Source organism: Mugil cephalus, chromosome 21 (assembly GCF_022458985.1).
Source record: "Mugil cephalus isolate CIBA_MC_2020 chromosome 21, CIBA_Mcephalus_1.1, whole genome shotgun sequence".
Lineage (NCBI taxonomy): Eukaryota > Metazoa > Chordata > Actinopteri > Mugiliformes > Mugilidae > Mugil > Mugil cephalus.
In genome coordinates this window covers 18,038,722-18,145,459 of record NC_061790.1, presented here as the reverse complement: position 1 = coordinate 18,145,459, position 106,738 = coordinate 18,038,722, and the positions used below count along the sequence as shown (strand labels likewise).

The window sequence follows — 106,738 nt, the reverse complement described above, 5'->3', positions numbered from 1 at the left end:
AAAAAAAAATAGAAAAGGAATGAGGTAGTAAGTAAGAATTACAAAAGAAATATACAGTTCAATCTACAGTCCTATTTAAATGGAATATATAGCATTTGTGTACAGATATGAGATATAAAGACATTTTAAAGTGTCTCAGTCCCATAGTTACTCAGTGTGACATTATCTAAAGTCTGTCTGTCTGTCTGACAGTTAGCCCATCTTGGCAGTGTCTGACTCCAAACTAAACTCTGACTCATTCAGAACTGCTAAAGAGATGGAGAACAAATGGATCCCAGGGCTAGAATATCTTGTTAAGAGTTTTAATATTGCAGCTCATGAAGGAGATTTACTATTTATTTGCATAAGAATACCTTGTAATCATGATAATCCTCTTTATGTACAAATTTAAATCTTATCTAATAAAACAAATGTTGCCATAAAATTTCCATAAAACACCACTTGTCCCAGCTGTAGGCTCATGATGTACTGTGCAGCTTTTGTATTTTATTTATTTTTGTTTTTTGCTATTTTCCATGGTGTAGAAGAAAACTGAAGACGCCAAAACTTATTGGGTTGTGCAGTAAACAACAAAGTATGAATCATATTTATAGTTACTCAAAAAGCAACCTAGCCATCAAAAAGCCCATGCATAACCCCTATAGTGGTCCATGTCACGGCAAAACATTCTCAGCTAAAGACAGACAAATCATTTCACCAACCTTGGAAGTTACAAAATGATGTCACAAATGAAGAAAGTTGTCTGATAAGGTCTGTGTATGAACTCTTTAGGGCGGAACTACCGTGGAAGACCACAAAAAGAACACCAAGAAACACAACGAATGAACTTTAAACCACTGGAAATCTGGACTTTGGTTCCCGCGAGGCAGAGAGGGTGCAAAGATGTCATCTGCATGTGCTATTCACACATTTTAACTCATGTAATTTCATGTATGCTTATTGTGTAGATTTGATATGTTCAATATTGCTCAATATTGCTCAACAGACTAATGACTGGCGGTGTCCAAATGTTGGTAGATTTCAAAGAGAAAAAACGAAACCTTACTTTCCAGAGTAGCTGTTGTATTTCCTCTTGGTTCCGTGTCTCTGTGTCTGACTTGACCACCTGTCAGAGAGTGATCAAAGGAGCTGCAGATCACAGAAGCTTCCCAGCAGAGCCTGAATGACTCCCAATGACAGGAAACCGCTGGATGATTTTATTAGGGAAATTCGAAAATAATGTTAATTAATTAATTAATCTAATGTTAGTTTCATGAATATACGCTTATCAGTGATCACATATAAGACATCTAGAAATAAAAAAAAAAAAACATCATTGCTTTTGTATTGACTTTAGCAAATCAAAGTTCACTTCGAATGTCAAAAGGCTTTCAGGATAAGGGGCTGACTAATATATTATGCCACATCTGTTCTGTAATCTTCCTCCGATCCAATAAATGGATAAAGGACAAATGCTACCTCTAAATAGAGTTTGTGTACTTGTATTTGTGCCCTGGGAAATATGCCAAAAAAAAAAAAAAAGGTAAAGTAAATGGTAATGTTGCCCGAGGCTTGAGAACATCGCTACTATAGAACCGCCACAAAGGCTATCAATTGACATTAACATGACGTAGGAAATGCAACTGCGCAAACTGCTGAAAATTAGTTTATTGACTCACCACCCACTCTTTACATGTCACATGTATCCCAAGAATATTGAAGTTATCAATTTTTCTTGGCATTGGAATTATTTATGGGTCACTAATGAACCTACACTAGCTAGTAAAGTAGTTAGCTAACATTTGCTTGCTTAATAGCCCATGAATGCAGGTTAAATTGTCTGTAAAACTATAGTTTTTAGGAACTATTAAGATAAATAAAAAAATACACTGTCCTCCCTGCTATCTATCTATCTATCTATCTATCTATCTATCTATCTATCTATCTATCTATCTATCTATCTATCTATCTATCTATCTATCTATCTATCTATCTATCTATCCATCCATCCATCCATCCATCCATCCATCCATCCATCCATCCATCCATCTATCTATCTATCTATCTATCTATCTATCTATCTATCTATCTATCTATCTATCTATCTATCTATCTTCTTACGAACTTCTTTCAGTGTAATTAATGTTTTCCTTACACTGGCTCACTTTAAAAACCTTAGAATATATTTCAACACGCCATGTGATTGTACGGCACTGGGGAGAATTTTCTGCAACAGTAAGCACACATTTAACAGTGTGTGAAAAACAATGACGACAGTTGTGGTGTTGTTTGCCTATGTTGCCATATGTTTGTGACTTCAGTGTGATCACACCATGTCAACTCAGTCATTGGCGATTAATAAACTTCTAATGTTGTATAAAGTCAGTTAACCTAATACGAAGTGTAAAAAGATAATAACATAAAATAAAAAAAAAATAAGGTCCTCTGTACACTTGCATGCCATTTTTCAACATACCCTGTAGGAACGCTGTTCCAAGCACACTGGAGAACTCAATTCCTGAGTGGGTGATTGATGCTTTCGGATTAAACAGTTCCAGGGACACCATGAGGATAACTACCCTCTGGGGAGCTCTGCAAGAATTAGATGTCTTCACGGGCTGTTTTTATGTTTGCATTCACTCTGCCAATAGACACTCTGAAATGATGTAACTGATGAATGTCAACACATGACTACATACAACAACTCCACATATAGGCTTGACGAAGCCTGGACTTATCTGGGTTTTGCTCCATTTTTAAGGCTCAAGGTTTACCACTGCTTGGATTATAGTTTTGCTGTCATGCATCCAAGCAGTCAAAGCACACACTCTGGGTTCCCCTTGTGCTGGGAAAGTACCAAACTTGAAGTGGGAGCCAAGGAACATGTTGAAAAAGCTCTGCAGTGTGAGTATTTCTTCCATCAGTTAACGACCTAATCAAAAAGTTAATGCAGCCCAATCCACCTCATGATGTTGATGTCAGAATTCTGTAAATACCAAACCATCTGTTCCAGCACAGGAACCAATGTTCTTCCTGTTGTTGCCTGAGGCGCATGCAGCCTGAGTTCTTTCTATATCTTTGTTTGGCCTCATTGTCCTGCTGCAGAACATATCTGGAAGCGATCAACTGCCTCCCTCGATATAATGTGGAAAGGATAACCACGGGTTAAAGTGCTGGTGTTATGATGCAGACAATTCAAGGAAAAGGACCCAAATGTCGGACTCAAGTTTTCAGGTACAAGGATAGGACTTTTAATGAGCTAAGTTCAACAAAAGCTGGGGCGAGTTCCAAAAAGAAATACAAGGATTAACAGGGACAGGCTGGTTGGGAAAGCTGGAGCGTGGGCTGCACCTGTAACACACAGAAAAGGCAGGTATATTAGGTTGAGCTTCAAACTTAACTACCACAGAGGTAACTGTGTAGGACAGTAGAACGTCCTTAAGTGGATTATGAGGTGTAGACAAGTCTGATTATGCTCCGACAAAGATCTGCCCCGTCAATCAGTTTTTACGGGCTGGCTTTATGTGGTGAAGAAGAAGAGTAACAGTAACGCAGACATGAATGTCATCTGAGTGCAGTGAGTGCAGTGTAGTTGAATTTATTTACAACGAAATGGTTTTGATTGGTTGTAGCAATATCCTATTGTATTTTTCTCTATATTATTTCAGACTTGTTCTATAACGTAATCCAAATGGAGTTCTACCAGACTCATCTTATGTTAAGAACTGAGTAGAGCCACTCCTGGCTCCAGTAAATATAGAACAAAGTTGTCTGGGGAGAAAAGGAAGAAAATAGAAAGTAACTGTCAATCATAATCAATGTTAAGACTATCTCCAAGATGCAGAGTCTTCCTGTGACCACAGCTGCTCAGACTGTAGCCATACTAATGTCCGGGAGACCCGTCTCCCTAGGCATTGCTAAAAGAAGAAAATCATCCTCTTGAGCGGAAAATAACAACCAGTTAGAATCTCAAAACACCTACAAGCTAATAACTGAAGTTAAAAGGTTGCACTTAAAGACCTTGGGAAGTTTACAAAGTGCACTGGTGGTTTCAAGCGATCTTCATTCAATATCCCTAGCGTCGGAGAGACACGACCAACAGGAGAAAACGATTTGGATACCAGCTGACAAAAAAAAAAAAATGCAAACTACTTAAAAAGACTTTTTTGTTGTGCACTAGAAATGGGCTAGTCTGTTAAATAAATACAGAGAGAATGTCCCCACTGTGGGATAAATTAAAGGATTATATTGTCTTGTCTTATCTTGTCTTAAAGTAGCTGGAAAACTGCCAGTTCCTTCTCCATAAATTTGACTTAAGGCTTATTTAAAGTACTGCAGGACATAGACGGTGTAACCTACGTGCATAACCTATGCTGGTGCGAGCCATTTATACTTGTGCGCTCGTCAGTCTGGGTTGCAGCGCTAGATGGCGCTGTGTCTTTTTTTCCAGGCAGGTTCAGTTTTTGTTTCTGCTTCTGCTTCACATTCAACAATGGCGACTGAAACTTTCGGCAAAAGGCGTACAAATATTTATATCTCAAACCCCTGTTAAACTTTAATCGATGTGCTCCATCTTTATTGATCCATAACAATCGATTTGAAAATTGAGATGTAGATGGACATGGAGAAGCAGCCAGAAATACTAAAGCTGAAACACCCCCCTCCCTCTCCGACCCCCTTCCTTTCATAATTATTACTGACACTATGCACAGATTTAGGGTAACAACAAGCCGCTTACACAGATGACCAATGGGGTCACTTTTTAGTAGATTGGTGACATTATTCTAAGTGCAGGAACGGTACTATTATTTGGAAATGAAAACACAATAAAATCACGGTGATGGAACTTGTTTCTAAGCAATGCAACAGAACAAACCTCTCTTGAACGTGTTTGAAAATTTGATTAGATTCTTGTTTTAGTTTTTTTGTTTTTTGTCAAAGTTTTGTCCTTCAACTAAAATATAACATTAAGAAGATTGATGATTACAAGACCAGGTTACTCAATGAGCCAATGATTGCAGCAAGTAGCGTTGGTAACTGAGCAAACATGTGGTCCCTCATTATAACCAAGTTGATTTAAGTTGCCAGGGAACTGGTCAGTGTCAGACATGAATGGAGCACCTGTCACCACTCTATAAGGATACAAATTACAAACAGTCACATGCAGGTTTTTTATGTATTCACAGTGACCTTCAGATTATATAATAGGATTTAGTTTGACTCGAATCGAAGAGTTTCCAACCCAAGTAGAACAACGGCAAGGTGAGGAAAGAAATAGAGTAATGTCACAACCACATCTCACCCCCTTGACTGGACATTAGTACACAACACACGTAACAGACAATGTACAAGCAGATCAGCTTCTGGCAGACACACAAGACATTTTAATGGAGTCTAATTCCTGAAGACTGATGTTTTGTATATTTTTCAGCTTTCACATTGTGTGCTCTGTGTGTGCAAGAGGGAGAGAGAAAGGCCAAAGAAAGGGTTCTTTGACTGCGGACGTCCGTTTTGTATCGGCTCATCAGAAAATCCATTTGCTGTTTCAGTAATAACTTCTTTCCCCCACTCCTTTCTAAAAAGATTACATCCGCCTCCGTACATTTCTTCAGTTATTCCTTCTCTCAAACTCTCAGCCTGTAGTCAGTGGACACACATAACTATTGGTTTCTTGTCCCAATCCCCAAGATTTGTGAAGGATTACATTATGATTGGATTTACTTTGTGTGTGTTCCTTTGTGATGGTTGAGATGAAGTTTTGCTTTTATGCTTTAATAAATAAACAAATAGAGTTTTAATCTCCAATTCCATGTAACCAGTTTCCAATTATCTAAGAGTTATGAAGAGATGCTAGATGAGCAGCAACCCTCACAAATCGTCATTCATGTTACCAATGTGAGTTCATTGTATTTAATGAATGCAACATTGCTCTACTTTCCACTGTATGGACTGTGCAGGCATGTAATTACAATTACAAAGGGAATTCACTTCAAGGACAAGTGGTTCCCGTGGACTGTTGCTCCACCTCTACAGATAGTGATGCTGTAACAGATAAACTGGTGAACTCGAACTCATCTACCCATTCGGTTTGGTTAGTTTTGCCTGTAGTGAACATTTAGTCTGAGCTACGACTCTAAAATGACTTCACGTTAACACAGATTTGGTGAAAGACAATATGAAATATATGAAAGCATTTCTAAACATTTTCACAACTTTTTCAAATTTGCACTCACTTTGCATGTTGTTTTACTCTATTTAACAAGGATATCAGGTCTCTAAGTTTACATGGTCAAATTCAATATTCTCAGAATTGCTCTGAGAACTGCTCTCTGCACATCGTCCATTTGCCCTGCTTTAATTCACAGCCTTTGTTGCTAAGCTAGTTACTAAGACTGTTCAGAATGGGTTTCTACAGTTCAAATCTGTGCTCAAATGTGGTCAGACTCCAGGATATGAGTTTGTTAACACAACATTGTGATGTCATTATGCGACACTTTTTAACCTAAATGGAGGAGGATAAAATAAATAAATAAATAAAAACTCTACACAGGCTGGAGCCTATCCCAGTTACCACAGAGACACAAACAACCAATCACACTCACATCTACAACCAACTTAGAATCACCAATGAACCTAGAGAGCATGTCTTTAGACAGTGGGAGGAAGGTGGGAGTACCTGGAGTGAAGCCACACAGACACAGGGAGAACAAATTTATGTAGGAAAATGGAAGATTTTACAGAGAGAGTGAGGGAAAAGAAGTGGAATCTTTGTAGTAGCAGTGGACTTTTTTTGTTTTTATGGCCTGCTGGAGACAACAGAAGGTCCCAAAGACCAAAAAGAGGGCGGGTTCTTTTTTAGACGGAGAGAAGAATTGAAAGCCTGTATACAGCAGCAGGGAATGGATATGCCATTTGATATGCCAACTAGAGGACTGGGAATAAATAGGGGACAAGTCTTCTTTTTGTTTGTTGTGTGCACATAATTCAAACCAACCGACCGTAACAGTGCACTAACAAATCAATGTGTGTATGCACTATGCATCAGCATTAACTGAAAAGCCATCATATTCGATATTATGGAATCGTGAATATGTGTATGTGACAGAAATCAGTTGCAATGACATGTGCCCTGGTCGTAGAAGGGTTTTTATTGTGTGTATTTTATCCCACTTTTATCTTTTATGGTCCACTGCTTAACTGTTTTGATAAAAATAATTTTTGTGCTGTTTCCAGCTGGTTGCTGTTGTTTCTGATCACGCTCACAATCAAACGTCCCTTTGTAGACTTGTGGACCACCGTTTAAGCATTCAAAGCCCACAAGAGGCTCAGTGAAGTGTGACTTAATTTGCTTTAAATCATAGCTGCATTGTTCAGTCGGCGCGAGTAGCGTTGCTGATGCAGAATGACAGTTCACCAATAACTGACCAATGACTGACTTCCAGGTGTTAACAACTCACGCTTCATTTATAGTAACATGAAACAGACCAGAAGTAAAACGTCTGGGCCAAGTAAAGTGAACTTGTGTGGATTTGTTGAGTTTCTTGTTACTACAGCAATAAGATCTGGATCTGTGGCGTTTTTTTCTGCGCAGAGCTTGTGTCTACACCCTGTGTCAGTGAGCATGTCAGTGGAGTTACGTCTCAGTATGTGATGGACTGGTATAGACTCGTTTACTGTGATCCAAGTCATACCAAGGAACGCTTTTCATTATTAAACTAAAATATATGTAATATTCTATATGAAGAAACAAGACCAATAGCAAAAGCTCAGACCTCACAAGGGCATCAGTGTGCCAGGAAGTGCAGCCATGTGTCTTTAACAAAAGAGCCCGCATGACGATTAGGTGATGTAGCATACCAAGTGAACAGGACATTGGTGTTAATAATCAAAACTGTCTCAAGTCGAATTATAGAACCCAGTCCATGAAGTCCCAAGAGCAAGTACTACACACATATATCAGCTGAATCCAGAGTGGCTCATGCTTCCTGGAGATATCATGGTCTGAAACATAATCTACTTAATAGCTGTAATAGCAAGAAATCATCAGCGTCAAAGTAGCCCAGATACCTTTCTGCACAAGTCCTTGCAAGTTCTTTGCAAATGGGAACTGCTAACAGTTAAGCTGCAATACTTTTAATTATGCCATAGGCTAGAAATATGGGCACAAAACAGAATATAATAGTGAGCCAATACTGCAATGGTTGTTACTTTGGCATGGATGAAAAGTAGCCCAGTCCAGACGAGCTTAAAGACAGACTTCCTTCTAAGAAGGTCTTTGTTGACGAGGAGTTGCCTCAAGTGACTGTCTGCTCGGTGCACAAACAAGCAGGACATTTGTTGTAAAACTGGATCAACGGTTACTCAAGGAAGGCAACATGGACATGTGTCCTGTGATCTCATATTGCGTCATGTCCTCTTAAAAAATAAACTGAGACTCATATTGTTTCGCCGGCTGGTGCAATATGGGTCAACACATTCCATATATGTCTTCTTTTTAGCGTTCCCAGGACAGGATCTTACAATGCGAGTTCCCTTGAGAGTTCTCTGTTGGATTTCTGAATTGAACCATTCTCCACTTGTGCCGTCATAAATAGAGTGACTAATCTTTAACTGTAAACAAGATTTCATTAGAGAAAAGGCAACTTTGTAATTAGATTTACGTATGAGAGCAAGCAGGAAGTCATTTCTCCTCTGGGAGTTGCTGTAACAATTTAAAAACAAGGTGTGACCTCCGAAATACAAGAAATTATCACAGGTCAGCCAGAGCAATTACATCAGACATCAGCAACTGAATGAAGACTCACTTTCTAGCAAAGCGTTAGAAGAGAAGACTGATACCTCTCACATATCTCCACAGAAACAACTTGGAGTTTTAATTAGCAATCTCTGGCAGGAATGACAGGTCAGGTTAATGTCAGTCTGTTTCCAGTGTTTATGCCAAGCTAAGCTAATTATATCATATTCTTGCACAAGAATCTTGACATGGTCACTGTCCAAAGCCTAATAATAAAATATATACTGTATATACATGTGTGTGTGAAATAAATCATCATATATCATGAAAATAATAATATCATAATAACTAATACTTTTTACAGACCTGGGAATTTATATAATCTAATACCATAACTTTTCATACTTGCGTAGGTATCCTGAAATCATTATCAAAAAACAAACAAAGAAACAAACAAACAAAAAAAAAAAATATGGACAATGTGTCATCACGCATCACTAGCATTGCCCAAACTAATGCTAGTTTGCCAGAGATAGCATCATCTTGCAACTTTGGAGCCAAGGTCTGATCAGCACCATCAGAGAGTGGAGCCACCTGGAGGCGCGTTATTGATGACCCTCCCACAGCTTCACCAGACTCACTTGCATTTTCACTTAATTAATACTACACTCAGCTCTACCTCCACCTGTTACAATGAAACTTTTTTTTTATTTCTATAAACTATACTGCTTTGTTTTGTTTGCTGTTTATTGTTTTATTTACAGTTTATGGTTCCATGAGAGAACATGTCACCTATCGTTCAATGTGGTAAATATTTGTCCTTATTCTTGGTTAAACTTTGGTGAGTAAAAGTAAAAAGTTTGTTGATTTTAATAAATTAATCTATGGCAGAGGACTAACACAACAAGGCCTGCAGAGCAAGAAAGTGTGATGAGGTTTTATTAGAAGTGAAAGCCTGACTGACTTTTACTTTGACTCGTCATCTGTCAAAGTGAAGTCACAGCCTGAAAGAGAGCCGTCACTGCAAATACCTAGTGTATACTGCAGCACTGCGATGGAAGACACACAGAGTATAAAAAGCCATCAATCATCACTCATAGTATGATTGATGTGCATTTCTTTTAACTGCTTACTTCTGAGATAAAGCGCCTGAGCAGGGGTTATCAAAAGAAATTTTGTTCCAACTTGGGTTATCTAATTTTGGCCAATGGGTCATGCTAGGCTGGGTTTTAATTTGTCCCTTCCTTGATGATTTGAGGAATGCAACTCCTGCCTTCTAAGTCTAATGCTTCTTTAGATTGTTTCTGAGTTCAGCTGAAATTGTTGCTAACAGCATGAGAATTATCTTAGGCATTGTCTGGCAGCAATTAAAAACATGAATAATTAAGAAACGCATAATTCTAAGAGGTGTAAGCAACATTCCTAAAAGGGTTTAGCTTTCTTGGACTGGTTATCACCTGACTTCACATTGTTTATGCTATATATAGGTCTTACAAGCAGCTTCACCTTTCATGGCAGCTTACTTTAGAAAAAGATTGATTTGTAGTATACCTGTGCAGCATCATCCAGTCTGTGATTCCCATTTTAAATGTGCTGTTAGCTCTCAGAAATCTTACTCTCCTCAGTCAATTCACAGAAGACCTGGTGCATCATGCTTGGAAGGTTTTAGCTCCATCTGCCAAGCGTGGTCCCCCTTTGAACGGTTACGTGGCTCCGGCCTACTTTAACACCTCTAATGGAACCTTTGAGTGGTTCAGTTTCAGGTCAGTTCTGAAACCTATGCATGTTTTTTAACAGCTCCGTGAACTGAGAGAACAGCACCAAATGCTGAAAGTCAGGGAAGCAATGACGGATGAAGGCGTAATCCATCCTTGTAATGATTCATAAAACAACAGCTGGTAGGTGAAGGTGAAGAGGCTCTTGGACATACAGTTTTTATGAAATATCCTCGAGCTAAAGCCGAGCTCAGGAACTTAAAAATCACCCTGCAAAAAGTCAGCAGAAGTCTCCTGACTCCCAGGAAGATGGAGGCTGTATCAAAAATACATGATTTAGACATATTTAAAAACACACGTCAGCTTCAAAAAGTATCTATATCTATATATAATCTAGCTTTAAAGTTGGTCTGCTTCGATAACAACCACTAACTGCTAAAGTCCATGTGCAAATGCAAAAATCTGCAGTTCATCGATTGGGGGCTGGCTACAAAACGGAGCAAATCCCTATAGAAAAAGTCCAACTTTACAGCATTATTAAACATGTTTACAGTATGGTACAAAAAATGGTTTTGGTCTCAACAGTTTATTACACTATTCATGACAACTGTACGGGGTTAACTCCTATTTTTTTTTTTTTTTTTTCAGGTTTAAAATTCTGCATAAATAAAGGAATTCCCGCTTTGAGTGACTGGCAGCAGCCTGAGCTAACGGGTAGTGGAGAGTTGGGTGGGCGGGTGTCAGTGTCCGACATGACCCCCACATCCATATTTGTGTGGGTGGAGTAAATCCAACATTTTTGAGGTTTAGAATTCAATGGGTGACATCACAATGGGTTTATCCGTAGTATATACACCGTATGATAGCATGCACCACACCGGACAGGTAATAAGTCCAAACTGACAGAGAGAAACTCATCTAAAAGCCGCTGTCAGGCATTGCCACCTAAACAAAACACCAATATAACTCCAAGCAATTCTATGGGAATGTGATGAAAACAGTGAACGTCTCATTCAGTGCTTCTATAAACCTCACCACTTCAAGATAGCCACACAAACATGTGTTGTGTGAAAGCAGAGATGCTGCTGATTACAAAGATGTCTCTCTCTTCACTGTGTGACAAAACCTCAGAGAGCTAGAAGCCAAAGAGTCGTGAAAATAACATTCGCTTCTACGTCTGTTTGAAATTAACCATCAAGGTCCCGTTTGTTTATATAAAAAGGAAGAGGTTTCTAGGTTGGAGTATAAGGTCTTCTGACAATATGCGATCTTTGGGTTTACTTCGCTCTGGATTGTCATGATTTGCTATGGTTAATTTGGGCGCGATTTTTGATTTTCTTGACTCTGATTGTTTGATAGAGGTGTCAGTCATTAAAATTTACCAATTGGTTGTCGAAATATTCTCCTGAAGGCCTCCTTTTACGCACAGTCTAGGTGAATTTTCAAAATGAGTCAAAAACTGTTATTGGTATTTTTATTTAGTGATTTATCAGTGAAACAAAATTAGTTTTTCAGACTGGTACCTGAGAAATGGCACATAATGTGACAAAATGTGAGAAAAAGAGATAATTGGTGGTTCCGTCTGGACATACCTGGGTTAAAACATCTCTAAAATTGTTCAGACTCACCTTTTTACCATCTACTTTTGCAAGGTTACTAATCAGATTTTACATTACTAATTCATATTTGTATGGGACTCCTATCCGACATATCAGGGGTAGTTTTTACTCTAAATAATGTGAAAGTGTACTGTATATTTTCTACTGTGTTCCAGATGAATTTTCTCTGACAGGGTAACATATATCTTTATTCTCACACTTTTGTAGCATTCCCACAGGTGTTTGTGTCACAGGTGACCAAAACTATTCATACAGTTCTTTGAGTTGTGAAGATATAGCCCATTTATTTTGGGTTATGTCATTTTCGCACAGGAGGCAGAAAAATAGTCCACACTGGCCGTGGGATGAAGAGGTTAAGTGCAACATTCATGTCAGGTTAAAACGTTTTCCAGCAGAACATTGAATTGTCACAAGATGGTCAGTGTTGTTCACTTATCCTTTGAGTAATTTTGTTGCTGTTCGGTGTACATATTTTATTAGACTGACAGCTTATTCAATGTGTACCCCAGATCTGTCCTTTCGTCAGATTTGTGTACTTTACTCAGCTCTGAAAACAATTCAATTCAATTCAATTTACAGTTAATATAATAGGTTACCTTGTCTTAATGAAGTCGACTATAGTTAACGTCTCAGTTAGGTTTATTACTCAGTTCCTCTCTACGTGGTCTTATGAGACCATGTAAATGATAATGCAATTAACGCAGTGGACATATTGAAGAAGAAGTGATGGCAACTAAAAGGGACACATATTGTCATACAGTAGACATGCATTATTAGTATACTATGTTTAGTATTTTATTTCTGTGTTTAACATATCTGCCATATTCTATCAGCCCCCTCTCGTTTCTGGTGCTGTTCTGTCTCGAGAAACTCTTTCTCTGCTAGGGGGAAAACTCACAACTTCTCTCTTTTAATTTCTTCAGTAGAGTGGCTGACCATGGTTTCCGTTACTCATATACAGCATACATATACACATATACTGTATGTATCTCATCTCATCTCATCTTCTGTACCACTTAATTCTGCACTAGGGTGGCTGGCTATGCTGCATATATACATAGTCTTAATTGTCAGTGATGGCTGCACACAATCACCTCCGATGATGAACCGTGCTACTTTAGTCAGATTTTCAGGTGGGTAAAATGTAGGATAAGCCAGCTGAGCTACGTTCTATTAAGTCATGTACAGGTAGGTACACTGCATAGGAACCATGTCTTTCTTGATAGTCAAGCATTCAGGCAAGGAAGATTAAGATTTTTTTTTTCTTTTTAAAGGGACCATTAATGTCCAGGGTTCCACATAAGGTACCAGTGGCGCAAACCTCCTCATGGTATGGCAAGTGGAATCCTCTCATCTAAGTCCCTGCTGTCCTCTTTGAAAATGTGTGTGCAAGATCTAAACAGGTTTCCCCAGGGCTTCGGATCTTTTAGCGATTAAAAAAATAAAAATCCCCAAATTATATGATAGAATTGTTCCGTCAAATGGAATGTTAAATTCTCAAAAAGTGGTGCAAATATCAAACAACTGCCAATTTGTCCAGCGCTATCAACTCCAGTGTTTGATGAAAAAAATAATCAAAGTGCATATATCTACAATCACAAACAGAGTGCACAAACATTGGAGGAAAGCTACAGTTTGCCTATATACTGTAGGCAAGAACCAGGCTGTTGTTCTTATGATGTGATGTGGACAGAACCAATGATGGATTTGTATGACCTCAGTAACACTAGATGTGTTTGGCTTAGATCAAAAAGTGTCAGTCATTTCCAGCAGAGGTATTTCTTTTATCAACTGTGCAGCATGGTGGTTGAAATATTTAGGTTCTTTGCTGCCTCAGGAACTGTTGTGGGTCTTTTGTGACCTCTTGGATGAGTCGTCTCTGGTCTCTCGGGGTAATTTTGGTGTACTGGCCACTCCTAGGAAGGTTCACCACTGTTCCATGTTTTCACCATTTGTGGATAACGGCTCTCGCTGGAGTCCTAAAGCGTTAGCAATGGTTTTAGAATCTTTTCCAGACTGAAAGATTTCAGTAACTTTCTTTCTCATTTTTTCCTGAATTTCTTTGGATCTCAGCATGATGTCTAGAGTTTGATCTTTTGGTCTACTTCACTTTGTCGGACTATTGAAGTGATTTCTTAATTGAGAACAGGCATGGCAGTAATCAGGCCTTGGTGGGGCTAGAGACACTGAACTCAGGTGTGATAAACCACAGTTCAGTTATGTTTTAACAGAAGGGACAAACACTTATTCACACAGGGCTATGTAGGTTTGGGTTTTTATCCCCTTAAGGATAAGAACATTGATTTAAAAATCATTTTGTGTTTACTGGGGTTAACATTTAGGTGTGACAAACATGAAAAAAGATAAGAAATCAGGAAGGGTGCAAACACTTATTCCCACCACTGTATGTCAGCTACAAAGGACAATGCAAGCCTCTGAGGCCAAAGGTGCACTTACTACACAAGAATATGGCAACTGATTGCCAGCAATTTTCAATGACTTTACTGCCATAATAGCTTTAGAAAGAACTCCATTTCAAAAAAATGTATTTTCTATGTCTTGTGCACAAACAACAAAGAAGCATTGGGTAGTTTCCTCACTGATTACGGGCAGGCTACGTAATTGTTTTTCAAGGACTGAATGCTCATCCACATTACTGTATCTCCAACACACACTCCCACACCTACCTGCGCAAGCATATCATCCTCCTATTGATTGAAGAACCATTATGAAAAGAAGTTACACAACACTACACTGACACTGTAGCTTCAATGGCAGCCCTTCATACTGCAGTGTTATCACTTGGTCAAAACATGTGCTGCTCACATTACACACATTTCACGTGGGCTATGAACTGCTGCTTATGTATTAACACCATGCAGGGTCAAGTCTAGAATCAAACCTTCAGTGGGACTCCCAGACAGATTGACACCCATACAGTACAGTACATGCAATTGAACACATTTAGACAACAATAATAGTGAATTAATCGCTTTTAGTAACATGTTATACACAGTTTTACCCTGTTGCCGTTTAGCATGTCCTCCATGTTTTAAGTGTGCTTCTGGAAAGCACACTTAAATGCATGGACATTCATCTATTCATTTATTCATCTGCTTGTTGGATTTCCACTTTTCTATCTTCCAATCTGCTAACTTGGTTTCTTCCTGCTCTTGTGCAATGCCTCTGTTCTCTCTCTCTTTCTCTCTCTCTCTCTCTCTCTCTCTTCATCTTCTTTGCACTAACAATCACACACAAACGCAAACTAACAAATAACCTGAGGATAAATAATGGCAAATAAGCAGAGGATTTATGACGGAAACTAAGACAAGGCATTTTACACGGCTTGGTCCTGTGAATTCACTGTGGAGCCACAATGCAATGGCAAAACGGAAGCTACCATAACTATGGTCTTGACTTTGACTATGTCTCCACTGTGGGATAAATAAAAGATTATTTCTTATCTCTTCTCTTTGCTGTCTTTATCCTGCTCTCTCTCCCTTTCTGCCTCTCCCAATCTCTATGCTGTCATTTATCAGGTAAATGTGACAACCAAGCAGGATTTACTTCTCAACCAAAGTCACAGCTGGACCCACATCATATTATTGAATATCTTCTGGATGTCCGTTAAAGAGGTAAAGTCATCTTGACTTTCTCTCGACCAAATCTCCATTTTTTATGAATCACTGTACATATGTGTATTAAGAGCAAACCCAAATTTGTTTTGAATCAACCTTTACAAACTGAAATAAAGGTCACCTCCTTGACTGCAGACTAAAAGCTCAGAAAGCAAACCTTAACCAATAGTCTCTAAAAACACTTCCGTCAGGTAATGTTTTTTCAAGTCTATTTAGACAACAAATATGCATAGGCAGCGGCGTCTTTGCATTAGGGGCCGGTGGGGCACGGTCCCACCAGATGGCACTGCTGTGCAGAGGAGGATTATATACTTTTATAAGTTTTCGGTGTGAGTTAATTAGAAATTCAACTTTGTTCCGAATTAATTGTCTGCAGTTTTCATTTGGTGAACGCAGTTCCCTCTGTAGACACTATTCGTATTTGGGCAGTGGGGCCTGAAGTTCAGGGCCTCAGAGCACTTCTCATTGGCTCATTGGAAGCAGAGGGCGGGGACTGCACGGGTCTGCACTAGTGGCATAACTTTGTATATTTCTGTGTGTGAGTGCGTTGTGCTTTTTTTGTTTTCTTTTTATTGTTGTTGCTAGCTGTTGTTAGCGCTGATGCCTTCCAGCCAGAAGGTCTGGGTTCGAGTCCGGCTCTGGCCTTTCTGGATGGTGTTTGCATGTTGCGTGGCTTGTCTCTGGCTACTGTGTTTTTTTCGTAAGGACACTGATTATGACAATTCTGGACTGGATCATAAGATTTTCCTGCATGGTCCCACCAGAATTTCCTAACCAAAATTGCCACTGAGAGGCAAAGCCAACTTGACCACTTGTCCTTTCTGCTGTAAGCATTGGGTTAGTTAGTTATTGTGTAATTCAACATTCACATGTGCTCTATGGCACATGTGAATGATGACAGCATTACACCTGTTTGTGTCCGAAGCTGAACAGCCTCTTGTAGATAGGGTGACAAAATCTGATCTTGTTTGAGCACCTGGGAAAAAAGTATCTAGTGTCACCAATGTACAATTGAGAGGTGAAAAGAGTGTTTCAAGATAAGATGTGTCATCATACATTTGGGAGGCTCACTAGTTTAGGTGAATCTATTCTGTGTTTGCTGGAAATTCATTGAAAAATACTACACACACACACACACATATATATATATATATATGCCTGTTATGCCTGTTATGACATATATGTATATATATATATGTCATAACAGGCATAACAGCATGACCACCTTCCTAATATTGTGTAGGTCTCCCTTGTGCCTCCAAAACAGTTGTGGCTCATCATAGAATGGACATGGGTCTTCTGAGGGTGTCCTGTGGTGTCTGGAAACATAATGTTGTTAGTGGGGGCCGTCAGGTCTTATGGATTGAGGGGAGGGGCCTCTGTGGCAGAGGTGTTTGCTGTCCAGCTGGGGTCTTTTTCACCCACAAAAACATGGAAACTCTCCCCATCCTGTCTCCGCTGATGTGAAGGAGGGGTGTGCTCTTCTTGGTGTCTCCTAAAGTCTATTATTAATTGATTATGTTAATGTTGAAGGACACGTTATTTGCAGTGCACCATGCGGACAGCTATGGGATTTCATCTCCGCTATGAACAAGTTTATCCACAGTGGTGTCATCTGAAAATTTTACAATGGTGTTGTAAGTGTTGAAAGGAGTGCAGTATAGAGAGGTTCTCATCAAATAGCCTCATGGGGGCCTAGCGCTGAAGATCAGATGTAAAGAACAGTGGGGGCTTAACTTCACACTTTCTGAAAATCCTTGATCCAGGCACATGTGATGCATCCATGCTTTGGACAGAATGCAATGGTAGCCTGTGTCAGAGACAGGTTGAATACCCTGGTATGGATCCCTGAAAGCTGGTCCACAGGCTTTGAGTACTTCTCCGAGCACTTCATCAGGTCCTTTTCCTTTCCCAGAATCCACTTCTTCATTAGGTATTGACAGCGCTCGTCAATACCTACGTCATGTAATGTGCTTGGAGAGCAAGAGGCTGGTCAGTAATTGATAGGGAGCAGGGTCGGTGGTGCTGAGCGGGGTCTCCAAGCAGTCAAAGGCATGGAGGGGTCAGCTCTAGACATGAGACACACTTATTATGTGTCAAATTGTCCTCCACCGTTGGTAGGTTTGTCCTTGCCATGATCTGAGTTCCCTGACCTGAAAGCGAGGTAACCAGATCTTATCCATGGTTTTTGATTGGGACCAGATACATTTGTTAAGTGTGACAGGATCTGTAAAGTACTTAATGTGAGCCAGGAGCCACCGTCTGTGTGAGTTTCATCCCCATGTAGGTGTCTTGAAGCATAAGTATCACACCCAATAGAACACAACGGCTGTAAAGGATTGAATTAGTTTTTTCATGCACAAACTCAGGAACACACCATAACAAACATACCCCAGGCCTCGTGGGTAATGAGACCTGACTGATTTTAATGTTCTCTATGGTACTGCAAGTTAGAAGCGGCGTGAAGCTGAGCATTATCCACCTGATCAGCACCACCTTAGAGAGACCTTTGAGATTCTTTTTTGAAAGCGGCTCATGATCATGGGATGAAGTAAAGGCCAGTGCACTCACATGATAAGAGAGACACCCTGAGGGATCGGAACTATTCAATCCAACCGTTCCAGACCCCCCAATGAACTGAAACACAACTTGTGTCACACTAACCAAAGATTCATTTGTACATAAAAGTCCCAAGACACTAAGAATGAGCAAAATAAATTAGTTTCATTTGCAAATGTCACAAATGTTCAACATTTAAAACATAATATAATTTAAATAAAATATAAATAACTTCGGTCGCAAAATTAAACCTGTGGTAATCCACAGGCTACTCTTCTGAAAGAAGATTTATATAGAGATATTAATTTTTACATATTATAACATAATTTGTAAATAACATCTTAACCATTGTAATGTGACACCTGTTATTCCACAAACTTTGCAGTTTCTACAATAGTAATGAATGATCAAACGCTTTCTGTAAATCAATACACCTATGGAGTGTTGTTTCTTATCTACTGCTGTTGCTATATTTTTTTTTGCCATTAAGCACCCTCTGTGTTGCGTTTTTATTATTTCTATGTTTTTGCAACAACTGATTATAATAATCTTCTTGTCATCCTTTGCTCAATACTTAGTAAATTCCCTATAGAGCTTATTTTTCTTCAAATCCTGCAGACCTGTCTGTTGTTTTACTATCTTAGTCAGTTCTTTTGACATGACTTTTTTTTTAGCTCATCTATTTCTTCGGCTAGTGTACAGATATCCCATGCAGTCACATCTTGCTGCTGTGTCAGCACACGCCACATCAGGTCAGCAAAAGTGCCCAAGAACTGGTAAAAAATTATCACATGGTTTGAAAGGCAACCTTCTTACAAAACTATAAGCTTTACTCAGCTGTGTGGACGTTAATCTCTTTTCCTGATTTTAATTGGATTGATAGAGCCAAGAGACACAGTAACATCTAGCCAGCAGCCAGCTTGGTGACACACCTTCTGGGATCAATGATCAATCTTCTTGGGATCTAGTAACTTAATGCTGATCTTAAACAAAACTAAAGCGCTTTTACTCCTTCCAAATCAGAAGCAATGACTTGTCATTCTTGTTCTGGTAGTTAAAGTACTAGACAAAATATCCATCCCATATTTGTTTGAGTGGTTTTGTGTGCATTTAGGCAGTTTTTGAACTCTTCTGCTTTGAATGCAGAGACTAGTTCAGGATAAGCACTTTATCTCGTGATATAGCAGTGAGGACAGTGTTCAGTGGTCATATTATGAAGTTCCAGAATGTTCATGTAATTTTCAGGATCAATAAAATACATTCAAATCATTGTAGTTTTGATACACTATGAAGGTACAGAATATGAACAGTATGTAAGGGCTAAGATTCATCACCTGACAGAAACCTTCAAAGTCCAACTTTGAAGGTTTCTGTCATAATAAACTCATTATTATTCTTCACTCATTTTAAACACTCTAATGAGGCACTCATTTCACATACAAAGCATGTTTCTCATGTTGTAATGATGCAGCATGTAAGTAAGTAGCATTAACTGTAAGTAGCACTCAAACGTCGTAGAGACAGTATGCAAATTGCACATTATTTGCACCTCAAGTGTGGAAAAAAATGGTGCAAACAACATAAAAACGCTAGGTCCCATGGTGAAAAATAGAAATCACGTATTTTATAAAAGAAGTGAGAACAATTACCACCTATCTTAAAATTACAGCTGTCACATGATTAAATGCTGACTGTAATCAACTAACCTTCTGTGTTTGAGCGAGTAGTGTGAGTTCCATTCTTTTTAGATTTATTACCACAAAGCAGAAAAATTAGGAAACTGTTTCAGGCATATTTGGCTTTTGGAAGTCCTTTCTTCGGTAGGTATTAATTGGCTTTATATATAAATAAGTGGTTTTGTATGTACATTGCTGTGCAATCATATATATATTCTGCAGTATTATGTGGAATATGTGCTACAGTGGAGTGAGATTCATTTTTCTTAGTTGACTTTTTAGACATGAGTCATCTTTTAAAATTTGTAAGGTTTGAGAGGTGAATTCCATCACAAAGAAGGAGGGTGGACCATATCCATCCATATTCATCAAGTACATAACCAGGGATGGCTGGTATAAATGGGCTAGCAAGGCTAAGTCATCCGATAACACAAAAAAGGAGGAGAAAATTACTTTTGAAATAACTTACAACACGTTGTTTTACATTTTGGTGAAACCAAAGGGAGCAACAGCGTTAAAATTCAAAAGAAAAACAAAGAATATCTCTTTTTTACAGCCCCAGCGCACACATTCTGTTTTCATTAATTTAATGTTTGTAAGTGATAAGGGTCATGTCACGCTCCCTTCACTTGCTGATCATCCCTCAGGCCGCTGATCATTGGTCAGAACTGCTGCTGGTGTCAGAGTGGGAGGATGGAGAAGAAGTTCAGCTATGGCAGTGTTAGCATGAACGAGGTGGATTACTTGCTTTCTAACCCATCTTCCTCAATGTCTTTGGAGGAAAAGTTGGAAGTTAAGATACTGGGATCAAAATAAATAAAAGCAAAGAAACAACATGAGGAAACGAGGGTCACAAAATAATTATATACGGCAAGTAACACCCCCCCCCTCAAAAAAAAGAAAATAAATGAAAAGCCAACTCAAAAACTGCAAACAAAATAAGCGCACATAAATAACCAAACCAAACCAAACCAAAACAAAACAACGCAAAACAAAGTAATCCAAGCAATACAAAGCAGCAGTCTAAAGCGGGTCAAAACAGGCTGAGTATTGGGGAGGGGGGAGCCAGGTCCGCCGGTGTCTGCAAATACATAAGTACATCTTCAAAGAGCCTCTGATTCCGTGTACAGGAGGTATTAACCCATGCTGCCAGGAAACCACTCCTTTAGAAAAGAAGTAAGAGGCACAGGTCTCCCACACAGACATTGCTCTCCAAGTGCCCTGCTGAACATCAAACATGCCAGGTGGAGGACCCTCTCCGTCAAGCAGACGCAGCGCTGATGGACCACTTGCAGTTTTCTTCAGGGAATGCATATTACATGTGTGTCTTTGTTGTCTCTTAGTTGTCAGGGGTGACAGCTCACAGGGGTGAGCACCTTTGCAAATGCGAATTGAGGTGTCCACTACCATTTGAGGAAACACTGGAGAGAGAGAGAGGGAGAGAGAGAGAGAGAGAGAGAGAGAGAGAGAGAGAGAGAGATGATGATGCTGACTAAATGTGCTACTTTAAATCACGTCAAAGGACAGTTTGAACCTGTTGTAAGACCCATGCTGTGCTTTGTACTGCATGTCAAGCTGCTCCTTACTGACACAACCACTGTAAAATTAATGCGAATTCTGTATAGAAAGGCACTTTTGAATGCATCATTTAGTAGGCTTTGGCATTCATTATGGACAGGAACATATCCTTGCTACGAAATAGTTTAGATGGAGCTATGGGTTTCTTGTGCACACAGCATGGGTTATGCTGACAAGACACAAAAGGTAACAGTAGGTGGTGTGTATAGAGTTGTATACATGCAAGTATCTGAAACCCAGATACTAATGAGAAGAAGTCATGACATTCATGTGTGAACTGTTTTGCATTCTACAACACGCAGCACCCTCTTTTTTGACAGTTGGTGCCAGGTCACGACTGACTTCAGGTTGCAAAGAGTGCTTGGCTGCCAGAGACAGTGTTCTTCCATTATTGCCTCTATCTTAAGTGCCCACATCACCCTAAAGTCATACCTGAGACAAAGATGAAGTGGCAGTTACATATAGTATCGAAAATACACTCCACCATCACAGTACACATCATTAATTAGATCACACACCTGGCCTGCAAAACTACAGCTGGGAACAATTGAGTATGTTCTGTTATAGCTGCGGTACTGGGATAGTACATTTCCTAGATGCCAACCTGACCATGTGGTCCTTGTTAATGGCTCCAAGCCTGTAGGCAAGGATTCACTGAGCCCTGAGGCCAACCCTAACGGTACATACATGTTGTGAATGTGAAAGGATTGCTGCTAATTAAAAACCATTTATAAAGTAAACAGTTGTTGGAAAATACTCACCTCAGGCAAGTGGCAAATCACTGGCGGAGACATCGCCCACTGTGGGAGGGTCCAACTTTTGAAATTCAGGTCTTTGTCATACAGAGTAGTAGGTCAGACAGACTGACAGTCAGATTGCAGGATTCGATGGACCCACAACCCACTTACTCTGGACAATTCAAAGACAAACATGCGATACCTATAGATAGATAAGACTATGCATAACAACTGAACTACATCAACAAGTGCTTGAGCAACAGGCATAGACATGGCAACAGTGTAACTATAACATTTGTGCCTCATAATGTGAACACAGCAACACTTCCTGTCTTGGTTTAGTTTCAGACAGTTCTGTGCCCAATTTCTCACCTGAATGCACTGTTCGTATACCTCTGGCTGGTCACTCCTCTGTGTCTGTTTTCAAACTTTTCAGCTGTTCCTCATGTGTTTTCACTTTCTCCTCTTTCTTGTTTCCACTGCTGAAGTGCTCATGATTTTTTGCTTATTCCTTTTTTTTTTTTTTTTTTACTTTTTATTTTATTTTGCCTGCTCCACAAGTTGATGATTGCCTGCATTTGTAGTGTACAATACCCATTAAAAGAAACAAAACCAAACAATTTTGAAGAACTATATAAATAGATGTAAAGACTTGAAAGGAGTTCACTGTGCCACTATGTCACTGTAATGAAACTTGCCCTAGGTTTTTGTCCTCATCCATTCACAACTGTCTCTTCTTCAGTCTCTTTATACCATAGCCATTCAGATTTTTCCAGCATCACAGCCAAGGAGTCTATCAAGTCAAAGGTTAAATATGTTCTCCGCTGTTCTCACATGTCAGTCGAAGTGCCCTCCTCCACCCTGTTCACCCCCACTTTTCACATCCAGGGCCAAGGACAAGCTCATCAGAGACCGTTCCCACCCAGCAGATGGGTCCCTTCATCTGCGCTGAGTATTAGACAATCCTTCTGCCTTGCCAACGTCACCATTGGTTCATGATCTAGGCGATTCAGGCTATGGGTTCTGGGCAGTGTCTAGAGGTGATTATGATTATATTTAACAATATTTACAGTGAAATAGTGTTTGCCCTCTTCCTTGTTTCTGGTGTTTTTTGCACCTCAATGTTTCAGATCATCAAACAAATTTAAATATTAGTCAAAGACAACACAAATAAACTGAATGTAGTTTTTAAATGCAGGTTTTTTATTATGAAATGAAAACAAAATCCAAACCTACATGGCCCTGTGTGAAAAAGTGATAGCCACCTAAACCTAATAACTGGTTGTGCTACCCTTAGCAGCAACAACTGCAATCAAGTGTTTGTCATAACTTAAGTCTTTAACAGCACTGTGGAGGAAATTGCCCCACTCATCTTTGCAGAATTGTTGTAATTCACCCTCATTGGAGGATTTTCTGGCATGATCCACCTTTTTAAGGTCATGTCACAGCATCTCAATAGGATTCAGGTCAGGACTTTGACTAGGCCACTCCAAAGTCTATATTTAGTTTTTCTTCTTGGACTTGCTGGTGTGTTTAAGATCATTGTCAGCTTGAGGCCATGAATAGATGGCCAAACATATTCCTTCAGGATTTTTTGGTAGACAGCAGAATTCATGGTTCCATTTCTCACAGCAAGTCTTCCAGGTCCTGAAGCAGCAAAACAGCCCCAGACCATCAGACTACCACCACCACCATTTAACTGTTGTATGATGTTCTTTTTCCGAAATGCGTTGTTAATTTTACTTCAAGTGTAATGGGACACACACCTTCAAAAAAGTTCAACTTTTGTCTTATCGGTCTACAGAGTATATTCACAAACGTCTTAAGGATAATCAAGCCGTTTTTTGCCACAACTCAGATGATATGAAGCATTTAGTTGTGACAAACATGCAAAAAAATAAGAAATCAGGAAGGGGGCCAACACTTTTTTAAAAAGTGGGCGAGTGCCTGATGGCTGGGCCTTGGCCTATGGGGTCCAGTTGGGCCCAGCCTGAACTGGTTGCATGGACTCACCTCCCTTTGGGCCCACCACCAGCAGACAAAGGCAGGAGCCTTGGCGGTCTTATCCTGGGTTATGGAAGTTGGCTCTTGGGACATGGAATGTCAGCTCTCTGGTGGGGAAGGAGTCGGAACTGTCAAGGACCCAAGTCCTTGACAGGGATTAGATCCTTTTCTTTGCTTGAGTTGCGCCACGTGAGAGGTTTCATTGTCCTGCTGGGGGAATTAAACGCTCATGTGGGCAATGACAGCATACCCCGGAGGGAGGAGCTGCCTGTCTAATCTGTTCAGCTATTGGACTTCTGTGCGAGTCACAGCCTGTCCATAACTAACAGCATGTTCGAACATAAGGTTGTTCATCAGTGTTCTTGGTAACATGATGGCCAAGGTCGTAGCGCAATGATTGACTTTATAGTACTACTACTCTATACTAATTTGAAGAGAGGATCACTACCTAGTGGTGAGTTGGATCAGATGGCAGGGAAAGACGCCGTGCAGACCTGGTAGGCCCAAATGAATAGTGAAGTTCTGTGGGGAACGCCTGGTGGAAGAACCTGCCAACATGGTCTTCAGCTTCCACCTCCGACAGAGTTTCAACCGCGTCCCAGGGGCCATATTCCGCTCTGCCATTGTCGAGGATGCTGTTGTGAGTTGCAGCCGCAAGGTTGCTGGTGCTGTCAGACTTAAGAAGGAAGCCTACGGGGCATGGTTGGTCTGTGGGTCTCCAAAAGCAGCTGACAGGTACCGATGCACCATGGCTAGGGCAGGTCGCTGAAGCAAAAACGTGGGTTGGACTCGACCAGTGCTGCCCTTTGTCACCAGTTCTGTTCATAACTTTAATGGACCAGGGCGAGTGAATGAATAAAAAGTGACTTTGAGTGTCTTATATATATAAAAAAAACTGCTGTATTGTGATAATGCAGCAATTTTGTCACAATATGAGCCATTATTATACTATGAGCTATTATTACATTATAAGAGGCACCAGTAAGGCTCATAATGTAAGTTATTACATTTTTACATTATGCGCAAAGCCGTTATTATGTTATGCGCTCGTGATTTTATTACATTATGAACTTTATTACATTTATGTTATTACATTATGAGCCATTGTTACATTATGACCCATTATTACCTTATGAGGTACTACAGGTCCCTCAGCGGATTTTTCTAGAAACATCTGGACTGAAGAAAACATCTGCTATAGCAGCAGTGGTCTGACTCGCATCATAAAGTGTTTCCAGAGCATTTGATGTACTGAGAACAATCAGTACATCAGTCCATCCATGAAGTGATCATTCAGTGACTGCAATGTAAGACGCAGCTTTGAACTCTTGACTGACCATAAGAGATGATTCTAAGAACAAATGCGTCCAGTATAAAACTCGGAACAGTCCGTAGATACAGATTCTTCTTCCTCTGAGTCTCAATGGAAAGTAATGCCAGATGTGATTTGTTGATAAAGAAGGAAGACGGCTTGGCACAGACTTTAACCTGTTAAAGGAACATGAACATCAGACAGAGTTAATAACTAGATGTTAAAATTCTTTTAATATATTTTTTTATTTTTACGTTTTTGTTGGCCATGTTGACGCCAACTGCTTGGTTTTGAGGTTACATGAGGTTTTTCTAGTTTTGTGCCAAAGGAATGGATTAGAGGGCTGGAGCAGAATTGTGATATCCTTAACTTCACATATCTGGAAAGAAGTGATCAAGATGTATGCACGAAACATATATGGACAGCGCTGGTTGATGTAGGTGTCATACCTGCTTTAGAGGATCCTTTCACCTTTTCACTACAGTTGAATCTTCAGATATTGGGTAATTATCTATCTATATTGATCTATTATAGAGAATAGTGATCAGAGGTCATAGTTCAAAGATCATTACTGACTTTGGATAAAGTTTAAATTTTAACTGAGGTGAATAAACTTAATCTACAGAGGACTTCTCAAGCAACCAGCATTATCAAAATGCAATGTATGCCAAATAAATCAGAATGACAATGACTTACAAGCCATAAAGCATCATTTTACATGGAGAGGCTACCCTCTGCATCGTCAACATCACGCGGCTGTTTGTTGTTCTTGTCATTTAAATTGGAAAAAGAACGCATGGATGGTTGTTTCTTTTGGTGCTCTGACTGATAGGACGCATGATTTATCATTTGTCCAAAATACTGAACCAGCTGTGCCAGAGCTCCCCAGGTGGTGAGAGCATGTGCATACCCCTCTGCCCCCATCGTTCCTGTGCTTCAGTGAGCAGTTATATTAACCACCTACAAACACAGATTAAACTTGTGCTTTGATATTTGCCTCTGCAGGCCCTCCAGAGACCTGATTCTCGAGGTCTGGGTTCGGCAACCCTACATTAACTGTTTAATTAGATCATATTAAATCATATTGCATCGAGGCACACACACATTTAAAACTGAAAATATATATAAAATACATTTTATATATATTTTTATATGTAGCCCTAGCTGCAATCATATATAAATCATCACTCATACATGCAAAAATAAATAAGTTAATTAATTAAATAAAATTCTTTGTTAATTGCTCTTGGGTGCCCCCTAGTGGCGGGGCCCTAGGCAGGTGCTTAATTAGCTCGTGCCTTGGGCCGGCTTTGCATGCACCCTAGGTAATTTAAGTCCCACACCTTTTGTACCTCTGCTCCCTGTAACTTCACCTTTCTACTTGGGTCCTTCTCTTTCACACACATGTATTCAGTCTTGCTTTGGCTAACCTTTATTCCTCTTCTTTCCAGAGCAAACCTCCACCTCTCTACTCTTTCCAAAAAAAAAAAAAAAAAAGGTTTACAGGACGCATGTTATTTATCATATTCACATGACTGCATACAATTTCTGTCACTACATATTTGCGCATATCCATTTTTCATCTGCTTTCTGTATTGTGTAGATATGTGCATGCAAGTAAATCAAGATTTTATAATGGATAACAAGATACTTTGTGACACAATCTCTTAATGTTTACTTTTATTTAATAAAACCTATAATTAGGAAATGCATACATTATGAAAATGTTTTTTGAGTAAGAGAGTATTTTAGCTTCTTGGATTGTCTTGTCGCCTTTAAATTACGACATTGACGGTAAAAGTTACAGTATGAAATTGTTTGTGCTACTAATAGTAAGAAGAAAAGAATATTGATAGATTAATAATTAATTAAGAAGAAATTAAAAGTAAAAGTAAGTAATTAAAAATAGTAAAACAAAATATCACATACGACAGCTCTAAGGTAGACACGCCCCTCAGCCGGGCAAGAAAAAACTCCCATGAATACCCTTTAACAGGCAAAATGGAACAAATCTTGAGAAGGACCACAGAAGAGGGCGCCCCCTTCAAGGGCTAATGGGTGTCTGGGAGATACAGTTTTAACTAATTAGCATGTAAATGGCGCTTTTGAATAATTTCCCTTGTGGATCATTAAAGTCTGTCTAAGTCTGTCTAAATAAGTTTAAGTCTAAGTCGAAACTATCTTGGCCTGAAAATTCTTGGCGAAACTTCACTCGCTCTGTGGGCTAAAGCAAGCAGTGAATGGCTTTCTGATGGCTCTGGCAAAGGAGGAAAACATTCTTCTAAAACAGGAGATCGACTGACTGTCTCCATGGTCATCCATTAGAGAGATCAAAGGAGTGACATTGCTAGCCCTCCTAAAGGTTTTCATGCAGCACAGTTTCTTGAATTTCTTGAAGAGCCCACAGGTTCTCTTCCTGCCCACAGTTGCATGTCCCCGACACACTGGAGGTGTCAGATTTGTCAATTGTTCCTTCAGTATTTTCACGACATTGTACCGAAAGGTGCTATCCCACATTCTCATCGCTCGCTGCATCTCCTCCACAGAACCATACTCTTCCAGGAGTTCAGCCATGGCTGACTGGATAATGGATTTATAACTATGGCCCATCAGGTAGGCGTGGAAATGGTTGTACATACTAAGGTCCAGATTTCTAAGATCGGCCACTATTTCCAACATACCAAAGTTTCTTTCACCGATGTTTTTTAACAACTCCTCAACCAGCAGAGTGCATACAAGTTCTTCCAGAGCTTCTGACTGTCCTGTCAGCACTGGGTCAGGCGACTGAAGAGACCCAAACCTGCTAAATGAATCTAGAGAAATGGTTCCAGAGAAGTCACTTCCAATGTCACTTGCAAGGTCACTTGCACTTGCACTTGCACGGCCATACGTACTTGTACTTGCACGGTCTCCTGCCGCGTGTCTTGCCATAAACGAATCCAATTCAGAACCAAACGACAGTTCACTTGGTGAAGATTCATGCCACTCACGGTTTACTGCCGACCACAGGAGAACCTGCAGAGCACAGCGAGTAGCAACTTCCTCTGTCCTCATGTAAAGCGATTGAGTGGCGAGGCTCGTGTTGGGGACGTCCACACTCATTCGCTTCTCATATGTGACAGTGTCACACATGCGTACTGTAGGGGGCACTAAGGGAATCTGGTAAACCTGTCCGTTCATTATTACATTAAAGATTTCATCCGTGAGTTGTCTTAACTTAACGAGGTCAAAAGAATCCTGTCCATCGTGGGCAGCGTTTTGGTAACTCTCTATCTGCTCTACCTCCAGTGGATCCTTCCAAAATGATTCTACCAGGTCGTCAACTACCTCACTAATGATCCTTACGTCCATCCTTGGGTCAAAATCATAGTTAACTCCTCTATTAGTCACTGTAGCTGATGGGAGGCACGCAGAAGAGGACTCAGGCACAGCACCTGGTAAAATGTGGGAAGCACTACAGGAAGGCCCTTTGTATGACTCACTGTCTTCCACTGTCAATGCTTGTGTGTTTGTACCAACTCTAATACAGATTTTCCTGTGGTTGCTGGTGTTCATTTCTACCCAAGGCATTCGCGCTTCACTTCTGAAGGCATTTACAATGGAAAGGATGTGGTTCTTTAACATACTTCTTAATGTATTTCTAGACTGATTTAAAAATAAAGGGGGTTTTAATCCAGTGGATTCCAGTGGATTCCAGTGGAGTGGTGACGCAGCTGTCTCCTGTGTTCTGTCTTCTGCCACCTGTGTTCTGTCCTCTGTCTCTTGTGTTCTGTCTTCTGTCTCTTGTGTTCTGTCTTCTGTCTCCTGTGTTCTGTCTTCTGCCTCCTGTGTTCTGTCTTCTGTCTCCCGTGTTCTGCGTTGTGTCTTCTGTGCTCTTCTGGAATCACGCGCTTCAGTCAGTATCAAGACCATTAGCCAAGCCAAATCTATAAGGTCTCTGACAGAAGTCTCACAGCCACTGACAAAAAACACAGGGACTCTGGAGCCCCAAATGGGAGTCTGAGTGGTCAAAGCCAGGACTGAGTTGACTGCTTTTGTAATGTTTCTCACAAGTAACTCTGAAAACTTCCTGATGGATACAAAATTCCGCACATCGACATTTAAAAATCTAGTCAATGTTAATTCAATGGTATCCCCTAAATAGGTGTGAATTCGTTCCTCATTTAGACCAAGGATGGATGGAGAAAAGGTGCCATAGGATCTCGTGTATCTGTAGACCTGTGGTATCACCACATCAACGATGCCCTCTGCCAAAGTCTGAATAATATCCAAACAAGAGAACACTGGTGTAGTGATCATATCACATGTGTCCAGGGTGTCATTCAACATCAATCCCCTAAAGGAAAACACAGAACAGTATGAGTAAACTTGTACATTCACAGTTATACAGACAAGTCATAAGTTGAAATTTAAATGTAAAATACTTGGAAATGTTGAACTTACTGTTTGATTAGCAGAAAAAAGCCATCATTGATGGTAATGCAGATGTCCATTATGTTAGCTGGAGGCAGATCAATAGGCAGCGTATCAGGCATCTGCAATGCAGAAGGACACTCTGACTGGTCCTGGGTTGGTTGTTCCATCACAATGTCCTTCAATTAAATCTGAAATAATCAAAAGAAATACAAAGTGCTTTTTTCAAATGTTCGCTCTCAACGTATATGATTTCGTCTGGCTTGTATAGATTAAGCTGTGAAAGTTTAACAGAAAATATCTCTCGTCTGTCTTCTTTTTCGCTGAAAATAATCCTTGTTGTCTCCGGTAGTGTGTAGAAATGTCAAGAACTGGTCTCTAAATGGCACAAGTAATCCATCTAAGCCGCGCCCTCTCTGAAGATTAAAGCACCTGACGTCACGCCACATGGTGACGTCAGAGACTTTGAAGTTCTACGTAGAACTTCAAATCCTCTGACGCTCAACTGCGCAGGTGCACAAAAACAAACAAGAACACGTGTTCGACACAAAGAGGCACCCAGTCAATGCGACATACCTCCATTCAATGTCGGACTTCCAAAGAGGAAGCTTCTTTAAAAAAGAAGAAGAAGATCATTGTAGGATAGCGGGATAACGGCAAGAAAATAGTATTTTAATTATATTATCGGACAACGAGTGTGATATAGTCACTAAGATGTAATTCGTGCTATTTACGAATGCGATGCATCTAACAGTTGGAGTGTCCTGTCTCTTGATGTTTGTTTTTCTGGTCCGGGCTAACGTTAGCTTAGCTCATACGAGAAAATACGCTAATGTGCTCAGCACACTTGTGCTGCGCGGCTCTGCTAGAAATGACGATAATGGGTTTGGTAAAGTGTTATGGCAATTTTATCAGTATTTTTCGTGTGTTGTGGTGTAAAACGCAGATAAGAAGGTCAGTCTAGTTTGTTCGGGAATAGAAGGAAATTATTGGGTCAATTTTATTCCTTTGAAAGGCTTAAAAACAAAAGAGTCTACCCTTCACCACATCACACGGTATGATTGAATTATGTTGTCTGCCGTAAGAAAAAGAGGCGGCTCAGACAGCACAGTTCCCCAACTTGACAAACTGTGGCCTTCCTGTCAGGTAATCTGTGATCCAGAAGATAAGGAAGCTAACTTCTTCCTTGGAGTTCCTGCAAGGAGTTGAGGTACAGTGGCGCCCTTGTCGGCCATCTTGCCTGCAGTTGGGTACTCTAGGCGATAGTTTGTTTTTTTCCTCATGATTCGTTATACTGTAAAAGGAATGCAATTACAACCAGAACAAATAGACACTGTATGTTATGCATCGAATATAACGTTCTTTATTAATAATAGTGTACGTCTATCCACATGTTAACAACAGCCGATTCAAATATATGGGAAAGTAATAAACAAAGCTGTAAACAAGTGAATTAAAATAAACGGAACTACCCTTGAACAGCCTTTATTCATTTTTGAACATATGCAGCAAAGATAAAAGTATAGACGTCATCTGCTCAATCATATTGACGATCTGAAAGGAAAACAGTACAATTTCTCCATCATGCCAGTGGTTGGCGCTGTTCTTTTGTGGGAAGGCATGGGGTCTTGGGCAGACAGCCAGATCAGTGATTCCCAAGCCGAGGGCCACGGCCCCTTGGTGGGACACTTGTCACAGTCAAACACCAACACCATGACATCGTAATATGATCCACTGCAATTTTTAAAGGGAAAAAGCCATAAGTTAGAGTGATGTTTTATCTGACTAGACCCGAGCAGAATTTACTTCATCTTTATGCAGAGTTTGTGTTTATTCATAATATCGATTTCACAGGCTTCTTTTGATATTTGGATTTTGTTTGGATCTGGTATTGGTTGTCAGATTGTTATATATGACAGTTCAGTTCAATTAAATTTTATTTATATAGCGCCAATAACAATACAAATTGTCTCAAAACGCTTCACAAAAACCAGCCCGCAACCTCCATAGCAAGCCTGAAGGCGACCGTGGCAAAGAAAAACTCCCTTTTACAGGACAGAATGCATTTCTCCATTGTTGAAAGATGCCAGTATTTATCAATCTGTTAATTACCCTATTACAGAAAGCCCCTTGCTTGTCATTTCTGATATCTGTGTGGTGCTGATGGACAGCTCCTTGAATGATTGAAGGTGTTGTAGCATGTTACAGATGCTGTGTTAGGGACTGTAGAGCTTCTAACACGTTTCTTCTGTATTCACTTCAGTCCTTTACATTCAATCTTGAATAATAATAATTAAAAAAAAAAGACTCTTCTGAGAACGCATTATATGACCTTCATATTTACGGGGCCTGAGATGGGTCACGAACATTTTTGAGACTTAAAAGTGGGCTCTGAGTCCGAAAAGGCACAGTATATTGTTAGCATCTTGTAATTTAAGTAAATTTAAGTATTTTTCCAAGCCATTTTGTCGCTGTTTTGGTTGTCCTTATTACTATGTACTCTACATAAATCGATGTACATTCAATCCCATTGCAAGTGAAAGCTCAGTGTTGGACTTTGAAGATGTTAATGCCCAAGTCTGGCACACTGTGTTAAGTGTTGGCAGTAGGGGGCCCCCTTACTCAGTTTATGTATTGCTAGGTCATATGTTCAGACGTGACATCCTCACGTCAAATTTAGGCAGTTACCGCGAGGGCTATATGTTTTCTCTGCTCGTTGATAATGCAGGTGTAACCTGCTGTTTTGGCTTTCATAAATGTGCCACAAGGGTAAACGGGAAAGACTGAGTCACACTCTGCTTATTATTACGGGCCCAGTAGACCAGTTTGGAGCTCAACGAGCGTTAGATTAGCTTAGCTTCAAAAGTATAGTTAGCTAGCACACACATGTGCAACGATAGCTAAAAGAGCGTGAGGAGCCTTGATGCTACGGCTTTTGTTTGACGGATCAGAAGATAAGTATGACCTTTGGGAGACGAGATTCCTAGGCTGCTTGCACACTCTGTAGCTAAAAGACTATTTTGAACCAGTCTGCCCCCAGTGCTAGTGCGGAGCAGCCAGCAGAAGATGTGATAAAAGCCTATCACTTATCAGACAAGAGGCAGCTGATGATGGCACGAAGGCTCTGAAAATATTTAAGGAACATCATTCTGGCAAAAGCAAACCACAGGTAATAAACTTAGACTGTATATACTATGGGCAAACCCAGCGTGACGTCACCCACTGTATTCCAAACCTTGAAAATGAAGCCCAAGTTGGCCACTAGCAGCAGACATATGAAGGGTAATATGAATGGTGTCATGATATACAAACTTGGCATGAAATATGAAGACGGTGTGAACAGTTGTTTTTTGTTGTAAATTCAGGCTGTAGTCTAAATGTCAATATCTCCTAGAAGTGCATATTTCCTTTGAAATTTAAAGTGATAATAATTTCAAAGCTTTGGATACATTTATGTTTCTTATTTTGTTTACAGACATGAACGACCGTGTTGCAGACTGGCTTGTTTGGTCGTCTGCTCGCCTGGTTCTTTGAAGAACTTGAACCTTGCTTAAATTGACCAAATATTAAGTAATTTCCAGGATTTTACACCTTTAAATGTCAGTTGAATTTAATTATCTGAAATATTTCATAATATATTATTTTCCATATAATACATAGTGTGGCGTCTTAGATATGTCAAAGATTAGCAGCAAAATTGGTTTGATTGCATTATTATTATTATTTTCTCTACTACCAGATACTCCCTCTGGACACCTTCATGGCCACAAATGTTTTCATGGCCACTTTCAGGCGAAGGATCAGAGACACACTCAGAAGTGGAGGACTCTCCCTCGAAGCTTGTGTCTTCTTCAGATGAATACTGCCTAGTTTTGGGAAGGATACTTTTAAATACAGAATACATGCCCTAAGATGTACTTTGTAACGTCTTCCATTCCATCATTCAATCTGAGTAACATGTTGGATTACTTCCACAGTGAATTGCATTTCATAGGTGGATGATTGCAGCAGGCGCACTGTGCTAACTGAACAGACCTATGCTGAATAGTTAGGCCCGTGTCTCCTCATTTCCTGTCAAGGACCAAGGACTGTAACGGTATGTTGATGGAACAGATACTTTCGTTTGGTTAATAACAGAAAGGAAAATGTACCAACATCCCCTTTTCCATTTCTTTATCAACTCAGCTGTCAAAGGCAGGTCAACTTAACTTCTTTAAATAAAACCACCAGAAGAAAAACTGCATTTTACCCTACCCTTTTCCTGATTCCACAAGATAAAAACATCAAAAGCTGATGTAAAACATTCCTTGAAAAATGTCAAGGCTTGAACCGACACCGACTAGTCGCCGACCACGTGACAATAAGAACACGGACGCTTCCTAGAAGACGTGTGAGGAGCCCAGTGGATCACTGCAGCCAACTAGAAGCGGTTCATCAAATGTGTGAAAATACTGAACGGAAGATGAAGCGTGTGACGTGTAAAATATTTAAGTCAGTCCTGAAATGCAACTAAACTACTACTGCAATACACACTGATCTGAGAAGAAGTCTGCTAACGCTAGCAGAGGAATGATCCAAATCCTCTGGGTGGCAGTCAATTAACTACTTAACCTGCGATAACAGAGAGGAGAACTTTATAGTACTGTTAATTGCTATTTATGGTGACAATTTATATAAGGCATAGTATCGATAAGCTCATGTGTTTATTTTTTTTGCTGAGTGAGAGCTGCAAAGCATTACTTTCTAATGTGTTTTATTAGCGACGTCACAACTCAACTTTTATGACATGAAAGTATTTTATAAAAACAAAATACTGCAGATGACTACTCCTGACTTATTTTTTGTTTCATAAAAAGAACTTCAAGATGTTTCTTAAATTATCATAACTGACTTCAGTAAATAGTTGACAATTTATCGAAAATACTCAATAGATTAATCGTCTAATAAAAATATATATTCTTCAATGCAGTTCTAGATGTAACATCTAAACGGGACACAAATGATCCAAATATAACCAAACACTAATCGGAAACACTAAGCGAACTAATGCACAACATTACTAAAAAGATGCAAATTTACCCAAAACACATGAGATGAATTTTATCATAGTTTAAAGCTTCAATTCCACGTCCAATAGAGTTCACGCGCCAAGCTTCTCTTAGTGATCTTGAGGACTTCACTTCAGACCAAGATTCTGATTCAAAGGCTGTTCGACTCCTCAGGCTTCTATGTCTTGACATTTAGACATTGAGATGTTGACTTTTGCGCTGTGACGGTAACTACACAAAGATCAATGCACAACGACCGTTCCATCTCCACTGGTCTCGAAATGTTGTTAGCGCCACCAAACCATGTGTCACAGTACAGGACAGTGGACGGGGGCTGGCTTTTTATCACTTTGAATATGTTTGTGTTGGTTAGCATTTAGTAAATTACCAGGGTGAACTGGTCTGTATGCAAGTGTAATAGCTACTAAAAGATGAACTTCAGAAGAAGGCATGTGAGCCAGCGAGGGTTCCTGGGTATGTCAGCACCTTAGACGTGTCATAGAAGATTCTGACAACAGGCAGCATGTGCAGTGCAGGGTTCCTGCCATCCTTAAAAAGTCTTAATGGGAATTGAATTCATTAATCTAAAAATAAAGCTTTATTTGGCATTAAAATATCTTAAATCAATCTTTCAAAAGTCTTACAATTCTCAACACATGGTAAGTAGGATGTTATGATAGTAATTAGTCTCAAACCTGACTGTATTAGTCATGGTGGTGACTACGGTGGAGAAAGGAGCTTCTTTAGTGGTGTTGTCATTTATATTTTAGTTTAGTCTTCCGTTTGCCGTGTGTGCTACCATGGAACAAAACTGATATTGGTAAGAAACATATAAAAGATAGTTAGATAGATGTCAACCTGTTTGCAAGTTTAAATTTAACGTGCCTTGAGCTGTAGGAGCCATGGCAGTTGGTGGAGGAATAATGCTGTTGTGCATGATTACATTTAGCAAGGTGCTATCGGGTCATTATGCACACTGAATTTCTCTAGGAAAATTTTCTTTTAAATATGGGAGAAAAAAGGATCTGGCAAAACTATGTGCTTGCTATGTGCATTTCCATTTAAAGATTTGCTAGTCACTAGCTTATATTTGCTACAAGTGTATGGTTGAGCTATAGTACACTGTTAGCAAAGCGTGATTAAATCTAAATTGACTTCGGGGGCAGTTAACTATGGACTATGGACGGAAACAACACGTAGCACACATCCTTTGGATGGAATATTAGGCTGGCTCGTACGTTGTGTGTCCGTAACCTGACAGAAAACATGTTTCTCTCACTCACCGGAAGGACACACATTAAGTTCCGAGTTGTTTTTTTGTGAAGCTGTTATTATGTCTTTGTCCTGACGTTAATAATTGACTGAAATCATGAAGTGTCCACAGGCAGAGGAAAATCAGTGGTATTAAAGGTAAGTAAAGAGAATGGTCATTATGAATGAAGAGACAGTTTTTCCAACTTATCTGAACGGATAAATCAAAATATTACTTTATATCAAGTTTGTGTTTAAATTAAAAAAGAGAAGTTCAACTATGCGGGTTAATACATAGTAGAGATGCCACAGAATTTCAGAGTTTTGAAAATGTGGCACACGTCCCTTGAATGTCATCTAAGCATTACAGTTTGTGGATGAAACAGATCAACAAATCTCATTTCAATAACGACATCAAAAAACTATTTTGTGTGCTTGCTTCACTCTACAAGTGACCCATGTTGTTGTTGTGCCAAATTATAAAGCTAGCTTACGATGCATAAAACATGAACGCTCTTGGTGACTTAAAGAATTGGACTCTGTTGGAAACAGCTGGCAGCATTTAAATATGATGGCAGCATCAAACCTATGCGGATGAATTTGTTTCTACCGACACGTAATCAAACTAAAATAATATGTAGTCCTAAGAATTGGAAATTGTATGTTGGCAGAGCAATGACCGTGCATGGGCATAAATCATTTAAATCTTCCCTGGTTGCAAAGTATTGCATTTAGATGTGCAGGGAGTGTTGAGATTAGAGTGGATGTCTTGCGGGAGCATCAGAATTCAGAATTTTTATCCGTCATTTTTTAAACACTGCACATTCTAGCATTAGGCAGTCGAGCCCAATTTTACTCATAAAATGCGAATCCAAGCCTCACAGACGTATATATTGGATGCATACTCACAAACTCGGCTAGATGCTGCACCAAAAACCCCACCCACGGCCGATTTCTCTCCAGGCTCCACTTCCCCAGAAAACGGCTCACGCTGTAAGTGAGCGCTCGATATTTTTCACTCAATATTTTTGAGAAGGCTGAATTCTCCAAAGAATTCTGCCTCAAGGTTGTTGATGCATACAAGAAAACACGGGAATGACGCTTAATGAACGGGACAGTCGGTGACAGTAAATAAAGAGGATATTTATTCATTTTTGCAAAGAATCTCAGCTCATGCAAGGATACAGCTCATGTAAACAAAATCACTTGAAAATATGATATTATAAATGTGCACAGATTTCCTCTTGTGTCGGTGTCAAAGTCTGGAATGTACGATATGTGGAAGATAAGCAGTATTACAGGTATCACATCAAGAGTCGTCACAGAAACCCACCTACCCCTTATCCCCGCCATACTGTTAAAGAGCCGCGCGCTTAAGGGAAGTTTGTTTGACGGCAGGCGTCGACATATTGCTCTTTAAGGTCAGATATAGAGTATTGACTTGGTCAAAGCGCTCCGGGGGGTTGCTCAGAATTTAACGTGGTGGAGGCGGATTCACTTGCACACACATCACATCACAGGAACCAACCCTGAGGAGGATTCGCACGGAAAGCGCCGCTTCTTTAAGACATTTCTAAGACTTGTAAAAGGAGATTAAAAAAAAAAAAATAGACGAAATGACGATGGGAAACGGTTGCGGAACGACCCACTTGAACGCTGCGTCTCTGGACTCAAAAGTTGCACTGAGGCCGGAGGAGAGGGCTGCGTTTGGTGCTTGTTTAAAAGTGCCTCGGCACCAAGATAAGCTGCTCATCAGCATGAAGCACTCGCTGTACGCTCAGAGCTCAGGGCTACAGGTCGGACCTGAGGGGAAACCTCATCCCACATTCCATCAGTTCTGCTCCACGCCCAACATTTTCTGTAGCCCCGAACCCTTGCAAGCAACAGACGAGGATCCAGTTACTTGGATATGAACGGAGCAAACGTCAGTAGCTGTGGCCCTGCACTACTGAAACTGCTTGAGATAAAAACAACGTATAGAAGCGAACGATACGCCCTGTTTCTGAGCCCCCGTGTGTTGGATCAGAGCAGAAGTCGAACACCGAGAGCGAGCTGTGTTAGCTCCAAACATGAATCCCAACACATGTTCTTTCTCATCAGACCACATCTAACTGTTTAAGACCACGTGTCTGTAAGTTATTTATTATTTATTTTAATTTGAGTTAAATTAATTTTCCACCGGCCATAAAAAATTTAAATTTACAAACATCAGCTGGAAATCTCGTCTGGACGGGGACTTGGGGATTCTATCGTTTGTGCCCGATGGCGGCGATAGATGAAAACTCGCGGTCGACAAATGTTACGCGTTCATACCAAATTTGGTGCCAGTGAAAACGTTTGTGACGCGGAGATAACTCGGTGAAGACTTGAAACATGTAATACATTCTCATATCAATCCGTCAAACATTTATTGTGTTTCTGCTTTGAACCAACCTGAGCAAGTAACTGGCTTCTCAGCCACTGATACGCACATCGGTTCTCTCCAGTTTAAAACTGTAAAGGACATCAGAAAGACATAAATCTACACAGAGGGGCTAAAACCGCGTTCCTCCAACAGAGTTAAGTAGAACGGGAGTGTGTTTTGTTGTGCGTCCTTCCAGTTAGCTTAACTTATGCAGTTGGAATGTATGCAAACACTGAGATGAGAGAGAAGAAGCGTGGACTGTGATGGTGACGCTCATGCATAATAGATGACAGAGCAGAAAGATGAGACTCCGCTCAGATCGTACGACGGATGGGGGAAAGGGGTGGAGCAGGTAGAGTGAACAGCGACAGGGATTAGGAGGAAATGTGGCCAGATTAAAAGCCAGAGGAAAATTGTAGAGAGGAAGGAGAGCAATGCCTCTCCTCCTTTCTCTGCTTCAGATGGGTGTTTTGCACATTTGTTTTATATATTAGAAATCTGGTTAAACTTCTGAGAACATTCCCAACGGGTGAAACAGTGACAAAAATAGAAGAGACCAGCATAGAACAGTCCCTAAATTTGACTAGGCATGTCAGTAGATTTAAAAATATAGATATACAATATCATGCTGCAAATATTCCAGAACCCATTACAAACACTTAATAGATTTTTTTTGTTGTTTTTAAACAGGCACAGTAGTGTTACCCTGGATAGGAATGCTAGAAAACATATAAAAGACAAAAGAAAAGAGCAAGCGAGAGCTCTCTCTGCAGAGCTGCAGCCGTGTTGTGGTGCTGTCGACAGGCGCTCGTGTAAGAAAGGAAAATCATTCAAATCCAAAGACGTTGATTCAAATCAAACGTCTTACTTTTTTTCTTAAAAAAAAAGAAAAAAAAAAGAAAAGGAAAAAAAAAATCAACCATTTGTGCCACATTAAAAAATAGGAGATCGGACGTTAGGCAAAACAAGCGCCCCCTGCTTTAAAGAAAGTCAGTAGTACTGTGCGGACCTCGTTCCTGAGGAGTTTGAGTTAAGCCAGAGTGAACTGGAGAGGGCGGGAGTGGCAGAGTTGTGAATCCAGCGCAGTAGTTTGAAGTAAGGCCTCAGTTTTGTTTTTGTGTTGGCAAAATAAAAAATAAAAAGAAGAGAAACATATACATCTGGATTTAATTACACCTAACTTGAGGGAAAAAAAAAAATTTATATGTGCAAAATGTAAATCTTACAGATATGGGGAGAGTTTGTTTTTATAGATCACTGTAAATGGATTGTGCTCAGGGTGGTTCGGGTGATCCTCCACCCTCTCTCCGACCGTTCAACTATCCGTCTGCAGCCGCCCTCCTGCTCTCCTGGTTGGTCGACAGGCCGGCGGCTGACCTCGAGGCTTGCTGCTGACTGGATCGCAGGCTTCACGTCGAGTGGACGGTCCTCTTTAGCTTCTCTATCTCCATCTGCGAGGAACACAAACACAAGAACCGCACAGTCTGAGCGAGGAGCAGCAACATTATGAAGCTAAAGCACAAGAAGGGTACACGTCAGGGTCTGGCTTATGTTCTCTAGAGTTACCACCTCAGCAGGTCAGGCCCATTCAAAAAAACATCATCATATTGGGTATGTGGACGTAATGTTTCGGCTCATTGCTGCGCAGCGCTGAAAAAGGGAGCTCTGTTGGGTCTGCCAGAGGAGGCTGAGCTCTGGATTCCAGCAGCATGGGGAAACACAGTGGGGATCCCCACTCTGTTTCACAGAGGCAGAGGTATCCTGCTGTGGGATGTTTTCTTTTAGTGGCGGAGATTAGGAAAATTGTAACAACAATGAAGGCACGAGCCGGAAGAGAACCCAAGTCGAGCAGTGGATGTCTTTCAATGTTCAGAATGACCTTCCTTGCATAAAACGCTTAACATAAACAGGGTGGTTACGTCATCCTTGACTCTGAACTGTTGACTTAGACACTATTATGTATTTGATGGCTGACAGAAGGGAAGGGGTTTTTGGCATTCATTAAGAGAAAAATGTTCAAAGAAATACAGGGTGCCTGGTGGCATTAGAGCTCAAATCAGGGTAGATATCTGCTTTTACCTTGATGGTGAAAAGAAGCTGAAAGACCTTGACATCATGAGGACAACATTATCTAGCATTCAGCTAAGTTCAAAGAATTCAAAAAACAAACTTGAGGACCTTCATAAGGTTTACATTAGCAAATGCCAGCGGAGACAAGCTTATCTTTAGAGGGATGACAGAGGAAATATGAGGGGACATTCCCTGGGGCGTGTTTAATGTAGAACAACAACGGCTTCACACACCGACATCGGTTTGCAGGGAAGTTGTATAATGTCTGTTTACGTTTGCCTTCTGAAGGCTGAAAAATGAAGCCTGACAATATCATAAAGGTTATCCTGACTGGAGGGAATATCAGCGTTCAACAAATAATTGTTGCTCACAAAAACACCCTAGGGCGCAGAGTCCGTACGTAAGATCGCTGGCTTCATCGGGCTGTTAACTGATGACTTTGTATCGTTCAGACATTGTTGACATTTACATTAATGTTCCCTTACTCATGCATGAGTAGACTGTATTCAGAGTTTTGTTCAGTGTATGTAGACTCTTATGGTGAGGTGATTTGCCTGGTTTCTAGGTTGAAGGCAGAGCAGCTTTGATTTCTATAGTTCAAAAATGAATCAGTTCAGTGGTAAAAATGAGGCCTGACTACTGTTATAACCATACACTGTAAAAAACTAATTAACCACACATGTCCACTTCCTCCCAGTAGCCAAACTGATGCTAGAATCCCGGGGTTACGGCCTTGTATGTTTGGTGTTTGCAGTACTGTACGAGAGAGGAGCCCTTGTTGATGACGTTTCATTAGTCATCTACCTCCACCAGTTATAAAGAAAGATTGAATTATGCACTGTACTAAATTTTTTTTCCTACTCTCATGGTCCTAAGGGACTACCTCACGGAGCAGTTGTCAATCATCATGATGTCACTTGCAGCTTTTTTTGGCCCAGACACAGGTGAAGTGAGGAGAGCATTTATTTGTTGCCTTCTACAGTGGTGTGAAAAATCCAAACCTACATGACCCTATGTCAAAAAGTGTTTGCCCCCTAAACCTAACAACTGGTTGGACCACCCTTAGCAGCAATCTTTGCGGAATTGTTGTAGATCAGGCTCATTGGAAGATTTTCCAGCATGATCCACCTTTTTAAGGTCATGTCACAGCATCCCACAGCATGCCTCTCCAAAGTCTTCATTTAGTTTTTCTTCAGCCATTCAGAGGTGGTCAGACTTGCTGGTGTGTTTTGGATCGTTGTCCTGCTGCAGAAATGGTTTTGCTTTTATATAGCGCTTTTACAGTCAGACACCTACCCATTCGCTCAGACAAGCACAAACATATTCACACACCAGTGCCACGCACTGGAAGCAACTGGGGGTTCAGTGTCTTGCTGAAGGACACTTAAGCATGTGGCACATTCTGGGGATTGAAACACTAACCCGCTCTACCCACTGAGCCACAGCTGCCCAAAGTTCTCTTCAGCTTCAGGCCATGAACAGATGGCCGGATATTCCCCTTCAAGATTTTTTGGTAGAAGCAGAAGCATTTATCACTGCAAGTCTTCCAGGTCCTGAAGCAGCAAAACAGCCCCAGACCATCACACTACCACCACCAGATTTTACTGTTGTATGACGTTCTTTTTCTGAAATCTAGTGATACTTTTACTCCAGATGTAATGGGACACACAACTTCCAAAAAGGTCAACTTTCGTCTCGTAAAGTATTTTCCTGTAAGTGTTGGGAATAATCAAAATGTTTTCTGGCCAAACTGAGACGAGCCTTGGTGTTCTTTTTGCTCAACAGTTGTTTTGGTCTTGAACTCTGCCATGAGGCCATTTTAGCCCAGTCTCTTTCTGATGGTGGAGTCATGAACACTGTCCTTAACTGAGACAAATGAGGCCTGCAGTTTTATGGATGTTGTCGTGGGGGGAAAGCAGAATAACATCCTTTCATCCATTTATCTCTAAATAAAAAGAAAAAAAGATGCCGTTGCTAGATAAAGGTAGACTTTAAAATTTAAAAATGAATTCAATGACAGCATCAATTTTTACACAACACACCCTTCACACATTAAAGGATAAAGATTAAGACTCTATCTGTGTCAAGAGAGTGAAGGAGAAGGCAAAGTATCGAGACAAAAAGAAGGTCCTTTATTCCTGAGCCACTACTAACAAGATGGCAATTGCTTTCTTTCATTATCTATTTCTTTGGCTGCTTTGTCCACCTCTTCCTATGGGTCTGTAGAAGATAAAGTTAACCGCAGGGGCTTTCATCCAATCTGCAGCCTTCTTTGTGTTTGTGAACTCTGTATGTCTGGGGTTCTCTGCAAGGATTCTCTCCTCCTGTGATGTTATTTATTTTTGTGCCACGCTGGGAAAAGTTCAAAAGGCCGCGCTGGGCCGTGTCCACCGCTCTATCGGAAAAATCAAACAGTGGGTTGACAGTACGTGACACGTCAGCAGGGGCTAGGAGGATGAAGCCGCTCACTGCACAATATACTGCTCAGGTGATGGCAGCCACGTGACTAAAGAACCCTGCTATCTCTAACAAGCTGAGACAGACTGCAGAAAAATAGCAGCTTGTTTAAAGTGCATTTGCAAATAATGAATAAAATAAGTAATAAAAAGCCTTATGTGTGAAACAATTATTAAATATGTACTGATGACTTACCACTGCAGGGACCTGCTAAACACAGTGTACTCATATATCCAAAGTCTTCATCTTCAACACAGCATTTGACAAAACAATTTCCTCTCTGGTTCTGTTAAGTAAGAAGTAGCTGATCTGGAGATTTTTACCATATCACATGACACTCAACACAATCTAGTTGTTGAGATCTACAAATGTCCAAATTTCCTGGGAATTTCAAGGCTGGAACTTTCATAACTGAGGCACACATGAGACATGCTGGCAGAACACAGAGTGAGGCAGCAGGGGCCAAAACACGACGCCGTTAGGTCTCTGGGTTACTTTTAAAGGACACTGTTGATTTCACACATTAAAGTGTGAATAAAGTACTGCAAAACGAAAGAACGCTTGGGTACGAATTCCCCAAAGTAACGTCCCTTCAGCCAGTCTTAACAGAATCTAAAGTCGCAACATGAGTGAAGGTGTCAGACTCTGACAAAGATTAACAAAATGTGCAGTAAAACCCAAAAGTGAGGGGCTATTCTTTTAAGCTCTAAAATGCTGGATCCAACAGTTCCCATGAAACAACCTAAACGTGTCATTAGGAACGTCCATGTCTCCCTGCCACACCTCCAGATTAGAACTTTTTGACATTCTTACTGTCAAGTCTTAGAAGCAGAGTGAGGATTTGGAAAAGGGTTCAACTGCACCTACTTCCAATGTGCCTACAATTTATAGAAACTTCATACACTATTTCAAATGCTGCAGGAAGTTTTTTGAAGACCCTGGCAGAGGCCAGAAGTGGAAACACATTGGTCTAACACAGCTCTTCCATACACTGCATGTACATGTTGCTGAGCCACTGTAAACACAAGCCTGACAAAGTAAGTATGACCCCTTAACCTCTCTGGTAGCTTAATTAGTTAATTTAATGCAGTAAATTTAATTTATGCAGTGATTAGAATAAAGGGCTTTGTCTGGGGGCCGGTAAGTGCAGGGCAAGATATTGACATGTTTAACAGCTGTTTGTGTGATTAAAAAAAGGACAGGGCAAGTGTATCATTTATATAAGTTACACAATATGACATGAAGTAGCTGGCCAGCTAAGCTACAGCACTCTCCAGTTCACTGTCAGCCCACTTCAGAGTCACTACTGTACTCACCTGTCTTGTGCATTGTACTACTTGTGTGCATGCTTGTAAGTTCATGCGTGAACCAAAAGGATCAATATTTGTCTAAATTAATGGGAGTAATGAATGCAGACAGCTCAGCATTTGATTCTGTTGGGATCAATACTACCTGCAGGGCCAGGCGCTTTAGCCTTTCTTCATCCAGCTCCCCTCGAAGCTCCGCTATCTCTTTCCTGGAAATACAGACACAGACGCACCCATTCGTAACATATTCTAATTCAGCGTGTTCTGTGAGAATTGAAGCATACGGATGGCAAATATTTCCCTGAATTTACTCATTTATGAATTCACTAACACACTGTGAGCTAAAACTCTTACAGCAGCTCAGGGCTGGATCTCAGTTACTCAACGTACTGTTACTGTCTACTGTTGACTATTGTGTGCACCATTACTGATCATACCTTAAACCCATTCCCTATGCTACTGTCAAAATAAATATAAACTATGCATTTTAAAGCTATAAAATATATATTATCAAATTTCAAAGGACGGATTAGATTTTCTGTTTCCATAACACAACACATTTAAATCCTATTCTCAAGCACATGTAGTTTTATTACATTTGTTGGGCCTTGAGCAGCTCCACAGACAGCAGCAGCTCCTTCATCTGGTTCCTGAGCTCAGTCAGCTGGGAGCTTGGCTCTTCGGGCTCATGCTGGGCCCTGCTGCCCTGAGACACACTGGCATCTGAGATGGGCACTGCTGCAGGGGGGGGCTTGGTCTCGGCGGGCTTATGGAATGACGGTGACTGGGTTAAGGTGCTTGCGGTAGGCTGTGAAGACAAAACGCAAGACGAATTTAGGACGGAGAATGAAATCAACAAAGATCGTCTGTAGTCAGCGTTCTCTCTAAAGACATTCGGTTCGGTTCATTGATCAGCTGACTGAAGGCTAAATCATGGTTATTGTAATTGTTTCTGTGCAGGGTGCTGTAATACTGCAAACACTCCAAATAACCAGAAACAATTTTCCAATTTCCATGAAAGGCTTCAGATCTGTAATTTAAGCCACACATACACTTAGCCATATGTAAAAATTGTCACTGCAGACTATTGCCTGTAGTTTCTGCACCACTAACCTCTTACATATGCATGTGAATAAGGACACTGCATGGTTCTCTATGCGCTCCACACAGTGCTGTCCATCATCTAAGGCAGTGGTTCCCAACCTTTTTCCTTGGAGCCCCTCCTAAAAGTTTGGTATATTGCCATTGCTTGCTGAACTTTAAAATATGTGCAGCAGCTATTTTTTTTATTTTGGAAGCAGCAATTTCTGACTTTGACAACTCAGAGCTTTTCCAAGTTATCTTGAACGCACCATCAACTGCAGCTGGGTCTCAAACATGCTTTCCACCCTACTTCTGAATGGCTAGTCATGTTTGTTATTTTTATTTTTTGATATCACGATCAAACGCCACACACAGGAAATCCAGTATGGTGCCGAATACTTTAAGCCCTGCATCGTACATGTACGGAGACACACACAATACTGGTTAAAAACTTGGGACTGGTTAAACAGGAAAAAGCTCAGATCAGACAAGTGTGATCTCTGGACCTCAGTTTGGGAACCGCTGACCTGAGGGACAGTTTATTTTATGTTTTTCGTTGAAAATCATATGGGAGAAATTAAACAAGCATTACTGATGCATTTGTAGGGGTAAACCTACAGTCTGTAGTACTTCAGTGGCTTCTTTTCTTTCAGCGTTATCTACTTTCCTAGGTTATATTCCACTCTTCCTGGAGACCAGAGATGGTGAAATCATAGAGCCCAGGTTCCATTCATAACCATAACGTCTCCACCACACTTCCAGTTGTTGTAGGCTGCTCTGACTCTGCTAACTTCTCAAAATGTTACTACGGGGTTTAGAGATTAAAATAGAACAAATTTAAAAGATACCGTGAAAAGACAGAAGTGAAAAAGAAATAAAACACATAAGATGTAGCCTAAGGGACAGTCACAGTCCCATGTGTACTGTGTATTGAAATGAGTATAATTAAATATGGGTAACAAAACGAATCTGATTGCTCTGTGCAAAAGGCAACTAGTGCCTCCATGTAGTCAACAATCTGAGTTTCTGCTTTCACTAAACGTTGCTCAGCCATAGTGTACGGATACATCCTGACAGTCACATGTAGGTTTCTCCCTGGAACAAAACACTGGAGCAATAAAGGAGCTTGCCAGTACCACGATGCAGATATTCATTTCATTCTGCTAACTCCAGTAATATTAGCTTCAGCTTAACGTTTCTAGACAGAGGACTATGGATTTTGTCCCCATCTGTTATGTTGGATTTTCGTTATGAAAGGATCTCCTCCAGCCAGTATAGAGAGAACAAATGATTACAGTGACCACCTCAACGTAGAGCTGGGTGGAAAAGTGAGTATTTGAAACATATTTTAACAACCAAACACTTGTGAAAAAAGTGGCTATTAAGGCTGCCACAAATTATCATCTTTTAAATCAGTTCATCTATTGTTGATTTTTGCTGTTGATTAATCACTTTTTTTCAATAAAACTTCTTAATTTAGTGATTTTTTCTTTATTTTAGATTTTTTTAATCATATTTTTCTTTCATTAATCTATCTATTTTCTTCTGAGTAGACAGTTAATCCTTTGATTAATCACTAAATACTAAACAGATCCTCCCTCATTGAACTTTTACCTAAACACAACGATAACAGAACATTTTAACACGATATGTCTAGTCCGACCATTTATTTTCCACCACCACAGTTACAGCTTCTGTACAGATGTCTAGTGACGGTCGGATGTTCTGTACAACTGGAAAATAATCTAGGATAAACATATAATCTGATCAGAAAGCCAAATGTACAATGCTTATGTAAAACAAATACAAAGGACGCCACTGAACTCTTGAACTTCATTGAAATTGGTAGATCGCCTTTGTTGTAGTGTTGTGCAGAGCGGCTGTGCAGCACACATGTTTCATAATTTCAAAACAGAAACAAAAAAACAACCGATCAGTCACAAGGAGGAAATAAGTCCACCCCTGCATTTATCACAGCCTCAACATGAATGCATAACAAACGCCTTTGTTCTGTTTCGTTTTGTCACAGTGGCTGATTTCCGATGCACTAGTCCTTTCAAATAGTTTCATTCTATCACAACGGCTCCAGTAATTCAGACACAACAAGGAATTCTACGGTTATAACCTCATCTCCCCCTGCAGGCTCACGGTTGCTCTTCTCCCGTCTTCCTTCACCCTCACCAGCGAAAATGTTACAAGGATCACAGCCTTACTTTGAAACCTTGACAGGGTTAGGAGAAGGACACAGAGAGACCATGCTCTGTTATTTCACCTCTGGGAGTCTGAGGAGTTGCCTTATGAGAGGCAGAAGCCTGGCTTTACTCTGACTGCTGAGTGTGATTTAAAGACAAGCTCGTCTGAGGCCGGGTATCCTCCAGCTAAAGAGATGGGTGGAATTAGGCTAGGCCCACCATGACCGATCCAGGCTAGATAACATCCATGCCAATTAATGAACTTATTGAACAGCAGGTGGCCCTCTGTCTCTGTGCTTACTGTGCTTACTGTGGTTATGCTGCAGAGAAGTGTGTGGAAGGTGTCAGTTAACGGACCTATGGAAAGTTGTTTTAGGACAAAAACTTGACGTCTGTTGTGTTCTTATTATACACTCACTAGTTCATTGGGTCCACTAGTGGGAGCGGATGGATTCTAATTTTAGCAGAGGAGGACTGGGACACAATTTGTCAGGTTCACTTCCAGTCATACCTTGCGTCTAGAGTTTCTAGCCGCACCATTTATTGTAATTACAGCTGTTCTGAGTTTCTGTCTTTAACAGACCTTTCATTGTGTGACTTTCCAAATACAATTTTACATTTATATAGCAGTGAAGAAGCTACTTGAATCAGTGGTGAGGCATCCTCAAGAAAACTCAAACAAGACCAGTTGCCTTTGTTTTGTTTTTGGATATACTGTCCCTGTGATTTGCTTTGCTAGTTTGAGCTTTAGTAGCTTTATTCTTTCGGGCGTAGCGGAATAACAAATTGACAGGAGGACTTTATCCTGGGCATTTTATATGAGTGGAGGCAACGAAATAAATTATGGAGAGATACTTCACACGCAGGTGCTAGAACATAGACGCTGGGTTTGATTTTGGTTTGGTGTGTCTGGGCCTGGAGGAAGTTAAGCTGCATAAAGGATGATCAACTTCTATCCATTGCGGTTTTCTAAAGGAAGTTGCTAAAGCCTGCTCAAAGGGTTTCTAGATGCTGCAGTATTTTTGGAACAAAGTTGAACAATCATAATGCAACCACAAAGCAAAAATGACGTTAAGCGGCTTTGTTAAATCTTTTTAAACGAAGGGAATCAGTGATTAGGTTTTTACTGATCAAAGCATTCACACACAATCCTAGGTAACAGCTGCTGCAATGTAAATCGATAGAAACATCAGTGAGGATTATAGAGTGAAAAGGAAAACCTGCTCACAGCATTGACCCTACCCTGGATTTTTGTTCATTTTTTCACTGTGGCTTAAACCACGTGTCTTAATAAAGATTGGAGATCGTGCCATTTGCACCATTTTTCCACCAATGAATATGAAACCAGAGGCAAACAGTGCTTTAAATTACCTTTCTGGCTTCTGTTAGCTTTGGTTTGGCTGCATCCTCTTCATCAATCTTGAAGGATTTATCCACATTCATTTCCTTGGGAGGCTGCAAGGGAAGACATTTATTCATTTATCCCATTAATATACAACATTTATATTTTAATATTTTGCTAAAAATGTGAGGATATTCTGTGACTTTTGACACGTTTTGACACGTCATCACAAGAGAAGTGAGTCTGATTTATGTCATGCCAAAAGACATCACTGCTCTGAGTGGTGATTAACAGGCAGCAGAGGACAGTGGGGAGAAGGTTGCCCCCGAGTGGCTATTATCCACATACAATATGGTCAATAAGAGGCTGTCAAAATGCAAAATAAGAAGTAATAATAGTGATGGGGAAAAACATGGAGATAGCTGCAACACCTTGTGTGTGAATTACATGTTATGGTTAAGAGTTTGATATTCTACTGGCTCAAGCATCAAACTATTTCCAAAGTAACGCTTTGTATTCACAGCGTGGCACTTCCCTCGAAATTAACATACACACACTTGCCAATTCATTAGGTACTACTTAGTGAAAAAAATCAGTCCTGCATTAAATCCTCATCCTTCCGACATTAAGGTGATGTTGAAGCAGCATCAGAGAGGTGGTAATTCAGCTTGATTATCATTCAGGTGAATGACGTTTGTGCTGCTGTTAAACTGTCAGTTATCACATTAATAATGCATTAACGCCACTCACTTTCTGATGTGAAATTAACGTGCGCACATTCTGTTATTTATAACCTCAGCCCAACCTAATGTGTGTAGAATGTGAAATGCTGTGCCTGAGGAGGACAGGAATAGGTCAAAACCGACAAAAATCAGACAAGGAGAAAGCAAGCAGGAAAAGAAATGAGCAGAAACGGTGGTGTCTAAAGCCCTGGCAGAGGGTTTTCTCAGCAAGAACAAGGTTTCTTGTTACATTTATTGTTGATATGAAAAATGAGTTACAACCATCAAGAGCTGGTATATAACAGTAGGGTGAATGTGCAACTGCCGTAAACATAAACACCGTTAGCTTCTCTTCTGCTAACATAGCAGCGCACATCTGGGATTTCACCTAGGGACTGAACAGGATCTCAGCCAACTGCAGGAAACGTGACAGTCAGTGTGTAATACGGGATGTTGTGATAGGCTCAGCAGCGATAGGGGCGGGGCCTACACGAAGCCTAGATTGACAGGTCTAGGATGGCACTCTGCGCTAACTGAAAGATAATGTCTTTTGCCTCCGTTTATAAAATATGTTGGATCCATGTTAATGTGTATTTAAAGAAATTTTAATTTGTGGGGGAAAATTGTGGGTAAAAATTAAAAAAAATACATAAAAATGTCCAATCAACCGAAGATTTTGCGACCCCCCCGCAGTACCTCCTGGACCTAGGTGTCGCGGGTCGCGGACCCCCTGTTGAAGACCTATGCTGTAGAACAGAGTCTCTAGAACAAGGCTGAAGTGTTGATTGTTTTTTTGTCAGCAGCATTAGGCAGCAGGGATATTGCCTGTTTTTAAATCCCGTCTCAAAACTCATTTTTCTCCTTTGACTTTGAGTTTGAGAACTGCTCTTTTTATTGTGACTTGTTGTTGTGTTTTAATCAAGTACTTTCTTTTCATCTCTTCATCTTGATTGTCTTTGTTTTAGTGTCGACTGTGTGTGTTTATCCATTTTATTTATTGTGACATTTGAAACAAGGAAGTTTTTTGTCACAAAAATTAGGAAACAGCTTAATGAGAGAATAACAATGAGGGTAGGATAAAACTCAGAAACCTGCTACCATTTCTTAAATGTTTTCTACATTCTCACCGAATGTCCTCCGCCAAAGTGGGCAGGCAGCCTCCTGCCAGGCATCTTTGGTCTGTTAGCCGTGGGGTGAGAGAGCTTCTCCGAGGTAGACGACAAGTCATCAAAACCCATCAGATCTGGAGAAAAGAGACGGGACAGGAAGAGCCAAGGAAAGAAAACAACAGGGAATTATTATATTATTATTGTTATTATTTTTAAATGTAATACTTCTGCTGAGACTCAGCCTCCACAGATGAAGTGGCTAATTGAATTCCATTATATCTGAATTCATTTGAAACTGCTCACCGGTTTATCACCAGTGGAAAATAAGCCATTTATAACGCTCATATTTTTAAGTGTGAGCTCATCTATCAAACAGACAAACACAAAGCTGCATTTAGCACAGAACAACCAGACACGCTGTGTGAAGATATTAACAATCAATTATAATAATTAGATACTGCAGTCTAAAGGAAAACTGCACTGAGTGTCCTGGTGTCACGAACCCTTTCAGGACAAACATTTTATCTATGTTTACAGAGCTAAATGCTTCATTAACTGCATGTTCTGGTCTTAGGGACATTCATTTTCTAAAGCTGAATCCCCCCTCTGGGAAGTGTTTAATAGCAACAGGCTACAAGAGGCATCATTCAGCCACCAAAAAATGTCTATTTCTCCTCACCATGATTAGGTTTTGTGAAAAAAAGAAAAGTGAAATACAATATGGGCAGACTCCCCTTTGTTTCTTTAGTGCCTCTTATTTCCCTTCACCTCATCTTTTTTTTTTTTCCAATTATTGCTTTCAATCACCTGGAAGTGACCATTGCAAATCTTCTGAAGCTTTTAACAGTGGTACTTGGCTTCGATATCTATGAACTGTATGAACTGTGAACTCATATAATGGCAATAATCGGACTGTCGCAATGCAGAGAGTCTTGTTTGTGTTGATTTAGCCTTCCACTGCAGCATGGTCTCTAAAGAACAGAAGCCGGTGTCTATGGAAGTAGAGGTGGGGCTTGAATGCTGGTGTTTCAGTTTAGCCTTTCTGTTTAATATGTTTAATATTTTCTATTTAATATGAATCCTAATCTGTAGTCAGTGCTCCACATGCTGATCCTGCATTTTACATTTACTCTATTCAACTGTCAATAATGCACACTTATACTTAATTCTGTATTAATAATCTAAGACACTACCCCGTGTTAACCCTGTGCATTCTGTAGACAACTCAATCTACTTTCCTACCACCCCAGTAGGTCACCTCTTTACAACATCATGTTAAAAATATCTTCTTTGCACTCGTGGATAGATGCCCTAACTGTGTTTCACTGGCTCTGTACCAGCACTCAGAAAAAGAACAATGAAGTTGAACCTAATCTAATTTGTTGGCGAAACGATTCTAAAACTGCAAAATTAGCCCAATGGTACATAGTAACTAGAGCACCAGTTTTACCCTCAGTCTGAACATTGGTCACACATCCAGATCCCTGGCTTTGAAACGGGCACGTTAAGGCAGGAGTTTTGTCCCCTCTCCCATGGCAACACTGAACAAAATAAACTGTGCATAGCTGCTATTGTGTACAGACGGTGGCAACACATTTTCTAAAGGGATTAATAAGGAATCTAGCTATCTACCTACATATCCATCTATCTACCTAGCTACATATCTACCTACTTACTTACTTAGCTAGCTAGCTACTTACTATGTAGAAACAATAGCTTGTGACCTTAGTCATATATGAATCTCATCCATCTTTTCACTTTGAAAAGTCTGACTTTCAAAATGATATCCCTTGTGTTATTCATTCAGCCTGACTGAAACCTCTGATTAGGGATTCCACTTGAACGTTTTACATGGACTTTAAATAAAAATGATCTGAATTAGAGGTAGTGTACACAAATCCCAAAACATCCAGCAGAATATACAGGACCCTTACTGTTGAGAGACTCAATTCTTATCAGGATATGAGTGAGGTAAAACTCCCTTTGGATTTCAACTGATACAGAAAGAATAGGATGACTGGACAGTTTGCTCCTCCAACAGCAGCCATTTTGGTGTAAACAATGGGTTTATAACGGAGTTCATTCAGTAGAGAAAATGCAGTCAGAGGAAACTCATGTTTAAAAAACGAGTTGTCCACATTGATCCTGCCTTTGATTGTTTTTTCACTTGATTGAACAACATGTTGCTTTGCTTCACCCATGTTTCTGTCCCTCCTGGCAACTTGCGTCACATGATGGTTGTGTCACGTGGAGCAAACATGTGCACAAAGAATGTGTTTATTCCATCCAGAGAGAAATGATCTGATCCAGCATTTTCATGGTTATTAGGCTCTAATATTTTCCTATTAAAATTCCTTCTGGTGGGGTCAGATCTGGCTAGTCTCTTCTGATTGAGGCGGTTCCTCATTATTAGAGGAATGGTGGCATTTATGGAAGAGTAGCAAGTAGCAGAAGATTAACAGTCAATAGAAAAGAAAAAAGTCTACAGACTAAAAGCCATTCTAGAGAGGGAGAAATGGTCTGTTTCACTAATGAAACGGGGACAGGCTTCCACGGCTGTTATGACACAGCACTTTGCACCTATTTGCTGCTGCAGTTAGAAAGCACTGCCTGTAATTGCAGGAGTGATTGAATTCTTGTGTTTTACAGTAATGTGTGACACTCTAGCTTGTGGAGAGCCGTGTGGACTTTTAGCACCTTCTTAGCACATTGAGAAAAATACTGATGGCTGCAAACTGTTGAGGAAGAGTGTTGGAAGGATAAATGCGAGGGAATAAATATGGCCTTCCACTTCAACAATTATTGAGGTTGTCTTCATTATATTTCCATGATTATGCGTAGGGCTGGGCGGTACGACCAAAGATGTACATCACTGTACTTTTCAAAAGTATCACCGCGGCACAACGTTCAGAACACTGTGTAATCAAACACACCGGTATCGGGGTATATTAAAAGTATTCGGTATGAACTGGTATACCGTCCAGCCCTAATTAAGCAACTGCCTGAAATCTATCCACTGTGGATTCTTTTGTTATTGTGTAATGTCACAATGCGCACACACACACAGCCAACAGCTGCACAAGGTTAAGAAACAATGGTAGAGGTCCATTAAAGAAGCAGCTCTTAGATTATTCTACTGCGGCTCAGATGAAGTTTGGGTTTATTTGCATTCAGAGAGTGAAACAAAGATCGGATCTCAAGTGCTGACTGGGAATGCATGTAGAGATGCATTTTTACGCCAGGTGTTACCACAGGTACTTAGAAATGGCCATTTTTGTTCGGATTGCCCAAGATGGATGTTGAAGAAAGGACTGACCAGGGCCTCAGAGATCTTTGTCTTGCCCAAGCAGATTTCAACTAATATAGGATCAAAGTATGAAGCCAACAACCATGTGATTAGTGGCTACAGCCACCCTGAACTTAATAGTACCAATAAAATACAAAAGCTGATTCTGAATTTGCATGTTTCAACATAAAGCAGCATTAAGGTACAGCAGGCAAACAGAGTCAAAATCACAAATATATAGACTGTCTGCTGGAGTCATAAATATTAATGAAGATTTGTGGATCTTCCAAGTTATTGGTATAGAGGGCTTATTTTCTTTACGGGAATCAGTTCCTAGTATTGGAAATTGTCAATAAATATTGTTTGGGGAAGTTATTTATTGAACGCTTGTGGGCTCAGACAGAGAGTCATTGCAGCGGTCACACCAGAAGGAAAAAACTATTCGTATTTAAATGCAACTCACTACAATGCACCTTCTTAATTTGTTTTGTAGTTAAAATAATAAGGATTTTGACACAACATCCAGAAAAGATAATCACCATATTCTTCAGGATTGTGACTGTAGTGTGATAGTAGACTCTGTAGTCCGCCAGAGTTTGTACTCACCCTGATCTGAGGACTTCTCTGCCCAGTCTCCAGACAGTCTTTTGTGTTTAGTGGACAATACTGGCTCGAAGTCGGACTTTGGTCGTGGGGCAGGCACCTCTCCATTGTGCCTGAGATACAAAAAGAAGGATTAAGAAAGTGAAAAAGTTGAGTGGATGTTGGATGGTGAAAAGAACTAGCCTTGCTTGTCAGACTCAATTCATATCAGAATATGAGTCTGGCAATACACCAGCTGATTTCATTATGGGGGATGCTTCAACTGGTGCAGGGGAAAAAAACATACTCTAAACAAAATTAGATAGCCCAACAAAGCAACTTTCTAAGCAACAAATTATGTGACGCATATTTAGTGCCCTTACTGCTGTTGACTGAAAAAAATGAAAAACTAAGCAAAAATGTCTCAGTCACTCGGTCAGAACTACTCTGAAAAGATGGCTGAAGCTTCTCATGGCACTTTTGTAAAGTCATGTGACAGCCTGCTTAGAGTTTGCCAGATGGAATTTAAGAGGACTTTGAGAGCATGACAAAAAAGATTCCCTGATATGAGGAGACAGAAATAAGTCTTCCAAGAATTCCAAGCATTATGTCTGACAAATATCAGCCATTACTTATCATCTGCTAATACCAGCCCCACAGTAAAGCATGGCGGTGGTAGCATCATGCTTTAGGGGGGTTCTCAACATAGGTGCTGTATCTATAGCCAAGCATTGGAGTTAGTCAATGTTGTTCAGGTAGATGGACAAACCGATTGGATGGAGGCATAGGACCAAGGAATGATCAGAGATAATTATTTACTTGAGGTTTGGCGAGGGAGCGAGAGGCTTGTCTGGCCTCTTGGGTGCGATGCCACCTGCTCTGGGTTTCCCTGGGAGAGGGACCGGCTTCTTGGGCGGGACCACAGGTGCTGCAGGCTTGGAAGGTTTGGGATCTGGCGTGGGTTTGTCAGCTGAAATAGAGAAAGCAGCATTAAGAGGGGAGAGAAAAGGAGGAAAGATGGACCAGTAAGGGGGATTATCAAGAGGGAAAGGCAAGGGCACAATTAAGTGGCTAGTTAAAAGATACTGAAACTAAATTTCACCTTCCTGACACGACCTCACAATGCACAGAGTAACTGAGGGTAGTAGAGTACTTTAAGTTGTTTTTATGCAGAGCTGTTGTCTGATGACAGTTTGTTCTTTGTGGCCTACTTTCATGAGATAAGTACAATGAAACACAATGTTTTGAAAGAGTACAAAAAAATTAAAGAACTGTATCTTAGTTGTGGTTTTCACCTCTTATTAAATCACGTATTCCAAGTTATTATATTGTAGATAGTATAATAGTTAAAAGATAGATTTAGGACTAACAACTGTGCCTAAACAGGCACAAATGGAACTGTATTGCTTGCATTGTGATGTGATACTGCAGTTCACACTCAGACAGTTAAAACTGTAAAAACACTCTTAACTGTCAGTATTTTGTGCACACAAAGGCATTTTCTCTCCAATGTAAGCAGCTTTTGTAGTTTCTGTAGGGTAGACATTGTAACACTTTGGTTTGAGCATGAGCCTGTTATGTAAATGAACATGTATGTTTGGGCTCGAAATGTTTCAACATGAAGAGTTTTGAAACTGACAGTGTAAAGCAGAGGTTGACAAAGTTGCTCTTTACTTTTAAATAACACTTTGCTGTTGACACACTGCACAGCAGCACAGTAGATGTAATGCTACGCGCTTGTCTCTGAACTCAACTGCCCATTAAAATCATCTTCTGCAGGGAAAGGCTCTGTTCCTTTGTTCGTTCCCAGCAATTTAAGGTTCTATTACTCTTGATCTCCACAGTAACGACATATATTCAGTTCCTGCTGTCAGAAAACAGAATGGGGAGAAAGCAGTGATTTGATTGTGCTTCATGCCTGCAAACTGTTAACCGAGAGTAAAATGGTTTAAACACTATCTGCACATGTGAACTGGACTGTATGGTGGGATATATTTTATGACATTTGGAAGGTCGAAAGAAAACAGAAACCAGTGTTTCCTGGAGGAGTACTTAACCCAATTATAGTGTGAAAGAGTGTTTATCTGCCACTCTCTACGTACTAAACTTAGCTAAGCCTTGTAGGGTTCTGAGAAAAGAAGTCTCGTTCGTGGGGATCAGTGTGGGAGAAGAACACTTATGTGAGGAAGAAGCATGCAGAGGCAGTGGGATGAGAAAGCCACTGAACCCAGATATAAGCACAGAGACACCAAATGGTGGGAATGAGACAGATTTCTGAGTTAAAAATTGAGATGCAGGGCATGATAGAGAAACAGATTGAGCGGGCCCATGCATCTGCACTGTGTGACTCATACTTTAACATCACAGAAAACTTGAAAGCAGAGATGGGACGTAAAATCCTCGGCGTGCCAACATCTCAACCCTGCAAGCTCTGCAGTGCAGAGCAGGGGAAATAACACGCACTTGAAAAGTGTCCGCAAAAGTGGCAAAAAACGGCTGCCTCTTTACCTCACAGTTAATACTCTAATGTATTTGATTGTTTTTCACCGGGCAATGACAATAAAGCTTCTTCTAATTTGCCTGCTTCTATTAAAATAAATACATACATGACCAAATAAAGTATTTTTATTATTTAAATATTCATCCTATAATTAATATATAATCGTGTCAATATAGCTGAGAGATATACGTTTACTCATGTTTTGCAGCAGAGCATTTTAATATAGATTTAGCTGTAAAATGCCACACTGAAGCTTCCCTCATGCCAGGCACGCACTCATCACTCCAGGCAGGCTCTAGGACATACACATCCAGCTCACTGCATGCGTGGAAGACAGAAATTACATTAACAGCACAAGATTCCCCAGAGAGAGCGTGCCTCAACCTGTGATGGGGTTCCATCATTAAAATCAACGGTGTTCAATGCCTCCTGCCCTCAAGGATTAGCCGCCGCCACCAATGTCAACATACGGTTTATTCACTCATTATCCATTTTCATCTGCTAAATGCAGGATCTGTTCATCAGTTGATGATCATTGAAATCTGTAAAAAATACATTTTTTATAAAATAAATGTACTAATATCAATATCTCAGCAAATTCCTCCAACAAATTTGAAGACTTAAAATAAATGACTTAAATAATGGAAATACGAATAAATCTCTGAAGTTCAGGGAAAAAGGAAAGAACAGTCAATTGACAGATGACAGAAAAGAACTTCTGTCAGTCGGCTTTCATGAAAGAAAGCGGTCTTTTATTTATTTTTCGGCACTTCGCTGAAACGTGAGGCCTTATAAAGGATTGAGCCGGATTGAGCAGCCTCCCAATAATCTAACCTTTGAGCTCACTGCTAGCAGGTAGTTCACTAGTTGCCAGCTACTCTAAGCCCATTCAGCCAGCTCACTCATCTTCCTCAGAGGTGCACAGCTCGTTCGGCTCTTGCGGAGGTTTTTGAGTTTGCCAGTGTTGCCGCTGCTTTAAACTCACATTTCTGCAACAACAACACTTGGAAGGAGCGGAACAGTTTTTTCTATTCTCAAAGGAGCTTTGCTGGAACGGAAACCCCCCCAGTGGAGCAAAGCAATGGAGTTAAGGCCAAGAGGAAGAAACCCAACAGCGTCTTGAGAAAGAGACTCTGCACTGGAGCGTAGAGAGAAATAAGAAGGATGAAAAGAGCTGAAAGACAGAGGAGCGCAAAAAGGCCCCGTGTTACTGAGGCCTGCTGAGTGGAGCGAAACAGCGAACGCGACGGCATGGCAGAAGGAGATGGGGAGGGTAAAAATAGATAGAAGGGTAGGAGAATCCTACTGCACCTCTGTCTTCTGGCCTGATGAGATGAGGCTTCTTGTCGGCGCTGGGGACCTCTGGCTTGAGAGCTGAAGAACGAAACATGTTCCACATTGAGACAACTGATTTGAGGCTCAGCATACAATGAGAAGGAACACACTTTCACAAGAGCAATCCCACTAATGAAACCACAGCTGTCTGACTGACGCAAAAACACACACATGTACAGAAAAGCACACGCCGCCCTCTACCAGCGACTGATAGGTGGACTTGTTTTATCGTATACACTTCCTTTTTTTTTCTGTCTGCCACCCAGCTGCAGCACTGGTTTTGTGTAGCTAAATGTGGTTTTGTCTGTATCAGACTGATACACATTAAAAGAATCTCAATGCAGGAAGTCGGCACATATTCCCTCATGACTCAGAAAACAGATGTACGCGCATCAAGCTGCGACGCGGCGCAGAGGTTGAAGGATATGAATGCAAACTCTCTTACTTCCTGTGCAGACAGGAAAAGGACCACGCAAGTGTGCATTTTGCAAACCGTAGACGTTCGTTGCGGATAAGCACGAGTGCTTCTACAGTTAAAGTGAACTACTGTGAAGAAAATGTAGTCTCTGACTTGTTTGGCAAGAGCAAAAAGGAGGAAGTACTAATATGTGTAACTGGTGTTTTATTGAGAAGTTTGGTGATTCTAGCATTCTAGTTTTAATCTACTCAAAGCATTACCAAAGACAAACTGATGGTTGCTCAAAGCCATCTTCTCTAGTGCCGTCCTCCTAGCTGCTAGCAGACATGAGTGTTGCTGCTAGCAAAAGCAGTTTTGGTTCGGGGTGTAAAACATTGTGCTGATAAGGCAGAAAAGGCGGCAGAAAAAAGAATTTCGTTTCTACAGCTTTTTTTTTAAGAGGTGTTCAGGAAATTGCATCTGCCGGTTCCCTTACAGGCATGAACTGTAGTACACTGTCATCTATGACTCAGGTATAATCCTAAACCTTTCTTAAGGTTGGCTCCTCTGAAGTCTGGAAACAGACAAGGGCACAAGGAGCAAAGGAAAGGAAAGAAAAGCAGAGAGGGGACTTTCTCAACCCGGTTTCAAGTGGCCTTCATATACAGACTGTTCTGCAAGATGTGATACTTGCTGAAAATATTGTCAATACAAACAACTAAATGTTCTAGCTTATTGGCCATATATACTGTATATTGGCAAAGATGTATGGTATAGGAGAGAAAGCTGGTTTACCCTCTGTGTAAAGGCCGGTTAATTACTGGTCAGTGTCAAACTGTGGTAAGGGTCTACTTTTTGGCACTGCTGCACTGCCACTAGTCAGACAGCTTTCTGAAGCTTTGCAGCCGATTCAACATGTTGACAGATCACTCTGACGAAACGTTGCTACTAACTCTCTGATGTCACTTAAGTGTGTCCATACTTTAAGACCTATGGTGTCTCACCTAAATGTGCAAAAATCACAATCATTTTGATTAGGGGTGCACCGATTGCTATTTTCTGGCTGATCACCGATTTTTAAAAAGCCTGACCTGCCAATTCCAATTTTGGCGGATACCGATTTTTTTTATAACTAACAGCATACATTTTCAATGTTTGAATAGTATTTTATTGAAAAACGAACAATACCTGCAACAAACTTGTTGCACATGAGGTAGTTCTCTCAAATATAAATGAAAACAATCCGCATGGCTGTCCAATCCACTGAATTATATCAGCTCCTTTAGTCTTTCATTTTTCTCATATTAAAAACAAACTTGTGCAACAGGTTACACTGCAGACCTGTTTTGAGCCTCTTACCAACAATGTGCACAGCAGTATTTTGCTTTGACAAATAAAGGAAAGCACAAGGTTTGAGGTAGTTAATAAAATATTAAAATAAATTGCAACAATTTGCAGGACAAACTAACAAAAGAACTTAGCAACCACTAAGTGACGACATTCCTGTCTGTCTGAGCGTGCTCCGGTTAACTGCTGATACGTCGTGCAGACGCATGTGCGCGTGCTGACGTGACCTGACCTGGTGGGCGGGCCTGTCAGTCAGCCCTCTCTCACGGCAGAGCAGAAGGGGACAGTGGCTGACTGTCAGACCTTCGCGGAGGTAGATAAGATCGGTTTCACAACAAAGAATCGGCCGATCGCAGATCCCGCAGAATTAAGGAAATCGGCGCCGATCAATCGGTGCACCCATAATTTTGATTGCTACTAACCGGATGGGATTTATCTCAAAAAGGCAGTGCCTGGTGGGGTCCTGTTATATTTTGATTTTGATCAATTATGATAGTGTGTGGGTTCTCGTATTCAGTATAAAAGACTAAACCAGCTTAAAAAAAATTTCCATGCTGTACAGGACAACAACAAAAGTTTTCTTCTTTCAGCTTCATTTTTTAGATTTATCAAGGTACCTCACTGAGGAGGCTTTCCAGTGCACTGCTTCATTTTTTAAATAAACACAGAGTCAAGGTGGGATTTTGTTTAAAAATTAAAGCAATCCACATCAAGACATCAATTCAGAAGAAGTGATGTGTTGCAGAAGACAGAATTCGTTTTCTCACACCACTGACTTGAAAGCGCTGAATGAGGTGCAGCGTACAAAGTGCTCCTCACCTGGGCTTTTTGACGGTGGAGGTGGTTTCTTCGGTTTCAGAGAGGAAGGCTGTAAGAGAGAAAAAAAATAGGTCAGAGAGAAATCAAACAGGAAGGTGACACAAATCACTACGCTGGCATCTGGCCATCCCCAAAACAGACGCCACCACCCAGAGGGAAGGGGAAAAGAACAACAAATTAGGTTTAGTCTAAATGAGGAAAATCTAATTTGCTGTCTCTAGTTCTGTTGAGTTGTGAATCCCATTTCTGCTGCATCACTTGAGTCTGAAATACACACACACTGTACATGTTTTAGATTTTGCGTCATTTTATTTATTTTTTCAAATGAACATCAAATGACAGTCCGATATGTTAATGATGTTATGACATTGACCTAAGTCACACTTATCAGCCTGTACATGAAAAAGCTAAAGCTGAATCAGCATCCTTCCATCATTATTACTTACTTTGACAAAATAGTTCTCAGTTAAATCTTATTTAGGGAAATTCCACAATTACATTTTATTATTTTACTATTTGTGGAGAGATTTCACTGGTCAGACAACACAGTAATAACAAAAGAGTGTGCATCGTACGAGCAGACTGGAATTTGAAGACGGCTCAAACTCTTCCACCAAGTCAGCTGCTTTGTCTTTGTAGTCTTTCTCATTTGTGCACCCATATCCCATGACAGGGTACTATCTGCTGACCTTTTTAGGTCTAGTCATATCATCGAAAAGGCTGTTTTTCAAAAGCTGAATGCTTTCTGGGTCCTAAATAACAGTTTTGAAGATTTTTAGTCTGGCGTTTCACCACACTGTGACTGCTCTTGTAGTGAATCACATCTAAATCAAATTAGACATTGGCACCATTTATATCCTGGTAAATTAGATCTCAGGATTACATTTAACATGGTGTACCAGCATTTATTGCAATATGGAAAATGTGGAAAATGAGGTGATAACTGTATCATGCACTGAACTGGAAGGAGATGCTTTATTTAGTACCGATTGGTAATTACCCATTTTAGAACAACAATGAAATATGGTGTCCCTCAAGGTCCCATCCTTGGACTTCTTGTATTCCACATTTACTTGTTTGCGATAAACAGATACATAGATAACAGATAAATAATTTTTATTTTCCTGCTTTATCTGGTTTATTTTAAATTTCTTTTGTATTTTATTGTTTTAAATACTGTTTACATTGTCTTTGGTTTCCCTGACATCAGAAAGCCACCAGGGCACTGCCATGGCAGTTTGACACTGAATGCATTTTGCACTGTGCTCCAACAAGCTGGCAGTGGTGGCTACTACTTTAAAATAATGGAAAGCCTACTTCTGTAGATATCTGCAAACTCACACAGACATATTTCAAGTGTTTGCTTTTAAATATTCTTCAGCCAGTAGACACATCTAACAACGCACTTTAGTCTGATTTTTAAATAATGCCTGCGAGCCAAAACAGAACAAAGATGACGTCTGATTCCGAGGAGCACATCAACAACATATTTGCATGAGGACCTTCATTTTGAGTTTGTAAGTAAGAGTCGCTTCAAAGTAACAAGTACGGTTCCTTTTCCAGCTGTATAGTTTCAATCACATGTTTTGTAAAAGCCTTATAACATGTTAGACACACTATAGCTACGCAGACTTCATTCAAAAGTGTGAATATCCAGCAGCAATATATTAATGATCAATATGCAAGCAATAACATCATTTCAGTAAATAAAATTAATGTGGTGAGTATTTTTCCAGCAGGTCCAGGCTGCTTTCTTTTGACATTTAATGACTTGAACATTGTCGCCTTCATCACCATTACTGGAAACTCTTTCCACAGAAGATAGAGTCAAAGTCCCTATGGGCTTAGTAATCCACAAGGACTTTGTGACTGCTGATAGCCATTAAACAGGCAAGCCGTTTTATTTTAATTCAGCCATACTGTATAACCCCAGTGGGTTTCATATTGAAGGGAATACCGTTTTGTCATGGCTGAAAAGGCATCCTGCTCCAGCATTAGGGTTATGTGTAAAACGTCATAGAAAAAATAGCAACATGTAGCAACAGAGAATCAAAACTGAAAACTACAAACAGGAGAAGAAAGAAATTATGTTGCAATTTGAGGTGGTTTAGTGGCTAAAAAGACATTCATGCCTTCATTTATCTGTAGGTGCATTTCTACTCTTTTCATTTTCCTATGTTGGCAAAGATTGTGCATTTACAATTTTGATGTCAAAACAGTTTTTTCAGTTCTGTCCTTCAGCTCTGCATAATATTCACCATTAACCACTGACAGAAAAGGTCCGTACTCATTGAATTGTTTACCAGATTTGTAATTTCTTGCAGATGTGATATTGATGTACATTGATGTATGTGTATTGATACATTTACTGGGGTTGTAAAAATGACAGTGACATTAATTACACACACAAGCTCTGTTATTAGGACCTGGGCCAACCATAGTTTGGGAAAACAGGAAGTGATCAAAACAGCAGCTGGACTATGGAAAACAGATGCAATCTGAAGTAGTTTAGTATATCTGAGGTACTAAATAATTTTAGCATGCAGAGTGCAGTACTGTGCCCTGTTGGAGCAAAAATCACCAAAAAGCAGCAGAAGACCAAAGGAAGTAGACATGGATTGAGATTGTTTGAATGGCAGTGGATACATTTTTAACATCAGTGTAAACAGAGTTACAACGGGGCCAAGAAGTGTAATAAGAACTTGAAAAACTAGTGCGGATTAATTGCATGTTAACATGCATTAACTGTGAGTAATGTGATTAAATATTTTAATCTACTGACCGTCCTAAGTTTTACCGTGATGTATGAAAGTCTAGGTCATTGCTGTGGAAGAGTAAGGTACAGAAAGTACCTGATCAGGTATCTTGATGATAGTTAAGGACATGAAAACGTATTTAACACTTGGTCAATACATGTCTTAGAGCCAATCCACAGTGGATCTGTGCAAAACCTGACCTGAACAGAAAGATCCAAAATTAATCCAATCCAAGAGAGTACTGTTTATTGATTGATTATTTTCAAAATACATTGATGATTTTCACACCAAGAACTGACAGGAAGTCTGCTAGATACGTTCACCTTTTAGGGAAACCAAGGTAAAGGACGGTGATCCTAGACAGACCCAGACTAAATATAATGTAATTATAGCTTGGACCTGGCTGAACTTAAATCCAGGGGCAATACTCTGGACAAACTAAGCAGACTGGTGGAAGCTCTAGTAATCTCCTGTCAGATGAAAGATCTCTTTCATAAGGGCTTACCTCTTCCGGGTCCTGCCTAGGTGACGATTTTATTGACCCTCGCGATGCAGGAGCCTGAAATGTGAACACAAGGACACAGCCTCAGTCATCACACCTCAATGGACAATATGGACAACGGAGGGGGTCTGCAATCAGGAGGACTTTAGATCGGAACTTAACCCACACCAGGGTTCTAAATGAACTTTTTTGATCACCAGCCAAAGCAGCTGGTAACTTTAGAAAGTTGCCAGCCAATCAGAATTTTGCTTTTTCCCCAGTGAAAATAAGAGAGATTAACCATTCACGACCCAACCATTTAGGGTTAAACTTTCTCTTCTACGTTTCACATGCTGGGTCGATATTCTCACCCCCAGACGTCTGTCCAGCTAACTGCTGCATTTAGTTTAACTTTACTTTTTAATTTACTGGTAAACTAGCTCCCTCCTCTTTTTTACAGTCTGTACTGCTGAAGGAGTAGGTTTGATTTTGACATTGGCGAGGACACAAAAGTTCTCCAAGGCAGCACTCCTGAAAATTGATGTTTTTTGCATTTGCAAACATTATTTCACATCATGTAAAGCTGATCAATCAAGCAAATGACCATAGTCAGAAAGAAATGCTTCATTCGTATCTGAATATATAAGGAGCATGAAAGAATTTAATGCATTCTGCAATGTTATAGGTTAAAGCAACTAATGAAAGACAAGGAGGCAACTTCGACGAATACCCTGGGGGTATAAATGAAGTAACCTCTGAACAAGTAGATTAGTGTCCACTGGTTGTCTTCAGATCATCATCAGACTAACATTTGTCACAATGATGAATCTCAAGACTCTCAAGTCTAACCTCATTATTTCACCTCACCTGTATATTTCCAGCCTCTCCTTCAGCTTCCCCTCTTCCATCTGCTCCTGCCTCTAACCCTCTACCTCCTCTGGCCTCTCCTCCTTATTCTCCTTCAGCCTCTCCTCCTCTACCCCTCCCCCTTTACCTCCTCCTACCTCTCCTCCTCCATCTCCTCCAGCCTCTCTACTGTCTGTCTCCTGATAAGAATATGTTGATACATACAATATGAACAGATTAGGGATGCTATTACCATCGAGTTTGGTGGTACATTTCTTGCCTGAGCAAAGAGGCTTTTAATTTCACACAATTATAACGTGCAGTTTATTCCCCAAACATTTGTGGGGAAAACACAATAAAACCTCAGATTCTAGATGCTCATTTAAAAAGTTGCTCCCTTCCACACAAATACATAAAAATAATAACTAAAACTTAAAAGTGTATATCACTCTGGCATTAAATATTATTTTTTATTAAATATCTGTATTGTTGAGCCTCTACAGTTATATACCCTTGAAGTAACTTACACTTTTAATCCAAAATAAGTGTCTTATGTCGAGTTTTCTTTTCCTTGACATACTGACAGACAAAAATTAGCAGCAGGATGCATATGTTAGTGGGAAAACCGGGAGAGTCAGTCGGGGAGCGATATTTAAGTTAGAGGCGGGACTTCTAGCAGAGACGGGCTGTTCATCCTTTGTGTTCCGTAATTATTAACTAAACACTATGGACAGTGGTTGTATTGGTAGTGAAGACCCAGTAATGGCTGCATATTGGTAGGGATGTGTCCCTAGCATCCCTACCCAATTCTATGTCCCTGAATGCTCCCTGCTCTCGCTCCAAGTCCGTTCATTCTTTTTCTTCTTGTGTTTTCTGACAGACACTCGTTCATTTCCATGACTTCTCGCACTGGATGCACTGCAGACTGTAGTGTGCCCATGCACAGCCAATGGTCATATGATATGTCATTACGTAGCATTATGGCAGTGTTCATGGGAAATGTAGGAAGTACTGCCAGGGGGACAAATAACCGAGAGCAGTACAGTGGTTCTGATTTAGAACCCTAACACGCACAAACACACTCACATAGGTCGCTTCAACTGTGTGCTCAAACACTGTTAACCTGACCTGAATACGCTCTTTAAAAGCTGCTCCCCTGATCATTTAAGATGCCTGGAAGAGCCAAGTAAGCTTTTTACTGCAAAATGCATCTGGTAGATTATCATGAAGCCTCATTAGTCACGCGGAAAAGCTTTCAGCAGAAGTCAAACAGGATTTCTGTACTTGGGATGAGACAAAGTAAAGCTGTGCTGGCTGCTCAACAGTAATAATTAGATGATGTCATGGACACTCAATGTATATATGTGTGTAAGGTATGTAAGTTTGTTTTACTACCAATTATTTTTATCTATTTATTTATTCATCTATTTATGTATTTTTACTCTTATTACAAATAACAATGGACTAAAATCAAACGTCTTGTTTAAGAACTGTACAAAGCAAAATATATGTTACTAATATATGTTAGTAACTAGTATTACTCAGACACCAAATGTAATAATTATATGCGTGATATATTGTTTCAGGAATCTACTTCAAACAAACTACTTACAACAAACTACTTTCAAATGACATAATCTTAAACTGAAACCAGCAAGTGTGCAGATACGTGGCATGTTTGACGCACAACAGTCCAAATTGCAAGGATGGTCATAAGCAAATAAGGAAATCTTGGTGGACACTTACGTTAATACATCTACAAATTCAGAAATGGCCCTGTTGTGGCTGACGTATTTGCTTCTGGATCTCTTATTAACAAAGAAAGCTGGAAGAGTGTCATTGGAAGGAAGCTCAGGCAAAACGTCAATGAAAAGGTATGTGTTCACAAATTGTGCCTCCAACCTCTGTGGTCAATGCTGCTCTACTCATCACTTCCTCTTTCCCACGCTGCCTACGAATTTAATCAGCTTTGACACGACCGCTCTCATTCTCTCATCCGATCAGTCCCAAGAGTCCATTCCTCCTTTATATTAATTGACATCCTGTCTCTCTGTCCTTCGGGCTGTCCGTCATGCAGCCCTCCTCCTCCTCTATTTCCACCTCATTCTCAGTCTCCAGCAGCTTGTCCGTTCCTCCACCATCATCTAGACTCTGGGAGGTACCATCTGCTAGCTCCATTTGGGAACCCGCTCAGTGAGAGTCTAACCACAAAAACATTTATTCTCAAAAGCTTTCATTGCTTACATTTCGCCCTTCATATCAGAATAACCTTCCATTGCTGATATCAATGTTATGACACCATGTGAGATAAAGATAAAACTATGGCGCACTGATTTAAGTGTTGTAAGGTTATAAATGATCAACATTATAAACTGTCCATAATCTCTATAAATAGACGTCCAGATATCTGACAGCAGATCGGTGGGAAATGCTGCGAGTGAGTTAATAATTGCTACACAGCAAAGGAAGAATTGAATGGAATGGCGAAAGAGTACGCTTAACACGGGATGCAATGGAATGAGTTATTGACACAAAGATTACACAGATCTTTCGGTAAAGCCACAAGCCCAAAATCCCTTCTTTCCTCCTCTCATGCTGTGTGCAGCATAACATCACGGCTGAGTCATGTAGTAGAAGTAGTAATAATGAATCACATCTACTCTTACCACCACCACCACCTACAGGTGCCACCAAATCAAACTGGGACGTGTGAGCCACTTTAACTGTAATTATTATATATCTTACAGTTGATGATAAACGATACCTACTGACTTGGGATGAATATTCTTGCCAGCATATGTATTCAGTGACACATCCTCAAAGACATAGTTGCAAGCAGCTTGTTGTTTGGATCCACAGAATGATCCCACAATAACATCCAAAGCATTTCTGTTCTGTTAATATTTAATTTAATCAGCAATTTGTGCAACCACAAGACAATAATGCGCTCAGAGAATGCAGACTGATCTGCTGTCAGTCACCAGCTTTTCTAATGCAGGTCCTACATGTGCCCTGATCACCCTGCAAGACTTCGTATTTACTCCTTCTTATTGGTTTACAGCACCTAAAAAGTCAGAGTGAACGCAGACAAGACTGGAACAGTTTCCTTGATTCAGATACAATGAACTAAACTACAGGTTTAATTGTCACACCTCAGAACTGTTGCAAACAGACGAATGAGCCTAAAAGATTGTAAGCTATTCTAGCTGTAAACAAGAAGCTAACTGTTTGAAAAAAAATGTTGCTACAGCAGTTTCGTAATTGTTTTGTTGTGTTTCTAATCTCACCTCTTTATCTGCTTCAGAAATCATGACGACAAAGTTGTCGGGGAAGACGCCTTCCATGCCTCCAATCTCTCCTCGCCACCAGCCGGGCTCTCCTGTGTCCTGTAAGAGAACCAGGAGCAGAAAATAAATGAGTAGAAGTTGATAACACAACAGCTGTGCCTCATCTTTTCTTGTGCAATATGCCTGATTATTTATTTATTTAAACTCGACTCAAAACAAAACAACTTAAGGCCTTTCAGTGGCAATACTTCTAGCACTTCTCCACAGTCTCCACTAGATGGTGCCAGCTTTCCTAAATACACAGAGCGTTGAAGCTTAAGAAGCCATGCGCTCATGGCTCCCCTCTCCTGGTATTAAAAGACAAATCTGAGTGGTCAAACTTTGCCTGTGTCTGTGTATCTGTGTTCTTCTCATCCATCAGCTTCTCCCACAGTAGCTCTAGAAATGGACCACATGCTTCTGCAACTCACATTTAACAGTGGATCACTCCAAATCAACCAATATACGGAATAAATGCCAATACTTCATGATACCTGATGAAACACAGCCAACTGCCAGCATATTGTATTCTAAATCCAGAGATCACTAGTAACAGACTTTTTTTAATTAATAGATTTTGAGTTCTGATGTTCCCTGGTGGCTTGCAAGCATAATGTCTTGCTGTCAGTGGCAGCAACTGTTAAGAAATGTGTAGTTGGACAAGACTTTAAGAAGACGGATGTATCTACTGTTGGAACATACAAAGGTTTCAGTAACAGTCATTACAGACAGTGGTGAGAACCGAGAAATTTGTTTGTTTGTTTTCACGAGGTGGGAAGAACAAGTACAAGGTTCGTTCTGACTCAAGTGCAGAACTCCAGAGAAGTCCTCATAGGGCCCTCCTCGCCAAACGTACCATACAAGTTCTCATATTTTCTCACCGCCTCGGACGGCTGATCCTCAAAACCATGCGTTGCGCAACCAGAAAAGGGCGGAATGACAAAATTTCCACTTTAACCACACCCACTTCCAATGTCCGACCAATAACAGAAAAATGGTCGGACACCAGGCGATAAAAAAAAGTCCTTCCAAGATGATGTGTCAAGAACAAGCTGCGAGAACTCCCAAACGAGGGCTGGGAGAAAAGAATGACATCAATCTAATCCTACAGCCCTGGGAGAGAGAACAAAATTCTCTGTTCTTGTGGAGAATGTCACAAGCTTTACACAAAAATCTGGGTTCAAATTCTTAGTTCAAAATGGGTTGCTAAGTTTAAAATTTTACAATCCATTCTGCAGCTGTGAACACAAATGCAAGATGTCAACCCATCTAGCAGGTTTGCTTAACTGGAATTTTTCTGGTTTTTATGTGCTGACACAGATGAAAGGAATTCTATTAAACTGAAATGTCGCACTGTTCTCAAACAACCCCAGTGGATTTCACCACTTCACAGCAGAAAGTACCTTGAGGCTTACCTTGGTCAGTACATGGATGATATCACCCTCTTTCAGGCTCAGCTCATCCTCGTGTGTGGCAGTGAAACCAAATGTAACCTTGCAGTACTCTTTCGCTGAGGAAACCAAACAAATATCGGCATCTATTCATTAAAGCAGGGACACAGGTTACAGGGGTTCACAAGCAAAGGCACACAATGAAATGACCAATGTGCAACATTGACCTCTTCATGGCCATTACTGAACACAAAAGCCAAACGTCTAAACTGAACTTCTAAGTATTTAAGTTGTTATGTTTCCCAGGAATGTAATCATATTTCCCGACATGTACAGTGGCAAGAAAAATTCTCTTACGTCATTCTATAGAATGTTTATAGGCTCTGACTGAGTCGTCCCAAAAGATGGATGGACATTAAATATTAGGGTCGTCATTTTATCACAGCCCTGAGACAGTGAACCTCGAGTTATGCTGGAGCGTGCCTTGATTCATTTCCCTCTTGATGACAGCAAACTGTCCAAACGCAGAGGCATCACCAAACTGTGGCGCTGCCACCACCGTGCGTCGGTTCTGGGAGATGCTTCCATGCTGCTATGCACTGGTGCTGAAGGTTCTTTACAATTATATTTTTGCTTCATCAATAAAAGAAATAAAAATAAAAACTTCCCAGAAACAGGGCTGTAGAAGCACTCTTTGGTAAACTTCTGTTGCCCTGTGACTCTTATTTCTTTTTTTCTTTTTTTTCTGAGAGGTGGACTGATTTTCCTTTGAAACCAGAAATTGCTTAATCAAATCAGTCTTCTAAGATATTTTTTGCCCAGCATGCTTGGCATGAGGAGATGGTTATTGTGAACAGAATTGGGAATTGTTAGAACTCCACAAGTTTGAGTTTTTTAAGTTTTTTAGTCAAAGTAAGCCTAACCCACACCTTCAGCTCCAGATTGGGTAGAGCCAGAGTCTGGTTGACTCTTGTTGACTAAACATTTGAAAGACTTTTCCCGGAACACTGTTAATGGATGTGCACAATGATAACTGTGATTTAGATAAACATAGGACTAAATGGAAAAACGATGGCTTCCACGTAAAAATTTGCTAGTAAAAAACTGTCTGTCAAAGTCCCAAAGTAAGCAACAAGTACGCTGACAGTGATCTACCTTTGGATTTGCCATCTCCGTTCGCTCTCTGGCCGTCCATCAAGTTGACGTGGGTGGGCTTTGCAGCTGATGGTAATGATGGGACAGGCTAAAATGAAGCAAACCATACAGATGGGAATGACTTCCTCGCTCATGAGTGACCATGTGGCTTTTTGCGGAGGAGTCTTGCGTATAGAAGAGTTTGTGTCTGAGCTGGAATGAGTGGAAGAACCTGACCATGTCTTGTTATGGACGCTAGATGAAAGGAGCTGTTAATCATGAGGTCAGCGGTTCACGATAGTAAGATATGGCAGGAAAAGAAGAATCGCTTATATCCGCGGCTGTGGAAAGGAGAGTGCGAGAGCATGCGACATGTGGCAGTATGTGGAGTATGTGGAGTGGAGCTGAGCGAAGGAAGCGGAGTTAGTGGTGAAAAAACAGTGTGAAGACTGTTGTGAAGAAGAAAGAGAAAGGAGAAATGGGGAGAGTTAAATGCTACACTAATTAAGCAGTGACTCTATGTTATCAGGCAACATTAACAGCAGTATATACGGCGTGACGAATATCATTTTCCACAAAGTGCGAACGAAAAAAGGACCTAAAATTAGAATCAGATACAAAGACAAAAACCAACTGCGACTTAACAGTGTGTTGAGTGAAGAAGGCAAATTCTGGTTTGAATGATGTGCTCTTATGTGCTGATGAGCAAAAACAAGTGTATTCACAACAAACACAAACTGAATCTGGGTGTGTTCCTTCAGTGTCAACAGAAGACAACGAGGGCAAACATACATCTTAAATCATACCAGGTCCCTTTATGTTAGTGCCACGTCAATACGATAATAAGCTATGTAACACACTACAAGTCACGTCAAGTAGTTGTTGTGTTGTATATAGGGTCTATTCATTTGCAGCAGTGTTCTTTTATTTGCACATTTACAAAGGTATCTGTATGTGCTTAGGCCTTTCCATTATCTCAACTAATAGTCCATTTCATTCAGCTGCAACTAATTATTTTCATGTGGCTATATTTGGTATTTGTGCCTTAAAAATAACAAGGACGATAAACTGTTGTCTGATTCTTGTCCTCCCTCTCCTCTGACAGGTAAGTCCATATATATTTGGACACAGACACAAGTTCCAGATACACTATAATCAATACGGGCTTAAAGTGCAGACTCTCAGTTGTAATTTGGGGGCATCCACACACAAATTGAATGAGGGCTTTAGGACAGGGGTACTCAGCTACGTTTAAAGAGGTTCAGTTAGAGAATAATTCTGTTTTTTTTTTTTTTTTTCAGGTCCGGGACATCATAATGTCTATTTTTTGTGTGTGTGCCCACCTGTCAAACTCGAGGCGCGCAAACTCATCACCACCAGTCTCATGGTTGCCTCGGCAAGCGTTCATCATATCGGTGAGTTAGAGGAGAGCAGCTTCTGAAGCTCCTCCAGCCCACATGATTAACCGATCAAAGCTCAAAGCGCGAACATTAGAGCACTAAATACTACAATTAACAGAGATTCTTACTCAATGACGTAGCAACGTTGTACCACTGGTACCAGTTAGCAGACAACGGGTTAAATCGGTTGACCTACAGTTCCACGGTAGCACATACGGCTACTATTAGTAGCGGAGTTAACGCTTAAAACGTGGATATTTTCGGCCTATTTTTTTAGGTACTCTCTCCTTATGGCTTTTATTTACGGGACTAATTTTATCTGGGGACATCCGGTAATTTGTAATAATCACGGAGGATGTCTGTGATTTTAATCCCGTGATAATCGGCCACGTCCGTGATTTGTAAAGAAAGAAAGAAATAGAACCGCAAATTACCTACCGTAAGTTTCGTAACGCAAAATAGGGCTTAACGGACGTTTACAGTAACGGTAGTAACGGTTCCTAGGATCTATGATTGGACAGTAACCGTTTGGGGGCGGGGTTTTGGAAAACGGGCAGGTGATTAATGAAGCCCGAGCGGAAGTGCAAAAAAACAAAAAATAAAAAGTTAATTGAGCAGCCGCCTGAGGCTGGCTCCAAATGGGAGAAAATCCCCATAGACTCCATGTTAAAAACGGGGGTGGATTTTTTTTTTAACTCATTCGTTTATTGTTTTATTAAGGTTTAAAATTGTCAATAATTACAGGTTGCCGCCTTGAGTGACAGGTGGTAACCTGAGCTAACAGGTAGTGGAGAGTTGGGTGGGCAGGTCTCAAAGTCCAACAAGATGCAAACTGTCCATCAGCCTCAGAAACAGGAAGGCCAGATTAGACTTTGCCAGAACACATCAGAAGAAGCCAGCGTCGTTCTAGGACAGCATTCTTTGGGCAGATGAAACAAAGATTAAGCTGTACCAGAATGATGAGTGGAGAAAAGTATAGAGAAGGCTTGGAAAAGTTCAAGACCCAAAGCACCCCACATCTTCTGTAAAACACAGTGGAGCCAGTCTGATGGCACAGGCATTTGTACTGGTCACTAGTGTTCCACGGCTCTTCACAGTACAGATGGACAATGATCCAAACAGGAGTTTTTTTAAGGCAAGGAAGCAATGGCTGAGTCATCCACCAGATCTCAAACCGATCAGGCATGCGTTAAACTTCCTTAAGACAAAACTTAGGACAGGAAGACCAACACACAAGCAACAACTTCAGACAGCTGCAGTAAAGGCCTGGCAAAGCATCACAAAGGAGGAAACCAAGCACTTGGTGAAGTCCATCGGTTCCAGACTTCAGGCAGACATTGCCTGCAAATGATTCTCAACAAAGTGTTAAAAATAATACTTTATATATGGTAATTTTAATTTGTCCAATTGCTTTTGAACCTCTGAAATGTGGAGCCTTTGTATAAAAAATGGCTGCCATTCCTAAACGTTTAACAAGATAATTTTGTTCAACCCCTTGAATTAAACCTGAAAGGCTGCACTTCCATTACATCTCAGCTGTTTCACAACCAGTGTGGTGGCATGCAGAGTTCAAATCATGATTGTGTCATTGTCCAAATATTTCTGGACCCAACTGTGTGTGTGCTGCTGATTTTACACTTTAGAATACACACTTGTGTATGCCATTTGTGTACACACTTCAGCACTTCAGCCATCTTAATATCACTGCCCAAAAACGTCTGAAGCAATACGTGTCCACAAAGCAGGTACATGCGGTACATGTAAATTCACTTGGCAGTACATTAGGCACAGTAAAGATGAACACATTCTCATATAACAGTCCTGCACTCAGTCTTAGCTTCATGAAGTTTATGGTATTCAGCAGTTTCAAACAACCAAGCAAGTCATCAATTCAACTGGGTTTTCATTTTCCAGGTTGTGGTTTTTCAAGGTTTCTACTATTTTGGCAAGCTCATTGTAGTCAATGGGCTGGTCTAAATTGAATTAAATCCTGTTTAACAGCACGCAAACTGCACCCTCCTCCCAAACTACAACCCAAGATTGGATGACTACCTTTCTGATGCTGTTTTAACACAAACTGAACATTAAAACAGTCATTAAGGAGGATTTAGTGTAGGACTCTTATATCAGGATGCGCTTGTTTTCAAAGGAGTGTATTTTATGTCTCTGTACACCTACACATAACAATACATAAACTAATTTGCACTGGAAAAAAACTCAAAGACATTCTAAAAATGTGACGAATTGGCATCTCCGCATAGATTTATAACAGTCACACTTACACATCTTACAATGCGTGAGATCTTTCAATAACATCGCTCGTGTGTGACATATTCAGCATATTTCCTTATTGCTGGCATCACACTTACTCTTTCCTTCTTTTCTTCTATTTCTGCGCTGGGCACCCTGGCTCTTAGTTTTACCGAGCCTTCTCTGAAAATATCTCCAAAGCCGATGCCTCGGACTTTCTTGGGCTGAGCGATAACTCCATTGCCTGAGGTGGGCGGAGGCGATGTGGGGGTGGCGGCGCTTTCTGCTCCACTTCCATCTGGTGAGGAGATGCAACAAAGGGAGATGTGCGCATTACTGCTCACCGCACTGTAGAAGAACAGTTCTAACAAGTAGCGTTTGTGTTTGTGCATCTGTAACACATGAATGTAAACTGGATAAGGGGGTGAACCACTGACCCCTTATGAACCAGCTGTTATAGGTGGTGTACGGCAGGGGTCTTCAATGTTTTTCAGGCCAAACTGATGGAGAGATTAAGTAGGGACATCCTACAATCCTACTATATGTGTTCTATATTAAACTCGGCCTAGTGCTACTTAAAAATATACATTATTATTAGCATTTTGCATTCAATATTAAGCTATTCAAATAATACACAGGTTCAAATAACCATTTTTGTGCAAATGCCATAAACATACCTAACTGATATATATGTATCAGACAGAGGGTCATATCAGCCTCAGGCTGTAGTCTTAACCTGTATTTGTTTTTCAGGTTTTCACTCCTATGTTTGTGGACTTTTGTGTTCTAGTGACAAAGCGATCCATTTTGGCCTCTGTAGCTGACTGATGGTAGCGAGCTGCACTGTTAGCTTCTCTTCTGCTAATATTGCGTCTGGGATTTCACAAGGGAGCTGAACAGGCTCTCAGCCAATAGCGGGTAACCTGACAGAGTCACCATGTGATATGTAGCCTTGTGACTGGCTCAGCAGCGATAGGGCGGGGCCTACTGTGCGTAGGAGGCTTAGATTGACAGATCCTGACTAGGGTGGCGTCGCTGAACGAGTGAACTGCTGACTGAAAGATAACGTCTTCTCCCTCCATTTATCTCTTTATTAAAATATGTTGGAATTGTGTTCATGTGTATTTAAAGAAATTTTAATTTCTGGGGGAAAATTTAAAAAATACATAAAAATGTCCAATCAACCAAAGATTTTGTGACCCCCCCGCAGTACCTCCGCGGACCCCTGCTAAAGACCTATGGTGTCGCTGCGGCTCCAAGCACCGACACTTCCTCACACAGTAGTGTTTCACAATGTGCCTTCCAGTCTAATATGTGGTGTTTAAAGAGCCACTGAACCGCCCAGTCAGAGTTGAAGACACCCAGCTCCAAACCACACATTCAGCCAACATTCCTGTTGAGGCTTGTTGAGGCATGACTACAGTCACACATGAACAGCTCCATTACTACGCAGTTTTCCTGGACATGAAGTTAAGATGCTCTTAACGGACCGAGCAACCTGCCTCCGGCTTCGTCTCGGTGTCATGCCATCTAAGTATGTGACTAAACATTCCAGTGCTCGTGATCTTTTTGTTGTCGTTTTTTCCCCGAGCTGGTTACACCCTTCGCTATGATGCAGCTACATAATGTCCCTGTCATTTCTTACCGATCTCGTCTGCAGCAGCGTCGTTGGGCTCTTTGGGCTCTTTGGGCTCTCCGTCCTCTCCCATGGGGTCCAGCTCTTTGACGAAGTTGGAGGGAAAGAGCCCCGATTTTCCGTTCAAGCTGCCGCTCCACCAGCCTTCTTCAACCTGTGTGCAGCAAAAAAATCGTTAATGCTCGAAGTAGAAGATGAAATACTAACAGTCAGACTGAGAATACGTGTTTCTTAGACTCTTAGATGCTCTAAGTGTTCTGTGTTGCTCAAACAACCAGTGTTGGTGCCTTAAGCCATAACATATGTAACATTACACCCGTTCACACAAGAAAAAACTGAAGCCCAATGTCTTGTTTAGCCTAAAACACTAGAAGGTCAGGAATTAAATAGGCAGGGATCACAGTGAATGGCAGTTCCCCTTGCTTTTCTCACCACTCACATAGAAAGAGTTCACTTAAAAAGGCTCTGGTTATATATTTCAAACATTTAAAGACTAAAGAAAATCATCAAAAGTACCTCTTCAGTGATGTCTATGATCTCTCCAGTTTTCAGCTCCAGTTCATCTTCATTCTGCGGCTGGTAATCAAACACCACCTTGCACTGCCTCCTCTTAGGCTCTGTGGAGAGAAATGGCAGCTCACATGTTGGTCCGTGATACACCAAGCGTAAGCGGTTTGTCTGCGTGTTCTGATTGGCCTAGAATATCAAAGGGGGAGCAGGGAGAAACAGCCAGGTGAGAAAGCACGCAAGGTGCAGAAGAACAGCACCCCGCGAGCAGCCCTAGGACCGGTCCGCAAGCAGCTCCCGTGGCATGAAGGAGACACGCCCTGCTGAGCAAACAAAGCCGAGCAGAGAGGATTCAGCAGGCGAAAATAGAAATACATATGCAGGAAGAACATTCAACTGATCCAATGTAAAAATAGAAGTAGGTGGATCTGGGTGAACTGCAAAATCGGCATTTTGTGGTTAAGTTGCTTTAATGCACTGGAGCTGCTTTAACATGCTGGTGACTTCAAGCATTTGAGGTCTATTTTTCTTCTTACTTTGCAATAACAGAAAACATTGCAAGATGTGAAAGGCAAAGAATAATCTGCATTCACGTAAAATATTTGAGCAAGACCAGATATGGTGAAGGTATGCAGCTCACATACAGTGCTACTTAAAAGTTTTTGATATTTCTGAATAAAAGTGGCTTAAAACTGAGTATTTCCACACAGGTCCTGGCAAATGAAACAGAAATATTAGAATTGTGTCATTAACGGCAAGTAAATGTTTCCAGTAACTGCTGATCAGTTGTCTACAGTGCCTTGGAGAAATTTGAGCCCATTCCCTACTACAGTACGGTTTCTTTTCTGAGATGCTGGTGGGTTTCCTCATATGAACTGTTTGCTTCAGGTCCTTCCAAAACATTTCTATTGGATTAGGGTCAGGACTTTGACTTGGCCGTTCCAAAACATTCATTTTGTTCTTCATTAGCCATTCTGTACATAACTTGTATAACTGGGCTTGTTGTTTTGATGCAGGATCCAGATTTTCTTCAGATTCAGCTCAAAAAGATTGTTTTTTAGATTTTTTTTGGTATAACTTAGAATCCATTGGTCCAACAATAGCTGTGTTTCCATCACACGTTTTCACAAAATAAAAGCGATATTTATGAAATTTCGATTAAGTACAATTTCTTTGTATACGCGTTTCCACTGAAAGGTGTTCTGTGAATGAGCTGTAACTCTCGTCCTATAGTCTCATCTTGCAATATCCCGTAACAATGTCTCTTAAATTCTCAGAAATGACATTTCGGGGAATTTCCAATGAACTTTTCTGCTAAACTTTTTTTTAAAACCACCTCATGAGAGAGCAAACGTTTTTTTTTGCATTACACACTTACACTTCCACAAACATAGTCTCATGACAATGATTGGAAACACTTCTGAATCTTGTACTACTAGAGGTGCACTTACTTTCAAGGTGCTTATTTTCCTGAATAAATGAATATAGTATAATATCTTTGTTTTATTCTCTTTCTCCATCTATTTTCAGAATTTTCGTAACAAATCCTGATGTTTTGAGTCATTTTTATTCAGACATGTAGAAACTTCCAAGGGCAAAAATATTGAAATGGCACTGGATCAGCATGCATGAAAGGACACAGACACTTAGACGCAGAAGACGCAGGTAAAATAATACTCGCAAAAAAAACTCTGCAAGCTTCATGTTAACGGCATTTCACCACTCATCCGAGTGAAGCTACTCAGATGAGTGGTGAAATATCGTTAACATGAACATGGTGAACTCTACTAGTCCAGTTGCCTTCTTCGGCGCCTTTTGGATCACCATGACCTGGATGACTGAGAACCTTCACAGACAGCTATTTCCAAGCACAAAAAAGTGCAGCGTCTTACTCTTTGAAGCTGCCGGGGGCTGAGGATGGAAACCACCCGTCGGGATGCCGATGGCACTCATCCTGTGAACCAGGCTGGCCACGTTCCCTGCACTCTTCTCTCTCCTCTGCGGTGGCGGAGAGGACTCTGCTTTTGGCTCATTCTTTGTTTCCTCTTTGGAATCTTTTTTCAATTCCTAGAAATAAGCACACAAAAGAAATACGTGTTGGTGGTAAGGCTTTGTTTTGTTTTTTTCAACTCCATGTTTACTACGGTGTTACATCATCGTTGTGTTTAATGAATGAAACTTATACCAATTGTATTCTTTACCAAAACTGAAGAATAACATTAGCTCCAAAAACATTTTTAGATCATTTCGCAAATGGAAACCATGAAATTGGATTTTCATAATAACCTTTATTTCCAAAGCACAACTTTTATTTTGTAGAGGAAGCAATTCACAGCCGTGGCTTTACTACAGCTTTCAAAGAGACACAGTGACATACTGGCCCAGAAGACAGAACAACAATCACACACACACAAATTTGTAATCGAGAAAACTACACGCCCTATAATGAATTACAAATAGATCTACTTGACTCATATTGTGATAAGAAATGAGTCTGGCTATTTTAGACTCATGACATAAACCAATATACCTGAATGGAATCAAACTGAACAAACTGAGTATGATCATAGATACAGGTTAAGTGGAATAGAAACAGGGGACACACGGGGTCAGTGAGGCGAGGAGAAGAAAACTCACTAATCCCTTAGTTCCTCTTTTGACTGCAGGAAAAAAAACACACAAGACGGTTTCTGAGACGGAACTTCTGGTCAGTGAATCGTCCTACATGCAGCTATGGATGTAAACCACAGAAGTTTCACTTGCTTTTGTTACTAAAAATAGGCGAATGGAAACTAGCGTTGGGCGCCACTACCGATTTCCTGAAGTGATTTGTTTCAGATTCACTTCAGTTCATTTTAAGATATTTTGGTTTCAAAACTATTCTTGCTCAGTTACAACAGGGGTCTTCTCTAAGGTTGTCATTGCTTTCAGAGATTTGTGGTATTCCTACAAAGCTTTTGTGCTGCTCTTATCTAGCACCACGGTTTTTAAATCCAAACTGCTGTGACGTAGCTTTGCTCTATCAGTCCTCTCAGAGTTGGACCTTGTGTCTAGTTTTGGATCTCCCTCACAGGTGGACTAACCTCTGATTTCATGAATAAATCAGATCTTTAAATGAAGAGATTGATTTGATCGTTGCCCTGCAGAGGAGACACTGGCCTGTGCCAAAACTAATGCATTCATGGTTATGTCTTATCAGTTAATGTCCATAACTGCTAGACACCACTGACTGTGCAGGTAAGTCCATAACTTGTGCCAACTGTTAATCCAGACGAAAAGGCTCATCCCAAGGAGAGGCAAAAACCGTCTAACAAACCAGAAAAACACACAAGGGGAAACTGGGGAGAGTCCAACCATCCACCCAAGTAGACTCTTTTGTTCCAAAAGAAAGGGGTTCAGAGGAACCCCTAGTAAGGACAGTAAATACAAAAATAAAAATTACAACTTAAGAACTAAAATTAATTGTTTTACATCTAAATGTCTTCAGGTATGTACCCATTTCTCCATTTAATGTACGTTATTTAACATTTTTATTACTTCCTTGAAGCTCTTTATGCACTCTCCATTGAGGGAAACTAAGCCCTGTCTTACCACGACACCAAGGCTGAGTGAAAAAGGTAATAAAGGTAGATCTGTGTCTCACAACATAACAGGAACTGAAATGTGTGTCAGCATTCTCATGAGCTAAAGAGGTACAAAATAAACCATAACTATGGCAACCTGCGTCAGAACTCAATGCAGCATTGTACTACTCGCAGCCCACTCATGCTAAATGTAGCCGGCGCTAATGATCCCAATTATGTCACACAGTCAGCCTGTAAACCAGCTGTCACATTCTCCAAGCCCGGGAAACTCCCTGACGACAGCACAAAGTCCACATCATGCCTTCACCTAGATGTGAAGGACTGTACACAATGGGGACACTGGTGTGTTACATGTAAATCTATTTATTTTCTACATCTGACCACCCGCCTGTCAAAAGGTATCCACACAGGTGCATCAAAGAGCTAGTAAATAACTGCTCATTAGTTGGTTGAGAGAAACGCATTGGAAACACCTTCCTTACACACCTCTCCAGTGTTGAGAGCGGTGTTTTATGAGGTTATATATTTTAATTTAAGCCATGTGACGGCAACTCACATTCAGATACAGGATGTAGGGCTGGGTAAAGCTTTCCTCAATCATTTTCAAGATTCACAAGGTCCCGATTAGAGTGAGTTTGATTTGATTAATTTAGAGATATTTCCACTTCACTTCATTGTGTTAAGTTATGAAAAGAGTTACAAAACACTAAAGTTGTATTTGGTTCTGGAGATTGTTGGTATCTCTGCAGTATATATATTTAGAAATGCTGGTGCAAGTCATCAGCTTTCAGGGCCGATGGTTCTCACACATTTTCTTACATGTGAACTAATCTCGTAACGTGAAGTCACGAGACTAGTCACGGGAAACCAGAGAGAACTTTAAAGATAAGGCGGAAATGGAAAAGGAAATAACTTAAATTCATTATCTTTTCAAAGATTTTTCAAATCAAGATAGATCTGAAATGGAGTACTGACTTTAGGAGGTGATTTTGACGAGTTCAGAAGGCCTACAACTTTAAGAAAAGGCCTTGATTTGAAAGCACTCTGGTGCTCTTAATGCCAACCCGTCTCTGACCTTGTGGTGTGACATCATTTGACACAACAAATAATGATAGTAAGAGCTGTGTGTAAACTGCAAACCTTAGTGTAACTACTAACACAAGTGAAAATACTAATGCTACTTAATAAGCCACCATCTGAGACAGGGAACTGAAGATTCCTCATTTAGAAAAGGTCCTATGAACTGTAAATAAACTTTTTCTATTTCGAGATAATCTCCTGCCATAGCTTGGTTTATAAAATGTCAGCAAATAGAGAAGATTAAAAAAAAAAAAAAAAAATTCCTCTTCATAGACTAGTTGATTCTTCCCTATAGAAACAAAAGCAGCTCCCATCACATCTTAGGCAGCTTTTTACTTCTATGGAGAATCGCTTACACTGTCAGTGCGTTTACATGCACGTGAAAAAAAACGAATTATTGCCTTAATCGGACTATAACAGGAGAACTTAAGTGCATGTAAACACGTTACTCCGATTAAAATCAGAGTTCTCATTGTCCGATTGAGACACTCAGATAATGCGATTGGAATCGGAGTTTTCATTGGATAATGCGTGTGCGCATGCTCCACCACCGCTGCGCTGGCGTGTGACCCCGGAACAAACACGTCCAAGAAAGCCGATCGTAGAAGAAGGAGAAGATAAACGGAGCCGTCTGAGGGATAGCGCAGATCGTACCTGCACCAGAAGTAGCGCGAACATTACGTATAAGATTAAAAAATGTACTATTATCCGTCTGGTTGTTGTTTGAAATACCGGCCCGCCGCACGAACGATTCTAGTTTATTATATCGCGTAATTGGTCAACCCGGAAATCGGGCCATATTAACGTGGTATTAACCCGCTGAAAAGACACGTATCGCCACCTAGTGTGGAAGAGGAGAACAGTTATTCGATTTTCTTGCGCTGCATGTAAACTGGGACAAGGACTGTAGTGAGCATAGCTCGATTAAGCTCTGCATGTAAACGCACTGAGTGTGACAGCACACTGTTTTCAGTTGAAAGCTACAATAATGAGCGTGATCACACTTTTAAGGACCAGGCCCAGAAGGTGATACAGTTCTGTACAGCTAAAACCAAGTGTAAGCTCTACTGTAAAGCTAACAAGTTGACCTATGCTTTTATCACCTTAGACTGTTGTGACTTCCTGTATTTGGCTCAAAAAGGGAAGCGACTTTAGAATATTTAAATGGTACTTAAGAGTCCATAACATGTTCTATAGTTGAGCCCATAAAAACATAGGGAGAGTTTAAAAATTCTGCTTCAAGTTGACTGAAATAAATGATGGTGGTCATTACTTAACTGCATCAAAAAAGAGGAAAATCTGATTAGTTAGTAATGTTGGCCAACCATTAAAAATACACTTTACCAGGAGTTAGAAATTAAATGTATTGGTGGTATGCGGGCTAGGTACAGCTCTCTCTCCACTCGCTGGTTCCTGGTCACATGCTGACTTTGCAATTCTACACTAGAGGAAGTCCAACTGTGTGTGTGTGTGAGATCAAGAGTTGTACTTCAGAAGGCTGACAAAAAATAGAAAGTGACTACTGCTATAGCTTGCAAGGTGGCCTCTGACAGCTTAAAAGGCGTAACCAGACCGCAGCATATAGAGTCCACACTACTCATTTAACACATCAAGGGCGTAAGTGCATATAACCTCATCATCCAGCAGCTGCATCAACTAAGCACCCCATTCTCTTTGTCTTCATATGTTCATTTGTCTTCCTTGACATTTAAACACAATCCTCTTTAATACTGACAAAGTGACGGCAATGCCTCTGCACGCATCTGCATAATCCTACAGCCACTCACATCCATTTATAAACATATTCAACTCCACAGCGCTCAGACAACAACATTACTGTCAATTTGTCCTCCCTCAACACATAAATCGATTTGATTGGCCCGGCAGGTCATTGCCGGGGAGTAATCAGTTGCTAACAGGGCAACTCCAGAACAACTTTCAACAAAAGCAAAAAACGTGGGTGGGTGATTTTGAACTGGCTCCTAGGACTGCATTAGGACTTTTAGAGACAAGGGCTGATAGGCCTAACGGAGAGGCAGTTATATTGGCACACGTACCACACAGAAATGTCTTAATGGAACGTAACTCAGTTTGGATTCTAACAGAGCTTAGTCAAACATGATGAGCATAAAAGAAGATGAACTTGGACATCTGGCTTTAATGGTTATTGAAAGATACCTTGATTTACATTTAATGTTATAGAAAGAATAGCTTATGAAGACAGATCCAAAAGTCACCCTGTTCACATACATGAGGCATATAATCACAAATACACATCCCACCACCCTCTTAGCTTTTCGTCTAGTTAACTTCCTTACCGTGTTAACCTCGGGCATGTTTCCTATCCCCCGGTCTCTCAGCTGCAACACCAATTAAATGGAGAAGCAAGAGGAAATGCAACATGTCAGACGACTGGTACGTTGTCGGGAGCAAAGTTCAACAGCCAGCAGGCTCCTTAGAGGATTAACTATCCAAGCTCAGTGACTGGGCCAGGCTGTTTAGCAGATTACCTATCTCACTATGTAGGATTACGAGATTGGAGGAGAGGAGAGGAGAGGAGAGGAGAGGAGAGGAGAGGAGAGGAGAGGAGAGGAGAGGAGAGGAGAGGAGAGGAGAGGAGAGGAGAGCCAAGTTTTGTTTCTCTTGCACAGAAAAGGACTGTGTGCAGCTGCATTAGCATTCAGATTTGACCTGGTTTGAACTTAGCCTTCAAGGCCCCTTACACTATAATTCAGTTTGAATTCATTTAAAGGGGGAATGCCCTGATAGTAGATTCCCTATCAGCTCTAATGTGTCATTACAGCCTTGACCCCTCGGAGCAACCCCAAAGTAGAGTTTATAGTTTCCACACGACCCGCCTGTCATGCTACAACTGAGCACAACAGACGTCTCCATTCAATTCGATTCACACAGTGTCAATAACGACCCAAATAGACTCAAGGCGCTTTACAGAGCCGGAAACTCCCAGAGCAAGCTCTAAGACGACGGTGACCAGAAAGAACTTCCATTTTTCATAATAAGATTCAGCATAGAAAGAGCAGATAACTACAGTAATCAGTCTAGCACTTTTGTATTTTAGCTAACGTTAGCGGCTGAACCAAGCAGAATCATAACAAGAGTGTATATTAAACCAGTGACAGTATACAGAGTGTAACAGGCGGTTTAGGCTTCCGCGTTAAGTTGATGCAGAAGCTATGACGACAGTCCAGATGCTAGTGCCGTAGCACCTCCCTAAAACGTAGCTATGTGCAGCAGCGACACAGAAAGCAAGGGTAGCAGCATGTTTCTGCTTCACAGTTTCCGGCTGCTTCTCCATCACCACAATTTTTCGAGTGGATAAAGGTGGAAGCAATAAAGATGGAACACATCGAGGAAAGGTTAACTAAAGAGGTTAGGCGATACAGACATTTGTAGCGCGTTTGGTGAGAAAAGTTTCAGTTGCTGTTGTTGACTGATTGTGAAGCAGGAAGTACAAAAACAAAAACCCAATTGTCAAAAATGACACAGCATTAACTAGCATTTAGGTGGTGGTGTTACAGAGCGAGCCAGACTGTCAAGTGCACAAGTGTAAATGGCTCACACCAGTGTTGACTACGTGCATAGGATACTAAAAGACGTAGACCTATGTCCTGCAGTGTCCTTTAGGTACAAGTGTAACTTGCTCACATGAAAAAATACATTGAGCTGAAATTGACCCAAACGCAACAGTGTTAGTGACCAGATTTGCTGCCGCTCACTCAACAATTAAGTAAGTCAAACTAGATCTAAAAATGGGGTTTCCTTAAAAGACCTACCAATAGGTTCCCGATAACTGAATTAAGCCTGTACTGCAGGGACAAAGAGGATTCATTATCCCTGACAGGATCAAACTGCACTTACTCTTTTGTTCAGTGCTAGGTTATGTGTGCAGTGTGGACCCAGGGCAGATGCACAGCGTACATTTAAATCGATAAGCACTGCACTAAAACATCTCTATGCTTCTTACCATCAGTCAACTCACATCCCACAAATCCAGATGCACTCACAAGTTGAAAATCTTTGACGAATCAATTTTGGCTTGGACAACATCCCCACCCACTTTTGGGGGAAAACTTTAACACACTCATAGAATTTGAAGTAAAATAACAGCATAACACGAACCTAATAGAAATTCACCCCAAATTAATAATTAAATAGTTTATAAATTGTAAAAAAGTTTATAAAGTGTATTTCGCTTGTCTGCATAGAAATTTCAGATGTTCTGTCCTCAGTCATGTCCACCAACATCAAGCTGCTACATTATATACGTATGTTAATATTAAAGTCATGTTTGTCAAATGTTTTGTCTTTGAGTCATTGTAATCTAATTAAGCCTTCTCGATAAAGTAACAAATGTGACTGGTTTCACACACCAGAAGTTGAGCGCTGTGTGGAGCCTTAGTGGTGTTTGACCTCTCATTAGCTCAGTCTTCTTTGTCTTGTTATCAATAATACTTGAGTGAATACTGTGTAGGTACTGTGCTGTGTCTGCAAAACAGCTGCGTCTGATCAAAGAATGGGCATGGGCCTTCTGAAGGTGCCCTGCAAACAGGATGTTATAAACAGGATGTTGTTAGTGGGGGTCTTTGGGTCCTGTGGGTTGAGGGGAGGGGCCTCTGTGGATCATCACACAGGTACTTGATCAGTTTGGGGTCTAGTGAATTTGGAGGCCAGGTCGTTCTTCTGTGCGTCTGTATCAGGCTGCATCTTGCTGGCGATGGCTGCTGCCACCAGGGAGTGTCATTGTTATGGGGTGGGGGGGTCTGGTCTGGTCTAGGTGGCTGCTACATGTCTAAGTAATGTCCACATGAATACCAGGTCCAAAAGTTTCCCAGCAGAACATGGTATTGTCCCAAGTCTGTGTCTGTGGTGTTGATGCTGTGCCTGTACACCACTTGTGTTCAAAGACAACCAGAGCTGGTGCAACCAATTACAGCAACTACAACTGCACAAATATGAAAATGAAAAAATGTAGTGATGAGAGAACGAATGACATATTGTTAGTCTGCCAGACGTCTTTTTTTTAAACTCTGCATTAATATCCACCATGGACAATGGGATCACAAGTGTCCCGTTTAAAGCACATGTATGAACGCTTCCAGGAAACACCGAGGCCACATTTGAGTGACCCGAGTGACCTCTGATAGTGAGAACACACAATGCATCCTGGGTCACATTTAAGGCCACCTTGCATAAGCAGTGATTCACCTCATTTATTCAGGAAATAACACTATTATAAATGATGCCCCAAAAAAGAAAGAGGAAGTAGCGTCTGCTCATTTGTAATGAGTGTTTTAAAATATTATATCCTCATAACTGTTAAGTAATAGCAAATCAACTTAAACAAGAATCAACATGATTAATATTTATTGAACCTGAGTACACTGTGAAATATTCTGTCATAGGAAATGTCAAGAACTGAGTTACAGGCCATACGGGTGTGGTCTCAGTGAGTGAAGTAGACTCAACAACTTGTTCCAAAGTGTGTGTCACTTCAAGTCTTCATGAAGCACGCACAACAGCGGTTCATGGCTCTGATAGAGTGGTAATGCAGCGGCTGGAATACTGCACCGTGCCGCAAATGATGTTGGTGTTTATTTGCATACAGAATGCGAGACTGTCATCAGATCTGGAGACGCATGTAAAAGGGCGGGTGTGAACAAACTTTTTTTCAGCGTGTAACTTGTGACCTGATCACAGAGAACAATCCAAGTCAGAAAAGCTCCATATACAGTATGTCTGCATATGGAGTTTTGTTAGTCCATAAGACAGGGTCTCTGCAGGTTGCAACACGTCAAATTTAAGATTTTTTAAGACTATAATGAATACAATTTAGGACCAATTTCACATCCATACTGGCAAGGAGGAGGTCAGGAATTACTTGAAAAATATCTGAATTTATTCACAATTCTTTCACATTGGAATATAAAATGCTTAACCTAATTTAAAAACAAAAGAAGCCTCTCTATTGTGAACTAATATTGGTTCAGAACTCAGCGTTCACATACAGCTGATAAGCTGCTCCTCAGTCACGGCGCTGCCAGCAACCACGGCTTTACATGTAAAACTAGTGTTGCTGTACGGCAACAGCTCATAATGTTGAGGATAATATTCAGCTCACAGTCTGAGCAGTTAGCCTGTTAGCTCGTTAGCTCATTAGTAACTTACTCGTTAGTAAGTGTTGTGTTAGCAAAACTTGGACAAAGAAAACTGAAGTGATGACACCGCGGCGCGCCCGCAGCATACTAGCTAGCTGGTTGTGCTCGATAAATTGTGACCGGGCTGCACAGGTACTTTAGCTCTGTTTAGTAGTTACGTTATAGCGTCCTCAAAAATCACGTTTACATTTGTTTTAAACTTTTAAGACCTTTCAAAATCGTATATAAGACATTTTATGAGACTTTAAGAGAATTTTAGACATTTTAAGGCCTTAAATTCAAATGATTGGATTTTAGACTTTTAAAGGCTTTTTATGACCCCGCGGATACCCTGGTAAGAGTTCCCTGATTTTATAGCCACAACAGAAACTTCTCATGTCATTTCTGTATTCAAGCATAGTGCAATTCCATCAGTGGTGGATATTAAGAAATGTAAACAAAAGTCATCTAAATATGGATACTGGGAGAAATCAGTTCCGTTAAGATGAGCTACCACAAGAAATATTTCATTTTTCTTGCCAGCGCTGCAGTGACAAAATGTATATTACTTAATTGGAAATCAGAAGAGCCGCCATCACAAAGACACTGGACACATGAAAGATTTGACTCTCTTACTGCATATAAAATTTTATACAAGAAAAAAACCCTCAACCTTTCCTTTATCGTTATTTCCCTATTTTCCCCAACCCTAACCCTGTTTTATTTCACTTATCTTGACATACGTTTGTAGATATATGGAATGGAAACCTGACATTTTGGCTTTTTCTTTTTAATATTTTATTCACATTGTTATTTGAGCATCTGTTAATAAAAATATATCTATGCAAAAAAAAGTAATCTTTATATACACATATACATATACATACATACATTCATATATACGTATTAGCTCTACTTTTCTGCTGACACATCCAAAAACAAAGGCAGCTAGACTTGTTGGGTTAAATGGCTTCTTTCTAAACTCTGAGGTTTATCTGAGAGTAAGAAAGCATTAAGAGGATCACAGTGTATGTAGACCAACGCTCTGCCAGAGAACGGATAATGTTCACAACTCCGATAGTATTATCCCTAATGGTACAACAACAGACAAGAGCATTTAGAACCTCAGAGGAAACGCGTGGTCAGCTCCTTACAGGAAAACAACGAGCTAGAATTTGATATGACAATAAGCCTTACATCAGCTGACAAGTTCCTGCTCTCACCTTAACAAAGTTGTCGGGGAAAAGGCCCCTTTTCCCGTTGAGGTCTCCCTCCATCCAGCCGTCCTCCTCTATGTAGCGCACATTCTTGATGATGTCGCCCGGTCGCAGTGTCAGCTCGTCCTCGTGGAGCGCCTCGTACTCGTACTCCACCAGAACCTCTGCTCTCGGCGGGATGGGGGAGGAAACGCCAGGAGGAAAAGGGGGACAAATGGTTTGAGAATGAAAGGAAGCCAAAGCAAGTTAGCGGGAGGTTAAAAGAAAGGAGCAGCAGTGAGAGGAAGGGCATGGGGGGGTAGATCAGATAAGACGAGGAAGTTTAGGGAAAGAAAAGGGGGAGATAAGGGAAAGGAGAGAGACACAGAATTAATGAAGAAAATAATCACATTGCAGTATAAGATTATAAACAGTGAAGGAACGTATGCAAAATATTTTATTGCACTCTTGCTCTCGATCTCACTGTGGTTTTGTGAGACTGGTTAAGCACGATTACCGTCAGGGCTGAAGAGTGGATCTTTGGTCAGGTTTTTGTATTTAAAAAGTATGATGGTAGGGGAAAAACTATATGCAGTGTGTCAAACAGAGGTAAAATAGTAGAGGCACGTCATCTACCAGACCAACCAAATACATTCACTTCACATTCCTATTAGGAAAATGTTATTACTTTAGTTTTAGTAACTCACAGTACGTGCATTTAAAACTGCATCTGGGAGACCACAGAATCACTAATCGTACATAATGTAGACCCATTACTAGAGAGAAAAACTTGTGTGCTTAAGGAGGAATGCATGTCTGAGTCACCGTTCACTGTCCAAATAGTTGGCTTTAACTGTGAGGTTACAGATAAAAAAAAAAGGTGGGGAAAAGTAGTGCTCTTTAGAGATGAGCAGGTGGATTTTGCTACTCCTCGTAAATTATTCTCACCTGCTTCCAATATGTGTGCAACGCTAGGCTGTTGCATCAGAAAGAGAGCAAACCTAAATCTGAAAACGGCAGCTTTCACGTTTTCGTTTACTTTATGCTGTGCTCTGCTCTACCTCCACCAGTTAAAAAGACATGCTGAATTACACACTGAACTTAACTTAGACAGACTTTAATGATCCACAAGTGAAATTAGTTGATCATAGTAACTTAATTGTCACAAAATATGAGCTGTTATACAGCTGGATAGAATATGGAATAAAATAAGTTCTGTCTCTGCTAACTACCTAAAAATGACTGAAACTATCCTTGAAAAAAATATTTGACTTGTATGTTAGTGTTTTAGTTTGGTCCAAGGGAATCCAATAACATAGAAGAGGTGGGTCTTGTGATCAATACTGCAGCCAGCCACCAGGGGAGCTCTATTTGCTCTGGCTTCACTTTTGAGGAGCTGTTCTGCCTCCATCTTTATACCATCTATGGCCTGGACGCCCAGTTTCCGGGCCTGCGGGACAAACTTGGCATGTTTTGTTCTGTTTATTGCACTAATAGCTAAACTAAGCACAATACTGATTTCATTTCAGCCATGTATGTCCCATATTACTTTGCCTATTGCACTTAAAGTTTTTGTATTCGTAGCGATAATGTTCGATGCCTGTCTTCAAATATTTGAGAGTACTTCAATGATTTTTCTTATTTAAGGAAGCCAGATAGATGTTCAGTCATTTTTCTGAACATAAATCATCTTAAAAGCTGCAATCCAGCAAAACAATGGAAATCATGAATGATTATCTTTCTACATAAATGTCATGCCATCTTCTAATGTAATCCCTAACAGTGAATGAATGATAAAGGTGAGGGAGACTGTCTGATTCCACAGCAGCGAGTCAGGCGGCCTGCAGACTAGTGGCTGGTAGTGAGGTATTTCACGATGCCGTGTGGCCCTTTAACACGTGTCTCGTAGCAGAGAGAGGCTTCACTGGCACGGCTGGCTTCACACCAGCCACAGCCAAAATAAAAAACATGCAGGGTACACAGTGTTCTCCTAAACACACCTACATCGGGCAGACTTCAAAACACACATACAGTACACACACACACGGACACACACCTGGGCAGTCATTCAGCAATTCAAGATTAGATGCTGTAAAACTTGGCTCAACTTCAGCTGCTCGGTGCAAGCATGTTTGGGTGAACCTCCTCTTTCCCTGACATTACAAATCCTGGCACACGCCGCAACAACCTGAGCCAAACTCCAAGGAGAAGTTCTGACCTGATCACTGATCTCAGACCAGCTGTCCACTGTACTTTTAACATCAATGAGGAGGATACATGTGAGAGGAGCAGAGGTTTCAGGCGAGGGAGAAAACGTGATGTATCCCTTTAAATGAGTGCCTCACAGCCCGGCCCGCTCCACAGTCTCACAGCTGACTGGAAAAACAAACAAACATGGCTGTGTGCAGTAGACAGGCTGTCAAATCAGGGGCCCACAGTCCCAGGCAGGATTTTTAGGCAGGATACTGATACCACCACGGAAGTGTAAAGGTGTGAGGGTTAGGCATTAAGGTAGAGGAGCGACTTGCAATTCCAAGTCAAACTAAAACGTGATTTTCAACTTCTTTCTGGGAGAATGGACTCCTAAATAACTATTGATTGTTGAACCTAACAACGGTAAAATCTGAAGTTAGGATTTGACAAAGGGTTAGAGCCTTGTGGTTGCTAGGCAGCTGGCCAATTCCAACAAAGCATCAATAATGTAAAGAAAAATAATGACATTCTAGCATTGGCATTAGCACTGTATTCCGGTTGTATTCCTCACTAACTAGTCAAGTAACAGTGACTGAGTCGTATATATCTAAATTCTAATTTACAGTAGCCACTATAATTTCAGAGATGAGCTTCTGTCTTTGTAAACTTTCATAAATGAAACAAAACATCGTGTCCTTCTCTTGGTCAAAGCACACAAAAGGTAGATTTTCAGACTACCACTGTAAGGTTTTTGTTATTTGCTTTGCTTTAGACTCTTGCAGTACTGGTTTTTCAGTGTGTATTTGTTTCTGTTGTCTCTCACTGGCTGTTCTGTATTTGCTCGGTATCTTGTCGAAAAGTATATTTTGAGAACAGGGCTTGCAAAATCTGAAGCTTCTGATTTGTTGACCAGTGAGAAACGAGGCCCGATCACAAGCATTCCATTTACTCCGAAACAGAATTTACTTGGCCCTGGCAAGCAGTGCGGTAGCACTGATTCATATTACTCACTGCCGATTTTACACAACTGTTTTAATCTTGTTTTACACATAAACACACTTCTCTATAGTGCTTATTCTAATGTAAATGCATCCTCTACTCAGGTGTCCACTAATCTGCCGTTTACTCCAAGTACATTTGCAGTAAACGTTAACTATGTATAAGAATGAGGCCTAGCAGTCTCATATAGGTTAGGAGAGTTCAAAGTTTTGTGAACATCTGTCCTCCAGCAGTTGGAAACACTCTCGCAAGAGAATATATCAACCAGTCAGAGTATGGAATAGGCAGCAGAAACAATGTGTGTTAAAGCCTGGTTTATACTCGTGCATTGGATCTATCCAGAGTCTACTCTACAGCGGGCTACGCCGGTGTGAGCATTTACACTTGTTCTGTAGTTATTCTGCTAAAGTCGTTTCGGTCGATGGTACGTAGGAGGCTGGACAATGAAGAAATTTCTGCGCTAGTGTGGCCACAGAGAGCCCTGAATGAGGAAATGCATGTTGGACCTATCACTGCTATTGCAGTCTGCGTCGGTATAACATGTGGGAGGGTACACATCAGGCTATGGCATAAATCAGGCTTAACATTTATGAACTCTGAGTCCAGTGGATTCTAGTCACCTTGACCTCCCTTTGCACACTATTTGATCTACTAGCACTATAGGTTAACTGTAGGTAAGACTTATATATACATATATATACATATATATATATATACACACACATATATATATATATATACACACACATATATAGAGCCACTCAGGAGAGGCATATCATCAAATAAATTTAGTGAACTATGCAAAGGGCATCACAGAGATAGCTGTAGGTGATTCCGGCTCTGAATTGTAGGGGTGTTGTGATACATCTTTTTCATTTCTCATACAATACCGATATTGCAGTCTTGAGTATTGGCCGATACCGAAATCGATATCAGCACAAATCATACATACTTTCATATTTACTTTGTAGCATGGAACGTTAGGAAAGGCTCGATCTAGTGATATTACTCAAACACAGAACTATAGTCAGCAACAGATGTTTCGGACAGCGTTAGCTGTTTAAGGGAGCCAGAGGTTTGTTTCTTCACCTCAGTGGTCATGCTGTTTTTTGTGATGCTGCTTCAAATGCACGAAGGGTTTGGTCGTATTAAACCTGCCCGGTTCTGTGCCACCATAGGAAATTTGCGCATGACAAGTTTTGCGCTCAGCTGCAATGTCTTTTTTGGACTTGAACGAAAAAATACTGCCACGCGGCCGACATCACTCCTACTCCTTGCTACTATGTTAGCACCTTAGCACACGCTGTTGTTATGAACAGCGTGGGCTCTGCACGATCCGGTCACTTCTGGATAGAAGTGTTGGAGTCGGAGTGCTACGACGCAAGAAGAGATCATCCGATACTTGTTTTTGTTTTTTGGTTTTTTTTAGCTGGTATTGGGCCAATCAGAATCAGACCGGGACACCCCTACTCAACTGTGCGGTGCTTGTGAAAACCGTGCTCTCATCACATGCAATCTGTGCTTCTAGACACGCTGTCAGTGTTGAATGATGGCCTTTTAATTCCAGGCACATTAATCACATGCAAGTTCAATGTGTGGGCCATATTCCGTTATATGGTTAGAACTTGCTGCGGGCCAACTGAAAATGGGCCACAGGCCATAGTTAGGACACCCATGGTCAATACATATGAAGAGCAGAAAAAAAAAAACTCTGCACAAGCCGAGCAATACACAAACAAACATCTGAGCCGAAGACCATAATTTGGAAGTATCTGTCCATGTAACCACAGGAAGAGATACGATCTGCTGTAGTAAACAAGGGGCTACGCTGACAGGCTGAATCATACTGTGCTGAGTTAATGCAGCACACAGGGCAGGGCTCATCTTCCACATGACTGGATGTGAAGCAGAGGGACTTCCACATAGATTACAGCACCTCAGCACCCACACAAACACACCCCGCCTGAGGAACGCAGGCCTGTCAAATCCATACGACTTAAATCCCTTCTGAGCACACACTACTATACACTTACTCATACGTTATTGGATTTAGCCCACGGAAACCTATCATCATGATGCCAGATAAGGACGCGTTATGGAAATGACAGTGTTTACGGTCTTCTGAGGTGGAAATGCAACACAAAAAAAAAATTTTTTCCCCCCATTTGAAAGGACGAGTTACTGTGTGATGAGCTGAACAAATCGACCAACAGTAACACACCGTTTATGACAATAGGACACATTTTTTCCAGCGTGCAACAGGCGCCACTCTATGTTTGGCAAAAACACAACCGAGATCCTTTAAATTAACTGTAGTGTAGTTGTACACATTCTGCACTATAAAACCTCCTGTGTTTAGGTTTGGACAAAGGACTGAGATGTGTTGATTTATTTGTGAAAGAGAAGTCATGCATATAGCTGAAGTCAGGCAGCTGAAATGAAGACCGGCCTGCTGAATGAGTGCAGTGAGTGATAGGTGTTGGCCTGTGAAATACCAGCAGCAGGCCTGAGGACAAAGCCTGCTTGGTTTACTCCTCAAAGGAAATGCCTTTCTGAAAACCAGTCCGCAGCGTACAGGTGGCCGGGCAGAGCACGCTGCCTGTTCACTAAATTATGAGTTTGCCCTGAGGTCAAAACTAACACGTCTAGAAAATTAAAGTTAAGAGAAGTTTGCTAACAACAACTTGAACTACAACTGTCCAGGGTCTCCTCCAGTGTGGTTCTTCAGGGCTTTCCCTCGGGTTTTTGCCAAATCTGAAGAATTACTTGCTTCATCCGGTTCTGGCAACAGCTACAGTCAGTTTACTTATTGATGTTGAAAGTTTTTGACGTAAAAACAGGAAGCGGCCTAGCTTGCAAGCGTCTTGCTACCCTTTTGCTAATTTAGGTAAGCAGGTCTGCAAGTGACTGAAGAACAAATGACATCAGCACATGTCAGTAAAATGACGCTTACTGATGTTTTCACAGAGCAATCCTGAATGTTTTCCCCTTTATTCCGAGCTGATCTGAATGCATTATTGATAAGGGATTCAAGCTCTGCCTTCCAGAAACAACACTGGACTCACACAAGTTCATCCGTGGTCGGGCTACAAAGGTCAAAAAGCTAAGAGCTGCATCCAAAACACATCAACTAAATGGGGCACTGTCAAGCAGATGAGACTAGAGCAAGAGACAGGAGATGACCGAGATGAGATATAACCAGAGAAGTCCTGACGTGGTAGCAGAAAGTACACAGTGTTAAGCTACATCAGGGGTTTCAAACTTGTTATAGTCTACCAGCCACATATAAAAAACTCCTAATATTTCCCTTTGTGGTAGTGCAAAGACATTTAATTTCATTACATTCAATAAATTTAATGAACTACAACAACTGGACATTTCTTACGAAAAACAAATGTAATTTATGTTAAGTTCTTAGTGTCATATCCACAACTCTTACTAAAACTGTGTGAATCCAAGGAATGGCAGTTACTTTTATTGGGAAAATTGCAGCTAACCCGTTTACAATGTCATTTTTGCACTTAGCAAATTCATCCTGCTGGCCAGATTAGACCAGCTGGCCGGCTGCTTTTGGCCTGCTGGCCATATGTTTGACACCTGTGATCTACATCTTAAGAATGCTTTCATTTGAATAATATTATTGTAGATACGCCCAACATTATCATGTGAAAATCATTTGCACAATATGTCATGCACATGACAATACACACTCCTCTGCCGCAACAGCCCAACCCCTTATCTTATTCTACGTAGATGAAGGAAATGCTTGTTAACACAGGACGTGTTAACATGCAGCTTCAAAGTTCAACTAGAGGTAGTCAGCCCTGGCTTTTGAGTTCTCATCGAGATCTCATCTCGTCTCATCTCTTGAGATCTCATCTTAAAGAAAAAAAATATGAGTCCCACTATTCCATTTCTTCCTGCAAACTCAAGCAATTCTAGCTAAAGCTACAGGAAATAGCATCAGCTCCACATCCTCCAAACTGATCAGCCGGAGGGATTAGCCCCTCCTTGGCACCGTTTCAACATAAAATGAACATTACATTAGAGTTGTGAAGGACGATTTAGTGCCGTTATGTCTGAATGCATTTGTTTTCACAAGTGTGCCACCTGAACTGGCAAGTGCCTGTATATACTAGATTATGCAGAGGCTGAACAGTAGCAAAATGGACTAATCTGTATTTGTGAAGTGGTTTATTAAGTAATACACTGCAAAAAGGCACCAGTTCAATAAGTTATCCTGGCGTGTTTAAATCAACTTAACGTAATGAGTTAAGAAATTTCAACTTAATTTTATGAGTTCTTGGTATTCAAACTTAGGGCTTAAGCCAGTTCAATAAAATGGAAATTTCAATGAGTCAACCTAACTTGACAATATGAGTTTTACAATGGCAACTGGATCTCATGAACTGACCTTGACCGTTGGTGTGATACAATATTATCGCACCATAAAATTAGTCATTGAAATTTCACCTTGGTGGGATGAGGGACTAATCATTATCATAAAAGATCTTTTAATATATGTCAACCGCTGCCGTAAAAACAATAGTTAAAGTAACTTGAAAAGGCAATCAGAGTGAATATATATATATAGCTAGTTAAACTGAAAAATGTAAGTTGAAAGGGTGTATAATTGTATATTCTATTGACAAGACTTAGCAAGTTCTCTCAGATGGGTGATGTAATATAGTTAGTAGGTTGAACTCAAATTATCAAGATCAAATGCTACAAAATTGAGTTAAACAACTAGTATAACTGAAGTGAGTGGGTGAGTTGAAACAATCATAATAACATAATATAATATAATATACATAATCAATCTTCCTGAGTTGAAATAAATCTTTTCTCAAAGGTGAGTTTACTCATGTATTTAAGGCAGCTTTTGAACTCAATTTTATAAGTTAAACAGACCTGAAATGTATTACAGTGTAGTTTAAAAGTGGAATTTTGAGCCCTGAGAAAAGGAAGTGAACCTTGTGGGATAAGTGAGGAAAACGTCAGTGAAACAGCAGGTCCAGCTCCTGTTAACTTAATTTTTTACCGCTTTCACATCGAAAATCCATTTTCAGACCTGGGTCGATTCGTCTTTGGTGCACTTTCACATCGCCAGAAGACCCGTGTCAGACCTCCCACTGTGAGAACTGCGAACTGCTGTGAGATCGCCCTCCCTCGTACGTCATCGCGTACGTTGCAGATAAACAATGGGCGGCATGGTGTACTTTTTTTTAACGCTTTCAGTTTGTTGTGGACCTAAAGAATGGACTCCAAGAAAGCGTTGAATAAGGTCAGCTGGACTTGTAGAATTTCTTGAAGACGTTTCGCCACTCATCCGAGTAGCTTCTTCAGTTCTGCTAAACTAGTGGGAGCTCTAATTGATCTTGAACTAGCGCTCTATTCATAGGGTAAGTAGCCTAGGCACACAGTTCCCCCCATTCAAGGACAGGTACGTACCAGCCATTATGGAAATTAGTGACCCCAGTTTCTGGTCAAGCAAGTTTCTGGTGGGTGGTACCCACAGAGTTCATTCCTATTTAAACCTCAATTTCCCACTAGTTTATCAGAACTGAAGAAGCTACTCGGATGAGTGGCGAAATGCCTTCAAGAAATTCTACAAGTCAGCTGACCTTATTCAACGCTTTTTTGGATTACCATGACCTGCATGACTGAGAACCTTCACAGACACCTAAAGAATGGACCGCTCTCTCAAAAGGCTGCTGAAATTAGAATAAATCAATGTGCCCTGCACAGTGCCCAATATCTGTTGTAGAATCCCATCTTTTCCTTGGATGCAGAGCGCTGCCAAGATCATTAAAAGAGTGTGGGACATCACTATACAAACTGTATATAAACATAGTCGCACATGTATTCCCTGATCGGTGCAGTTTCCTGAACATGACGTAGGGCTAATTCACCTATGTGCTTCCATTAACAGTCATGTAACAACACTTTTGATTTGTTTGATTGAAAAAAATGAACAGAAATCTGTGCCCTTCAGGGATCAATCTTTATGGGAGTAGACCAAAACTTGTTTTTGACCTGAAGCTTCTACACTACAGTCTTTCTGCCGAGTGATAGAATGTAATATCAACATCAGAGTAAAAAACCTGGGTCGACACGGCATTCCTGTTCACATTGAAGCTGCTTCGTGCCGAGCCGGGTGAAAGGGGCTTTAGACAGAGTTAATAAATTACACAGATGTGAGAAACAAGCACCTATCCCTCCAGAGGTGACTTGTTATCTGTTACCGATTTAGGCCGAGACAGGAAATGACCAAGTACAAAGAAGCTACTTAACACTGTTGAGTTGAATGGCACAGATATAGAACTATGTCGTTCTTGTGCAATTGACAGTCATGGTTTCTGCCGAAAATGAACCACATCTCTAAGCGGACACAAACCACACTGCCACGTTACTTCCTCATCTACTGTACAGCGTGGCCCTTCAAGCTAAGCAAAACAAAAAGCAATCAACTGTCTCTGATGTGGTTACAAAGCAAATAGTGACATTACGGTAGAGACAAGGAAGTACAAGGAAGAAACGTGCGCTAGGAAATTTGCTTTCCCTCTCGTTAGCATTTCTGCAACACCTAGGCCTTGGGGAGAGTGGCAGGGGAGGATTCCTGACATATCTGAAAAGGCTAAGACACAGCTGGTAACGGGAGAGAGCTTAAGTGGGGTTAACAAAAAAGGGTTAGCAACTTGACAGCCCTGTGATAATAAAATGTAGTCTGTATGCCCCCCTTAAATTTTTTTCAACAATGTTTTATGTAATATCCACTGTTTGAAACGTCCAGGTATGACGTGAATGGCTCTTGTTTGCTAGTTGTGTGGACAGAAAGGTTTTTGCTGGAGCGTTTTAGACTGCTCGCATGCCCAAACCAGAGTGTAGAAGTAGCTCATCGAGCCAATAATTACTCATCAAGAAAAGCAAGATCAGCTCTGGACCAGTGGATCCAATCAGGATAATGTTGGTGTTATAGACCAGAATCAAAAGTCTATTAATCATTAGGCGTGAAGGGAACTCATTCTGTTCGTGGCATGTGAATTCCGTTGACCTTGGAAGCTACTGGTGCTGCCAGTTACAGTCCTGGTCTCTGTTGACACTCAACTCCCAGCCTGAGTTACCGTTTAGACTCTAGTTTGTCATTACTGTGTGCTCCAGACAGTTAGCTAAAGCAGACAGACGCCAAAAAACAACTTCTTACACTTACAGTTTGAACTGATCGGGGGGTTATTTGGGCTAAACCGATTTCAGCTGGTTATGGCACTCTGTTGCCTAGGCAATTCATGAGTAACGATGATAAAAAATGATGCCCATTGCCCTGAATTTTCATCTTGATGCAGCCAGGCCTTAGATCGCATCTTCTTCACCATGATTCCTTGCTAAAGTGCCTAACGGTCACCAAATGTGACAGCACGTTGTGAGAGTAAGCATCGTTTAGACAGATAGATGGATAGATAAGATAAGATAGGAGGAAGTTTAGAGGAATCAAAACATCGAGTCGGAACCGGTTCTCCATTCACACCCCTACTCAACACAACGTGTCTTCTGCGTTAAAGGTTACTGGCAATTTCAAGAAAATCCGTACAGTCAGGGTGGATATAAGAACAATGCCATCATTGTCATTCCAACAGAAGAATAAGAGGTGGAAATGATTGGCGTCAAACTATTCAAGTGAGAACTATTGGAGGAACTAGTATTAGACAGCTTTGTAGGCTACTACAACATCATGCACTTTCTTTCAAGCCTTATAACCATGCAATGGAGAGATGAAATAATCTACCTAATTCTATACCCTCCTGTTTTCAGGGATTCCCATAACCTAGACTTAATTACACGGAAGAAAACCAACAATCTATCAATCAGCTTCATTGACTTGAATGAGAAAGATCTCAATAATCAAAGTAATCATTATTTAGACGGTGATTTAGGCCCCTCCAACATAACAACAGTGCATGAACCCCTGAACTGTCATGAATTAAACGGTTTGTCCTATTCATTGTCCTGCTACAGAGCAGAAGTCTGTGTGGGTAACGTCTCTCTGCAGCATACCTCCGTCATGTTCGGTCTTGCTTTGCACTGTGCTCTTCTTATCAGACACAATTTATCTTTCTGTCTCCTCCCCTTCGCTGTCACTATTCGAGTGGACCATTTCCGCCTCGCCACACATATTTGATAGTACTTTTTGGAGTCAAGTTTAATGATTTCCACAATGAAATTTCGCTGTGCTTTGCTTTTACCAATTGTCACGCTAGAAAGCAAAGCACAGCAAAATTTCATCAGGGTTCCTGTCTGTGCAGGCTCAGCAGGAGGAAAGGAACTCCCAGGTTATTGTTTTCCACTTTGCAGTGTGGATGTTATATAAGCCAATGATAGACAGGTCACAGGAAGATGTTAAATGGGGGAGAGAGACAGCGAGAGAGGAGAAGAGAGGAAGGAAGGAAGGAAGGAAGGAAGGGGGGGACACAAGGCCACGCAAGCGAGCTGACTGCCAGGCAGACTGTCTAAATCAGTGTGCTTATTTCAGCCTCTCACACAATCTGTAAGGAGGAAACTCATAAGTGCATTCCTTCCCTCTGATCTGAGAGGTACCTGATACGAAGGGTAAAGCACCACCAAGAAACTCTTTTCTAAAGGAAACTCTCCTGTACACCTTTATTTGTCCACACAAGGGTCAAGATAACAGCTCAACACATATATGTGCACTAATTGTTTTTTTAAACCAACGCCCTGCCACACAATACACACCTGGAAGCTAAGCTTAGGCAACTTGACAAACAAACACGCTTTCAACAATGTCATTAAAAGAGCTATTAAACCTGTCCTACTACAAAAACGAAACAACCAAAAGTTCTATGGGCAAACAAAAGAACCAAGAACCATAGCAGCGAGTGTAAATTGGCCAAGCCCGTCAAATGCCAAAGGCCCAAACGTCATGGAAGTCTCAGATGAGATCAGTGACGCTGCACATCGTGGTGGACGGTCCTGACAGACTGCTTCATGCTAACGTGTACACAAAGTAGTGGCTAAAGTTAGAAGAGCTCTCCTTGAGTCCTTTCACGGTCTCTCTTGTACTGATCATTATCTAAATTGCCCTCTTTCACAGGATGGGGCAGGTGTACCTAGAGAGCAATAATAGGAATTTGTTCTTCTTTTAAGGTACCCTCCTACAATTCATAAAGCTTTGTACCAAAAATAAACAGGTCAGAAATATATGCGATTGTAAAACATATACTGGTGACATCCTGATAGCAGAGTGGAAAACTGTTCAACTTTGCTTTTATTATGTGTCAACATAATAATCTGTTTTTGGGCGATTCCAATTTCTCAAATGTGAGTTATCCTTGCTTTCTTACTTCACGTGTAATAACAATTACACAATGATCGGATCGGACTGAGCCAAGCCCAATCTTTTCTATTTGTTTTACAGGTGACGTAGACCAAAACCACACACTAAACTTGTCTTATGTCAGGAAGTTGTTTACAGAACTGAGAGAAGACTTCTGTTGTAAAGTTTTTTGATTCTGGTCTAAACAGAGTTTAGTTTTGTGCTGTGACAACGTGAACGTGTAGGCGTTCAGGATTTTGGGTGGGCAACACACTTTTTGGAGTCATCACTACAGGCTCTGTAACTTTTAAACCTGGGGGGGGGGGGTAACAGTGTAACTGTGATAGTTGAACACTCAATGTATCAGTGCTCTCTGGTGGAGAACAACTTCAAAGTGATTTCTCTATTTATAAACGGTCTGAAACCTACCCTTCACTGTGCCACCACTTCCAGTTTATATCAGCCAATATGCCCTGTCACTTCATAAAGCAAATATCAGCAGATATACTAATCCGGATGTGGATTTATTAGCCTGGATCTTACAGATAATTGTAACTGTTAAAAGTATGTGTTGCACAAGTGTGTTTGTGGTGCAGGAAGAAGTTAGAGCGCAGCTGGTGTAAAGAGGCTCAAGTCTCCCTCGCTCTGCAGGCCCTGGGAACTGGGTTTATGTGTCTGACTTCAATTCAAATACAGGATTTTAGGTCATCAACGTGCACTGATTTTTACACAGCTGAAAGAAACAGGCTAGGGCAACTGTATTGATATATTGCGAGCTGCAACAGGCATAGAGGGAAATAACCGTGACTTCTATTTAGACACTAACTCTTGCTATAACCACACGCAACCAACAGCCGAGATAAACTGACCTTCAGCATTTATATTAACCCCTACGTGGGAACACTAACCACGGTTGGTAAATATTAGCGGAGGCCAGACGAGTTTAATCAATCACGCCTTTTAGAACCTTCCTACAGTGAAGCTGGTTACTGACATAGAAGCAACTGCAGTATCTTGTTGCCCCAGTTGTTCTTCTTCTTGACACCTCAACTATGATCCTCCATTCATTTCCCGTCTCTAAAAACAGGACAAGGTTAACGACTTGGGGGAAACACCGAGCAGCACACATTGCATAATACTACAAAACAAAAACCTGTTTGTGGAATTTAGGCAATCAAACACTGGCTGGCAGCACGTGGCCCAAACCAGGACAACGGTCACACTGCAGGTAAAGCCTGTTTTGTCTCTCAAAGTCTGATTTTTTTCAGGATAGACTGTCCACACATCACCTGCATGTGGAGCTGTAGTAATGACCTGGATGTAACTATGCTCGCGAAGCAGCTTTAAACGGTTTCGATCCTGATTCTGAGCACTCAGACAGTAGACACGTGTCTGTTACAGTTTCCCGCAAAATAAAAGCGATATTTATGAAATTTCGATTAAGTACAACTGCGTTTTGTACGTGTTCCCATCAAAAGGTGTAATGTAGGTGTTTGTTTTACCAGCTTCGTATTGTGAAATTTGGGTTTTGTGCATTTCTAGGTGTAATGGAAACGCAGCATGTGACGCATTTGAAGAAGTCTGATGAGAACTGCATTGTAAGAAAAACAAATAAACAAATGAAATGTGGTCCGGATCCACTATGAAAAGCTTCGCATTTCTTGTGTTTGTGCTGCTGATCCGACCTGCTAAAGTCGATCTGGAAGCGCCAAAGAACATTCTGACGGTCTGAACATAGCCTAGGCTCAGGGAGAGCAAACACTGAACGTGAGGGGCAAAAACACATAGCCTGGACGTGTTCAAACATGGCTGAGATATCCTCAGCACTGAGCTACTTAACCAAAGGCGTACCAAAGCCAAGTACAATGAATTATCAAAACACGCCAGCTTAATCAACTATAAATAGACAGTTAAGAAGGCTGTTTTGGCTGATCATCAAATTTTCGACATCTCTCCAGCTGTTGACTATCTTGGCTTTGTAGTTTAATTTCCAGGCTCAATTTTTGCATAACTAACATTACTGCACGACTGCATTTCGTACGAGGCGTCAGCGGCAGTTCAGCTCACGCAGACGCCGCTTTTCTTTGAACATTCCTACGGCGCAGCTTAACGAAGCCGCACTCAAAACCTGCTCTACAGCATAGCAAAGATCTCGAACGAGTGCTTCTGCACACAGCCACAAAAACCACGGTCTGCACATCTGCCGGCGCGCGGTGGGCGGGTATCGTGACACAGTAAAGAAGGTCTGCAAGGATGCACGCCGAGATCAGAGCGTTTCCTCTGCGTGAGGCAGCATGAAGACGGCCGCATCACTCCCCCCCGCGACAGAAATCAAACTACAGTACAAGGCTGTGACGTTTTGCATAATCCACAACATCCTCTGTCTCGAGAAAAGTGATTGAGCTTTAGAAGCAGTCGATGTGACGAGGATGAGCAGTGGGTGCAGATCAGAAGGTGGTGGTCTGCCATAAGTAGGTCGAGATACAATGATGATGATGATGATGGTTCTTTTGCTGTCGCTGCTCACAGACAGGACAAACTGTCCCCCAACATTCGCATCACTGTTGATCTCAACATTTTAAATCAAAGCTGAAGACTCACCATTTTTTAGACTGCCATTCAGTTCTGACTAAGGCAGTCTTGCGTTCAGGTGTACTCATTTTGTCTGTTTATGTACTTCTGGAAGGCTTTTAACACCCACACTTTCCAATTCTGCTTTTACGTATTGTTTTATGGCTTTGATGTAAAGCACTGCTATTATTGTAAAGGACTACATAAATACAATTTGATTGATTGACTAATTGGAGGTGGAAACAAGTACAGCATGACATGCATTTGGGTATGAGAACGTACAGTTATCATGGAAATAATGCAAGTCGGAAAACGCGGTGCACACAATAAAACGCGTCCATTCCTTGTGTCAACCTCGAAGCAAATGTGAAAGAAGGAACTTAACCTTTAGTGTAAAGGAACCCAGAAGCGTCCCATCTACTAGTTATTTCTTTACCGAGAAATGACGATTCCAACTTTGGAATCCCGGGCGCAGCACAGGTAGAAAAAAAAAGGGGGGGGGGGTAAACTGGGAAGTTGGAGCGACTACAGCAGTTTCGGGACAGTAAGTGGTTTTGCAGAGGCCGTGTCGGCGTCAGCTTTGAGAGTTAACGTCAGCCGAATATGATGCAGCCAAATCCAGGGATGGAGTTGGAGTTATCCAGTTAACCAGATAAAGCTAGCAGGCTAGGCTAAGCAGCTAGCTCGCAGGCTCGCTAACGCTGGCTCCCTGCTGGCAGACACACAGACAGGCAGGCGTTCACGGCACGGGTTAAGACGCGGACACTTTGGATTAAAGCTCGGCCTCGGTTACTTATTACCAGACTGGGTCAGAGCGCAAAGAACGGCCAGCTAACGGACCAACACAACACGAAGCGCCACATCATGGAAAACTCACCCATTCCTGTTCTTCGCTACGCCTCGCTATCAAATGTCGGGATCGTCTTATCCAGCCGCCTCGCTGCTGCGAGCCAGCTACCAGTCAGTAGGTGGGCGAGTACAATCAACCACAAAGTGGTTTCTATCGATTCGCTGCCGAAAAACAACCTCAGGTGAGCCTTATATCCATTCGTCCTTGCCCCAGCGGCAGCACCAGTGGCAGCAGCCTACCCAGTTCTCTCTCTCTCTCTCCCTCCCTCTCTCGGTGGTGTTTCAAGATTATTGTGCAGGAAGTTGCCCAGGAGTCTCCACCTTTCTTGGACTCGCCTCCACGGCTCGCCGCTGGCTCACTGCCTGATGCGTCCTCCTCCTTGTGCCGCCACCAAAACACAAAATAGTAGGAAACTCCGCGATGTTTCAGGGGACAGTCCCGCGAGAGGAGTCCCCCCCTCCCCAAAGTACAGTAACTACAGTACGCGTGCGCGCATGCGTGTTTGCGCGCGTGTTTGCGCGCGTGGTCGCTTTCTACCGAGCCAAACCGTTAGGCTTCTGGGAATGTACGGGAGCGGAAGTAATGAAAATATTTCTTAATATGTGTAGAGAGAGTGTATCAGCGAAAGCTAGTAAAAATAAACAAAAAAAATATTTATTAATCTGGCATATCATTATGACCACCTTCCTCAGAATGTGGTACAACAAAATAGAATAAAAAAAAACACTTGAATAAGCATAAAGTAGAACCTATGAAAAATAATAGAAAACCTGTACAACATAAATAGACTTCCTGTGTCCCTTGTGCCAAACCAGTTGTGACTCATCGGAGAATGGAATGGGCCTCCTGAGGGTGTCCTGTAGTGTCTGGGAACAGAATGTTGTTAGTGGGGGCCTTTGGGTCCTCTGGGTTGAGGGGAGGGGCCTCTGTGGATCATCCCACAGATACTTGTTCAGTTTAGGATCTAGTGAATTTGCAGGCCAGGTCAATACCTTGTGCTGTTCTTCATGTTTTTTGAGTTGTTCCTAAAGCGTTTTTGTGTGTGCACCTACACCAGGCTGCATCCTGCTGAGGATGGCTGCTGCCGTCAAGGAGTGTCATTACTGTGGGGTGGGGGTGCCTGGTCCGGTCTAGGTGGGTGGTACGAGTCCAACATCCACATGAATGCCACGCCCAAACGTTTCCCAGCAGAACATTGAATTGTCACAAGATGATTAATGTTATTTACTTCTCCTGTTGGTGGTTTTAATGTTGTGGCTGATCGGTGTATTTACTTTGGACATACCTTCTTAGAGTTTCTACATTGTAGATCAATACTAACGATATCAAAACTATCAAGGAACAACATGGAATTATATACCAGAATATGTTTTACATTGTAGATTCTTCAACGTAGCCCCCTTTTGCTTTGATGACAGCCTTGCACACTCTTGTCATTCTCCCATTCAGCGTCATGAGGTAGTGGTGTGGAATGACTTTGAATTAAAAGGTGTAGCCTGGTCAAGTGTGAGTTTGTGATATCTGATTTGATATATCATAAACCTGTTTTTCTACTGAGGAGAAACAACAGAATTTCTTGGAAATCTGTGCTTTGGTTTGACAACAGGTTTGATTCCAGCGGTCATGTGTTTGTGCGATGTAGAAAAGTTGAGGGGATGGTGTCTGTGCGGTTCGTGCTCCGCGAAACGTGGAGGCGCGCGCCTCATGGTGTATGTATAGAGTGATGGGATAGTGCTTTAACATCACACTGTGTAATAGATCATTTATTATTTAAGAAAAAATAATCACACATAAAAACTCAAGAGAAAGACAAGTGCAGCATAAAACGAGACAGCTACAC

General features: G+C 40.9%; 2 protein-coding genes across 5 annotated transcripts; both read right to left on the bottom strand.

Annotated features, from left to right (window-relative positions):
• Positions 1–27,369: 27,369 nt before the first annotated feature.
• LOC124999245 lies at positions 27,370–30,281 on the bottom strand. Its single transcript, XM_047574062.1, has 2 exons — positions 29,995–30,281; positions 27,370–29,887 (listed from the first exon to the last, which is right to left on the bottom strand). The coding sequence occupies exons 1-2, from the start codon at positions 30,132–30,134 to the stop codon at positions 27,760–27,762; spliced, it is 2,268 nt and encodes a 755-aa protein (XP_047430018.1). The 5' UTR covers positions 30,135–30,281; the 3' UTR covers positions 27,370–27,759.
• Positions 30,282–37,385: 7,104 nt separating this feature from the next.
• LOC124998750 (CD2-associated protein) lies at positions 37,386–105,716 on the bottom strand. Of its 4 annotated transcripts, none has more exons than XM_047573259.1 (19): positions 104,926–105,716; positions 88,985–89,142; positions 78,835–79,009; positions 76,952–77,052; positions 76,445–76,589; positions 74,919–75,097; positions 71,171–71,258; positions 70,040–70,161; positions 68,586–68,684; positions 64,477–64,530; positions 61,216–61,264; positions 58,629–58,691; positions 55,637–55,787; positions 54,842–54,951; positions 50,968–51,083; positions 49,148–49,231; positions 45,098–45,309; positions 44,647–44,710; positions 37,386–40,118 (listed from the first exon to the last, which is right to left on the bottom strand). In XM_047573259.1, exons 1-19 carry the CDS (start codon positions 104,927–104,929, stop codon positions 40,077–40,079), a joined length of 2,016 nt encoding a protein of 671 aa, XP_047429215.1. In that variant the 5' UTR covers positions 104,930–105,716; the 3' UTR covers positions 37,386–40,076. The 4 variants fall into 4 exon arrangements, with proteins under 4 accessions (XP_047429215.1, XP_047429216.1, XP_047429217.1 ...); XM_047573260.1 differs by having other exon boundaries at positions 70,040–70,134; positions 104,926–105,708; XM_047573261.1 differs by lacking the exons at positions 88,985–89,142; positions 104,926–105,716 and adding an exon at positions 83,925–84,014.
• Between the last annotated feature and the right edge of the window lie 1,022 nt (positions 105,717–106,738).

What these genes read in the sequence shown, in the direction of transcription:
- LOC124999245 (XM_047574062.1), bottom strand. Translation starts at nt 30,134, where the DNA reads ATGGAACAACCAACCCAGGACCAGTCAGAGTGTCCTTCTGCATTGCAG. An exon ending in TTTTTTCTGCTAATCAAACA is followed by an intron (nt 29,888 to 29,994) that starts GTAAGTTCAACA and finishes GTTTTCCTTTAG; the next exon opens with GGGATTGATGTTGAATGACA.
- LOC124998750 (XM_047573259.1), bottom strand. An exon ending in TCCCCGACAACTTTGTTAAG is followed by an intron (nt 79,010 to 88,984) that starts GTGAGAGCAGGA and finishes GCTTATTTCTAG; the next exon opens with GAATTGAAAAAAGATTCCAA. An exon ending in TCCACCGTCAAAAAGCCCAG is followed by an intron (nt 58,692 to 61,215) that starts GTGAGGAGCACT and finishes TTCGTTCTTCAG; the next exon opens with CTCTCAAGCCAGAGGTCCCC.